Genomic DNA, 144,179 nt, shown 5'->3' on the forward strand with positions numbered 1-144,179 from the left:
TTAACATTACACAAAGAGTGCTTTCTTTACATTTCTCAGAAGATGACCACATTGAAGCACTATTATAATCTCACTTAACACCCTTCTTCTACTAATTTACCTAATTATGTCAAATGTTATTATTACTTTCTGTCCTCTGTGAATCTGCTCTTTTTTCCAAGGGTTCTGATCCTTCTTGTCCAGTATGGTCCTCATAGCCCTAGTTCTGGCAATCCTAGCCATCCCAGTGGTCTACCTCTTGGTTGTTATTCTCCATCTATCACACTGATGATGGGTTCCTACACAATTTCACAAGTCATCAATCTGGTAACCATGAAGCCCACATTGCCTGGTAATTAACAAAGTCATCCGGTCTTTCATGTGCCCCTTCTTAAACCCTGCCAATCTGGTGCTATTATCGAACCAGCATCCCCTCCCATGATGGTGCCAAGCACAATGAAACAGAGGTACGCAAACTCTTAGACTCAAAAGGGATAAGGGGAAATTGTATTATCTGACTGATTAGAAATGTTATTACCCTGAAGATAGATCCTGGGAACCAGCATCACATGCTGATGGCCCCTCTTTGGTACGTAAATTTCATGCTGATCATCCAGACAAGCCTATGAGGGGTGACACCCCGAAACCTGGTCCCAGGATGTGTGTTTCCAGTCCAGAGAGGACCTGGTCTGGCATTTCGGGCTGGACTGTTCCCAGGAGGAGCAGGGTCAATACTGATTTGCATTTGGCTGGGTCCAAACTGGGGTGGCATAGTGAGCAACAGAAGGATGGTTTAAACAGAGACCTCTTGACCGGAGGTGAGTGGTTGAGCGGATTTAGCACTCCATCCATCATCTTGTTGTATTTGCTATGTTCACCCTAAGTGGCAAAGGGACCCTCACTCACTGTGCCACTGGATTCAAGCTAGCCTGGCTGGTGTAGGGTGATACCCCGAAACCAGTCCCAGGATGCTTGTTTCCGGTCCAGGGAGGACCTGGCCTCGCAGTTCGGGCTGGACTGTTCTCATGAGGAGCAGGGTCAAGATTGATTTGCATATGGCTAGGACAAAACTGGGGTGGTATAGTGAGCAAAAGAAAGATAGATTAAACCCAGACCTCTTGACCGGGGTGAGTGTTTGAACAGTTTCAGCACTTCGTCCATCATATTGTTGTCGTCGTCTATAGCCCGCCCCGCCTCCCAGCTGAGCCGCCCTCGCCCCTCCCCATCCACTATCCATTTATGACAGTAGTTCCCGCGTGCAGCGTCCACGCGCAGTGACCGCGCCCCATTCGCGCCGAAGGTGCGCCAAAGGTAGGCCCGTCTACGCCCGTCCGCGCCTGGACCGCGCCCAGTGCCAGACCCCCTGGTCCTCGCTTTGCCCAAACATCCCGCATTACTTACGATGCCACCACCCTCCTAGCCCTTAACCCCGGCCGTTCCCCCACCTCCGTTCAAGCCGCTCCTGGACACACCCATGGACCTTTCTCATGCTACTCCTGCAAGTTCATCGGCACTGTCAACAACTCCGCTACGATCGCACCTCAGATTCCCGACCCCAACCACCTAAAATGCATCCTGCTCAACACCCGATCGGTCCACAGGCATGCCATTGACCTATGGAATCTACTAGACACCATCTCTCCGGACGTCGCCTTCCTTACAGAAACATGGATGAACGCCTCCTCCGCCCCAGACATCACCATTGCCATCCCACATGATTATAAGATCATACGCAAGGACCGTACCGGCCACACAGGAGGAGGAATCGCTATCGTCCATAAGAAATCTATCCACATCTCAACCAGCTCTGACACCAATCTCGCCAACTCTGAACACCTGCACTTCCAGATCCACATCGACCCCAAGACCACACTCAGAGGCACCCTCCTCTACAGACCACCAGGACCCCGCGCACAATTTAGTGAGGACATCACGGACTTCATCACTCCACACGTACTCCCCTCTAAAGATTACATCCTTTTGGGAGACCTCAACTTTCACCTCGAAAAGAACAACGACCGCAACTCCACCACCCTTCTGGATAACCTCGCAAACCTCGGAGTTAGACAACTGGCCACTTCCCCCACCCACATCGCAGGTCACACTCTCGACCCTATCTTCACCTCCAGCAATCATGTCTCCTTCAGCCACACTACGGCTCTCCTCTGGACTGACCACAGCTGCGTTCACTTTACCTACAACAAGCCCAAACCCAACAACCACCCCCAACCAACTCTGCAAAGAAACTGGAACAAAATCACCATCGACCAGATCTCCTCATCGCTTCTTCTAAACCCCCCAGCCCACTCCTCAAACCCCGACCAAGCCGCCACCAACCTCTCCCTATGGCTATCCAACAGCGCCGACAGCCTAGCACCACTAAAAAAGCGACAAAGCAAACTTGGCAGCAAGAAGACCTCATGGTTCAACGACGATCTTAAGAAATCCAAGAAACTCTGCCGCTCCCTTGAGAAGGCCTGGAAAAAAGACCCAACCACCAGCACCAAGGACGCCTTCAAAAACGCCACCCGCATACACCACCAACTGATCCGAAAAGCCAAGAAAACCGCCTTCAAGGAACGACTAGATAACAACGTCCACAACAGTAAGGAACTTTTCAATATCGTCAAGGAATTTACCAATCCCTCGGCCAACTCTAACGACATCACCCCCTCTCAAGCACTCTGCGACTCCCTAGCCTCATTCTCCCACAACAAAATTGCAGACATCCACAACAGCTTCGACAACCAACCCGGAGACCAACCCTCCCAACCATCTACCGGACCTTCACCCCCCTCGAACACCCTTTATGACTGGAGCCCTATCTCCACTGAGGACACCATCCGCCTGATGAATTCCATCCACTCAGGATCCCCCACAGACCCTTGCCCTCACCACATCTTTAACAAAGCAGACTCCATCATAGCACCGCACCTCCGAGACGTCATCAACTGCTCCTTCAAATCCGCCACCTTCCCAGAAAGCTGGAAACACGCCGAACTCAGCGCCCTTCTGAAAAAACCCACAGCGGACCCCACCGAACTCAAAAATTACCGCCCCATCTCGCTCCTTCCTTTCCCGGCCAAAGTCATCGAGAAAGCAGTCAACAACCAGCTCGCCGCCTTCCTCGAAGCCAACAAATCCCTCGACTCCTCACAGTCCGGCTTCCGAGCAAAACACAGCACTGAGACTGCCCTCATCGCAGCAACAGACGACATTCGAACTCTACTGGACAATGGAGACACAGTCGCCCTCATCCTCCTAGACCTCTCCGCAGCCTTCAACACAGTCTGCCATAGCACCCTTCTACAACGCCTCAGAAACATCGGAATCCAAGGAAAAGCACTGGAATGGATCACCTCGTTCCTCACCGGAAGAAACCAGAGAGTCCGCCTTCCACCATTCAAATCAGAGGCCACTGAAGTCATCTGCGGCGTGCCACAAGGATCTTCACTCAGCCCCACCCTTTTCAACGTATACATGAGCCCCCTCGCGGCCATCGCACGCCAACACAACCTCAACATCATCTCCTACGCGGATGACACTCAACTGATCCTTTCACTCACCAATGACCCTAGCACCGCCAAAACTAACCTACACGAAGGAATGAAGGAAGTAGCCGAATGGATGAAGCACAGCCGCCTAAAACTGAACTCAGATAAAACAGAAGTCCTTATCTTAGGTACCTCCCCCTCTGCATGGGACGACTCTTGGTGGCCAGAAGCCCTTGGAAAAGCACCCATCCCGACAGACCACGCACGGAACCTGGGCGTCATCCTGGATTCCTCACTCTCGATGAACAGACAAGTCAACGCCGTCTCCTCTTCTTGCTTCAACATTCTTCGCATGCTCAAAAAAACATTTCGTTGGATCCCCACCGAAACTAGGAAAACGGTCACTCACGCTCTGGTCACGAGCCGACTGGACTATGGAAACACCCTCTACGCCGGTACTACAGCTAAACTCCAGAAAAAACTCCAACGAATCCAAAACGCCTCAGCCAGGCTCATATTAGACATCCCGCGTAAAGAACATATCTCTGGTCACCTGAAAAACCTCCACTGGCTCCCTGTCAATAAGAGGATCACTTTCCGGCTCCTAACCCACGCACACAAAGCACTCTACGAAATCGGACCAGAATGCCTCAACACACGACTGTCCTTCTACACCCCCTCCCGCCAACTACGATCATCCAACCAAGCCCTTGCCACGGTACCCCGCATCAACAAAACCACCATGGGAGGTAGATCCTTCTCCTACCTGGCAGCTAAAACCTGGAACTCACTTCCCTCTCACCTTCGCCTTACCCAGAACAACCCAGCATTCAGAAAGCAACTTAAAACGTGGATATTTGACAAGTAATTCCCCACCCCTCCTCAAGCGCCTTGAGACCCTCTGGGTATGTAGCGCGCTATATAAATTCTATGACTTGACTTGACTTGACTTGTGTCTTCTTGAATTCCAGGCCAACAACTGAGTAGATAGAAGGCATGTAGATTTAAAAAACAGAATGAGATTTCTTTAAATACAGGCATTAGTTAATATATATTTGTATATTATGCTAAATTTACATGTGGGTGTAGTGTTTTGGTATATTTGGCTGCTTAATTTGTGCAAAACGTGACAAGCATCAAAGTATGAATGTATGTATGCCATTTATATAAATGTGGAAATATACCTTTTTACAACTCTTTTAATTATGTAAACACAAAATAAATATGGATAAATACCAATAAAATTGCCAAAATATAAATATTAAAAAACACAGCTGGAAATGTTAAAAAAGAATACCATCAAACTGAGAGCCCTAGTTATATGCAAAGAAATAGAACTGTCTGAACATAGACTGTCTCTCTCTTTACCATCACCTCCCCATATGGTTGTGACTCAAGAATTGACAGCTGGAGGGGTGGAGGACCAGCAAGCTCAACAGTCAATAGTTCGACTTTCCCCTGTTGTTGTCCTTGATCATCCTGCTAGCTATCCCTAAGTATTAGAGCAGAGCATGGGAGTATGAGAGATTAAAATCGAAGGGTGAAAGGAGGGAAAGAGCAGAACATGGTACAACATCTAAAAAATGATTGTTCACCCGGAAATGTATACAGAATCCTTACCAGGATGGAAATACTTCAATTAATCACTCAGGTGAAGACAGGCCACTGTTCCCCCTTTGAGGAGTTTTAACCTAGTATCTTGAACTTTTTGTCTGATGCTTGAACCCTCTAATGACTCATTTGGGGAAAATAGAAGATCAGCTCTCGTACCTAGTCACAACTGTTAAAGAAGGATGGTGAATAAATTCCCTTTGAGTGGATTTAACCCAGGACTCTGTTTACTCATCAGTAATTAAAGTTCATCCTCCCGGTTTGCCACCTAACGCTCTCGGATGCCCCCATCAAGGCTCTTTGCAGGGGCCGGATCGTGACACTACTAGTTTTGTTATATTTGGTTGCTTAATTTGTGCAAAACGTGACAGGCATCAAAGTATGAATGTATGTATGCCATTTATATAAATATGGAAATATACCATTTTACAACTCTCTTAATTATGTGAACAAAAAATAAATGCTGATCATCCAGACAAGCCTATGAGGGGCGACACCCTGAAACCCGGTCCAAGGATGTGTGTTTCCAGTCCAGAGAGGACCTGGTCTGGCATTTCGGGCTGGACGGTTCCCAGGAGGAGCAGGGTCAATACTGATTTGCATTTGGCTGGGTCCAAACTGGGGTGGCATAGTGAGCCGTACAATCCACCTGCCATAATAAGTATGGCCAAGTCAGTTACAAAGCAGTGTAGCAAATCTGCGATAATCGCGGTTAGCACAGTTTATTTTATTTTATCGTGGGTTTCCTCATGGCTTGGTAATATTGCACTGCTGTGTCCAAGCCGATTTCCTTGGAGAAATGTAAGGGAACATCTACTTTGCATGTCATTAGCGAGTTTAATCGCTGACATGCAAAGTGGCGTTTAAAGGGCTGCTCACTCAAGGTAACACGTGTTAATGTGCCCTTGATGATTGAGCGTTAACAAAAAATCACTCCTCTTGGCCCAAAAGGGCCGCTAAAGCGGCAGCATTCGGCTTGATGATATGCCCCCATTGACACCTGAATCTGACTGGTCCAGGTGAGGTAACTGACCTAGTAGAGATTGCAATCAATTCTCCCCTTTCAGCTCTACCTGTGTGTGTCCCAAACAGAGAAATGAATAATACTGATAGTGGGTGAAGTATACAGTTTTTATCGTGGAATATTGCCGGGGTTCAGTAAAAACTCAAAAAAGAAGATTGGGAAAGCATATCTCCAAAAACTTTTATATTGTCTGTAGTCAGGAAACAGGAACTGTTGGTCCCATTGCCTTAAATAGGTATACATCTTACTGCTCCCATGCAATTCCATCTCCCGCTGGCAGAGGAAAAGGGAGTTTAGTTATTTTTGTTTTATGTGCCATCAAAAATTTACAAGTGAAAAACCTGTGAAATGTGTTTTTTATAAACTTTTATTTAAATTTATTCTCTATACAACCAGTAGAGATTATACAAAAATTAAGGAGGATACTTTCAGTTTTTATGGACAGATACCTAAACCAAATGGGCGGGGGATTTCAATATCACCAAATGCACACATAGTGGAAGCCATACTTGTGTGTTCTTAAAACTTTCAGGGGTTGATATAATCATTTTATACATTCATCTTATAGTGAATCCCTAAATTATATAATTTTAACCCATAATTTGAGTTTTACTTCAGATTATTGTCCTCAGGGTAGCTCATGCCTTCCAACGTTCATTGGCGGAATTAAGGGGAGCACTATAGATTTCATGCTTTTGACAGCTGGCCTTGCATGAAACCTCTTACAGTATAAGGTGTGTCCTCACCCCTTTAATATTAATAATCCTATTATTTTATGTTTTACATTTACCCTTCCAGCAGGGACACCAGCAATTAATTATTTACTGGGTAGTCACTCTGCAAATGAAGGCTTTTGAATAAACTGAAGGAGCATCGAACCAAACAAGTATTTTAGTAATTTGATTACTGTGGCCATCAATTACATTACCTGCTGTCTCTCACCATATATGGATCCAGATAGTATCCTGGAGAGTGTAATTAAAATTAATAGAAGTGTGGCCGGAGGTTTTTCTATATAAACAAACCAAGGAGAGAGCACCACGCAAAGTCACGGTTTAGTCCCAAATATATAGCAGTCCTCAAAGTTTTAAAACAAACTACTAACAAATTCCTACAAAATATAGACTACATGAGGGCAGCAAGAAAAAACTACAGGCAAACTGTAGAAAAGAGGAGGTATGAAATTCGAAATAAGGCCTGAGAGGATTCAGAAAAAGCGCTTAATTTAAGAGACTCCAATCTTTTTGGGGAAATTGTAAATTGCCCCTTCTTTATGGATAAATTGTCTAATGGTATTGAGCGTCATAATCTTAAACAGGATTGGATCGATCATTTTTCCATAATTTTCAACCCAGATCAAGAGGAGGTTGACCACAAAAAGGATGCAAGGTCCGGTCTCCTACCAATAAAAGAGGATTGGCTAGCAGACCGCATAAATGTAGCTTCTGTTACTACATCCATTCAGGTTGCAGCTAGTGGTAAAGCCCCATGCCCTGATGGGGTTCCAATAGCTCTTTTCTTTTTAAACATAATGTGGATTTTTGGGCCCCTCTTTTAATGAATGTCCCAAAGCAATCTAATTGAATTCCGGAGAGAGGCTACAATAATACCAATTTATAAAAAGTGTGACTTCACCAGCTTGCTATTTTCCATTGATAGAATGTACAACTTAGATTCTTGGATGGGTCATACTGGAAAAATTGGAGGTTAGGGCAGAGATTACCTATTTTATTCTCACCATTTCAGTATAGTTTTTGAGATTGTAGAGCAGGATCTTAAGCTAAACCTCATCTGGGAGAAGTCCATCAAGGGCAGGAAAGGTGCCCTTCACATGGCATTTATGCACCTCTAATGTTTCTTTTGACCTAGAAGACAGAATTAAATTATGGGATTTAATGGAACAGGCAGGCGTGGATTCCATTTTGTTGGACCTTATTTGGTACCTGCATTGAGCTAGAACTACAAAAGTGTGCTATACACAATAAGGCAACTGCACAAAACCAATTTGGGTCAGTAGGTTCCCTTCATGCCTTTTTAGTGGCCTGCAGTAAAGATACCCTGCAAATTGGTACTCATGTTGTCCTGGTTCTTTTGTTCATGGATTCAATTGTACATTGGCCTTTAAAGTCTTTTAAATGGTTTTATTGATTTTATGATTGAATTAAATCTTATGGTGAATCACTAAAAATCGTTTATATTGACCAGTGGCCCCAAACATAGTAAGTCTAAGAGTTTTGACATCGGAGGGACATCAAAATAAAAAGTATTTTCTTTTCATTATCAAGGCCTTCTGCTTGTTGCTAATGGGTTTTTGGAGCGGCTAGTCAAACAGAGAGTGCAAAAGCTGGTGGCAACTTGGGAAATTATATTCAGGTTTGCTGAAAAGATAGGGCATAAACCAATCAAGGAGATGATTCAGTTGTATAGAAACAAGTGCCTTTCTCTTGATGTTTATGGGGAAGGAGTACTGGGATACACTGTTGTAGGGAAGCGAGAGGCAGCAGAAAATAAGTTTTAATGTAGGCTCTTAGGTGCCGATTCCGATCTGGGTTGGAAAGCACTACGACCGAACCGGCCCCATGCTGACTCGGTTCTGTCAGACTCCTATTGAAGTCAACGGGAACCAGTCGTACGACGCGTACATTGGCTCCCATTGACTGAATGGGTATGTCTCACACAAGGGCACCCCCTATAGTGGGTACGTGCCGGTCCCATCCGCACCGTACATGCCTATGTTGGAGAGACCCTTGGGTCTCCCCCTGTGTCCGAGTCGTAAGGATGCGGGTGACTAGGGGTCCGCCGCTGACCCCCAAATGCAGTTTTCCAGACGTTTTGCGAGCCAGAAACTTCAGCTCAATCCGGCTGTCTGACACGTGCATCGTACTGGCTCAGTTGAAAATCGCCTCCATTGCACGGCACGGTTTGCTCACGGACGAGGCGAACAGAGCAGTTCGGATCGGTCGGTGATTTTGCGTTTTTCGCATCGTACTTGCTCATTCGCACAGATGTATGAGTCGGGTGGAAAACACGGTTACGGCTTGTACTTTTTCCGGCCAGATCCAGTTCGGAGCCCTTCCGAGCAAAATCCGAACGGCCCCTTAGCGTTACACAATCCTGTCCCAAGTTTTATTAAGTATGCATCATTGAGGTTGGGATTTCTGGAAGATTTTATCAGTATAGCTCCCTCATTATTTTGGGTGACATTATGGAACACTCCTAGGGCTGGTTTTTCGAGGGAAGATATGAAGGATTATTTACATCTTGATAATATGTCTGCTATTCCATGGCTGGCTTATGTTAAAAATGCTTTTCATAATCTTGGCCTGAGTGCTCTTTTTAATTCTCCTGAAGGCATAGGAGAATAAAGAGAGTATTAAAGAGATCTTTGCTTCCCAAAGAGAATAGATCAGAATTGAAAAGTCTCTTAGCTTAAGTTTAATCATCTTTTATTTGCAAACATTCAACACTCCAGGCACAAACTTTTATTTAACATGGACTGTTAATTCACAGCATAGACTTTACTTGATAAGGCTATGATTCATGGTTCATCATTTAGTTGCCTTCACCTTGGCTGGTTCCTGAGTTGCTTCTCTTTCTCGATGCCATCTCTACGCAATCCACAGTGCACTTTATGTTGTTTTGCACTTTGTACCACTCGTCAAGAGTTCGGTTTTTATGTTCAATTCGTTTGCACAAGCAATTTACAGCATACATAGAAGGCCTGGGATACTTACAATCCTAAGCTACTCCAGACATTTGTTGCGCTGAACTTAGTTATATTATTACAGATGTGAAGCTGAGGAAAAATCTTGATTTCTAAAACTTGTAAATGTGGTGCTTTGTTTCCTGTGTTTTGGATTTTAAGATTTTAATGATTGTATTTTTCTTGTTTTATTGCTGCTATAAGTATGAGCTCTGTATTTATTGTGCGTGGTTTTATAACCATTAATTTGGTCGAATAAAGATTATTGATTGATTGGCTTTAAGCTGGGGGCATGCAATTCCTATTGGAACTCTATCCCCTGAAGACAGCTCTTAAAAATCTTAAACCCTGAAATATTTTCACTCAGCTGGTTCTGCTGTGCCCCATTTGCCTTAACTACAACCATATTTTCACCACTTAATGCTCCAACTATTCTGGCCCATTACACAGATGTCAGCTTAGTGCACTAACTTTGCACTTCTAGTTTTGACATCTTCCTTTTCTTTAAGGACTCTCTACCACATTAAATTTGAATAAGAACACGCAGGCAAAGGAAAAGGACTAGCTGTGTGAAGTAATACGGTAAGCAGAGATAGAGCTTTCAGAACCATCTGTGCAGAGGCTAAAGGATACATACTGAGAATTCAGTGCAGGGGTCTCACCTTAAAAGCCCTTCATATTAACTCAAATTTCATACAGCTACCCTTGTTTGGTGTGTTTCATGAAAGACATGTACCCCAGGCTGATTGTAAAGCATTGATGGATGACAGTCTGAAGTGAAGTATTTCTTGTTGCAGAGTACCTATTCTGATGGAAGGAGTTCTCCTTATAACTTGAACTTGAGGAGTCCTGCTCAAAAGGATTAACACAGACCCCTCTCCTTTTCACATATGCTTCAGATACACCATAACCATCAGTCTCTCACTCTCTTTCTATCACTCTCTCTCATTTTCTCTCACTCTCTTCTTCCAGCTCCCTTGCCCCCAGGGTTAGTCACCAGTATCAGTCATCTCTTAAGATATTAAGGATTAAACTCAAGGGAACGTGATGGAGATATTCACGTATGCAAACATCCTGTGAATTCAGGTGAATGATGCTTGGTGTGACCCAAGAGGTATGGTCCTTCAGCAGAAACTGAGCCCTGAGCCTTTCCGATTCAGCAGAAGGAATGTCTACTTTCCTTTGACTCATAAGATTTTGTGCACCCAAGATCTTCAGAGGGTGCCACCCACTGCAGTGGCTGAACATGCACAATGACACAATCTGAAAAGTTTTTAAAAGGAGGTGCTTGATTGCTTGTAGGCAGACTGCCCGAGGCTATCAATACCTGGCAAAGTATCCAAGCTTCTGGATGTTGAAATGGTGTTTTCTGACCAGGCATTCTCACTGGTTGGGTTCAGCCAGCTTTTTGTCAGTTAAGAAATGTGATATTTGCCATCTTGGTAGAGAGGAGGTGTTCTATTCTAATGAGCATTTACACTAAATTGATGGAATGGGGTTTAGCTAAAATGAGACCCTTTGCTAGAGAAATCCTGTTTGATGACCCCTTCGGTAAATACTTAAGAAAGCTTTCAGCACCCTTACAGTCCTAAATAAGGCCCAGCTATCCCTGAGGAAAGTTTTTCAACCTGCCCTTTTTGGAAGGGCCAGACAAGGCGGGGGCACTCATGAAGCTGACCTTTTTCACAAGGTCCCCAAAGAGGTTACCTGGCACGGGAAAGGGTCATTGGTTCAGCTATTCCAAAAGATCGACTGTCTTTTTGTCCAGAGCCAGAGGTGGCAAAGTCAGATATGAAAGATGTGCCAACAGAGTCAGACCTCCATTCAAACCCAAGGTTGGCTTCACAGGTAAATCTCATTCCTTTATCTCAAGTTGTGCTAGGGAGCAGACTTTGCTGGTTTCTTCACAACTGCTGCAAATTAACACAAGATGCTTCTCTCATAGAAACAGTTCAAGGATTCCAATTTGAGTTTTACTATACCCCAGTTCAGACCACTTATTTTTTTCCTTAAGCGCAAACTTTCAATAGCTCAGACATTAGAGAGGTGCTGTTCTTAGAGGCACTATGTCCTGTTGTACCCCATCCAAGGAGTTTTTGCAGCAACACATTTCTGGTTCAAAAAAAGGGAGACAGTTACAGGCTGGTAAAAATTTCTGAGGTGTAAATCAACAGATCCTATACCGACATTTCAAGATGAGAGGCATCCATCTTTTAAAGGATCTTCTCAAAAAAAGCAATTGGATTGTCCCTCTGGACCTCAAGAAGGCTTATTTGAAAATCCTAATGTTTGCTCCTCACTGGGGATTCTTGCAGTTTCAATGGCACAAGATATCTGTCCTCCCGTTCAGCCTGTCTTCAGCTCATTGGTGCTTTGCTAAGGAAATTAAACCAGTTGTGGAGACTCTAACATCCAAAGAATTAAGAGTCACTGTCTATTTATATTATATAATCATCATGGCTCAAACCCCTGGAGAACTGATGACTCATTTGACTTTAACTACCCATCTGTCACAAGAGTTGGGTTTTGTCATTAACAAGAAGAAAACAGTTCTGGCTCTAACTCTATGCATACATTCTGCGTTTACAGTCAGTCACTGTGAATGCCCAACTACAGTTATCAGCAAAGAAGATAAAGAATATCAAAAAATAACAGAGATCATTTTTGTGCCAGAATGTGGTGTCCTTGAAATTGTTGGCACGGTTTGTGGGCCTTCTGGCCTCCTAATTTCACACGATATTCCTGGGTCTTCTTTATTACTGGGTGAAGCAGAGACTTAAGATCAAACATCTTTGCAAAGGCTAGTCATATGCATACAAGAGCCGTTTATTGTGAGAAGCCAGACCAGAGCCAGACCAGAGCCGCATTTGTGGCTAGAACTTATGGATGTCTGAAATGGCAGAGCCATTTTGGATACTAGCCAAATGTCGTCATTGAATCGGAAAGCCACAGATGGGGCTGGAGAGCCAGATGTGGCTCGTGCTCCACAGAGGGTCATTGTTAATGCACAGAGTTGCCTCTATGCAACAATTGCCTAGAATTCTTTGCAGGCTTCTTTGCCATTAGATCGTAACCACCTCAGAAAGCAAACTGCATCCTTTTTTGTATGTGCAACTAAAAATAAAAAAATCAGCTGAGGTAGCCAAGAACCTTTAGCACTTCTGCCTTCATCACAGGATTTCTGTAATGGCAAAATATCTGTGGGGTCAATAAAACAGTGGTAGCATTTTGGAACTTATCTTTCCTGAAGGATGCCAGCGATTGGAACTTGCACCACCAAGAGTTTCAGCTTCTTCTAAACCATTGGGGGCCATGTTCAATTGACAGAATTCTTCAGATGGAGGCAGGACCCTCTAGCAAGGTCAACAGAGGCTTTTCTCCAGGATTGGAGTGGGAGTATTCAGTGTGTCATTCCCCCATTCATGATGATTCCACGACAGGCAGCTACGATGCAGATACAGCAAGTGAGTGCATCTGGTTTTGGTGAATCCAATTTGGAAAAGCTCAACCATAGTTCCCAGTTCTTCTGGGGATGTCGTAGGACTTTCCTGGCAGTGTTACCTCAATATCAAGTGATCCTGAAAGACCTGTTGGGTCTACTACATCCTCTGAAGGTGTCGGCTCAGATGAGATTCACGGCATGGAAGTTTCTGGGGCTGTTGGTAAGTGCATGGAATTTCAGAGCAAGCAGGCATGGTCCAGCCTTTCTTATAAATGATATTGTTCTTCCTGGAAGAAATGGGGACATTGGTCTAACAAATGAAGAGTGGATCTCTTGATGTAGATATACACTTTATGATTAACATCCCATTGGCCTCAAAAGACTTAACTTACAGGTCAATAAATATTTCTGTTCTTCAGTTTCTAGGGGCCATTCTTAGGTGTCTGGGAAAACTTTTGGGGAGCATCCTTTCGGGAAAAAATTGATGAAAGGGATCAGTTTAACAAGCCCATGTCTTTCTGAATAGTACAGTCCGTGGGATGTTTGATCTCATTCAGACAAGGTCTGATGTACGAACTTTGACAAATATTTTCAACTGTAGGAATTCGTTTCACAGTTTTTGGATGAATTAAGACACATTCAAAACGTATCTCTTTCCCAAGTTATGCTTACAATCTGAAATTGTGTGGTTGTAATTGTCTGAAGATGTATGAAGACTGTATTAGAACATTCAGGACTAACACTAAGGATCAATTGCTTATTGCTCTTGAAAAAACTTATCAACTCATAACAGCTTTACTTTCCAAGTGGGTAAGATGGCTCATGTCTGAAGCCAGGGTTGGAACTGAAAACAGCAGCCAGCCTTGGCAGATTGCTGATCGACCGGCCATGGGAGCAGGGGGGTTGCTACCAAGAAGCACCGCTCCAGTGTTTGTTACAGGGAGCTGACTTTGCAGCACTGCGGTAAATCCAGCCCCAGTAAAAAAACGCCCCCCCACCAGCACAAAACTGGTCCCCACCCATCAGGCACACCGGTTAAGTTCCCGGTGCCTGCTACAGCATTCCGGCCCTGTCTGAAGTTTATATGGATGTGGTACATTTAGAGCACATTCACCTAGGGGATCTAAGGCTTCCAAGTCTTATGTGCTGGGGTCTAGGATAAAGGCCATTGTTAAAGTTGCTGATTAGCCTTCAGATTCCATTTACGGTATGATTGTAACTTCTGGTGCATTTTGTATCAGGTAATGAACAAAAGCAAGAGGGGGTTTTGGATGAGATGATTCTGATAGATTTGTCTGACCGGTTGAAGCAGCTGAAGATATTATAGCCCAGATTTATTGTTCTTTGATGCAGGGCAAATCAGCAAGACAACTTGCTATGCTGTGTCAAATAGAGCGGGCAAGAATGTGTCACATCTTTCAAGAAGCATTCCTGCTCTCTCCCTGCGCTGGTGCACTGTGTGCTGCCTAATGCCAACTCTGGCAGCTTTGTGCCATGGGGCAAGTGTGACTGCTTTGCAGGCAGGATTGTTTTTTAAACTGGAAGGGACACCTTCCTGCACATAACCAATTCTTAGAGCTTTTTCATCTCACTTAGAAGGAGGAAACAAGGAGGAGAAATAAAGATATTTCTCCTTGTTGCACCTCTATCAGGAAGATGTACAATTTTTAGGCATTCCGAGGTTTACCAGACTTAGTAAATCTGGGAATGCGCTAAAAGTATGAATGAATTCATGGGAACACACATCGTCCACCCATGTAACTAACAGCTTCCCAGCACAGAGTAACGCTACGCAGTGACTTGTGCTGCTGTATATTACGTCAGATTTTCAAATAAATGCAGGGCCTTGTTAGGTGAATTAAGGATTGCATTACCCTTTGCATCACCTTGTGTGCCCCAAGGGCAATACGATCTTTTGATAAATCTGGCACTAAGTTGTCAAGTTCGATGCAAAGGATAAAATAGCTGGAAAGAAGGAAGCTGCCAAGATAGTGTCTACTCTATTAAGTCATCGTGGATGGACTGTATTTTTGTGTTGCAAATCTTTATTGTGATATAAAGACAGATGGTGGGTGGGAGAGAGACACGGTGGGGAAAGAAAAAGGATGGAGTAGAAAAGGACCAGAGTACATAATACATGAATTACACTGGTAGGTTGCAAAGAGCAAGGGTGCATTAATGAACATTCCAAACATCTGAGCAGCTCATAACATAGTGACAAAATAGGGAAACTGTATAAATGACAGACAATGTTAAGTAATGAATAACACATTCCTGTTTGGACATAAACAGATTCACCAACCAAACAGATTAACTGCTAAATCTCAACAGTACATATGGAGTTACTACAGGTCTAATCCCCCCATAAGGTTTCAAAGTAAGGGACCCCATCACCAAGGCATAAAGCGGCAGGGTGGAAACATAGTGGCCATACAGGCAGGAACAAGACTAAGCATCTGACTTAGAATTTCTTCATTCCGTGCAATATGGCCTTCCATAGTTCAGGAAGAAAACTGACATTATCATTAGATGTAATGGGACCCATTCAATGGAAAATCCAAAGGGGGCCCATATACCAAGAGAAGGCAAAATAAAACAATAGAGAGCAGAAGACTCAGATGACATTGTCCTATAGTACCAGCAAGCCTCAGCAGAGTGGAGAAGCTACCATTTAGGGCAGTGTAGGGTTGCACCGGGACTGGTGTAAGGCATGTCATAACCAGGCAAGAAGGTGCAGGAATTAGGAGCAGTATAAGGGGCAGACTTACAATTGAAAAGAAGAGGAGTATTTCATTTTAGGGGGACAGGGAGACCAGATTTGAGGAAGGAGGGATGGGGGGTTAGTGAGAAAGGCTGGTGGTAGCTGGTCTGACAGGAGTATCCTGGGTGCGGAAACTATAGGTGTTATCATATCGGTGGGGGAGAAAAAGTAGGGAGTGTTTCTGGGCAGTGGACAAAGTCACAGTGGGCATCCTAGGGATTCGGACCCCCCTCAGCACAGTAGAGGGCCATGGCAAATGTCTCCTCCCTGTAACTCGTAATGTTCCGGTGACACCCCATTCAGTTGGATCTGCCTTAGGCTAAGGAGCGGCGAATACATCTGAGACAGGGGTCCCAGGTCTAGCAGAATGAGGCATTCTGGGGATGTGAGTGGTAAAGGATCAGAAGTGAGAGGTGTGGTGGTGGGCTGGTCAGGTGATTGGTGTCTGTCATCCAAGAAAGCCAACCTTCATTCATATGTTAAAGTCATATATATTGTAGTTATCCATTAACCATGGGTGGGTCTTTGTTGACAGTGCAATATGCCGATCTTAGCCGTCATCAGGGCCGTGGCCAAGAGACATCTCATATGACTTTTAAGCATTGATAGGTCAATCGTGTCAGTGAAAAGAATCTGTTTTTCCAACAGGGACACTGTGGACCAGAATCCATAGTTATCTGGACAGTGGAACAGTATATGATTAATATAACAGTCAGGCTGGGAAAACACCACCAGTCACTGTGTCAGAGGAGACCTGCCTAAGAAGCTTTTGAGTGGTCCACTACTAGTCTTATAGAGTTTTGTATAGAGTAAATTCCATTCTTGATTTCCTCAACCCTCTGTCTAGGTTCACAAACATCTCTGTCCAGTTACCTCAAATATAGTCTCCCCACAGGGTTGGCTACCATGTAGTGCGTGGATGTGACAGGAGGGGTCTGAAATTAAGGTGGGAAACCAGTAGATTATAGAACCCTCAGACTACTTCCCTAAACAATCACCAGGTCTTGCTATATTTCCCTGGGGGGATTCTCCTAGCACTCATAGAGGTGCACCTAGTCTATGACAAAGAGAACGCTTCAATTGGAGGTATAGCCATTTCTGTGTTTAGGGAGGTGATAGTCTCTTTGGAGCAAATGATTCATTTCTCCCTGAACAAGTTACAATACTAGATGATATGGCATGAGGATTCCTTATTTCCCCAATTTTGCTCATGAGATTGGTCACGCTCTCACTTGAATACCAGTGTTATACCAGAGAGGTGCACAGAAATGCAGCTGTACATTGGAAAGGAAGAGACTATGGATAGATGGCAAATTCTGCCTCATGGCCTGGATAACAGGATTGATGGTTTGAGCCATCAGAGGATCCTGACCAATCAATATCAGGAGTCTAGGGATTCTGCAAGTAATATGCCTTTCTATGTTGACCCAGAGAGGCCTATCAGTCTGTCTTGGCCACATATATACCAATTGGGAAAGAAAAAAGCGCCAAACATGGAGACTAAGGCCCCCATGTTGCCTGTGGAGGATCAGTTTTGTGATAACCAAGTGCAGCTTCATGGGATCCCAGTCAAAGTTCCTGATTCTCTTGTCAATTTCCAAAAGAGTATGAGTTGTGACCAAGAGCATACCAAGCATGTAGTTGAACCAGGGCACTATCACCATCCACACTGCCTGAACACCGCTTCACAGGAAGGGGTTGAGGTATATCCATTTGTCATATTCCACTTTGATTTTAGCCCTAAGTGAGTCCAGATTGTCTGAGACCATTCCTTCCAGCCCCCTGGTAATATATAGCCCTAGGTTCTCAAGGAATTTGGATAACCATTTGAAATCGTATTGATCTATGGCCTCTTTAGTCATCAATAGGAAGAGCTTTGGTCTTGTTCCAGTTGATCCTATATCCCAGAAATTCTGAGAAATCAGAGCGAGAGGACATGACTGATGGCAGCAAGTTTGAGAGGTCAGTGAGGGTTAGTATAATGCCATCTGCATATAGGCAAATCTTGGAAGAGCCAGCCTGCGTGGGCATGCCTAAGATACATCATATCTTGATGGACCGCTGCCACCATGTGTTCATGAGCTAGCAGAAAGAGAAGAGACAATGGGGTAGCCCTAGTGAGTACCCTGTGAGACCGAAAAGGAATCTACAGACAATCGCCACAGCTACTTCTGCCATGTGGTGTTTGTATTGCCATTTGACCATGACAATCAAGTCCTCTGTTAGTAAAAAACTTTGAAGGGTTTAAAAGAGATAAGCACATTTGATCCTGTCAAAGGTTTTTTGGCATAAGAGAGAATGCCGGCCTGGACTGGGGTGGCAGAGTGGGCTCTGGAGTGACATGGGCTGGGCATGTGCATTCTCTCAGACGTCCACTGGGGTGTGGCTGGTGTGTGTCCTGCCTTTTCTGAATGAGTCAGGGCTGGCTGAATAGACCTGGGCTGCATTCAGAGTAGTGGGTGGAGTTTTCACTAGCACCTGAATAGGCCTGCTCTGCATTTAGAGTGGTGGGAGGATTTATCCCTTGCACCTGGATAGGCCCTGTCTGCCTAAGAAAATGATGTCACCACCTCCTACTGGGAAGCTGGACCAGAGAGGACAGAACTGGTTTTGGCTGAGCACAAAGCCTCTCTGCACCAAGAGAACAAAGGAATTTATTCCCCAGTAGTTTAGATGACTGTTGAACTAAGGAACCTGCCAGGAAGAAGAGCTGGAAAAGCTGTCAGGAGGAACTGACACTTTGCTGCGTGCTCTGCTGTGTTGGCGTGCTGCTTGCTGCTTCTGTCTTGGGCAGGGAAAGGACTGGATTGTACTTTCATCATCCTGCTATTAGAGTTTTCTCCAAGGGCTTGAAATAGAGCGTGCTTCCTGTAGGAAGTCTCAAGGAGATAAAAGACTTTAGAGAACTCATTGGGACTAAGAAGACTGCCAAGAAGATGAGCTGGAGAATCTGAGAGGAGGAACTACCACTTTGCGGTAAGCTTTGCTGTGTTGGCCTGCACTGGCTGCTTCTGTCTTGGGCAGTGAAAGGACTTTTCTGAACTTTCTACAACTTCTTCGTGTAAGTTTTTCCAAGGGCTTGAGGTAGAGCTTGCCCGCTTTTGAAGAAGTCTAAGGAACAGCAAAGACTTCAAGTTCATCTGCAACCAGCACTCAGGATTGTGTGTTTTGTGCTGTAACAGAAGAAAAAGCAACCCAATGCTGTCAACAATGCAGCTGCTGACTCTGTGTCCTGAAGGTACCACAGAAGGCACCACCGCACTTCACACCCCAACCCTGGTCTCAACGTTAAGGTCACCTGATGCCGCCATCAAGCCTCTGCTTTAACCGCCTCACTTCACACCGCCGTCTGGGTATCACAGACGACGACACTACCTGCTGACATCCATGCCGCTGCTTCAACTGTGGTTCGGGGCACTACTACATGACGCATCACCCTCATCCTGCACCGCAGCCTTGGCCTACCAACAATGGCACCATCGACTCCAGTTCGTCAGCTGACAACAGCGCATCCGTAATGACGCTGCTTGCACCTTGACCTGTCAGCAGTGCGACAAGCACTGCATCAATTTGCGCCGCAGCTGTGGTCTCACCGATGCCACTGGATGACCGTCACCGAGCAGCTGCCTGCACAGCTACCTGAGGGCACCGCACGCTGCACTTCACAATGCAGCTTCGACCCCTGCCGATGCCGGCGCTCCCGACATCAACCGCGAATAGTTTAATCTGTAACACGTGTGACTTCAAGGGCCTGGTGAGACCTGCAATGACCTCCGGTACTGACCCCTGCTGACGCCAGCTCTTCGTAGCTCAACGGGGGTCAAGGCCACCCTGCATTTCTAAAAGGTACTGATTTGCAGGTTTTTTCCGACTCTGTAGCTGGCTCACGACGCCATGGTCAGCCAGAACTGTTTGGATTTATTGTTCATGACAGGGTCACTTGTTGCTCAGTTCTAATTCAGTTATTGATTGCTGAGTCAAGCATCACCTGGCCCCATATGGTATCCTTAGAAGTGGCTCATAGAGTTGATGCGGACTGAACAGACTCTTTAATGTCTGTTAGGTTTGTAGTGAATTGAGACTGTAGTCGGCCTTTTTCTGAAAGTAGTTTGTAGTGAAAAATATTAAGGTGCTGCGGTTTTCTATGGGGCTTACTCAGAGTCCAATCTAGTCGGAGACGTGTAATGGAATTGTCAGAATGCAACAGTTCCAGGATGTCGCTGTGCAGCATAACAGATATCAATGCATGTGACAGGAGGAAGAGGTCAATCCGCAACAGAGTATATTGTATTGCTGCGTGAAATGTGTATTCTTTATCTGTTGGATGGGGAAGGTGCTTGATATCAGTGAGACTATGGTCTTCACCCATCTCTTAAAAGATCTCTATCCCTTTTGTGGAAGAGTACATCAAGAGCTAGGTTCCCGTAACCTCACAACACAACCTGTGAGGTGCCCAATTCGGTCAGGATTCTATTGAGTCAAAGAAAGACAGTGTCTTTTGCCCGCATCAGTTCATATATAGAATTCACCCCAATGACTCTGTCCCCAATTCAGAGTTTCACCACAGGAAAACATCCCTACTAATCTGTTCAGGGCTATAGCAGTGTACAAGATAGCATCTTCCTTATCAAATTAGAAACTCCATATTTTCCAGGATTAGAGTCTGACGACCTGTAGGCTGTGTCTGGGTGGGGAAATTTGCATCTGAAAAGGACCTCTCCCACCCAGCCCCATTTCAATGTTTCAACTTCCTCCATGTTAAGTGCATTTCTTGTAGGAGGGTATTGTCTGCTCATTTGGTCGACAAGTATGAGAGCATCTTTTTCCACTTATTTTAATTGGTTAAGCCATTTACATTGTGTGAAATAATGTGTAATGGACATGGGGCCATATTGGCTGATGAAGAGTGGGCAGTGGTAGGAGGAGGATAAGTGAGAGGTGTGAGAATAAAATTGGTGTACGAGTAGGGTAGGGAAATTGTGTTTACTGTGCACAAAAAGTGGTTGGGGAGAGGGATAAGGGGTTTGGCACTCCAAATGAGGGAAAACAAGCTGATGCGAGCTACAGGGGGAGGGGGCTACGGCAGAGAGGTGGGGAAAGCCACATGGGAAAAGAAGTGCAGATGGGACCTCTCATGCCTAACAACGCCTCTGTGAGGTATGGTATGGATGATGTGGAACCAGGTAGCAAGTACCTTTTAGCAGTGGGTATGTGAGAGCAGGGCTGCAGCTGCTCAGTAGTAAGGGTTTGTAACCTATAGTATGTGTCTCTCAGCAGAGGATGAATTGAGGAAGCCAAAAATAATGGCTGATGGTCCAGCTGGGAGGTAATGCTACAGGGGATAGAATCACAGAGCAGGGGAGATCAGGCCTGAAAGTGTGGTGGTCAGTGCAAGTGTATAGAAGAATACACTTGTCAGGGTTACAGTCAGTCTGTGTATGTCAGTAAAAGGGGAGGTCAGGAATGATGGGGGCTTGGTGCAATAACACCAATTTGTACAGAGCCAAAGAAACAACAAGCAGAAAGATACGCACAGCAGAAGGAGGAATAGCATATACTCATCAGCACCAGCCTGTGGCTCAACAATCCCCAGACATGACCACGTCGAAGATTTCAGGAGTGACCTGGATTTGTTTCTGTAAGAGTCCTGGGTAACTTCTGCCACAGTTCAGCTCACCTTTTTCCCTCTACACTTGCTTCTTGAAGGCAAGATCCTACAATCTGCTGTGGCATGGAGGGGGGTTCCCAGAATGGTGAGGGGGGTCTGTTGTCCTTAAATTATGGCAGTGCGGTGTTCATCCATTGCTCACCCCAGGCTGTTGACAAACTGGGCAAGGTCCATTGAGTTGGAGTAGTCCCTGGAATTCCAATTGATTGTGATCTACATCATGGCTAGACCCAGGAGGAAGTATTTAATATCGCACTTCCAGAGTTGGAGTCACAACAGCAAGAAGGCATTTCTCTTGGTATTGGTTTCCACAGAAAAATCTGCAAGTGATTTCGATCTTGTGGCCTTCCAGGGTAAACAGGCCCTATTTCTGGGTTATCGTGAGAACTTGCTGGCTTGCTCATGGCGGAGGAAGCGGACGATGGTAGGTCTGGGTCTGTCTGTCATAGCTGCCAGTAGGGCATGTCCTTCTCCTGTGAGCTCTTTGCAGTTTGAGTGGTGGAGAAAAGGTTGCATTCAGTAGATGATGGAGAAGTTGGATCAAGACGCCTAGCACATTGATACCTTCCATTTTGTCCAGGATCCCATAAAACTGTACATTATTTGAGCTGAATCTATCTTCAAAGTCTATCACTTTGTGTTTCAGGTGTCAGATGTTGGGACCCTACTCGTCAGCAATATCCAGATATTCTCAAGAGATCTCAAGCTGGCGTCCAAGCCATCAGCTTTGCTACAAAAGGAACCCATATTTGTGCGCACTGTCTTCATATTCAACATGAGATCTGACATCTTCGTGTCCATCCATCACAATTGAGAACGCAGTTCAGAACTTTCCTTTAGGATAAGTCCAGCAAAGCTTCCTAAATAACTGCAGTTGCAGAAGGCTGCCACTCCCCCACCACCTATGTGAACAGCAGCTGGCTAATAGCCTTACCACTGGCCATCTTGACAGTAGGTGAAGGCGCAAAGACAAGATGCAACAAGGAATCACTGGCATTCAAGTAGATGATGGGAGGTTATGAGACATGTGCACTGTACCTCCAGGAGATCAGAAGATATACAGGTGAAACTCACAGGGGAAAATCTGAATGGATCGAGAGATGGAGCGGAGCTGAACGCCAGGTGACCATTAGCAAAGCCGGCTAAAGTTCTAGAAGTGGTGTGATAGTAATGGGGGCCACACTGAGCAGGAGGGACTCATGTAGGCCTAAGATTCAAAAAGCATGAGTCAGTCAAGAGATCTAGTAGAGCAGCACCAGTGATCGATAGAGAGTGTCTGAGCTATGTATGTCTTCCGATACTGTGGTAGGTCAATGTTGGTCAGGCAGGAATGAGGAGTGAAGCCAACAAGCCTCATAGGCTAGGGTCAGTGCCAGCCATATGTCCATCCCTGGGAACCCCATGCATGAAATAGATGATGGTTGTGGACGGATGCCTAGCTTATGCTGTCTCCTACGCATGGTAGGAGTTCTGGTGGGGCTGAGATGGCAAATCAAATGTCTTTAAAAGAGCATCAGGGAAAGTTTCACGGAAGACTACCTCTGGATTATCCAAAGACCATGGTGTCTTCAGTCCACTTGAAACAGGTACTCACACAGGGGTTGAGACTTCAACACAGTCCATTGTAACAGGACAGTTCGCATGCCCGATGAATGTAAGAAATCCTGTGTCAGGTCCTGGGCCACTGCAGGCAAGAAGCGATGCCCCTAGGCCATTGCTGGCACCCAAATGCAAGTCCAGGAAGTAATGTCCAAGGGTTGGTGGGCACCACCGCCGCCTTTGTGGCTTCCCCTAGGAGACATAAAAAGGCTAGACAGTGCAGCCTAACCTCCCTTTCACTATGAGAACGGAAATATAGGCCAAAGCATGGAACCACAATCAACAACCCCAGAGGTTTACAGAATAGAAAGGGAAAGGGGAAGGATCTGCAGCAGGGAAGTGGGTTGCAAGAGCCTTGTGCAAGCTCAGGTGTAAATTGGTCCTTTCACTGCCTTGTCTTACCCTGTAGTTACAGATACATTTTTTGAGCCGACTCATGCTTTCAGAGTCAGCAGGGCCAACATGTCTTAAAGATGATGTGCTCAGCGTTCGCCGAGGTTGGGGGCCCGGGATTCAGTGGAGTCCACTGTGGAGCATGCCCCCGCCGAACAAGGAGGTCATATCAGTGGCAGGGATGTAGAGGTGGTAGGAAGTTTGTGGTGTTGGCGTCACATCCCATGGGTCTCAGAGCTCTAAGCTGAGGAGATCAGTGGCATAATTCCTGGACTGGACTGCCTATGTTTCTCTTATTGTCATAAGATATGTATTTAGTGTTTACGTTTGGTTTTATTGGCTAGGGTTTTGACACAGTAAAGAAAGAGAAGCATAATCCTCACCTCCCTGTCCTTAAATAGAATTGAAATTTTTTGGCACAATAGCAAATAGGCAGCCATGAATGCAGGAAGATCTCTCATCCCAGGTTGTCATGAAACAAGTCCCTTGTTCAAACCTGCCAGTCAGGATTTAAAAAAAAGAGCAGTTGTGAGGCGTTCAAACAAAGGGGGCGATTTTTATGGTCTACTGTACAAAACTCAAATCATTGAACATGAGTGTGCATCAAATATTTGTCATCTATTGTTTTTTAAATAGATAGTACAATAACTATAATGGCGTTCATAGAGGATGACATTACAAGAGTGAGAGCCAGATGACCCACTGTTTAATGACCAGGAGAAAGTTGCGAGCCAGGAAGGAATGGGTCAACTGCCACCTGAGGGGCGGGTCACCTGCCAACTGCTCCTCTGCCATGTTTCCAAATTAGAACAAGCATTTACAATGCAATGGCCTCGGCTTTGTTAAAGTTAGAGCTATTGGCATTGCAAATGGCATTTTTTTAATTTTTTGTTTTTTTTAAACATAAATAAATGGTATTGTAATTTACAATGGCAATAGGTGAGCATTAGAAAGTAGTAGAGAGTAATAGCGGACACAGAGGCACACACACAGAAAGCCACACACACACACAGAGCACCACACACACACACACACAGAGAGCCACACACACAGCGAGCCACACACACACAAACACAGAGCGAGCCACCCACACACAGTGAGACCCACACACACACACACACACACACACAGAGCCCCCCACACACCCACACACACAGAGCCCCCCCACACACACAGAGCCCAACACACACAGACACACAGAGCCCAACATACACAAACACACAGAGCCCAACACACACACACAGAGCCTAACACACACAGACACACAGAGCCCAACACACACAGATACACAGAGCCCAACACACACAGACACACAGAGCCCAACACACAGAGTCACACAGACCCACACACACAGACACAGAGCCCAACACACACAGACACACAGAGCCCCACACACAGACACACAGAGCCCTACACACAGAGACACAGAGCCCCCCACACACACAGACATCCCTCAGTCTAGGTCAGCCACATGCCCATCTATGCCCAGTAACGCCCCAGGGAACAGAGGCAAGAAAAAAACGATGAAAAGCAGGGAATTATCAGAAGCAGGGAACAGAGGCAAGAAAAAAAACGAACAGCAGCAGGGAACAGAGGCAAGAAAAATAAAACATAAATAAATGGCATTACATATTTACAATGCCAATAGCTTAATCTCTTGCAAATGCGAGGCCTATTGCATTTGCACAAAAACACAGAGCCACACACACACAGACAGAGCCACAGAGAGCCCAACACACACAGAGCCACACAGAGCCCAACACACACAGAGCCCAACAGACACAGAGCCCAACACACAGAGAGCCCAACACACACACACACACAAAGAGCCCAACACACAAACACATACATAGAGCCCAACACACAAACACACAGAGCCCCCCCCACACACACACAAACACACAGCCCCACACACACACAGACACACCAACAGAACCCCACAAAAACACACACAGAGGACTGTAACAGGATGCTCTTCGGATCAGTTACATATCCTAAACCCCCATACTTGATGGGTAAATAAAACGATGTGCAAAACTAGAAAATAAAAGCTTGGAAACGTTGAGTAACATGCTACAATACAATCTATGCTATGAATGCAATTGGTCTTAACCACATATCCCAATTCTAAAGGCGCATGCAGGGCTACATACAGTATGAGAAACAACAAAACCTCTCCCAGCCCTACGACGATAAAAAGGAGGTGGTTTGATCATCTTCAAAGAGGAAAAAAAGCCTATTACTGATTCGGAGGATATGAATAGCAATCTAAAAATGAATGCCCTATACTTAATAGGCAAATCAATAAGTAGTACCTCTTGTTCTCCAAAATGGCAAAATTAAAGTATCTTCCTCAGATGTTAATACCTCGGTAGGCCAAAAATCCAGCCCCGTGGTACCCGTGTCCTGGCCGAACCCCAAACATGACAGGAGTATTCCTACGTAGCAGTGCAACCACTGAAACTACTCAAATACAGACTTGACTTCTCCTGGCATTCACATTTAGTAGGTCTTTCTCAAACCACAAAACTGCCTATGCATGACGCTCTTCCTCTGCACGCCATGTTTCCAGATCTGGCTACCCTAATATGAATCAGGATTGCGCAAGGAAGAGCAGGAAAAGTGTTGCCATCTGACTACCAAAAACACTCACCGTCTATAGACGTGCCCATTACCTGGTCCAGCAGCGTCCGCATCTGAGCCTGGGACGACATCTTAGAAGGCTCCCCAGCCCGGCCAAATCCAAACCTCTAAAAAACACTCCTGCGCATAACTCCACAGAGAAAAAGGAGGCTGCCACTAAGGCCTACGGGTCCCAAACGGCGAGCGGAGAGGGACAATTTCACATCGACATAAACAAAAGACTGCTATTTTGAATTGCTGCGGAATATTGTCCTGAACGCGTGATTACATCAGCCACATTGTAATGGTGCTTTGAGTTAAGACTCGAACTGCAATTCATGGTGTTGGGTTATTTTCATCTTATAACTATCATAACTGCTTGGATGTTAAGTCAGACAAGTTACAAAGATGTAAAACGTTACTGAAGATAGCAGGAATACAGCCGCTTGATAATTACATTTCGTCAACTTAACTAGCACCCTTCAATTCTTCAATGAGGGGGTTTTGCTATAGTTTGATTACCGTAGCACAGACATGAATACAGAATCTTTATTATTTCACGATACATATTCCTAACTATATAGGCGATCAAGGGACCATAAACAGATTTAGGGGACCCCTATACAAATGAGCCTCCACGTTATACGATGAGGTATGCGCTGCCTGTGAGGGACGGCTGTCTGACGAGGTATGCGCTGTGCATGCTTCAGCAGGAGCCGTGCCCGCCTGCCTCTCAAACTCTGGGAGAGGTGTGGCACCTTGGCCAGGGTGACTGACTACGGAATCTGGGGATCACGGTTCGATCCCCGGGGCCGGTGGCAGATTAGCCCAGCACCATGTGACTCTGGGCAATAGCTTGCCTAATCTTCCCGACGACCCCCAGCGCCAAGAGACCCCAACGGGTGATGGTTCGCGCTTTACAAATGTGGATTATTAATAATATTTTTATTAAACTCCTGTCTGGGTGGGAAGGGCAAAGCGACAAAACAAGAAAAGCGACGCAGAGTCTGCTCACGCTGCCTGCACGCGCCAGTCGGCCCTCTGATTGGTTAATAAATAACACCAATGCTAATGTCTTTTGTCAACCAATCAGAGCACCGACTTGGGCGTGCAGGCAGCGTGATGGGGACGTGTTTTGTACCGATGATGTCAGGGAGAGAAAGAATACAAAAAACACCACCCGAATCCAAAAAAGACGGGAGTGACGCCCCCCTCCTCCAATGGCTGGCCTTTGTTTAGGAAGCCAGCCAATGGAGAAGAGGGGTGGGTTCAAGCCCCACTCTCTAAGACATAAAGTCTCGGAGCGAGGCTGCGTTGGCGATGGTCCAGCAGGGAGGCAGTGCTACAGGGGATAGAATCACAGAGCAGGGGAGGTCAGGCCTGAATTTGTGGTGGTCAGTGCAAGTGTATAGAAGAATACAAAATGTCAGGGCTACAGTCAGTCTGTGTATGTCAGTAAAAGGGGAGGTCAGGAATGATGGGGGCTTGGTGGAATAACACCAATTTGTACACACCCAAAAAAAAACAAACAGAAAGAAAAGCACAGCAGACAGAGGAATAGTATATGCACATCATCACCAGCTTGTGGCTCAACAATTCCCAGACATGACCTTGTAGAAGATTTAAGGGGTGCCCTGGATTTGTCTCTGTAAGAGTCCTGGGTAACTTCCGCCACAGTTCAGCTCACCCTTTTCCCTCTACACCTGCTTCTTGAAGGCAAGATCCTGCCATCTGCTGTGGCATGGAGGGGGTTGCCCAGAATGGTTGGGGGGGTCTGTTGTCCTTAAATTATGGTAGTGCGTGTTCATCCATTGCTCACCCTGGCTGTCGACAAACTGGGCCAGGTCCATTGGGTTGTAGTAGTCCCTGGAATTCCAATTGATTGTGATCTACATTGTGGCTAGATCCAGGAGGCCGTATTTAATATCGCATTTCCAGAGTTGGAGTCACAACAGCAAGAAGGCATTCTTCTCGGTATTGGTTTCCACAGAAAAATCTGCGCGTGATTTCGATCTTGTGGCCTTCCAGGGTCAACAGGCCCTATTTATGGGTTATCATGAGAACTTACTGGCTTGCTCATGGCGGAGGAAGCAGACGATGGTAGGTCTGGGTCTGTCTGTCATAGCTGCCTGTAGGGCATGTCCTTATCCTGTGAGCTCTTTGCAGTTTGATTGGTGGAGAAAAGGTTGCATTCAGTAGATGATGGAGAAGTTGGATCAAGAAGCCTAGCACATTGATACCTTCAATTTCTTCCAGGATCCCATAAAACTGTACATTATTTGACCTGAATCTATCTTCCAAGTCTGTCACTTTGTGTTTCAGGTGTCAGATGTTGGGACCCTACTCGTCAGCAATATCCAGATATTCTCAAGAGAAGTCAAGCTGGCGTCCAAGCCATCCACTTTGCTACAAAAGGAACCCATATTTGCGCGCACTGTCTTCATATTCAACATGAGATCTGACATCTTCGTGTACATCCATCACAGTTGAGAATGCAGTTCAGAACTTTCCTTTAGGATAAGTCCAGCAACGCTTCCTAGATAACTGCAGTTGCAGAAGGCTGCCACTCCCCCACCACCTATGTGAACAGCAGCTGGCTAATAGCCTTACCACTGGCCATCTTAACAGTAGGTGAAGGCACAAAGACAAGATGCAACAAGGAAACACTGGCATTCAAGTAGATGATGGGAGGTGAAGAGACATGTGCACTGGACCTCCAGGAGATCCGAAGATATACAGGTGAAAGTCACAGGGGAAAATCTGAATGGATTGAGAGATGGAGCGGAGCTGAACGCCAGGTGAACATTAGCAAAGCTGACTAAAGTTCTAGAAGTGGTGTGATAGTAATGGGGGGCAAACTGGGCAGGAGGGACTCATTTAGGCCTAAGATTCAAAAAGCATGAGTCGGTCAAGAGATCCAGTTGAGCAGCACCAGTGATCTATAGAGAGTGTCTGAGCTACGTAGGTCTTCCATACTGTGGTAGGTCAATGTTGGTCAGGCAGGAATGAGGAGTGAAACCAACAAGCCTCATAGGCTAGGGGCAGTGCCAGCCATATGTCCATCCCTGGGAACACCATCCATAAAATAGATGATGGTTGTGGACGGATGCCTAGCTCATGCTGTCTCCTACACATGGTAGGAGTTCTGGTGGGGCTGAGATGGCAAATCAAATGTCTTTAAAAGAGCATGGGGGAAAGTTCCACGGAAGACTACCTCTGGATTATCCAGAGACCACAGTGTCTTCAGTCCACTTGAAACAGGTACTCACACAGGGGTTTGAACTTCAACACAGTCCATTGTAACAGGACAGTTCACATGCCTGACGACTGGAAGAAATCCTGTGTCAGGTCCTGGGGCCACTGCAGGCAAGAAGCGATGCCACTAGGCCATTGCTGGTGTCAGGATTCGGCGGTATTGGGTCGCTGTCCGCCTAATGCGGGACAAAGGGCCACCACAGGGAACGAAACTACATTTCCCAGAAGACCAGGTGACGACGTTACATAGTAACGTCAATCACGCACAAACTCGGAAATAAAGACTTTGCCGTTCCTCGGCAGCGGCGCCGATAATTACTGTCAACTTGTGAGCCGGATCGGTAAGGCGGACTAGCAGTAAGCTCCTGTACTGAGATTGGCTATCCGACTGAAATCCTTTTATCCCGTTTTGGGATGGATGAACTAAAGATTGAAGACTGTGTGCACAGTCTAGGATATAAGAGGACCCTGTGAGGTAACAGGCTTCTCTCTCATTCTTTCCCTGTTGGGCGAGACACATTCCACGTTCTCGATGCGGGGAGAGCTTTGTTGATAATTTGGTTAGAACGGAACTGTTCTTCATAGCCCAACCAGACTATGGTAGAGTAGTGGCTCTCATAAGGAGAATGGACCCATCTGGATGAACATTGAATATTTAGTTTGCTACCCTGGGCTCAGACACGGATGTGTTAAGAAACAGATCCCTCTCATATGGGATAACCAGTACCACGTGGCAGGAACTGTTCTACAAGGATATTGTGCTTAACCAGCCATTTCTTTCTTTGTGCTTTCTTTTGCCCCAACTTGTATTCTACACTTTATTTTCTGAATCTACAGGGAGAGAAGTCTGGGGGTACGTGATCAAGGGATTTGGTCAAACCTAAAGAAGAACTTCTTACATGAGTGGTATGTGGAATGTATTATAGGAGTTTAACTATGTTTCTCATGTCATAGTTGCTCATTGTGATTCTTTACATTTGTTGTTGCAGTTGGTTTCCATTCATGATCACAACCCCATCATTCCTCCCGAAATTCAAAGCTTCTTGTATTTTCCTTTTCAGGTATTGACATAGATTTAATGTGTATAGAGAAAGGAAGGATCGTAGAAGTAGCGTCTTGTGGGGTATTTGGGAGGGTGTTTTCTAAACCTTTGTCATTGTCGTTTCAGATCTCCCTCCCCGCTGTCCCCTTCCTTTCCCGCCCTCACGGGACCCCTTCTGGCAGTCTGCGGTTCTTATTCCAGGCTCCAGGGGAGTCGTGTGGGGGAGGTTATAGGACATTCAGCACAGCCCCGAAGAGAACCCAGGTCGAGCCTGACATCTGGCACCCAAATGCAAGTCCAGGATGTAATGTTCAAGGGTTGGGGGGCACCATCGCTGCCTTTGTGGCTTCCCTTGGGAGGCATGAAAAGGCTACACAGTGCAGCCTAACCTCCCTTTCACTATGAGAACGGAAATATAGGCCAAAGCATGGGACCAAAATCAACAACCCCACAGGTATACAGAATGGAAAGAGAAAGGAGAAGCATCTGCAGCAGGGAAGTGGGTTGCAAGAGCCTTGTGCAAGCTCAGGTGTGAATAGCACCTTTCACTGCCTTGTCTTACCCTGTAGTTACAGATACATTTTTGGAGCTGACTCATGCTTTCAGAGTCAGCAGGGCCAACAGGTCTTGAAGATGGTGTGCTCAGCGTCCGCCGAGGTTGGGGGCCCGGTAGTCAGTGGAGTCCACTGTGGAGCATGCCCCCTCTGACCAAGGAGGTCATATCAGTGCCAAGTATTTAGAGGTGGTAGGAAGTTTGTGGTGATGGCCTCACATCCCATGGGTCTCAGAGCTCTAAGCTGAGGAGATCAGTGGCCAAATTCCTGGACTGGACTGCTTATTTTTCCCTTATCATGATAAGATATGTATTTTGTGTTTACGTTTGGTTTTATTGGCTAGGGTTTTGACACAGTAAAGAAAGATAAGCATAATCCTCACCTACCTGTCCTTAAATAGAATTGACATTTTTTGACACAATAGCAAATAGGCAGCCATGAATGAAGGAAGATCTCTCATCCCAGGTTGTCATGAAACAAGTCCCTTTTTCAAACGTGCCAGTCAGGATTTAAAAAAAAGAGCAGTTGTGAGGCCTTCAAACAAAAGGGGCGATTTTATTGTCTGCTGTACAAAACTCAAATCATTGAACATGAGTGTGCATCAAATATTTGTCATCTATTGTTTTTTATATAGACAGTACAATAACTATAATGGCGTTCATAGCGGATGACATTACAAGAGTGACAGCCAGCTGACCCACTTTTTAATGACCAGCAGAAGGTTGCAAGCCAGGAAGGAATGGGTCAACTGCCACCTGAGGGACAAGTCACCTGCCAACTGCTCTTCAGCTATGTTTCCAAATTAGAACATGCATTTACAATGAAATGGCATCGGTTTTGTTAAAGTTAGAGCTATTGGTATTGCAAATGGCATTTTTTTAATTTTTTGTTTTTTTAAAAACATAAATAAATGGTATTGTCATTTACAATGGCAATAGTTGAGCATTAGAGAGTAGTAGAGAGTATTAGCAGACACAGAGACATACACACAGAAAGCCACACACACACAGACACACACACACACGCACACAGATAGCCACACACACACAGCGAGCCACACACACACACACAACGAGCCACACACACACAGTGAGCCCCTCACACACACACACATAGAGCCCCCCACACACACACACAGACCCCCCCCACACACAGAGCCCCACACACACAGAGCCCCCCACACACACACACGCAGAGCTTAACACACACAGACACACAGAGACCAACACACACAGACACACAGAGCCCAACACACACACACACACACAGGGCCTAACACACAGAGCCAAACACACACAGACACACAGAGCCCAACACACACAGAGTCCAACACACACAGACACACAGAGCCACACACACAGACAGAGCCCAACACACACAGACACACAGACCCCCACACACAGACACACTGAGCCCCACACAGACACACAGAGCCCAACACACAGACACACAGAGCCCCACACACACACAGACATCCCTCAGTCTAGGTCAGCCACACATTCATCTCTGCCCAGTAACGCCCCAGGGAACAGAGGCAAGAAAAACACGACGACAAGCAGGGAACAGAGGCAAGAAAAAAAACAACAGCAGCAGGGAACAGAGGCAAGACAAATAAAACATAAATAAATGGCATTGCATATTTACAATGCCAATTGCTTAATCTCTCGCAAATGCGAGACCTATTGTATTTGCACTCACACACACACACACAGAGAGCCACACACACACAGACAGAGCCACACCGAGACCAACACACACAGAGCCTCATCGAGCCCAACACACACAGAGCCCCACACACACACACCGAGCCCAACACACACACACAGAGCCCAACACACACAGAGTCCCCCCCACACACACACACAGAGCCCCCCACACACACACGACACACACACAAAGCCACACACACACATACACACACAGAGGACTGTAACAGGATGCTCTTCGGATCAGTTACATAACTTAAATCCCCATACTGGATGGGTAAATAAAACCTCAAACATGACAGGAGTATTCATATGTAGCAGTGTAACCACTGAAACTACTCAAATAAAGACTTGGCTTCTCCTGGCATTCACATTTAGTAGGTCTTTCTCAAACCACAAAACTGCCTACGCAGGCCGCTCTTCCTACTCACGCCATGTTTCCCGATCAGATCTGGCTACCCTATGACAAAGCAGGATTGCGCAAGAAAGAGCAGGAAAAGTGTCACCATCTGACTACCAAAAACACTCATTGTCTCTAGACGTGCCCATCAGCTGGTCCAGCAGCACCCGCATCTGAGCCTGGGCCGACATCTTAGAAGGCTCCCCTGCCCGGCCAAATCCAAACCTCTAAAAAACACTCCCGCGCGTAACTCCACAGAGAAAATGGAGGCTGCCTCTAGGCCTACGGGTCCCAAACGGTGAGCGGAGAGGGAGAAATTCACATCGACATAAACGAAAGACTGCTATTTTGAATTGCTGCAGAATACTGAACGCGTGAATACCTCAGCTACATTGGAATGGTGCTTTGAGTTAAGACTCTAAATACAATTCATGGTGTTGGGCTATTTTAATGTTAGAACTATCATAACTGCTTGGATGTTAAGTCAGACAAGTTACAAAGAAGTAAAACGTTACTGAATATAGCAGGAATACAGCCGCTTGATAATTACATTTCGTCAAACTTGACTAGCACCCTTCAATTCTTCAATGAGGGCGTTTTGCTATAATTCAATTACTGTGGCGCAGACATGAATACGGCATCTTTATTATTTCACGATACATATTCCTAACTATACAGGCAATCAAGGGACCATAAAAAGATTTAGGGGACCCCTATACAAACGAGCCTCCAAGTTATACGATGAGGTATGCGCTGCCTGTGAGGGAGGGCTGTCTGACGAGGAAAGCGCTGTGCATGCTTCAGCAGGAGCTGTGCCCGCCTGCCTCTCAAACTCCAATCTAGGTGGGAAGGGCAAAGCGACGAAAACAAGAAAAGCAAGGAAGAGTCTGCTCACGCTGCCTGCACATGCCAGTCAGCCCTCTGATTGGTTAATAAGGAACACCAATGCTAGTGTCTTTTGGTAGTTGTCGATCAGAGAGCCGACTTGGGCATGCAGGCAGCGTGATGGGGGCGCGTTTTGTACAGATGACGTCAGGGAGAGAAAGAACACAAAAAACACTCCCCTGAATCCGAAAAAGACGGGAGTGACGCCACTCTCCTCCAATGGTTGGCCTCCGTATAAGAAGCCAGCCAATGGAGAAAGAGGGGCGGGTTCAAGCCCCTCTTTCTAAGATATAAAGTCTCGGAATGAGACTGCGCAAGCGCAGCCTTCGCTAGGCCGAGACTTAAAAAGAGTACAGGCACTGGTGGAAGGAAGCAGGGTGGAGAACCTGTTGACACATTAAATGCACACCTATGACCGGCATAATACTGTGGACTATTCAGGAATGTGTCACCTACAACCTGAGGATGGTGTGACTGTGATACTCACTTGTGCACCCTGTCCCCATGTGGGAGCAGGGCACAGATACATGAGGCAGACAGGCAAACCACAATTTTCCAGTAAAACATTTTTGTCGCTGTAAAAACATCCTCTTTTGCCGCTGAAATAATAAAGCTATGAACATACTACTATAGTATAAATATTTAGAATTACATTTTAAAATCTTCAGTACATTGGGAACTTGTATATGAAAACAACATATGTTTTCTGATAGCAGGTTTTAGCATAATGTTTTAATAAATGCTAATAAGTTTCACTCACGTGGATAAATAGAGGAGTTATGCATCTGTGCATATTTGCAGCACGTCTACTGAATACATATGTTAGTGCAAATATTTAACAAACATTTGGCACTGTTAAATGTACATAATACTTTGAAAGGAAGTTCGATTCAAGTAGATGCGGACGAACCGAAGCTCATCCCACTTGGTAAGGAAAATTAACATCCACCATGTAGAAAATGAGATATGGGGATATTATAGAGTGTTATTTCAATTCAGCAAGTCGAAAACAGTGGGAGGAACGAGCTATACTGTGATCCACAGCATTATGATACATGTTGACCTAAGAAACTGTGGGGCATATTTACAATGGCATTGCGCCACTAGAGCGTATTTTTTTAGGATGCTCTGGTGCTACAATGCCCTACCCCATATTTACAAAGCGGCGCTAAGCTACTTTGCATGGCTTAATGCCGCTTTGTAAATATCGTACCCTTTCAGTGAGGTATCTGCATGAAAGGGGCATGCAATGGGGGGTGCTGGGTGTCCACCGCAACACCCATTGATTTTTGATGTTGCCCCAGATTTACAAGGATGTGTAAATCTGAGGCAGTGCCAAAACCTAACACAACTGAAAAGCATGGTTTAGAGTGGTGTAACGAGGAGAAATATTTTCATTTCTCCTCGTCTTTTGTGCTTTCTATGTTGCTTCTGCAGCACACATAGAAGGAGAAAATCATCTTTAATGATTGTTTATGTGCAGAAAGGTGTCCCTTTCTGCTCATAAATGATCATCCCTGCAAAGCAAGCACCCGTGGGTGCCTGCATTGGCGCTAGGCAGCTTTTTTAGTGCCACACAGGGGAAAACACAAGGGTGTGCAGTAGTCTTGTAAATATGATGCATTCCTGTGTTTTTGAAATGGCACTGCGCGGCGCCGCTAAATTGCTTACAGCGTTATGCTGCGTCTTGTCTTTGGGAATATTGACCCCTGTGTATTTACAAATGAAACACAAACGACAAATCGTGGATCTGGTGACCGCAACCAGGCAGAGCAAGAAAAGTCGAAGGGGAAAGAGGGTGAGCTACTTCATGAAGTTCTTTGAGGATCATTCACAATCCATGTGGTTACTACGCGTGGGTGTGGGCGACAAGTCAGAGTTACAAAGCAGTGTCACCCTCAAACAAGCTTTGAACTTTAATTGGAAATGTTGCGTGAATGGAGGTTCCTCACATCACGGTTCTGTCGTAGATAAGATAAAGAGTACGTTGAAAAATGCGTCAGAGGTCTTCCCCGACATCTTACATGCGCATCATTGTCTTCGCTTGCTAGGTTAATCTCTCTGGGGCTGGCGGCTTGCGCAGACACGATGGGAGTGATTCGCATATATATTGTTTACTTCTTTATTTACTCCTCGTTTATTTCATCCTATAATTTAAGTATGTTTTCGATGTTCGATAGATTTCAATTGTAGATTTATCTGCCTATGCCAATATCACAGTGGATAAAAAAATTCATTGGAAGCGTTTGTTTACATACACAGTGTTATGATTTCTGTTTTTACCACGTTTCCAATGGTCGCTTCCCTTCAGCACACCTAGGAACACCTTGGTCCCCCAACACTAATCACAAACATGTTTTTAATCGACCATACTGGTAGATTTTGTCTTTGCAGTTGTGTGAAATTGGATGGGGCATTTATGTGGCACAATTTATGTGTGAGGAAGGGTGCAAAAAACATTTGTCAACTATACGCGCGTGTGGCCAAATCTTTACCTGTTTAAGATTGACGTGCCTCGAATTTGAGCGTACTTTTGGTCCAATATAATTCTGTAGCGACATGTGAAATAAAAATACAGCTTATTTTTTGATTGTGACAGAGGCTTAATATTAAAAAAACAAAATCATTAGCCTAACTAAAATGGGCTAAAATGACAGTTTTAAGCAATCACTTACATTTAGGCAAGAACTGATCAAGCTAACTGACAGTAATAAGGCAAATGCACTGAAATCTTAGCAGAAAATGTAAATTCATGTGATTTGTTAAGTCTTCATGATTGCCATAAAACGTACGGTGGTCACGAAGGAGAAAAAACAACAATCTGGATATTGCTGCATGGATGAAGACATTTTGCAGCACAAAAATGACATTTTGCTGGTCGGTTTGTGGCACCATATTTTAGTGAAGTTAAATATGTATACAATCTTTTATGTTGAGATCGATTGTGGACTGTGCAGCGGGCCCGGCTTGTGTTCATATTTAAATAAAAAAGAAAAGGAGGTCGAACTGGGCAGTTGTGATGGTGGTTGGTTTTATGAATGATGATCTGCTGGGGAGTCCTACAATCTCCTGTCACCTCACACACTTCCAATGACAGGCTTGTAACCAAGAAAAATGTGTAAGGAACCTGCAGAAAAACAACCTTCACTAAAAGTGTCATATGTAAATACATAATTGTCAGAAATTGGGTTTCTGGTTGGCAGAAGTATGCAGCCTGTCCAAGCAGGAACCACAATCCTAGTCAGGGTAAGTGTAGTACACACTAAGGGCCTCATTTATCAGACTCCTTGCGCCTCACTTTTTGTGACGTTCCGTGGCGCAGAAGCCTGTGTGATATTTATCAGGCAGCACAAAGCCTGTGCACAGTGTTCTGCGTTAAAGGGGCATGCAATGGGTGTTGCTGGGGGAATTCCCAGCAACATCCATGGGGCCTCATTTATGAGGCTGTGCGTCACTTTTAAGCCGCCGGTGCGTCACTTTTTGTGACGCACTAGTGGCGTAAAAAATGCGCCTTGTTGCACCATATTCACAAAGTGACGCATCTAGGTAGATGCGTCACTTTGTAAACCCCTGCGCCACATTATACCTGCGCCAGGTATAATGTATGCAAGAGGGGCATATTGACGCTAGAAAGAGTCATAGAAGTGACGCAGTGAAAGCTATAAGATTTCACTGCACCACTTCTAGGACACAAATGCGTCAATTTCTTATGCCTGCCTCACAGCAGACGTAAGACTGACACAGGCCCTTTCACATGGGGCTTGCCCCATGTGAAAGGACACATTGCTGGAGTTGCGTCACTTTTGTGACACACTCCAGCAATGCGTCACTTTTGCACCATACAGATACGTCAGAAATACTGACGTATCTGTAACTCCTTGCACCATGATGCATCATACTGCAAATATGACGCATCAATGGTGTCGCAAGGAGGGCGCCGTGAAAAGTGACGCATCGCTGTTTTCACGCAGCGATGCGTCACTGTTCTTAAATGAGGCCCATGGCCTTTGACACTGCCCCAGATTTACAAGAAATCGTAAATCTGAGGCAGTGCCAAAAGCTTACACCTCCCCAGGGGGGCGTAAGGGAAGCACAACGAGGAGAAATATCTTTATTTCTCCTTGTTTTTGTTTTTTCTATGTGTGCTGCATTCTGCAGCACACATAGAAAGAGAAAAAAGCCTCCTGTGATTATTTCTGTACAGAAAGTTTTCCCTTCCTGTACAAAAATAATCATCCCCGCAATGCAGACACCCTTGCACCATTGTGCAAAGGTACCTGCGTTGGCGCACAGCAGCCCATTGTGTGCTGGTGCAGGGGAAAAGCACAGATTGTGCTGTATCTTTTAGATATGGCGCATTCCTGCTCTTTTCTTTGCTGTAGGCAAGCGCAGCAGGAAGGCCTGCCACACTGCCCTACGGTAAAACCTCATAAATGACGCCTATAAAGTTAGCATGTGCTCCTCCTCTGGTAACTTGGCACAGAGCAGTCAGGCTAAATAAATGGGCAATGTATAAAGTGTTTGTGCACATACACACACAATAACAGAGAAATAAACGTGCTACTCACCAGTTTGAAAAAATGGACGATATTTATCTCAGTAAAACAAGACCAAAACAACAAAAAATCAAACATATTCATTATATGAATTTTTCAAGGCTAAATCAAAATACATTGCTAGAAGTTATTAGCTCCAACTGGGGCTAACTGGTTGAGCTTGACCAGGGCAAATCCAAAAGTTCAGTCTGACCGCAATGGAGCATGGGCCAAATACAGGAGTCAGGCAGACCCGCTGACAGTACCTTGGATGCATCGAAACTCGGGACGATGCCTTGAAAACCGAAGGGCATGCGCCGCTGTTGAAGGCGATGCTTCAGTTCCGAATTTGGGCAATGTTGTTGATTCATCAATGTCAAGAGCACCATGTGTCAGTTCTGAGGTTTCAATGTCGAACCACTGGACTGTATGAAATGTGTTTGGCACAAAGCTGCGCAGGGACGGGAACACATCGGAGTTGGTGCGTCACAGACGTCAACGTTGCAGTGTCTGAGACTCACGCAGCAGTGGTGATTTAGAGGCTCTGCATTGGCAAAGCCAGGGTTGCATTGTAAGTTGAGGTCATTTCATCATGCAGTTGGTAAGTGGTGTCCACGGCTTGGTGTAGACAGCTGTGATGCGGCAGTATCGAAAGGAAATGTGCTGGTTCCAAATGACGCTCCGATGTTGATGCCTTAGTTCCTTGAGTTGCAGCACCAAACACTTAACTCCAAGGCCCAGGACTGGATTTGGCATCACTTGGCAGAGCAGGACTCACAGCAGAGGAGCCCGGGTGCTGGTAGAAAGAAGCAGGAGAAGTCTTTGATATGCATGAGACTTCAGAAACAGGAGGCAAGCTCAACAAATCCCTGGAGAACATTAGAGATGCAGATGTACAGCAAAGCAAGCAGCAAAGTGGAAGTCCCTCCTGGCAGCACAACAGCTCTTCTTCCTGGCAGAATGTCATCACTTCCAGAAGTGATCTGAGCATATGGTGTCAGAGGACCAGTACTTATACCTGTTTCAGCCTTTGAAGTAGGGAGGCTGCAAAGAAGGGCCTTTTTAGTGCACAAGACTACAGGGGGGTATGCACCTCTTTGTGTGGGACAGGCACAGCCCTATTCAGGTACAAGTCTCAGCCCCACCCTTTCACGCTAGCTCAGGAAAACCCATCAGCCTCTTGATGGGCCATCAGGATATGCAGGGCACACCTCTGATCCCTTTGTGAGTGACTGTCTAGAGGGAATGCACACAGATTATCTGTCAACCAACCCAGACGTATATTCCAAAGACAGGCTGAGGTACAAAATATTTGAAGTAAGAACATGTCAACTTTCTAAAAGGGGTATTTTCAGACCTGCAATCTAAAAATCCACTTCACTAAAAGATGAATTTTTAAACTGTGAGTCCAGAGACACTAATCGTTATTTTGCCGTCTTTTCCCAATTGGAAATTACACTTGTGAAGTGTCACACAGTAGCTCCAATGCTAACCTGTGGGGAAAAATGACCTTGCTTTGTTGAAAAATGATTGTAGCTGTTTTTCACTATCAGGACATGTAAAACTCCAAAATACATGTCCTACCTCTTAAATACACTGCACCCTGCTCATGGGACTACCTAGGGCATACCTTAGGGGTGACATGTAATAAAAGGGAAGGCTTGGGCCTGGAAAGTAGGTGAACATGCCAGGTTGAAATGGCAGTTTAAAACTGCACACACAGGCTCTACAGTGGCAGCAATGAAACATGTTTGAATGGCTACTCATGTGGGTGGCACAATTAGTGATGTAGGCCCACTAGTAGCATTTGATGTACAGGTCCTAAGCAAAGGTACTGCACTGTACTAGGTACTTCAGTGGATCAAATATGCCAATCATGGAAAAACCAAATGCCAACACAATTTAGATACAGAGCACATGTACTTTAGCACTGGTCAGCTGTGGGAAAGTGCGCAGAGCCCTAAAGTCAGCAAAAATGAAATAAAAAACAGAGGAGTTAGAAGGCAAAATGTTTTGGGTAGTCCTGCAAAAAGGACCATTTCCAACAATAATGTATTAAATCTCTTTTGGATAAAGATGCTTTGAATAGATCATCTTTGTGGCTTAAATTTGTCTGCAACTAATACACACATAAGGTTACCATAGGACTCCATGCCAACAGGGACACTGTGGTCCAGTGTTGGACTTCCCCTCTAGCAAGAAAATCTGTGTTAGTACAATTGAAATGAAACTTTAAAACTCCCATAATGCATTATGATGTTAAAGGAAAACCCAGCACTCAAAATTTGGCGAGGAAGAAATTAAGCCATCTGTTAATTTATACACACTTGCAAAAATGCCTTGATTCTTTAAGTCTGTGAATTACTCACAAGTGTTCTAAAGATTTCATTGGAAAGAACAAATATGTCCTTTTTTGGCGGCAATTAAGCTGTTTTGGGCTCTTTAAATATGTTTTCTTGAGAAGGCGTGGCTAAGATGGCAATGGAGTTAATGCTTTGCTGCAACCCTGTGCACCCAGCCTGTCCCTATAGCTTTCCTTCCTCTTGCCTGCTGCTGGGTCACACTGAGGCAACACATTGCCCCAGCTGCCCCCTGAAACACCTGGAAGCCCCCTAGGGCTCATTCTGACCAATCTCCCAGTCCAGAGCCAACAGTGCTGAGTGAATGTGGCTGCCTGACACATCCAACATGGAGGCTGCGGTGAAAGAAGAACACCCAGCAGACTCTTGCATGCTGCCCTGGAAGGCCATGAAATCAAGGATTGTCCACCAGAGTACATAGCAGCTTGCACCAAAAGAGAGAATCTCCTCTAGAACTTAACAAGCATAGTGCATCAAAACACTGCTACTGGCCACACAGAATAAAATGCCCCGGGGAGTGGGAGCTGTGAGAGGGTCCCCATGGCTTGAACTATGCTTCTGGGTATGAATGTGAGACATTTCTTCCATTGGTAAGAAGCAGAGATCCATGAAAGAGAGGATCGTCCCCTGGGGTCATACGAATAGCCAGTCACTTCAAGCAAAGACCAACTTCTGGATGCCAATAATCAATATTTAACAAGCTTGTCCGTCAGAAGAGGAGGGCCAAAGGAGACAACAATATGTGAGGAAATTGTAGGTTCACTTATGTGGACTCCCTCCCCTCAAAAACCACGAAGTGTGACTATTATTTTCTAAGGCCTCACACTGGTATCAGGTATTCCACGGACTCGATAATTCTCGCTCCGGTGCCTACTCGACTCACGGGTTCACACTCTGCGACTCTGGGCAATAGCTTGCTTAATCTCCACAACGGCCCCTCGCAGCGGGATGCCTGGCTTTCACCTTGTGGATACCCTGCCGGGGTATCTCACAGGGGAATACCAGGACGGGTTCCCTAAGCAAGCGCATAGATGCCTGCGATGTGGGCGATTTGCGCTATATAAATACATGTACATATAAATACATGTACATGTACAGGTGTCCTTCTGAATATTATATGGTGTTGACCCTAACCCCTGCAGAGTCAGGGCAGTTTCTCGGAAGTGATGCGAATGACCTGAAAGTATTGCTGGCTTTTGTCTGGGGACCCTTAGTGCAGAATGGTTGGCTGGACACTGATCATCTCCCCAGCCTATGTTCGGGTGCGTTCCCAAGCACTGTGTTCACTGAGCCCCTAACTTAAGACCTCAGCATCTCACACGCAGCACAGGAATGTTTTTGATCCAAGTTGACCACTTGGGCACACTTCGCTGTATTAAATATGTGGAGCCGGAGCCCACCCACTTAGGCTTCCATAGGCAACGTGCCCTCAGATATGTGATAGTTGGAGGTCGATCTGGCCTGTACAGAGACTGAAAGCCTCACCCTTGTCTAACTGATCAGAAACCATCTACGACTCTCAATTTCTCAGCGCAAAAAAACAGCAGAGACACCACTTGGAATGACATGGTTATTAATCCTGCCGCCCAGAAACGTGCTGCAAGCAATGATCCCGAACCGGAGGGAGGAGGCAGCAGTGATATAAAGGTCTGTGCAGTCTGTGCAAGGACTTCCAAGGCACCGCTCACTTACTCCTTCATGGTAGAACTGTTGAGAAAACTCAGGAATAACTCTGCAAAACTATGGGATGAGGTTTCCATGGATTTGAGGGTGTCAAAATGCAAATTGGGGGAACTGATCCTAACAGATACTAAGCCTCAATACTCCAAAATCCTTCCAAAACATTCGACAGAGCCTCTTCCCACTTTCATGGGCCAAACAACATCTGCAGTATCTGGTGGCCTATATTTGCGAGTGCACCAGCAACATCGCAGCTGAAATCTACTCGGACTTCATAATGACCACAGGGAGGGACCTACAGTCCTGGCAAATGGGAGGCCAGCCCTGGTTGGGTTGGATCACAGCAACTAAAATACACTCCTACCCAAAGTCCTATATGCACATCAAACTCTATCATTGCAGCCCCCGCGGACATTAGACACCATTCAAAAATGATTAAATAATTTTTTCCTAGGAGGGCAAGAGACTCCAACAGGCGAAAAATCATCCCTAACTACCGCTAGAAGAAGATGGTTGGAGTATTCACTAACCTCAAGAATTATTACCTTGCTGCCCAAATTAGGTATATCCTAGAATGGAATTTGAGAAATATTGTCTAGAGTGCTCTTCTGCCATAAATAGCTTAAGGTGCTCTATTATACACACGTCCCCACTCGACAGGAGTCCTGAAGCAATCCTTATCTAGCTACTGAAATCCTGGACTAGACATCTAAAGCGACTATACTGAACTGATCCAGAATACTGAGAAGCTGAGAGTGCAACACACTTACGTATCACAGACGCTCTGGGGTAGAGGGAGGGAGTCTTCTGTAAATTGACATCTTAGTTTGTTTTGTATTTACTTAACTCTCTCTAGTAATCAACACTCCCCACCTCCCCGGCCAGTGATGTAGATGAGAGTATGTGTACAAAGTAAAATACCAATACAAGTTTTTAAGACTACATATGTTTTCTTGTCCACTCGTTTACATGACTCTGAAAAAACAGCAAACTGCAGCAGGGCCCGTGGCAGGAGGAAAGCTTGTGCTCTTCTTCTTATCCTTGCGCTCCGTGCCCCAATATATTATCGACACAGAAATAAGGGAAAAAAACTAAGTACAGCAGAGCGTGGACAGTTGGAAACTTTATAATGCATGTCTTCAGAAACTGTTTGGGAAAATAAAGAGGCAGGCCTGGCTTCCTCACTCACTCTTCCCACTCGCCTAGAGAATTCAACCGAATTGTAGGTAGGCGGAGTATGAACAGGGGTAGGCTAGGTATTTGCTGCCTCCTATCATAGCACATGTGAAACACGTCTTCCGTGGGTAGACAAAAAAAGGCACAGGCCGCCATACTGCCCTTACATCACACAGATTCACTTTATAATCTGTTGGATGTATAGCCACTTGGCAGTCAGCATTAAAAAAAATAAAACCTGAAGGCAAAACTGTAGTTTTGTTTTTTCACATCATCCAGGCTTGACATTTACGGCATTGCTCATCTCAGGCAATTTCATGGCAAATGCATGATTCTTCATATCTCAGAAGGCTAGGGGGTCTGATTGGCAAAGCCAATAGGTCTAGCATTGACTGATGGGATTTTGCTTTTTAACCACATCGCTGCTGTGGTTATTTTTCCCCTGTGCTGGAAATTGCCATTTTGCTGGTGTCATGATGAGCTCAGCTCGTCATCAGCACAGCTCAACTGTGCCTCATGACGAGCTGAGCTCGTCATGAGCATGGAAGGGGTTAATGCTTGTTCTTATGTTACTGCTTGGGTAGCTGCCGGGCCCTTACCTATATAAACAAAAAGAATGCTAAACGCAAAAATGTTTACTGGTCTCAAAAAGCTCAAATTGACATTATATTCCTTGGCACTGAAGGTAACTGTCTTGTGCAAAGATGGTCTCCCTGGGAAAGAGCAGACTATCATTACTGACATATAAGTTAGTCAATGACTGAAGTTGCCTGACTCATTGTCTTAAGCTGTATATAGCAGTAGGTGGTAGAAAATGTGAATTGTATTTGTAGCTGTGTTTGTGTAGGTGTATCTGGCTCCGCTATTCAGGTGATTTGAACATACCACATACACTGAGGTGTGAGGTAAGACTTTGAGGATCAATGCCCCCTTTATTTATTCCCTCTACTGAGCCCGGCCTCAGGGCTGTGAGTGATACAACTAGACAGTTGTAAGAGCAGAGTGGCTCACTTATTTTATTTATTTATTTAAATAGTTTAATAGAGGGTGAAAAAGACCCATGTTGATATCAGAGTGCCTTACAGAATTGGCAAAAGCAAGGGTAAAAACACAGTGGGCTAGAAGGAGAGGGTTACAACAAACTGGGGAAGTAGATCAGGTTAAGAGTTGGCAGTATCAGCAGTGTCCTAGAGCATGAAGAGCAAAATACCATAAAAGCATACAGTAAAATGTACCCTTGTGGTGCAACAAGAATTTGAAAATTAACAACACAAGAGCATGATCACAAGTTGATGCTGTTAAAGTGCCCAAGAGAAAGCGAGCAAAATAACATAAAAGCATAAAATAAAAGGTGTCAGTATAGTACAACAAGCATCAGAGTATTAGCAAAAACAAGAGCATGATCACAGGTTGATGCTGTTAAATAGCAAACAAGAGCATGATCACAGGTTGATGCTGTTAAATTTGGTTGAAGAGCAGCCGTTTGACAAGTTTCTTGAAAGTAGCAGTGGAAGGATTGGCTCTAAACTTGGAGGGCAGGGAGTTCCAGAATCTCGGAGCAAGACCAGTGAAAGCACAATTGTAAGATTTTTTTCTTTTCGAATCTTGGAGGTTTCAAGAGTAGGGTGGACGTACTTCTAAGGTTCGGGCTAGAGCCCGAAAGTTCAAGCTTATTTGCCAGGTAGATCAGGGTGTTGTTGTGGATAGCTTTATGAGTCAGGCAAGCTATCTTGAATCAGATTCTGGCTTCGATAGTTAGCCAATTTAGTTGCAAAAGGTCATGGGGGATGTGGTCATGCTTTCTAGAGCCTGTGATGAGTCTAGCTGATGCGTTCAGAGTAGCTTTGACTGGGGCAAAGCTAGCTTTGGGGAGTCCAGCAAGGGTCACCAGACCATATTCCAGTCTAGGGATAACCAAGGATTAAATCGCCGGCTTGAGGTCTTCAGGGGGAGGAAGGGTTTGATTTTCTTAAGGGTATTGAGTTGGAAGTTGGCTCCCCTAATAGCAGCACTGATGTGCGCTTGCATGTTTAAGTGTTTATACTAGGTGATACCTAAGGATTTGGCAGAGTCTACAACATGAGGGGTGCAGTTCAGAGCAGTGAGTAGTTTTAGCCAGTCTAGAGTAGGAGCTGAGTGATTAAATGGGGAGATCAATAGAAATTCTTGTTTAAGAGTATTTAGCAGCAGATGGTTCAGAGCTAACCATTGTTGGGTTTGTGCAAGTGCATAGTTTAACGTTTTTATGTCCTTTTGAGATGAGATATTCAGGTATAACTGCGTGTCATCTGCATACATGTGATACTGAATATTTGCAACGTCCAGAATGAGGGAGAGTGGTTCCATAAAAAGCTTGAAGAGAGTGGGAGATAGCACAGATTATTGGGGCACTCCCATTCATGACAGGGGTGCTGGATGCAAGGAACTGATTAACTTTGATCCTTTGTGTGCGGTTATGCAGGAAGGTAGCAAACCAATTTAGGACCAGGCTCGTGAAGACGTTGCAGAAGATCAATTAGATTTTCATGTTTGATGGTATCAAAGGCAGAAGACAGATCCAAAAGGATCAGGGATGTTGTGGTCAAGGGCTTTCAAGGTGTCATCAACAATGTGTGTTAGTGCCGTTTCAGTACTGTGTCCCGATCTGAAACCTAACTGATGGGGATCAAGGAGTTGGTATTTCCTAATGTGGTTGCAGAGCTGCGAATGGAGACATTTTTCAAGCAGTTTAGCTAGTGTCATAATGCTGGTTATAGGTTAGAAGATGTTCAGATCAGATAGGTCTGCATTAGGCTTTTTAGGGATGGGGTAACTTGCCCAACCTTTAGGCAATCCGGAATCTTTCCCTGTAAGAGAGATTCTTGAATAATCCTAGACCATAGAGGGAGAATGGCTGAATTGAGTTCTTTAAAAAGCTTAGCAGGTAAAGGATCACAGAAATGGTTGGAGGGTTTAAAGAACACCATGTTGTGTAGGAGCTCCGTGACATCTGGGAGGAGAAAGGAATTCCAAGAGGCGTTGTTTTGAGAGAGCGGCCCAAGAGCGAGAATATTGTTGAGAAATCCGCCAGCTCAGATACTCTAGTAGAAAGTTTCGAACGCCTCAGAGTTGGGGTGACAGGTAGTAGCTCTAACTCAATTTTCCTTGTTTTTTCAGAGAAGTGAGCTGTGAAATCTTCACTAATAGGGAGCAGGGATACCGGAGTAGAGATCGGGTTGGAATAACGGATAGTCTGTTCCTGGATGATTTCAAAGAGTTTCTTGGGTCTATTTTTGGCCATCCAGCTGAGTTCTGAAGTGGCCTATTTTAGCCAGGCGGATGTGTTTGTTGTAGGTGCTACTCACTTTTCTAAGTTGAGTGAGATTTGTGGCGAAGAGCGTGTTTCTCCAGAGTCTCTCAGAAAGTCTAAGATTGCCTTGTTTTTTATTTAAGGAACCATGAAACTAAGGTTTGGAGTGTTTGACGAGAATCCTTTTGAGTTGCTTCGGTGCAATAGAATCAAGAATATTAGACACCATGTTAATGTAGTGATCAGAGAGATCCTCCAGGTTGGTCATGTTGAGGGGGCGGTTGTGGTCTATTTTTGGTGATTGAAGATAGCATATTGATGTTGAGATCTCTCATATTGCGCGTCCGTTGTTTTGATGTAAGGGGTTGTCCATGTCTACTCAAGCCCTTTTCCAAGATGAAGAAGGGAATTTGATAATGATCAGACCAGTCACAGGGTGAGATGTCGCCCATTTGTATGATGTTGTCTTTTGCGATAATAAGGCTGAGAGTGGCGCCCTGATCTCACAGCTCCATAAAGAGAGCTGTGAGAGGTTGAGGTCAGAGAGGAAAGTCTTGAAGAAACAGACAATGGGATCATTTGCGTAATTCCAATGAAGGTTCACATCTCCTAGGAAAATGTGACAGAGTTGATTCGAGCTTGAGCTACTGACCTCCATGATTTGCTCTATGAAGTTCAGATTGTCACCCGGAGGATAATAGATCAAGTGCAGCACACAGACCTTCTTGCCTATTTTCCGGATTTTGGTGACCAAATGTACGCAGGAAGATAACACAGCACATAGAGATTGTTTTACTGTTAGGTTAGAGCTCTGAAGGCAAGCAATGCCCCCCCCCCCTCCTGGTTTTAACAAGTCGATCACTTCTGAGAATGACGTAGTCAGGGGGGATTAAGATGTCAAGAACTGGGGAGGAGGTATCATTGAGCCAGGTTTCAGTGATTATCAGTAGATCCAGTTTTTGCGCAAAGATGAGATCTGAAATATCAGCTGCATGTTTCCTCGCTGATCTCCAGTTGAGTAGCATCGATTTGACATGCAGATTGGGGGTGACCACTTCTTGATGAGTGGTGGTTATGTGAAGTAGGTTATCATTGTTCACTGATCTGTGCTTAAGAATCAGTTCCCTGTCAGAGTCTGCAGTGATCAAGGGGATGCTGAGAGTAGGGTAAGAGGAGATCGTTCTCGAGTCAGTGTAAGAGAAAAGAAGGGCGAGAATGTCCTCTTCAAATAGATGAGGTAGGGGTCTGTGGGGCCTAGATTAATGATTAGGTAAAGGCCTAGATCTCCAGCCCGAACTAGGAGGGGAGTGGAAAGAAGGATGGTCTTTAGCTGAGTGGAACCATTTCTGTGTGTTGTATTTATCGTTCCTCTGAACTGAGATTGAAATCCAAAGTTTCTCCATCTTCAAGAAGAACTGTAGTATGCTTTGCACAATCTCTTTGACAATCGAAAGCTCCTGCTTGACGTCAGTAATCTTCTCCTCCAGACCAGGACTGTTCATGTCATTATACGCCAAGCTTGTAAGAGATGCTAGGACTGATTCAGCCGCGAGAAGGTTTAAAGGATGGTTGAGTAGGACCAATCACTCAGTTATAGGGGGAGCTAGAGTCATGTTTGAGAAAGGCAAAAGAGTCAGGAGTGGGAATAGGGGTAGGCAGATTGGAATTAGGAAAAGCAGTAGGTGAAGCACTAAATCCCTTCCCACTTGAAAGCATACCAAAACAATATTAAAAATTAAGAACGCTAACAACCGCAAAACGACCCTTTTAACATAGATAAACCAGATGTCTCAGGTCAGGCCTTGGATTTGGCCTTAGGACATATTATTGACTTTGGGAAACAGGCTCTTCAAGTTCCGTAGGGGTGGTGAGTATTCCTGCCCCTGCTGAAATCGCTCCTCCCTTTGGGTGATTTCTGCATCTGCCAACTGCTTCCCATGTTGTCTCAATGAGTCATTATACTCCCATTCGATGTCTTTGTATCTCTCGCCACATTTATCTGATTACAACTTCTGTTCTTGCCAGATTGAGGTATCTTCTTTAACAGTGACACATTGCATGTGAGGGTCTCTTCTCCTCTTTCAGCAGCAAACATTATCCCCTTTATACCTATGACCAGAGTTCAGCTTCATATGGTGTACGAAACTTCCTCTGTGGATGTTTATCCCTCTCCAGCACCAAATCCCCAGCTGTAGTCTCACTAGAAAAGCCTTTCTTCTCTGGCTAACTAAATCATTGGTGTTTTTCCACTTCCAGCCGTTTGCTTCATGTGCAAGCTGGGATTGTGTGTCTCAGAGGTCTTCCACATTATGGAGTTGCAGGAGCACAATTAGTGGTACAGTGAGCTGTGATGTAGTGCATTAGGAAGAAGTTGTGCATTGTCCACTCCACGTTCTCTTGTCTGTGGACCACTATATGAAGGATGTTGTTTATTGCTCCCATAAATCGCTTCACCTCCCAATTGGCCTGAGGCCACTGAGGTGTTATTATTTTGTGGCACACTCCCAATTATCTCAAATGGTTTGGGAATCATACCATTAAAACTGTTGACCGCTGTCCATATCTATTTTTTGAGGTAGTATGTGGGAAGCCAATAAATGTTCTTCAGCTTAGTTGTGGACATTACCAGTTCCACTACTGGAAATTTGATATGCACATCAATTATTACCAGGACCTGTCTCCTATCTGAAATGCACGGAAAACAGCACTTAGTTTTGTTTTCATACCATGGCACAGAACTCTCAAGAGATCACTGAAGTTGGTCTTTTTGCTCCACTGGTTAGTTGACATGATCTGCAGCCCCATAGCGTATTTTCAACTATTCTGTCCATGCCTGGAAACCACCTTTTTTCTGGTGCACAGCTCCCAGCCCCACAGGGCTGCCATCTATTATGAGGTTTGCGTCCTGCTGTGTGTTAAAGTATGTTATGGGTATGTTGTGCAGAAGGGCTTTTTGAACCTTCTGCAACACTTCTTTGTGTCCCTCTGCCCATTCTAATCTAATCTGCTCCTTAGTTAAGGCCCTTAAGGGTTTAGTAAGAATGAGTAAGCTAAGAAAGAAATGTCCGTAATAATTTATCAAGCCCAGAAAGCACGTCACTTCACTTGCTGACATCAGGACTGGAACATTTCCAATATTGTCTGACCTTTTGGGGTCAACACTACTGGCCCCTCAGTAAAAGATATATTCAAAGAACTTGATGCAGTCTTTGAAAAATGTACATTTGTCCTACTGAAATGGTAATCCATATTCAGAAAGTTTTTACAAACAAGAAATTGGCGATAATTGGGACACCCTATAGCCGCACTTTCTATGCAATGTAAAGAAATGTTATTGTTACGCTCAACCTCTGTCACTAAACAATCAAACCAATTTAAGAAGGAGCGTACTAGTAATCATATACGAATATAATGACTTTACAATAGCACTTGTTCACAAAAAACGTCTTCTGAATTTGTTCAATGATGTCTTTATTCTTTCAACTCTATAGTTTTCATATATTACAATACAAATTCAGAAGATGTTTTTTCTGAACAAGTGCTATTGTGAATTTAAGTCATTATATTTGTATATGATTACTAGTACGCTCCTTCTTGAATTGGTTTGATTCCATATTCAGAAAGCCTTGCCAGCAGGGGCGGATACTCCATGTGGGCGGAAGAGCGTCACCCCACACTTCTTTCTTGCAGTCCGAGAAGCAGAAACATAAAATGGTGTTATGAATACCATTTTATGTTTTTGATTATCGCACTGCGAGAAAGCAGAAGGGCTTGGTTGGGGGGTGGGTGGGTGGGCTGTCCAGCTCTGGGTAGGGGAGCAGTGGCTTGCTCACTGTTGTGGGCGCTGACTGTTGGGTCTGCCCCAGGGCTGACTAAACCAGTCATGTGCACTTTCCCTTTTCTCCATCTATGCTGCATGCAGCCTTCATGGAGAAAATGGCCTACCCATAGACGCTTGTGTGGTCTGCGTCTCGGCCAATTACAATGCCTCCATTGCAGTGTTGTGATTGGTTTATCAGAGGGGAAGGCGGCTCCCTGCTTTCTGTGAGGTCTCGGAGTAGAGACGAAGCAAAGCGGGACCAGATCAAGCTGCCGAGGATGTGTGTTTATTTTTTATTTAAAATTAACTCCCCACGCATGACTACCCACGAGTAATGCTGGCCACAACTGCTTGCCAGCATAACCCCTAACCTTTGGTAATGTTCTTCCTTAGTTTCGAAAAGATCAGGATGCTGTTCACTTATATTGATGAATCACTCTAACCCTACAATGTCTGTCTAATGGCATTTTGGAAAACCTCGGCAACAGACCAGTTTCAAAAACTCCTATATCTCTAAAGCCCCAACTGGGATGAGAGGGTGGTTAGGCATTGGCAGTGTCAAGTAGCAGCTGATGATACAGGTTGGAGAGCCACTGAACTCTGTTGATATCCACAATAATATCTTCTAGTGTTGGCGTTACATGTCTGTAATGCTTAGTGACACAATTCAGCAGCCCCGTATCAATGCATTTTTTTAGACTGCCCGTGGCTGTTTAGGTTTGGTTGAACCACACTGGGAGAAACAAACATAGTTGGTCCTGACATTTTCTCTAATTCGTAAAATGTTCTCAAGTTCCTCAACTCCTTTTCCACTACTGGCTTAAGTGAAACGGCACCCTGTGATGCCGTAGAGCACTTGGCTTAATAGTTTTGTCAATGCATAAGGGTTTAACTGTTCCCTTGAGTCATCCTAGTCCATGGAAGAGATGATCAAAATCCTGTAACAAGAGGCTCAGATGATCCTCTCTGACTTGCCTCAGGAAAAATATAAATCCTACATTTTCTACAGTGTTGCAGTTGAGCAACGCCCAAGTGCCCTCTCAACTGATGATAAAACTCTGGGGCATATCTACAAGGAAGTGACGGAGGACAGAGAAGCTGCAAATTTTGCAGCACCACGCTGCACCATTTCCAAAAGACAGGGATGTGCCGTATTTACAGCAACACAACACACCCCTGTATTTTCCCTAGCGCTGGTGCTAAAAATAGCTGCCTAGCACCAACACAGGCACCCTCGTACCATAGTGCAATCGTGCCTGTGTTGGAGGGAATTATTGCTTATGTGCAGGAAGCAACACCTTCCTGCACCTAAACAGTAGTTAATCGAGTTATACTCTTTCTATGTGTGCAGCACACTGAGAAATAGCAAAAAGAGGAGAAATATAAGTATTTTTCCTTGTTTTGCCAATCTAACTCCTGCGATTGCATGGTGTTATTTGGTGCTACTTCCGATTTAAAGATCCCTGTAAATCAGGGCCAGTGTCAAAAAACAATGGGTGTTGCGGTGGAACGCCCAACGAAACACCCAATTGCATGCCCCTTTCACGCAGATGCCTGTGTGACGGGGTTCCATTTTAACAAAGAGACATTTTGCCACAAAAAGTGGCATAACACCACTTTTGTAATTATGGTGCCTGGCACTGCACCACCGGAACTTCAGTAACTTTCTGGGGTGGCTCTTCCTCTAGGGCGGAGGAGTGTTTCCCCACTGCAGTGCGAGAAGCAGAAACATAAAACGGTAATAACTACCATTCTATGTTTCTGCTTCTCGCACTGCGAGAAAGCAGAACAGATGGGTTTGGTGGTGGGTGGGATGGTGCTCAGGGCTGTTCTGTGAACAGGGGAGGGGTGGTGTGCCTCTCCTGAGTGCGCAATGACTCTTTGGTCGGTCCTCTAGCAATGCAGCCTACATGGAGAAAATGGCCTCCCTATAAGCCTCTGGCTGGGCGGTGCCCCACCAATCACAACGCTGCTATTGCAGCATTGTGACTGGCTTAGGGGAGGGAAGGGACCCTGCCCTCTTCCTGTTCCTGCCGGAGGCAGAGCAGAAGCAGGCGCTGAGCAGGACTAGCACCGTGAAAACGCGTGACATGGCCAGCGGACAGGTAAGTTTTTAATTTTTTAATATTGTTAACCCCCCTTCTCTCCTCCCCCTCCCTGCGCACCCCTGCCCCCCCAACTGCAATTAATGCCACCCGCGACTGGTAAAAGTGATATTCCTGTGGGGCAATCCCCTTATAAATATGCTCCTCGATGTTGAAGATGTGAGTATGGTGCTGCATATTCATCTGGAAAAATCCAGCTAGTGGAATCTGTGAGTCACAGTGTCTGACTGATGATTGGAAGGCCTCAGCCTATATCCTGCTCTGCTCTGCTGTTAGTACCTACAAGTTGTATTGCATTCTTCTGCGCATTTCAGACTGCATATCGGAACTAGCTTTTCTCTGCAGCTCCAACAGTCAGAAGGTGAACTTGTAAATCCTTCTCCCCATTTGCCACTAAAAGACATAGGTACCAGTCACTATTTTCTTTTTAAGTCTTATATCATTGCTGTTCATATTCACAGCAACACCTCCAACTTTGGGCAGTGTAGCGCCATATCCTCATCCTTAATGAAACACTTCTCGGGTAGGCCTACCCGGCTCTGCAATTCATGTGACCCGAAGCTATCACAGGCACTATGACCTGAAGGGTGAGGTAAAAGCTCAAATTACTATGATATCCCCATTATTTAATCCCTTGGCTGAGACCATCACGAGGAGTCTGTTTAATGCAGTGGGACAGCAGTAATAACAGAATGCTCACTACATAAACCACATAAAAACAGAACAAAGAATGAAGAGAACTTACAGAAAACCCCTATTAGTAAGTTTATAAATATATAATGTTTGTATAAATCAAAGGGTCTTAGCTAATGCCAGATGTAAAAAGGACTGTGACACGTGCTGGGAAAAACCTTCCCTTCTCCTCAAGATCATTTAAAGAAGTAAATGTCTTCTGGGGCATTATGAGGCAGATGCCTGGCCATCAGCGCATTAATGCGGAGTGGTGTGGCTCACTGATTAGAGGCGGCAGACCCTTAAGCAGAGGACGGCCCGGGTCCAGGGTTCGATTCCCGACGCGGCAGGGTCGTGGACCAGGGTCAGCGGGCTCTAAAATTCTCGCCTCGGTGCCTACTCCAGTCAGGGACCACACTCGGCAACTCTGGGCATTAGCTTGCCTCATCTTCACAACGGCCCCCCCAGACCGCCGGGGATGCTTGGTCGCACCTTAGAGATACCCATTAGGGACCACCTCTCAGGGTGAGCCAGGACGGGTTCCCCAGCGGTCGAAGTGCAGAGATACTCCTCCGGGAATCGATTCCTAGCGCTATATAAACCCGCAATTAAATTAAATTAAATTAAATGCTGAAAGTGCTTCTGCCGTCAGTGGAGACACGCGGTGAACTTCCTCAGTGACATTGCAATAAATTGTAAGCTTGGTTGGAAAGTCTCTATGAAGCTGACGATGGTGCGACTAAGCCAATCTAACACTTCTGCATCCCGAGCTTCGTGCGTTTTTATAACTCTGTTTATTGTGCATTGCCAGGAGTGCAAATTAGGGACAATACAGAATCTCACATCAGAGAGTGATTTAACATAACAGAAGTTGGAAAAACACTATTCCATCATTTCACTCTAACAGGCATAGGCAACTTCAGTACAGATAATCCCCTACAGCAATTTCATGGTGCATCATTTTTATGATCAACACTTTATAAAAATGTCACGCTTGTACAAGATTAGTAATTCTTTGTGCCCCTGAAACCTGCTACTCCTCAAAGGTTTTTCCACTGAGACAGGCAAACAGGCAACTCCGCCACCACACAAATAGCTTGAAAAACTGAAGAGTTAGGCCCTTAGGGATGTGGATTTAGGCAGGGCCATATAACAATCAATAAACACCAAGATTGCCTGTACTACACTTACTTTTTAAGCTATCACAATTCTTGCTTATTGGCTAAACACAACTTCTTTTTGTTTGCACCGGTATTTTATGTATACCTTTTGATTAAAGCTTTTTATATTTTCATTAAAGCATTTATGTATGAAAAGGAAAAGAAAATCCACTGTTCTGTACAATATATACAAACAATAATACAAATATTTACAACAAACCATTTAAAGTCCACATTTTCACTAAAACATACTTGGCATACTACATCAAAAGTACACAGTTTTACACAAAACAAACAAATACTTATGACCTTATTAAATTGCAAATCAATTTCCAAATTTGAGACCAAATGTTTATAGTCTATAGGAGCAATCAACCTTGAATGGCAAATTTCATCAATAGCAAAAATTAATTCAAACTCCATGAAAGCAAGATCTTGATTCCTTGTATTTTTGCGCTCCTTTGCTGTTCCGACGTGTTTCGAATCAACGGAAGTTAATACCTAGATTCTCATCAGGGCTTTTCTGATTGTCTGAATAAGATGCAGAAAAGCCTATGTGTAATTTTGTTGTAAGTGTGTGTGTGTGTGCCGAATTTACCCAGCTGCCATTCTCCTCTTCATTGTGATCAGTGGAAGTGGTCTAGATGAACCACATTTATCTACAGGATTACGTGGCTTAAGGTTTCATTTGTGGTGTTTTCCTTTGCTGAACCACAATTCTTCTAAATGAATATAGGTATGTCCTCTCTCAGCTCACCACAGAACCTGCTATCTGTGAGGGCTGAGCCTGTGAACTTCAACAAGGTTTTGCAGAAGTACAAATACCTCTCATGCATGCAACAGCTTAGGAGGCAGTAATAGCCTGCCTATATGGGAGGAGGCATATGTATGCATGTGCAGGTAGTTGTAGATCACAATTATATCCAAATAGTAACAGTGTACTGTGCAGGTGCCATTCTTAGCACAAAAAATATTTGCTGGAGGTAGGCTACAGCTGCTATCAAGTATCCACCAGCCCACACAGGTTTTAATACGGGAGACACCATGACAAGTCACTTTACCAAGGTGCTGTTAGGTGGCCAATGATGAAGCATGCCACATAACATGGGTGAGACCACCTCATCCAAATATATTTAAATTCAAAAGTGGTCTTCGGACTAGTATAAATAACAAGGGATAGGGAAATTCCCTTCCTATTAACACCTTAGCTGCGGCGCAAATATGGTCGTGTGCAGCACTGGGGAGGTAGCGCTCGTGACGACCATTGGCCGTCGGCAGCGCTTAAGAGGCTAAACTTACACACTGCAGTTGCTGTGTTTAAATGTTTCTTCAGGAGGGTTTGGTCAAAGCAGAATATTTGAAAGGAAATGTGGCCCCATGTGGACTAATAGGAATCAACAAACCAAGTATTTTCTCAGATGAATGGGACTTCTGGCGTGATTGGTCACTAATAGCATGGAAGTGCACTGAATAGTGTAAATTATAAAAACTGCAAAAAAACTTTCAGATGCTCTAGGTATTATTATTAAAACAAGTGAATATGTCTTAACACAGGTGAGCATCACAATATTTTAAAAAATTGCAAGTAGTAAACAGTCTTTTTTGGATTTCCAGGACTGCTTTACCCAGTCAAACATAAATTATTTAGAAAAAAAAACGTAATTATTTTTCTCAATTCTCTGTTTACCCGTACTTAAAAGAAAACTATGAGAGAAGGAACAGAAGTTCTTCTGAGAAAACAATAAGGAGCAATGTCTTTCCTGATGCAAACAGGACCTTCATTACCAAGGGAATGAAAAATAAACATGGTTAGCCACAAGGATATCAACCCCAAGGACCTTATAGCAGAGGAACACAAGGCAGTTAACAATGGGCCTGGCCACAGCCATATAATTCCTCTCCTTCTTCTTCCCAACAGGGATACCCATGGAAAAATCCAAACCCTCCTTTTTTGGGCAGAAGCCTAGGGCTGGGAAGATGGGAAAAGAGATGCAAAGGGTTCCTTATGGGGGAGTAGACATGGAGATGGGTGGAAAAAAACAGAAAAAAACTCAACCAGGGAGGAGCAAGGGACAAAAGAAATCAAGGACGTCATTATAAACTTTAATGATAAAATCCAGAGAGACAGAAGGTAGGTTGATAAATAAGTATTTAGGATTTGTCCCCACACTGAGTGACAATCGCTTTAAACTAAGAAGTGGAAATTGCAGAATTCCTTAAAAAAATAAGACCATTCTTTGAAAATAAATAAGGAATTGGCAGAGTAGAAAGGGAAGTAAATCCATGCTTAAACCAAAAAGGTCAACGTTCATCCCTCCTCTCCACCAGATGCCACAAGAAATTCCCACTTTTAAACAAGATATAGATCGTGGTATTGATGCCCTGAAAGACACAAGATCACATATTTTCCAAAACATAACGCAACAGGAGAGAGTGGCAATGAAAGAGCTGGGAAATGATCAGTTAATTGTAATAAATCTGACAGATAATGGTGGGACAGTTGATAGTACCCAGGCAAATGTACCACGAGGAATGTTTTAGGCTGTTGAATGAAGAAAGACACTATAAATGGCTAAACTGGGATCCAACGCAGGATGTGATGGATGAGATTTCATTTGTAATAGGGATAGAGAAGTAGAACAGCTGGATCACAACAAAGAAAGAAGAGTTCCTTATATAAAAAAGCCCCCCGCCTAGCTGACGTTTATACACAAAAACAAACACCCCCCTCCAGGCTGTCCAACTGTATCAGCGATCAGTTCCGCCCTGGAACCATTATTGCAATTTTGTGACTCCTCCCTACTTCTATTAGCGGGCAATAGGCCTTCATACTTAAAAGATCAGAAGGATGTATTAAACCTGCCAAAAAACATCGATTTTGACCCAAAGAAGGAAATATTGGTCACTTGACTTGGAGTCATTAAATGGGGGCCAAAATATTGCCTTAGCAGCCAAGAGGTTATACAAATATCCCACAAGAAGCTACCCTTGAAGTGATTATTAAATATTGTCATCATAAGAATCGAAATCTATGACTCCTTCTGAATTTGGTAGACTGTGCACATGTGGAACTGATAACATCTTTGAATACGAAGGACAATTCTTATAAATAATACATGGAACGTCCATGGGGAGTATATGTGCCCCTAGCCTGCATGTTTATATGTACACAATTTTGAATTTGAATTATTTTTGGCAACTCTAAACCCTTTAAGACAAATGTAGACTCATGGAAAATATCTATTGATGACATCCTCCTGATCTGGAAAGGCACACGGGAAGAGCTAACAAATTGTTCTAATTGGATGAATGTTCAAGATTCACTTCTTAGATTCACAATGAATATGATGTTGCATAAACTACTACTCTCATGTAATTCTGCAAGGTGTGCTTTCCCACACACCAGTGACATGGTTGAACTTGGTTCAATGCACCAATGATACATGTGAAAGACGGGTTACTGTAACCCCACAGAACACTAATCCATCTGTATTGAAATAGAATTATTGATTTTGGGTTGCTAATAATCTCCATGAGGGGATCAGGGGCACTGCAGTAACTGTGGTTATTCACAATATCACAAATGCACTGTACTAAGAAGGATGACATTTTTAAATAAAACAAAATGTATTACTTCAGGAATAACCTGTTTCTCAGTATGTCTAAAACAACTACACAAAATGTTATATAAACAGCAAGAAGGCAAATAATGAGAATAAAATTAATATGTCTATCATATCAGGTTAAAATGTCATCTAGAACACCCTAACGTCTACTTGTATGCGCTATACTAAGAGAGAAGGCTGAGCAACTTGGAGTCTAGAGTTTCTTAGGGAGAAGAGATGCACTGCATACATTGTTGACAGCAAAGGCTGTCTTTATCAGCGGAGGCGTGAAGTCTGTGTCCCATCTGAAGAGCAGCCACACGCTGCAATAACAGTCTTCCTCCAGCACTCAGCTTTATCAGGTTCAGGTGAGGTTTAGCATCTGTGAAGTGCTGCCAGTAGGTGAAACTGTCTCTGGAATCTTGTGCAATTATCTAGGGAAAGGACCTCTCCTGACAAGAGGTCAAGTGGTAGTCCTTTTATACTAAATTTTATCAGAAATTGTAATTTCTGATAGGTATTGGAATATCCGACAGAGAGTATGTGTATCAAGGTGTGCATGGTGAAACAAAAAGAAAACTCTGTTCCTATTTGGTAATGGGGGAGAAGCTGAAGTGAGGGAGCGAAAAGAGAACAGGAAGAAGACCTGGAGGCCAGGCAGGGATTGGTATGATAGTTAAGAACAGGTCCTAGGGAAGAGGATGCATGTTTGCAAAGGAATAACTCTAATAAGGAGCAAGGGCACTCACACACCCTAAAGGGTGTCATGCTTCAACAGAGGGCAGCTCCTCGTTGGGTCGGCGCTGCAATGCCCAACGGGCGGGAGATCTTTGCCGGAAGCCTTCTCGGTTTGCCATTGTGAAGCTTAAATATGTTATGGAGGGAGCATATGTGTAGTGAGTAGAAGTGGCATAGTGTAAGTGTAGTTTCTAAATAGCTACAGGATTCTACAATGGTAGTTTCTTCACGGGGTACCTGTGTCATGAGTAAAAACACCGACTGGAAAGTCATGAACTGGAGACGGAAAAATTAAACCAGCTTCAGTTTAAATAAGTGAGTGAGTTGTGCAGAGGGTCGTCATGTTTCATGGCTTATAGAGTCGGAATGGATCTATGCATTTCATCAGGACCTAAGTATCCTCATCTACTACTAGGGGGCGGCATGTGCTGTATATAGAAAAAGGAAGTCACATCCCCTAAAGTCTGGACTCTAATGTCGTCCTAATAAGGGCTGAAAAGAAGAGGTACATTTTATACCTTCTGCAAAAAAGTGCACCTGGAAGAAATAAATCAAAATTACAAAAATACAATATGGTTAGTAGCCATATACATAGAGGTAGAGAAACCATGAGACCATGGAGGGTAGGGAGACAGGATAGCGAGCCTCTGCATAGGACAGAATTTAAAAACACTGGTCGTGTAGATTAAAAATTGGACAGTAGGTCCAATTGTTAACAAAACCATTATACCAAACAAACGTGCATGATATCAATGATCTAGTGGCAAGGCCACGTGGTAGTACGTCCTTTAGTGGAGGGCTGTCTAACGGAGGGAGTGATGGTGTGCCCCCACAGTTGTCTGCCCACGTGAGTGTCTTACTTGGTGTCCCCAAGCACGAAACTCACCTAAATAGGGGGTTTGATCTGTCCCAACTGAGACATGCCAGGCTGCTTGCTGGTGATGTGAGAGAGACCAAACCTGTAACGTAAAAGGAGAGTGTGGTAAAGTGGGCCAGGTGTAGCGGATGGAGTGGCACTCCGTAAGAGGTTGCAGGCTGCGGTGCATTGGAAGGAGGGAGGTGTTGGTGGAATTCAAAACCTATGCTGCAGGTTGTGGTTCAGTATGTCAGTGGCGGATATTGGCAATCGGCCCTGAAAGTTTGGGGACTGACGGATGGCTGCTGCTAGGTAGCTGTCATAGTGGGGGTGGTTACGAGCATTTAAAGTGATTAGAGCAGCACGTAGTGCAGTCTGCCGAAGCACGCCTACTCATGGGGGTGAAAGCGGAATTAGCACAGCCTACGCTGCCGGTGGTGAGCCGGCAAACAGACAAAGGGTCCAACCAGTGGAGGCAGAGTGGAAAAACCATAATGTGGTTAGGCTGCAAGGGAGTCCATAACTAATCCAGCGCAGTGGCTGCGGAGCTTCAGGGTAGGTGGAAGGTGTGACTCCTAACACAGAGTTTAGCGCAGGCAGGGGACAGAGCACCTCGCAGTGTTCCTGAGATTAGAAATAACCTACGCTGCCGGTGGTGAGCCTAGAAACAACCTACCCTGCCGGTGGTGAGCCGGTGGCTGGACATATGGTCTTAACTGGTAAACCATGATGTAGGAATGCCGCTAAGGGGTACTAGATACACCCAGAGTGGTGGCTGCGTAGCGCGGTGGCAAGTTGGAAGTGAGACTCCTTACCGAAAGAGTCTCATCAGGGACGGGGGTTGGAGAGGGTAGGGTACAAATTACTTACTTAGCCAGTGTGTCTGCTAACACGGGACCTACCCATGTCCAGCCGTCAGCACCAATGACATTAATCCATATCAGATATAGAAACTCATTACAAATATACCTCAGATATTCCTTAGATCCTAAGATATATGTTATAATTGGGTCACTAATTGTATTGTATTGTATTTTATTGTATTGTATTGTATTGTATCTATGCTTGTATAGCGCTACTGCCACCCTACGGGTATCCTGGCGCTTCAGATATCAAAGCACTTGGTCAGCTTGATGGTGAACTGAAAGATGGAGCGTGTGGATCAGAGCTTCTGGAATAGCCAAGTTTTCAGGCTTTTCCTGAATTCAGTTAGTGAGACAATCTGTCTGATACTTTGTGGCAGCTTATTCCATAACTGTGCTCCTACCACGCTGAAAGCCCTCTTCCCCATCCGAGAGCATTTACATTTTGTAATTACCAGCAAACCGGTACCCAAGGACCGGAGCTGTCTCTGCGGAAGGTACCAGGAAAATCTTTCCTGTAAAGGAATTGGGCCCATCTCATGTGAGGCTCTGAACACCTGGCAAAGTGACTTGAAAAGAACCCTTTCCCTGATTGGTAGCCAATGAAGCTGTCTCAATGCGGAAATGGTGGACGAATGGCGTCGCAAACTCAGCACCAGTTTTGCCGCTGCAGATTGGACTCTTTGCAGCCCCTGAAAGATATACTGGGGAGCTCCTAAATACAGGGAGTTGCAATAGTCCAGTCTGCTCAACACTGTTCTGCTCAGTACCAAAGAGTGCAGATCTCTTGGTAGGATGGGAAGTATTCGACGTAGCAGGCGTAACAAGTCAAAGCAGACATTAGCTGTCTTAGTTGCCTGCAACTTCATCTGGAGGTTCTTGTCTATTAGGACCCCCAGATTCTGCACCGTATTGGCCGGAATCAGTGGATCCTCCTCCGGAGTGAGTCTAAACTCCAACGGGGAGTATGTGGACGGCCTTGCAGGAGAGCAGTAAAGCACCTCAGTTTTTCCACCATTGAACTGCAAGGAGTTCCTCCGCATCCAATCTGCAGTCTGGTGCGTGCACTCTTGGAAGTGCTCCAAAGACACTGCCTGTTCTCCTTCCAAGGAGAATGCCAGCTGCGTATCGTCCGCATAGTTGACCAAGTCAACCCTGAATGATTTGATAATAGGAAATAATAGCTGCAGGTAAGCATTAAAAAGTATAGGGCTGATGGCAGATCCCTGGGGCACCCCATGAGTAACCGATGACTTGCAGGAGGTAAATGGTGCCATGGAGACTGTCTGTTCTCTTCCTGTCAGATAGGATCGTAGCCATTGCAAGGCCCTTCCCCTAACCCCCATCCTTCCCTGTCTCTCTAAAAGGATTGGGTGGCTTACCGTGTCAAACGCGGCTGACATATTGAGAAGTACCAACACTGCGCCATTCCCCTTGTCAGCCCACGTTCCTAAGTTATCCATCATAGTTGATAGAGCAGACTCCGTCCCATGCCCCGGCCGAAACCCAAACTGATCCTTATCCAACAGCTGATGTTCCTCCAAAAAGTCGGACAAGGACCTGCTTACAGCCTTTTCCAAGATTTTATTAGGAAATGGGAGCAGAGAGATTGGGCGAAAATTGACCGGGTTTGTGGGGTCCAAGGGTTTTTTTTTAATCAGTGGTGTCACCACCGCCTGCTTCCATTCCCCTGGGATCCTGTCTTCTTCCAGAGACTGGTTACATATCTGTCTAAGCCAGGGGAGAGTTGCATGGCCACAGGTTTTCCATATTTTCTGTGGCAAAGAGTTAGAAGGGAACCCTGAAGATATACTTTGCGCCACATCGTTAAAGGCATGGTCAGCGAGAGCATGAAAGCTATCAAGGGTGTGTAACTGACTCGGGCCCCCTCCATCTCCTGTGAGATAGAGATCTGGATGTCGGTAATATGCACCCCGAGTGAGCTAACAATCTTCCCAACTTTATCCATGAAATGCGAGGCGATATCATCGCATAATTCCTGGGAGGCCACCACTTTATTGTTCAGACATGTTGGAGCTGATAGGTCTCTAACTATCTTAAAAAGTTTTCGAGTTCCATTAGAGGCATGTAAGATAAGTTGGCATAGAAGTAGGCCTTACAGTCTAGAATCCGTTACTTGTACACAATCTGTTCTGCCCTCAGCTCTAGCCTGTCCCCCTCTCAATATCCCTTCCTCCATTTCCTTTCCACCTATTTACACAGCAGGTATAGTTGTCTCAGTTCGTCATTATACTATGGTGCTGAGATTTTTTTTCTTATTCTGATTTTTTCTATCGGGATTACTTGATCCAAAGCATCCAGGATATAATCCTGATAGGTGGTGTAATTCGCCTCGACTGAGGTGGAGGCACAGAAGAGATTGTAGGTGGGGTTAATGTAGCACCTAACCTACCCAGTTTCACCCATTCCCTCCCAACCCGAAAAAAGCCACAGGTATCTTAGCTTGTCCAATCTGTTCTGGAAGTAAGATTTGAAAAATAACTAGACGATGGTCTGCCCAGTTTTGAGGTAAAATACTCAATACTTCCGTGTCCATGCCACTGGTGAAGAGCAGGTCAAGTATGTGACCTCCTCGATGGGTCGGGAGTTTGACTAGCTGTTGAAGGCTCAAATTAGCACAAGTATGCATCAATTCTCTCAGATGCATACCCAGAGAAGCACCATTCTCCCACAAGTTAAAGTCACCAAGGATGATCATTTTAGAGTGCACAAGGGAGAGATTAGTGATGGTATCTAGGATGTCTTGATACTGAGTGGCGCTCCCTGGGGGTCTATAGCAAACCAGGCCCGTGAGTTGGCTGCCTTTGGGTTCCTGCAACGAGAATCCCATGAGCTCTAACCCAGTAATCTCATCCATCTTTATCAGGGCGAAATTCATTTCTTCTCTGTAAATCACTCCAACCCCTCTGTTAGAAATAATACATCCGGATTCATGTCTTCAATCAGTATAGAAATTTCCGTATGGTGCTTGACCAGAGACCAGCAATTAATCAGCCCACAGCTCAGCCTAGTATTCCTAGCCTTGCTTGCTTCTTTCTTAACGGAATCCTGATTGGTAGTGTCAGGATCTGCCCTCTTACCTATTTCCATTAGCTGTTTCCTCGTGTACACATAGCGGTGTCCCTCGCTACCCAAACGGGCAGCATGGCTGGCACTAAGCACGCTCGAGGCGCGGACGGGCGCAGACGGGCTTGCCTCTGGCAGGTCATCGGCGCGCCCGCTGCGTGCACACGCTGTGCGCTTGCATTGCCTAAGATAATATAGGCAGCAAGTGTGTCGCCCCCTGCCACTTGTGCGCTCCCCAAGATGGCACCCTCGAGTGGTAACTCCTCACCCAAGATGGTGCTGGATAAAACGAACACAGCACAAAAGGGGGTGGTGATGGACGGAGCATCTGAATCAATCAAAAACTCACACCCAGTCAAAAGATCTGTGTTTAATCCATCACCGTTCTTTAGCCCACTCTGCCACCCCAGTTCAGACATGGCTATATGCAAATAAGTCTGACCCTGTGCCTCATGGGAACAGTCCAGCCCGAACTGCCAAGCCATGTCTTCCCTGGACCGGAAACAAGCTTCCGAGGACCGGTTCCTGGCATTCGATGAAACGAACAAGCAACAGATCCCGCTCTAAACAGCAGGTGTGTATTATTCTTTTTAAGTGTGGGTATGTGGAAATTTAAAAAGCCAATGGTTATTTTAATGAGCACAAAACGGTTTAAAACACAAGCTACGAAAATAAAATATCGTGCTGTAGCATTCCAAAAGGTCCCCTTTTAGTTCAGCAGCAGAGCGACCAAAGCGCTAGCATATCTATCAACTACGAGCTTGCAATACCCAAGATTATATAGGCAGCAAGCGTGTCGCCTTCTGCCACTAGTGTGCTCCCCAAGATGGCGCCCTCGAGTGGCAACTCCTCACCAAAGATGGCGCTGGATGAAACAAACAAGCGACAGATCCCGCTCTAAACAGCAGGTGTGTATTATTCTTTTTAGGTACGGATATGCAGAAATTTTAAAAGCCAATGGTTATTTTAATGAGCACAAAACGGTTTAAAACACAAGCTACGAAAATAAAATATCGTGCTGTAGCATTCCAAAAGGTCCCCTTTTAGTTCAACAGCAGAGCGACCAAAGCGCTAGCATATCTATCAACTACGCGCTTGCAATACCCAAGATTATATAGACAGCAAGGTGTCACCCCCTGCCTCTAGTGCGCTCCCCAAGATGGCGCCCTCGAGTGGCAACTCCTCACCCAAGATGGCGCTGGATGAAACAAACAAGCGACAGATCCCACTCTAAACAGCAGGTGTGTATTATTCTTTTTAAGTGCGGGTATGGGGAAATTTAAAAAGCCAATGGTTATTTTAATGAGCACAAAACGGTTTAAAACACAAGCTACGAAAATAAAATATCGTGCTGTAGCATTCCAAAAGGTCCCCTTTTAGTACAACAGCAGAGCAACCAAAGCGCTAGCATATCTATCAACTACGCGCTTGCAATACCCAAGATTATATAGACAGCAAGGTGTCACCCCCTGCCACTAGTGCGCTCCCCAAGATGGCGCCCTCGAGTGGCAACTCCTCACCCAAGATGTGTATTATTCTTTTTAAGTGCGGGTATGGGGAAATTTAAAAAGCCAATGGTTATTTTAATGAGCACAAAACGGTTTAAAACACAAGCTACGAAAATAAAATATTGTGCTGTAGAATTCCAAAAGGTCCCCTTTTAGTACAGAAGCAGAGCAACCAAAGCGCTGGCATATCTATAGATCATATTCCTTAGATCCTAAGAGATGTGTTATAACTGGGTCACTAATGATATTAGTATGTATGCAATTATCAACTAGACAGCCTTCCAGTAACAAGCTTTTTGTTTCCTCGATTTTCACATTCTCAATGCTAGCTTCAAGCAGATAGTTATTTTGTGAACTCTGTTGCTCATTATATCTCGATCACCAAGACTTGGTATGATGCCTTATGTGGAGGAACTACATTTCCCATCATTGTAGGATAAGAGATACATGATGGCACACTGCCGATCATGTGATACACACAGAAGGAGGGGCTTCTGTCCTGCTGCCAGGTTGTCAGGACAGAAGACCAACTAACAAGGTTTTGTTTCTTCTTTTTTTATCAATTTTCAATAATTTTCAATACTAGCCTCAAGCAGATATCCCCTTTGGCAACTCTGTTGTCCATTATATACCAGTCACTGAGACTTGGGATACTGTCATCTGGGGAGAAATTACATTTCCCATTATTATTGAAACAAAAGACATGGGACGGCATACTGCCGATCACTTTGTACACACACCAGGAAGGACTCTTCTCCTGATACTGAGGGTGGTCTCCAGGACACAAGACCACAGACATAGGTGCCTGACCTAAACATGGTGCCGCTAGACTCAAATTGATATATGCACTCAGCACCAGTGTGAGCAACGTTGGCTGGGAAGAGGGGACGAATAGGCAATAAAACCAGGCATGTCTCTTTGATAAAGTATTAGCTTCTCACTTTGGGAGCACTTGGATTTCTTCCAAATCAAAGTTGGGCATAACAATAAGTAATTAGAATCGAATACCCTATGCATTCCAATTTTTAGTTCTAGTTGCAGTTGAAGGAAATGGTTCAGGATGATAAAAAAAGAACTATGCTAAAGGTTCCTTTTAAAGAAATCACGATGAATAGTCCAAATATTAATTGTGTGACTACGGGGGTGCCACCCCCATCAGACCATGAAGTAAACTATACCCATGAAGAGGGTAAATGATGTAATGTCAGCACACGTTTAAACTATCATGAATGTTCCACCAGATGTGTATGTCATGTTGTTGTGTGTTTTGCAGTGCCACTTTATCCATCACTTGTGCCGTGTGGTCTGAAAAATATTTTTCATGTACTATACCACCTAAGCATGAAAAATGGTATCATAAGAATATCTAATATACTTTTTATTCCTAGGTGGAGAGTTGAAACAAGGGAAGGTAATAACATCCTGTCTTTGCTCTATTAGCATATTAATAAGATTAGAAATAGGGATCCTCTTATTGCCCTGAGGAATGCCACTGACCAGCAATCTTGCAATTTCTGTGGGCGGAAACAATCGGCACATTTACGGATGAAGGGGACATTGTACCCCTAAACCTCCAGTGATCTGTTGATCTTATTTCAATTATATCTAACAAACCACTTGATAAAGGATATACCTCTGGTATGTCTTAATGTACGCTCTAACTCATGTTAAAAATAGACTCTGGCTCATGATAAAAAATATATTTAACTAGCAGCCCGTCCCGACGTTGTCCGGGGATGGCCGATGTTCAGTGTTGCCTTTACTTTTTGTTTGCGTAGTAATGTGTGTTTAATTCATCCGCAGGTTTTCATTGAGCCACACCTAATTTTGTATTGCTGTCCTTGTTGAGAGTGTTCCCCCTGTGTGCGAATGTTGTTGTTCCCCAAATGTTGTAATTTGCGCCGCAAGTGCAGCAAGTGTTACAGTGGTCGCTCAGATGTTTTGGCCTGAAATTGCTAGTTTGTGAAAGGGGCTTTCCTTGTTGTCGTTTTCGATCCCTTCACTAATGTTTTTTTTTTTTGGCAGTTCCACTGATAACGCAGAGTGTTTGAAATTCGAAAGTGTTTGTGTAAGTTTTAAGTTTTAAATTTTGTCCGCAGCATACGTAATTATTCAGAGCCTTGTGAGTAAAGTCTTGTTCATGTTCCGTCGATTGGCTTTCTTGTCTAAGAAATGGGCGCCTATTTGTTTACGTTCCTCCCCCTGTGACAACGTTGTCGTTTGTCAAATGGTGAAACCTTTGTTACATTTTTGTATCGCAACTCGTGTGTGTGTTAGTCATTGTGTGTCGTGATTGGTGGGCTGTACGAAACAACGCGAATGATAGGCGGCCCTTTTTGTAAGCCTGCCCCCTGTGGCACTGTATTATTATGGAAGGTGCGCCCCTTTTTGGATGTCATCCCACGAAGGCGTTAATGTTTGAAGGGTAATGCCGACGAATGCCCGAATATCGAGGCGAGTGATAGGCGGCCCTTTGCAAATGCGCGGGATGTTAAGTGTGTGCCTTGCACAGTGAAATCATTGAAATCGCATTTGCGCTATGCACATTGAAGTGTGTGGTGCAGTCTGTGCCTTGCACAGTGAAATCAGTGAAATCGTTTGGCATATGTTTATTGTTTGTACTTTGGGCCATGCCCCTGTAAACGCCCACATCTTTTGTTTGACACGCCCCTCTAAACGCCCCCATCTTTTCTTTGACACGCCCACGCTAACGCCCACAAGGGACTACTTTCCCACTTCTGGCGTTTTTGCTTTTTTATTGTATATGGTGCCCACATCTATAGCTTATGTCCTTCTGCTACATCTCCCCTTTCAAATGGTGTATTGGGTGTAGTGATTGGTGCAGTACTTTTTGAGTTTACCTGGCTCAAAGGTTTGTGTTCTCTCTTAATAATAGTAGTATAGATTGTTCTGCATAGAATCTGTACTCAAAAGAATGTGTTTTTGACTGAATATATTTGATGCTGATGAGAGTGTACTTTAATTAAAACAGAAACTTGTAAGCTTTAAAAGGAAATAATGTATTTTGAAATGTGTTAAAAGGTCGTAAGCAAACATGTTTACTCATACTAGACCTCAAATTGCTAAAGTAACACTGCTTGTAAGGCCAACTTAACTAGAAATGCTAAAACATGCATACAATGTTTTTTTCTTGACGTTTCCATGAATATGTGTTTTCATAATAATTAAAAGTTTCACAAAATGTTTTTTATATATTGCCACTGAATGCTTCCATTTACACAAAGATCACATTGATTAGAATTGAATCTTTTAATGGGATAATGAAGAAGTTCATATACGAAGATGCAGCTTTTTTAGGAATATACATGGTTGTTGTCCAAAATGTTTTTCTTTTCATTGTATTGATGTTTCAACTTTTGCATAGACCATTGTTTTAATACATGATATTGGAAGGTTAGAACAGTAGTCTATACGTGGGAAAGTGGACACTTGAATGAGAGAATGACCCACATGAATTTAGAATTTAGAAATTATACAGATTAGTGGCAAATTTAACATTGCTGTCTGTGGATTATTGTATTTCTGTGAGAAGATGAGGAGTGATCCTGTTCCTATGAAAGCATCAAATGCAGATTGCCTGACTCGAGGCAGGAGAAGCAACATGTTACAGAGCTTTAGAATGTGATGTCTGTAATAGTGCTTGTTCCTAGAGCAGACACAGACACTTTCACCACTTCCAGGACACTCTTTCCACACTTTGTACACTGCTTTCCAGATCAACTTTACCCAGATCCAGACGTTATGCTACTTAGTCTGAGACTCTACTCAATTTCTTGAACCTCTCTTCATAGGAAGTTCTGCTCCAAGACATATTTTTTATCTATTTTAGCTCACTTTAATGCTAAAGCTTCATGCTTTTCTCACTCTCTGTCTGGGTTCTGTGCTCATAAAGGAACCATTCCATCATGTGCACACTAGCATCAAATCCCTCTGCTGTAAGCAGCAGAGGGATTTCTTTTTTTGCCCCAGGAGGTGGGAAAAAGCTTCCCCAACCTCCCAAGGCATTTTTTTGTTTCCAATGTAATGACAATATCTCCCATAGAGCACTGACGTAATTGCATTCAGTGTTTTGGTGGTTGTGGGGCTGCCTTAGCCCCTTGAGCATCGAAACAGATGGGAGAGGAATCATTGGAAAGGTGTGAATCACCCCTTTCTAATCATACCCCTCCTGGTGGATCTCTTGAAAATTTAGATATGTAGCTAACTTTGAAGTTTGCAGGGGATTCTGGGTAAGGAAATGTTGGGGGGGGGTCCACACAAGGAACACTTCTCTGGACTCCCCTGGATATCTAGTTTTCAGAAATGCCTGGAATTGGTAGGTTTCCCTAGATGACCACAAACCCCGTACCTTAAATGCAGGTGGCTGTGGCAAAACCAAGTTGTTTTGAGATATATAGGGGGCATCTGCGTTTTTGGTCTCGGGTTCGGCAGACATCCAAGGAAACCTACCAAACCCAGACATTTCTGCAAACTAGACACCAATGGAAGACCAGGGAGGGATTGGCTTGCATAGAATACCCCAACGTTTTCTTACTCAAAATCCCCTACAGACCTCAAATTTAGCTGAAAAAAGTCAAATTTTCTCACATTTCTATGTGATAAAGTTGTGGGAGCACCAGGCTGACCCAAATTTCCTACCAACCAGAGTTCCCCCAGGACTCCTGATAAAAATGGTATCGCACTTGTGTGGGTGTGCCAAGTACCTATGGTAGGGAAAGGCCCAAACCATCTTGTGGAGACATCAAAATTACCTATTACAAAATTACCTCGTTTTGCAAGGGGGCACCTGAGTTTTTGTTCCAAGGTTCAGGAAACCTACTAAACCCACACATTTCTGAAAACTAGACACCTGGAGAAATCCAGGGAGCTGGGACTTGCATCAATCCCCTATAGTTTTGCTACACAGAATCCCTTGCAAATCCCAAACTTTGCTGAAAAAAAATCACATTTTTGTATGGGAAAGTTGTGGTATCACCGGGCTGACACAAATTTCCTACCATATAAACAACACGGTGGGTGGGAGCCCTAGGGGATGTTTAGAGACCAAACATAGACATATTCCCTATAAGTATTGTAACAAACACAAAAATGTCTACGGGTCTAAGTCAAAAAGTTCTTTTTACCTCATATGATGCAAGATGAGCAACTACAACCCTAACACATAAGGATACCCATCGGTCACCACTCCATACTGCCCTTCATCATTTGGGACTCATTATAGACCTTGCTCCCTGAGATCTGAATGATGGGTAAGGACTAGGTGGAATGTCCGCCATCAACAGATAGCTCACTGAGTGGTCCTAGTGATGTTAGCTTAACGTCTCAACGAATGAGTGACCGAATTGCAGTGCATGTGAATGTGAGAAAAAGTGTGTTAAAATTGGGTGAGTGAGCAACAATTCTTTTATTATTTTGCTCAATCCTCCAAAATTAAAAACGAAGCAACAAGGAGCAGTTTTCAACAAATAACTGCTCAGATGGTATATAGGTCAACATGTTTCAGCAGTTTGATGGACCAAGTAGTACTTGCCTTCATCAGGACCAATGTGTTAGTGCTACTGTAAAATGTGAAAAATAATAAAATACAATAGCAAATAATAATAAGAAAAAAGAAACGTAGACAATTTCTGTCACTAGTAAACAAAGGAACAGAAATTAAAAGAGATACTCAGCATCATGGAGGTAGAAATAAATAAATCAAGTATTGCAAAAGTGTCAATATCCTGATGCAAACATAACTGTTTGAACATAATAGATTAATACTCAAGTGCAGTTTAACAAAACATCACGTGTAGAATTACTAATCAGATGTCAAAAAACTCCTGCTTACCTATTGTGCAGGAGAAATGAGCCTCACCTCACCTGGTAGCAGCTCAGGGAGAGGAAGCACCGCTCTAAAAACAAAGGAAAAGGGACAGAAACAAAGGTCAATGTACCTTTATCCGTTAGATCATTTTGTGCCCTCATGGAAATAGCATATCTTGTGGTTACATGGCGTATCCCCTACTCAGTGAAAGATGGTAGGATCACTGTTTTTGCTTTATCGAGAGATTATCGTTATTGCATTCTATGGTGGTCAATATAAATTGCTGGAACGAGAAACGGGCTTACATAGAAAATTGACATTTCTTTTGGGTCTCAAGCAAAAAGTGAATGCACTCGGGTGACAAAAATTGTCTTTTGTTTAATGATGTCTACCATGTTCACAATTTACGGTGATAGCTGGACTGAGGCGCGCCATGCTGCATGTAAGCGCTACCAGCCCGTAAACGGCATCTGTCAACGAGTCTCAAGTACCAAGTCTCAATGTTAAAAAAAGTGCCGGAATTTTAACTGGATCACATCGTGTCTGGAAATATAAAGATGGTAGGACTCGAGAGCCCTCTTACCTGTCCGTCGGTGCTCCACACCGGCGTCCGAGCCGACGGGGGAGGTTCCGAACGGGCAGTTGCTGCCATTTTTATTTACATGATTGTTGATTGGGTGGCCATGTGTCACGTGAGGATAGCATGTGACCATTAGGTTTTTTGCCGCGGCGATCTGAAATGGTAAATGAATTAGATCAGACCAGTCTCTCTATATTTTAACCCTTGTCTGGGGGCAACCCATGGAATTAAGATCGTATATACGGGAAACAATGTACCGGGGCATCTAAACGCGAGATTGTGCGAGAAGTGCATGAAGTCTCGCGAGAGCTTGGGATGTTAAATGATACATCGGATAAGTAGTTTGTCTAATTGACCGATTATGCCAGCAGTATCCGTAATCACAGAAGGCGCCTCCAATGTGGCATAACTCAATGGTCTTTTCGTACTGTATCCTATATTTGCCCACGATAATCTTGAATAAAAAAATGAAACTACAAAGGACTAAAAAAATATATAATACAATTTGGAGCAAAATATAGTCAAAGTGAATGATGGAAGACTCCTTATCTATATTAGGGCTAAGAAGTGCTTGTAGAGCAGATACAGAGAGTCAGAGACCACCACCAGGGTGTCCTAATATTTCTGGCATAGGATAAGTTTTAGAGCCCCTGTCCACTTTTGTGGACCACTTTTTGAGACCAATGGTAAACAAAATGCCTACATTCCTTCAGGATACAAAAGATGTCCTACGACTTTTACAAGAGATCGAATTTAACACCACCACTGAATATCTAGTATCATTTGACGTGGAATCGCTTGACACGTCAATTCCTCAAGATGAGACTTTGGAAGTCATCTCCATCCTGTTGACTGCTAGTGACTCTGATTCCATAACTCCTGTACATTTCATTATGGCTTGTGCCACTCTTGGCATGAAACAAAACTTTTTCAAATTCGAGGACACTGTGTACCTTCAGACCTCGGGCACCAGCATGGGGAGCATTTTTGCTCTAAGCCTAGCTAATTTATATGTTCATCATTTTGAGCAAGAACATATACTTACCCAAGTACCCACAGCTGGGAAGGGCCCAAAACATATTGTGGAGACATCAAAATTATCTATCACAAAATTACCTGGTTTTGCAAGGGGGTCACCTTCGTTTTTAGTACCCGGTTCGGCAAACCTCTAGGGGAACATACCAAACCTACACTTTTCTGAAAACTAGACTCCCAGGGGAGTTTAGAGAAGTATGATCTGCATGGATCCCCCAATGTTTTCCTACCCAGAATCCCCTGCAAATTTCTGATTTAATTAAACAATCTAATTTTCCACACATTTCTGTCTGTGATCACCCTGCAGGCACAAATCTCCTACAACTCAACCTCCCCCTCAGTCTTCCGAGTAAAATGACACCTCACTTGTGTGAGTTGGCAAAGGGGCTGCGACTGGGACGGGCCAAAAACATAGGGATTGAGGTGATAGTACTGCGAACTCCAAGCCCTATATATTTTTTTAAAATATGTTTTTAGGAGATGACCACCTCTCAGCCTTCCATACTGAATGAAGAGTCGGAAAGACAGTGGAGAATATACACAAATCCTCCTTTTAGCATGAGCTAAAGACATTTTCTAATATGCAAAAAAAGGGAAACATGTACATAGACAGTGCTACTGGAACACTATTAGAAGTTGATAGGGCATCAAAATCAGAAAGGCAATCGATGTGAAACTAAGGGCACACTTTGCAATCAACCTCAGAAGTAGGGATAGCATAGAGGGATGAATCCTTAAATATTCCCTCATCTACATTCATAAGAACCTCAAAATCATCTTGGAGCATCATAACGGCATTGGTAACATGGGCAGATATTTTCTTTTTGGCAGTAAAACAGTGGCACAATAGGAACAACCCTGGGGAAAGCATTGAATGAGGACGCAACAGAGCACTAACACTACTACAAGATAAATCATTTCCTTGAGAATCCAACTCCAATTACCCAAAAGAGACCAACTCCAGTTCCTGCTTTCCACCCCCTTGACATTCTCAGTGATGTCCATAATATGTTGTGTTATATTCTTTTCCATATTTCTATACCAACCACACACTTGTTGCCAACCTCTGCTCATATACCACCACTCTTAGCCAAGATACAATCCATTGCATATCTAGTCTGTGCCGAATATACTGCATGCTTTCTAACTGAGTAGTGATATCGACCTAGGCATCCACCATAGTATTGGACAAGATTTGCAATTTACAAACAAAATATTCTCTAGCTTTCTCACCCCTGGCCATGGCGGTACCACCCAGTGTAAAGATGGAGGAGAGGGTATATCCAATTTAATATCATTACTATAGCTATTCACTTCCAAATCTGTCAACCCTTCACAGAATTATTTTGTTAATGTCCTTTTTACCCATCTTGTTTTGGGTAGAGCATATTTACATGGAACACCATAAGGCAGTATCATTCCAAGAACCACATCATTAGTATCATTATAGACATTGGAGTAAGTCCCATTAGACAGAAAGAAAAACCCTGGTTGCTCATATATTGGCCCCTGATAGTTAACCACAGAGTATCTGGAGTTCACTCCCAAAGTGCTCGGATCTTTTTTATTCACCAAAGAGACTGTATGTTTAAAAAATATTATCCCTGAACAATTAATGTACTAAGAAGTATCCGAACTGTTCGCTATGGGGCAACAAGCGGGATAATAGCCGGCCTCTCAAAATACTACCAATTCCTTGTAATGCCAACCCACCAGCGTTATATTCTGCTCTTCCATATTGAAACAATCACAATATGTATTGTTATCGCAACCCGGATAACCCTTACCCAGTGGTTTCATATGATACAGACACGGTCAAGGATAACAAAATTCAAACATTCCTTTTACTTCCACATACTGAGGTGGGCGAGTGTATGTGTAAATAACAAATAACACTGGATATGCAGTCCAGTGGCTAGTGACAGATTGAGTGGTGTAGCAGGTGGTCCCTTCTCCAGAGAACCTCCTATGGGTCTCCACAAACACATTACTCGGAGCACCCCTATTATTGTGTCTCAGGAAATAACTTCTCCCCAACTACATGTAGGTACATTATGTGCATCCTCCAAAAACCACAATACCACACATAATATTATTATTATTATTATTTCCATTATCAGGGCAATGATACCTGCAATTTTACTACATACTGGCCAAATCACACTGCGTGGTATAGTGGCCATTGGCTGCCCCTTCTCATTAATTTTCCTACCAAAAGGATGCATAGTATATCAAAGGAAGAAGATGCAAAGGAAATATGAATGTTCCCAGTGTCCATCAGAGCCTAACTGGCACAGGCTCCTATCATCCATCAATCAGTTGGTGCTCTTGGGCACCAGCGGTGGAGCTAGCTCTGTCCTAAGCTCTTTTCTAATATATCCCAAGCTGATACTCAGAGTATACTTTCCTAACTAATGTTCAAACAACAAAAGCAAAGCAGATACAGAATTTCACTTGTTCCACTCCCTCATTGATACTGCTACTCAGTACTTTCCTACCTTGTGCAGTCCATCCATTGTCTTTATTTCCTTAAACTCGGCGGTCCTCGCCCGAGAACATAAATTGAACCTGGCAGCTCCAGGCACCGTGTGATCAATGATCAGAGGCTCCTGGATAGCTCATATTTCTGGTAGGACAGCCCAATTCAGAACATTGTCTTTCTAATTGTCTGTTTTGTCCTGATCTGCTGTGCATCACTAAAATTGCAAAACAAAAGTTCGGGCTGCACTGTTCCCATGAGGCACAGGGTCAGACTGATTTGCATATAGCCATGTCTGAACTGGGGTGGCAGAGTGGGCTAAAGAACGGTGATGGATTAAACCCAGATCTCTTGATTGGGTGTGAGTGCCTGATTGATTCAGAAGCTCCGTCCATCTCCAACTCCTTTTGTACCGTGCATCATTAAAAGGCACAAACCTGGGTACCTGCTCACATTCAACGTCTTCTTTTCCCTCCTTGAACCACTGGTCATAAGGCAACGGCAAAGGTATTCTTTTACAATGGGTTGTATGGACCCAGTTCTTTCGACCAGCAACCGTCACAACCCTCTGTGTAACCAGCAACATCTACTCAGGATCTACTAACTAGGTTCCAAACTTTTCTTCCTCTGAAAGTTTTTGATGAGTACAAAGTCACCAGGCTGGATGTTGTGGTCAGGTCCCTTGGGTTTAAGATGTAAGGAGTCTTGCGCCTGTTGGTGAATAGAACACAAACTTTCCGTTAACTGCCCAAGGTAATCAAGCAATACAGGATATTCCATATCATAGGCCTAAGGATGTCCCAGAAATTCACTGGGCGTCCGAACACTACCTCAAATGGTGACAAGCCAGTTCTCGAATGTGCTGTAGTTCTAGTTGACAAAAGAGCTAACGGAAGAGCATCTGGCCACTTCAATCCTGTCGTCTCCTGAATTTTTGCCAATTTCCGTTCGAGCGTACCCTTGTACTTCTCAACAAGACCCACTGACTGCAGGTGATTGGCAGCATGGCATTTCTGTTTAATATGTAAACCTTCACATATTAGCCTAATCACTGTCCTACTGAAATGAGACCCATTATCATTCAAGATAATATGGGGCATTCTGAAACAAGGAAAATACTGTTAAGGAGTACTTTCGCAGTTGTGATGGCCATATTTTCTTTAGTGGGGTAAGCCTCAACCCATTACTGAGCGTGCATATTACCACTAAGACATACTTGAGCTTGTTACAATGTTCCAGCTCAATGAAGTCCATTTGAAGGGCTTCAAATGGGAATGTAGATGGTGCAAAGTTACAAGATGGTGTAGGGGTACCTTTTCCTGGATTGTGCCTCAAGCAAATCATACAATTTTTAACTAAATGTGCAGCAGTTTTGTAAATTTTTTTGTTACACCACACCTCGGCCAGTAGTTCACAAATGACTTTAGCACTGATATGAGCTGGACCATGAGCCATAGTAACCACATGGAGCACATATGCATCGGGTAACATCCATTTCTGTTCTACAGACAAATCAATCCAACACCCTTCTTCATCTAATCATGCTGTACTCTGTTGTCTCACCGCAAATTCTTCCATTGTGGCCTCATTTTGTATCTCTTTCACACTCTCAACCATATTTTCAAACATGGCGTTCACTGGAACCCATTTAGCTGGGCCTGCAACAAACATTCTCTTAATCTTTCTGGGAGCATTTTCCCTAGCTGTCTGATCTGGGAATGCATTCCCTCTGCCCACCTCATCTGTCACTTTCCTATGGGTGCAACGCGTAAAAAACGCCTTTTTCTTAGGAAATGTTAGTGCGGATAACAATCTCAATATTAGATGTCCATGTTGAATCTTAGTGCCATGGGAAGTAAGGAACCCTCTCTCCTCCCAAAATTGCCCAAAGTAATATGCAACCCCGAATGCATACTGTATATCTGTATAAATATTGACAACCAATCCTTCACTCAATTTGCAAGCTCGTATAAGGACAACAAGTTCTGCCCCTTGGGCTGACTGATAGGGGACTTGTGATGTCTCTCCGGTTGTGTGCAATGTAGTAATAGCATAGGTTGCAGTAGGGGTGCCATCTGGTCATTAGAAACAAGAGCCATCAACATATATTTCTCCATGGGGATCAGGTAAGGGAACATCAACCAAGTCTACCCGTGCTTTTTTTTTCTTCCTCTGTTCGGAAAATACAGTCATGTTTTTTGACTGCATCATTCTCGGAAGGGAGGGGCAGTAACGTGGCTGGGTTCAGAGTGGCACATCATTTGATTGTGATATGCTTAGCAAACAATGTCAGTTCATAGCTGGTAAGATATGCACTGGTGAGGTGCTGTGTCCTTGCTTTATTCAAAAGTGTTTCCACAGCATGGGGTTCCATAAAAGTAAGTTCAGTATCAAGGACAAGTCCAGCTGACTCTCTAATTGAAGTGGCCACAGCCGTGACTGCTTGTAGACAGCTCAGGAGGGGCCTTGCGACAGGATCGAGCACAGCAGAAAAATAAGCACAAAATCTCTGTTGATTGCCAAATTTTTGTGTTAAGACAAAAAGAGCACAACCAGTCATCTCATGGGCATACAGCACGACCAGTTTTCTATATAATCAGGTGTGCCTAGCACTGGGCAGAGCAAAGCGCAGCTTTCAATTGTTCAAAAGATTTCTGACAATTTGGCGTCCTTAGCAATGACTCATGCACTGCTTTCGTTGTTAGTGCAAGCAAAGGTTTGATAAGTGACGAATAATTAGGGATCCACCTTCGACAGTAAGAGGTGATGCCGATAAAAGCACGCAGATCCTTTTGAGTTTGTGGAAGGGCCATTTTAGTGACCATTTTAGTGACAGTACTGATGCATTCTGGCATTAACCTACTACTCTCCTTCAACAGTAGCTGACCTTATTAGGTGACCTCATGTTGACAGTACTGAAACTTTGAAAGGGAGACCTTATGTCCATGATATGCCAAATGCAATAATAATTTCATCCTATTGTCCTTACAACCTTGTTCTGTATCAGAAGCAATCAATAAATCATCTACATACTGCTCAAAGACAATGCCTGGTGAAAGTAAGAGTAAATCCAACTGACCTTTCAATGCTTGACTATAGATGCTAGGACTTTCAGTATAGGCTTGAGGAGAGGAACAGAATCAGAAACATTTGCCATGTGTAAATCCAAACATGTGCCTACTGTCTAGGTGTATAGGAATGCTAACGAATGCATTTTTAAAATCAATAACAGAAAATAAATTAGAGGTAGATGAAATCATTGTTAAAAGTGCAGTGATATCAGGAACCACTGGGAATTGTGGAACTACTTCTTAATTGACCTCTCGTAAATAAATCACAAAATGATATACATCATCAGTTTTATCAGAAGAGTATGAACGCACCCTTTTTAGGATCAGAAGAATAGGACTATTGCATATGTTACCTACAGTCTCTATAATAACTCCATTGCGCTTTAGATCCAGAACAATTTAAAGAAGGGCTCTTTCTCCTGCCTCTGGTATTTTATACTGAGCAATACGGGGCAAAATTGCATTGTCCTTAACCTGTATGGAACCTGGGGATATGTGCAATAGTCCTACATCGGTGTTGCCATTGGCCCATAACGTGGGCGTACTTGATCAAATTCAGGTGGAAGCAGGGCATCTTTTGATAGACATTGTTTAGTACTCACGCCCGGACCCACAGTAATATGAGCACCATCTGGTGAACAATAAATAGTAGCATGCAACTTTTTTAGTAAGTCTAAACCAATCAAATTTTCACCACAATTGGATGTCAAAAGAAATGGGGAGTCCACGGTAAAAGAACCAACAGTAAGAGCAAGGGGTGAAGATGAAGCTAACAACTGCTACTCCTGAAAAACTCACCAAAATATTATTATGGCCAGACAGGGCCGCCCCAGGGACCATATGTCGGGAAACAGAACTCTTTGTAGCACCTGTGTCAACCAAATATTCCATAGTTTATCCTTGCAAATCTGCTTTGACATAAGGACCACGCTGATCTACAGGTATGTAAACTGGTCCCTTACCCTGTCCCTGGCTGTCCTAGCTGTAAGACATGCCTGTCGCATCATCAAACTCATAATCATCATTATAATACTGTCTGTCCCTAGTGTTGTCAAAATAATTGTTGCAAACCCCCATAGAGGCCGTGGTGTTTTGCTGTCCATTGGCCCCATGACCTTTATTCCATGGACCCCTTCCTCGAGTGGACAAAACTTTTTGCAAAATCACAGGGCAGTACCGTAAGCATACCGATTCTATGACAAAGGTGTTGTGAGAGGCTGTCTAGTGCATGGACGTTGTCGCATGGGTCCCCATACTCCAGTGTTACCCTGATGTGCCTGTTGCAATATTACCTTTGTCTTCAGGTCCTTATGTTTCTTATCTTTGTTTGTTTTTCACTTTATTATCCTTATGCTCATAATATTGGGCCATATTTAGAACCACCCAGGGTGAGGATGTTGACTAGGTGCTTTCAGACTCCTGGAGTCTAAACATTAATTCGGAGAGGAGATTAGTGACAAACCCATTAGCAAATAAACAAACCCCCCCTTCTGTAGACATGTCCTGCCCACTATAATCCAAAAACGTCTCTTCAAACCTGGTGAAGAAATCAAAAACACTTTCATCTTTCTTCTGCTGGCAGGTAGTTAGTCTATCCCAACTAACGTTCTTGAGCAGAATAAGTGTGTGCATATATGCTATGATACGGCAGGGCAAGGCGAGTACCTCAGCACATGGTTTATCTCCTAGCTTTCCATCCCGGTCCCAACCCTTAATCGTATCCCATGTACTGCCCAACTCAGCGAAATGCCCTTGGGTATGCACTTGTCACAAAATGTCAACTGGAACAAGTAGGCCAAAAAACATTTCAATAACAGGGTCATCACAGTAAAAGAGCCTGCCTCTTTTAACTCTTTATAGTAAGCAGTAGGATTTTTCCTAGGATCGGGCCAAGTATCCTTAAAGGCCAGAACGTCCCTCTTTTTCCACGGCGTATAAACCAATTGTTGGAAGCAAGCAGCCACAGCCAGTCTGGTAGCGGCTCCGTTTTGGTCCACCACTTAGGAATTTCCAAGTGATAAATGGGGTGAACTTCTCGCATTGGGAACTGAGTTATTTGAATGGGACTCTTATCATGTAGTCTGCTTCTATAAGAAAGCAAATTTGAAACATTCCCAAACACTGGGTCCGGTTTCATGTTAGTTACATAAACGCAGTCTCTAATGTGTAATAAGATTTGGGGAGACTCCATTTTGATATGCGAGTGCCAAAGGCCAGTCAGTGCGGCAGGCTTTTACTTAAGGACAAGCTGCTGAATGAAAGGTTCAAAATCTAGCATGACCTGCAGGATATCCTCAAGACTGTAAATTGTATTACAAGCCTACCTAATGGCCTGGTCCGCTATTACTTTCTTATCTTGCTCCCCCACCCTAGATCGCATTAACGGACCTAATCGTTCTCTAAATTTGGTCAGATCTCTCTCTTCCGGAGCAAACATCGGTGTGTTAGTAATTAGTGACAATGGAGGATGAATGACTGGAACAGGAGTAACAGGTATTGGTGTAGTCAGAGATTGTAACGAAAGAGGAGTAGGGGGTACAATAACCTTGGAAGTAGGCAGGACAGCCATAGAGACGGATGCACCCTGGGCAGGTTGTTGTTGCTGATGGGGAACAACAAGATATATCCGTTCCAGGACATATGGTGTTGAGGTCGGATATCTAACAAGGCCTCCATAAAGTATCACCATCTTCCTGAACCTTATGAGACTCGTTAACATGCAACCGAAACCTTCTATCCTGACATTCTATTCCCTCCTCTGTTTTAACCCTATTATAGGCTACAGCCTTTTGTGTAAGGGTCTGTATATTTCTTTTCCTTTTTCTAGCATCCTTCTCCATTAATCGCCTCTGCTTGGCCTTCATCTGCCAAAGGAAATTACCCACTTAGGGTGACCCGGGTCACCTTGGTCTACCTCTCAGCCTTCCATACCAAATGAAGAGTCGGAAAGACAGTGGAGAATATATACCAATAATTATTTATTATATTTGCTCAGAGCAGGGCTCTGTCTGCATAGTCTTGAGAGAGTGCTACAGAGGGAACTGAAAGAAAGTCAGCATAAAGATACATTATGTAAATTTTCCAAACAGATGTTGCTGGACAGAGGGAGATGGAAAAAAAGGTTTTTGCTTTCATATCTTGCACAACTCAGTACGGTCCAAGGCCGTTACACCCTGGGCTGCAATCAAACTGCCAGACAGGTGGGAGAGGGCCTTTATCTAGTGGGAAAGCTATGCACTGGCACCAACAGTTCTTTATTGCAGAAACAAATCTTGGCAAAGGGTATTTCTTGAAAATGAAAAATATTACTTTAGAACGTTACACAAAATGGAGTCTAAAATAGAAAATTGTGCAGAGAATGCTAACTCATACATGACATTACTTGAGCATCAATAGGCCTAATCGAACAGCGATTCTGCAATGGACACCCACACAAGCAAGGTATAATTTTTATCGGGAGACAAAGGGGAATGCTGGGTGGTAAGACATTTGTGCCGGTGTGGTTATCCCACACAGAAATGTAAGGAAAATTTGATTTTTTTAGCTAAATTTGAGGTTTACAGGGGATTCTGGTTAGGAAAATGTTGGGGGATCCACTCAAGCTACACATCACTAGATTTCTCTGGGTGTCTAATTTTCAGAAATATGTGGGTTTGGTAGGTTTCCCTAGATGGCCACAGAGCCCGGGACCAAAAACGCATGTGCCTTTTTTGCAAAATCAGGTTGTTTTGTGAAATATAATTTTGATGTCTCCACAATACATTTTGGGCCCACACACACAAGTGAGGTACCATTTCTGCTGGGTAACCTGGGGGGATGCTGCATGGTAGGAATTTTGTGTCAGCCCAGTGATCCCACAACTTTCCCACCCAGAAATGTGAGAAAAATTAGATTTTTTCAGCTAAATCTGAGGTTTGCTATGGGTTCTGGCTGGGAAAATGTTGGGGAATCCACTCAGTTACACCTTTCGGGACTCCCCTGGGTGTTTATTTTTCAGAAATATCTGGGATTGGTAGTTTTCCCTAGATGACCACCGAGCCCGGGATCAAAAACGCAGGTGACTCCCTCGCAAAACGAGGTCTTTTGTAATCGATCAATTTGAAGTCTCCACAGTACGTTTTGGGCCATTTCCCGTCACGGGCACTATGCCTACCCACACAAGTGAGGTACCATTTTTCTCAGGAGACTTGGGGGAATGCTGGGTTAGTGGAAGTTTGTTGCTCCCCTTCAGATTCCAGAACTTTGTTTTACAAAGTTTGGGCTTTTCATGGGATTCTGTGTAACAGAACCCGGAGCAAGTCACATAAGTCACCCCATCCGGGATTCCTCTCGATGTTTAAGTTTAGAAAATGTGCAGGTCTGCAAGGTTTCCTTAGGTGCTGGCAGAGCTAGGGTCCAAAATAAACATCTAGGCGCATTGTGAAAAAATTGAGTTTTCACTTGAAAAATGTGATGTGTACATGTTGCTTTTTGGATGATGCAAGTGTGTTCATCACCAAATGTTTATTCTCCTGATCAAAACAGGGTGTACTGTGCCTCCTGGGTGTCACTCCCTGAACCCGAGTGCGTCAAATCAAGATTAGCTGCATACCCACGGATGTGGGGTATGTCCCCAGGGCACTGGTGTTATGTCCTCTTGATGAGGTTAATCCATTAAATCCCAAAGCATAAATCAAAACGACTTTTCACTGAAGATGATTTATTACTATCCTTAGTATTGTTACATCACAACATGAATTCATTTATGTTGGTAGTTTAAGAACCATATATCCCAGCATGCATTATCAAGCACTTCACTGGTCCCAGTACATTTCGTCCGTCCTGGCTTTTGTCTGGGGACAATCTGAAAATAATGAAAAGAGCCACTGCTTAATACACTAGAAGAAAACCACCTCTAGAAACCACATATTATAACAGAGACAAGATGTAGTGCTATACCATTCTCTTAAAATAATTGGTGCTGAAGATCATAAAGTGTGGAAAATGTGCCGGATAGAACGTGCAAGTAATCAAGTGTGCTCCACCAGCTGAAAACCGAGATAGGTTAAAAACGTGTGTCGATCGCGAGGTTTTCAGAACTGTGTTTATTGGCATGACATGTGCCCATTATGCTAACCTAACTGTAGTTGCCAAAGAACACCGTGTTTAACAATGCATTAATGTGTGAGTATGGTGTAATCACATTTGCTGTGTTCAAACAAGTTTGTTGTGCGCCAATATATTTTGGTAATACATTTGCTGGTTAGTTAGCACGGCTGAGTCTCAAAGGTCACGACGCGTGTAGTGCCCCTCCGGCTAATGAACTATGTGGATTACGCGCAAATCCATATGAAATAGATAATGTACTTAGCCCATGCTCTGCCCCATAAATGTTAAACATGAAGAACAGACTTACTGACTAATCGTGATGTTCTTATTCTAGTCTGATTTATGAGTGTCAATGCGAATTAAAATGTGGGTGTTTGAAAGCAAAGGAAGAAAAAGGAAAAAGGGCTGGTTCACCCAAAGATAGACTGGGTTGATATGTTTAAGTGAGTGTATTTACATGAAGTAGGAAACACTGAATCAGAGAGTATGGATTTAAAAAATGCAAGACTGATACTGTCAATACTTGTTTCAGCTATATTAATTTATAAATAACATTAAAACTCCATCCGGTTGTTTAACCTGTTGGGTTTGAGTGCGTTCAAGAATCGTATCCAATAGTTCTCACGTTGCAGGCGGTAGATGTGGTTGTCTCTACCTTCGCATTTCTCAATACTTTCCAGCACACAACATTTTAATTGCCAAATTTAATGATTTGCTTCAATAAAGTGGGTTGGTCACTTGTTTTGTTCTTATGTTACTGTTATGTTTGTTTACTCGAGTCTTTAGTTTGGCCAACATCTACCTTCCTGCAAAGACATTTCAATAGGTAAATGACGTTAGCTGAGTCACGTGTAGCATTTACTTTTCATTTGATGTTTTGTCCTTTCATGGGGTGTGATATATTCGGTCCTGTAATAATATTGTGACAATTGTTGCAAGGGAACCATTCCTTTATATTCTCTTTGAACAGAATGACACCGTGCGACGCAGGTGAGTGTGACCCACTTGTGGGACACCCCCGCGCCGCACGGCCACCAGCCGCTGCGTGCGCCCCTTGCCCTGCCTATACTGCCTCGCTGCCTGCCTTGCTGCCGCTGACCACGCCCCCTCCTCCGAGCGGCGTGGTCCGTGCTCGGCTGCCGGCTGCCTTTGCTTTTTTTTAGTGTTTGTCCTGTTTTTGCCATCAATTTGTGCTTGTATAATTGTATTTCGTAATCTGTGCCCGTGTTAACGTTTTTCCTTCCTGTTTGGCCGCCTACCTCGCCGCTCTCCCCTCTCCCTCCCCGCTTCCCGCCACCGCCGATTGCCCCGCCCCTTTTTCTCTTCTGTACCCTCCCCGCTCCCGCCTCCCAGCTGCTCCGACCACCCGCGCACTTCGCCTTATATGGAGACCGTGCGAACGTGCAGCGGTCACGCGCAGCGGGTGCGCCGTTTGTGCGCCGAAGGCGCGCCAAAGGTAAGCCCGTCTGCGCCCGTCCGCGACCGGATCGCGACCAGCGCCAGGACCCCTGGCCCCCGAAGACCCCGACCGACCCGCCTGACGTACTCCGCCGCCGCCCTCATCGCAATCAACACCGGCCGACTCCCAGAATGCCACCAAGCCGCACCACGACGCACCCACTGACCCTTCAGCTGCCACGCCTGCAAATTCACCTGAATCCGGAGCTGCCTCGCACCAGCACCCGCCAAGTCGAACTCCAGAAGCACCCACCTCAAGTGCATCCTACTCAACACCCGCTCCGTCCACAGACACGCCATCGAACTCTGGAACCTCCTAGATGCCACAGCCCCTGACGTTGCCTTCCTCACAGAGACCTGGATGAACGCCTCTTCAGCTCCCGACATCGCCATCGCTATCCCAGAGGGCTACAAGATCGTCCGGAGGGACGGCAACGCCAACCAGATGGGAGGAGGCATCACCATCATCCACAGGAACACCATCCGTCTCACGACCAGCACCGACAACTCCCTGACCACTGCGGAACACCTGCATTTCCAGATCCACACCAACCCGAACACCACCATCAGAGGCACCCTGATCTACTGACCCCCGGGACCACGCACACAATTCAGCGAGGACATCGCCGACTTCGTCAGCCCGCATGCCCTCCCCTCCGCTGACTACATCCTCCTGGGGGACCTCAACTTCCACCTGGAGAACAACAACAACCGCAACACCAGCACCCTGCTCGACAACCTCGCCAATCTTGGACTCAAGCAGCTGGTGTCCACCCCCACCAACCTCGCCGGACACACACTCGACGCAGTCTTCTCTTCCAGCACAGACATCGACTTCAGCCACACCACAGAGCTTCAATGGACGGACCACAGCTGCGTCCACTTCACCTTCAAGAGAACGACGACCCACCACCACCAGCAACAGCCCGCCCGCAGAAGCTGGAACAAGATCACAGCAGACCAGCTCGCCACCTCCCTGAGCCAGCACCCTCCTGCCAGCTCAGCGAACCCCAGCCAGGCCGCCGACAACCTCACGAAGTGGATCAGCATCTGCGCGGACGAGCTCGCCCCGCTGAGGACCCCGCCCAGCAGACCCGGCAGCAAGAAAGCCCCATGGTTCACCGACGAACTCAAGAGCTCCAAGAAGAACTGCCGAGCCCTCGAGAAAGTCTGGAGAAGGGAACCCACACCGGACAACAGGACCACCTTCAAGCTGGCCACCCGGAAGCACCACCAGCTGATCCGCGCCGCCAAGAAAACTGCATTCAAGGACCGGCTGGACAACAACGCACACAACTGCAAGGAACTCTTCAACATCGTGAAAGAGCTATCCAACCCCAGCGCAGGAAACAATGACATCACCCCATCGCAAGACCTCTGCAACTCCCTCGCTTCATACTTCCACAACAAGATCGCGGACATACACAACAGCTTCAACAACCAACCAACGCACACCAAGACCGAACAACCACCCCCCACCACCACCCTCCACGCCTGGACTCCGATCAGCACCGAAGACACCATCCGCACGATGAACTCCATCCACTCCGGATCACCGACCGACCCCTGCCCTCACCACGTCTTCAACAAGGCCGACGCTGTCATCGCACCCCACCTGCGAGACATCATCAACACATCCTTCGACACCGCCACCTTCCCTGAGAGCTGGAAGCACGCCGAACTCAGCGCTCTACTCAAGAAACCCACAGCGGACCCCACCGAACTCAAGAATTACCGCCCCATCTCGCTCCTCCCGTTTCCAGCCAAAGTCATCGAGAAGACCGTCAACAAGCAGATGGCCGCCTTCCTCGAGACGAATGGATCCCTCGACCCCTCACAGTCCGGCTTCCGAGCCAATCACAGCACCGAGACCGCCCTCATCGCCGCCACCGATGACATCCGAGCCCTGATGGACAACGGAGAAACAGTGGCCCTCATCCTCCTAGACCTCTCCGCGGCATTCAACACTGTCTGCCACCGCACCCTAGTACAGCGCCTCAGCAACGTCGGAATCCAGGACAAGGCGCTGGAATGGATCATCTCCTTCCTCGACGGAAGAACACAGAGATTCCGCCTACCACCGTACAAGTCAGAGGCCACCGAAGTCATCTACGGCGTCCCCCAAGGATCCTCACTGAGCCCCACCCTCTTCAACGTCTACATGAGCCCCCTCGCGGCCATCACACGCCAACACAACCTCAGCATAATCTCCTACGACGACGACACCCAGCTGATCCTCTCCCTGACCAATGACCCCGCCGCCGCCAGAGCCAACCTGCACGAAGGAATGAAAGAGTTAGCCGAGTGGATGACGACCAGCCGCCTGAAACTGAACTCGGACAAGACGGAGGTCCTCATCCTGGACTCTTCACCCTCCGCCTGGGACGACTCCTGGTGGCCTCCCGCCCTGGGCACCGCACCCAAACCGACAGACCATGCACGCAACCTGGGCTTCATCCTGGACTCCTCCCTCTCCATGACCAGGCAAGTCAACAACGTCTCCTCGGCGTGCTTCAACATCCTACGCATGCTACGGAAGATCTTCCAGTGGATCCCCACCGAGACCAGGAAGACCGTCACCCAGGCCCTTGTCACCAGCCGACTGGACTACGGCAACGCCCTCTACGCCGGTACCACCGCCAAGCTCCAGAAGAGACTCCAGCGGATCCAGAACGCCTCAGCCAGACTCATCCTTGACATCCCACGAACCAGCCACATCTCCGGACATCTGAGAGACCTTCACTGGCTCCCCGTCAACAAAAGAATCACCTTCCGCCTCCTCACCCACGCACACAAAGCCCTACACGACCAAGGCCCAAGCTACCTCAACAGCCGAATCAACTTCTACGCTCCCAAACGCCACCTCCGATCAGCCAACCACGCCCTCGCCGCCGTCCCCCGCATCCGAAGAGCGACCACAGGAGGAAGGTCCTTCTCCTACCTGGCCGCCAAGACCTGGAACTCCCTCCCGACCGACCTGCGCCTGACCCAAGACCACCTCTACTTCAGGAAGAAACTGAAGACCTGGCTGTTCGAGCAGTAGCGGCACCCCCCCCCACCCCCAGCGCCTTGAGACCCTACGGGTATGTAGTGCGCTTTATAAATGTCAGTGATTGATTGATTGAGTGATTTCTCCTATGTTTTTTCCTCGTGTGTATGCGAAAACAGCCTCTTGATCAAATGTATGGTTAAAATCCGGTTCGAGCTTCAGTATTGGACAATGATTTTTAATAATCTTCTTCTACATACCTCTCATTGTGGAAAATTTGAACAACACAGTTTTACAATCTTGTGTGGGTTTATCTTTGAAGTTCAGTGACTTTTCCCTGGATATGAGTTAGCAACGACTTTCTGCTTGATTCAATATCGGATCTGAATATACTTGTGTTTTAAACCATTGTAGCATCTCCCTCATTCGTTCAATTCTTGTCATAGGATCGGAAACGATCCTCTTCACTCTCAATAAGTGTGTAAGCACTGCAGCAGTTATGACTGTTCTGGGCGCGATGAGCGGGAAAGCATAGACTGTTCGGCCTGGGTGGGAAAAGAGTGAACAAGCTGCAGGGTTCTAGATAATCACGTGGGTGTAGTGCTATTTTAAATACCCAATATTTGTCTGGTTCTTTTTACTTCAGGTGCAGGGAGTGTCAGCAATGAGGCAGTTTCGATTTGGTGTTGATAGATCTGCTACCAGACGCATGTTTTATTTTTAGGATCATTTTATTTTATGTGGAAACAGCAGATATATCCTGGAACGCAGTACAGGCATTATAAAATAGAGCATAAAGACAAAGGCAACGCACAGTGAAATCAGTAGTGAAAGTGCAAGTTATGCAGTAAAATATGCAAATGTAATATGGATGAAAGATTATTTAAAATAATTCAATTACGTGCTGCCCGATTCACAGAATGATCTTAAGACTAAATCCTAAATGTACTACCTTTTGGTATTCACAGAATGCACTTACTACTTTTGGCATTCACAGAATGAACTTATTACTTTCGGTATTCAAAGAATAGACTTACGACTACTAACTTTACGTCCGCCGCCGGGCCGTAATTTACGTCTCTCCGGCAGGAGTTACGACTTCGGCCCACTATTTCCGCCAATGTGCCTTCATTTCCGATTCCGGCCTGTAATTTCCAAATCCGGCCCGTAATTTCCGATTCCGGGCCAAAAGATACTAATTTTGGCAGTTGGTAATGTTAGCCAAGGGTAAACACCTGTCCAAGGTCCTCCCATCCCCCACCAGGGATCAGCTGACAAGCTGCAGCCAATCGCAGCCAATAGCTCCATTTTTTCATGATGAATGTTGCCAGTGCCTTCCATCCCCCACCATGCTCCAGCTGAAGCCAATTAACACCAATTGACCAGCACCACAAAACACATAAAAGCAGCACACATTGAAGGAACAGGTTTGGCCACAGAGAGATCGTGTCCACATCGCCTGTGAAAATGGAAATGAGGAGTAAGAGGAACATTTCTACAGAGGAGACCACCATGCATGTAGACTTCATAGTCAGGCACCAAAAACGCCTATATGGACTACAACCCTAAAGCACCAGTGGGACACAGAAGGCAGCCCTATGGCAGCAGTTAGCCACTGATGTATCAGCCTTGGGGGAGGAGAGGTGCAGAGTACAGGACATAAAGAAAAAGTGGCAGGATGAAAGGCAGAGTATGACGGAGAAATACTCCAGGATTGAATTAAGCAGGATCCTCCCTGCTGCATACCCTGGACCCCGCATCAACCTCACACCACTGGAGGAGGATATCCTCACAACAATACACCCCCACTTGGTCCATGGGCTGCCTGTCAGTGACATCCACAATGTGGTACCAGGTGTATGGAATCAAAAGAAAAAGTGCATGAAAAGTTTGTCTGTGTCACAGTGTCATTGTGAGTAAGAACTTGTCCAAAGTGTATATAAAAATATAGTCAGTCAGGGACTCATGTGTCACCCTCTATGTAGCACCACAAGTCCCAGAATCCTTTGCATTAGAAAAGGTTAATCCCTCCCCCTTTTGAAAACATGGGCACAGTACTGCTGCCATACATACACAAACCTGCTAAGTAGCAATTGACAAATATAAGCAGAGAAGCGACAGTACCAATGTGGCATGCAATTCAACGCTTGTGCAACCACGGATGCATTGCAATTACATGGTGGTGCACTGTGGCGCAGGGATAGACACCTGTGTGTCGAATCTGATGGTGTTTAGGGGGGGCTTTGCTTTGTCGCAAGAGCAATGCAACTCCAATAATGTCCATGAACTGCCCATACCTAACGTGCTGCGCCACTCCTCACGTCTGCCTCAAGCAGGCGTAAATTTGCATTGCAGCGACCTCTGAAAAGTGAACCTGTGAACCTGTGAAATCTTGTAGATTTCACTGAATTACTTATACGCAGCAAATCCCAAAGGAATGCACACCCTGCCTACGGCAAAACTGATGCAGGTTCAATGTTGCGCAGGGCCGAACAACGTGACGCTTCACCATAGACGTGTCACGTTGCGAATAATTCTAAATGTGTCGTCTGTTGTACACCACCACTGTGTCACAGAAGGGGTGCAACTGCAGTGTAAATCTTATTCAAGGGGCGTGTAAACCTGCCACAAATTCTCCAAGAAGTACATCACCCTGTGCCAGCCTAATTCACAAAGAAGGTGAGAGCATCATCAGATCTAAATATGTCATACACATATCCTGTTGCTCATTTCCACTCTGCCACACCATTACATCCCAAACACACCACGGCTCCTACCTGCCCCGTCTGCGGCAGTACTTCACAACACTGTTAGACTGCAGAAGATATGGGGAAATCCCTGAAAAGTTCCACAAGCACATTTCCCATTTGGTTACATTTCTCTCTTCTCACCCATTGACACATCCAACCAGAGCACAGACAACTGCAGTAGCAGAGGTCACCGCATCTACTGGGAGGAACCAACAACGTACAGAGGAAGGCATGACTACCTCACTAACTGGTAAGTCAAACTGGCCAGGAAATGGTCAAAATGCATATATTGTCAGGAGACGACAGAGGGACAAATAGTGCCCACCTATGAAACTCACTCAGAGATGCAAAAATTGCGTCATTACAATAGGAGTTGTCAATGAACATTCACCTTTACCATATGACATTAGTGAACAGCAAAAGACAAAAGATAACATGGCTTGGCTCATCATACCTTTATAATTGTGGTACACAACATGTATCTCACCAATAGTCGACCTTACCTCTGGATTCGTAGGCATGTAATTGTGATATAGGTAGCATCAAGGTAGTGTGCCCATTCTAAGTTATATGTGGGATCACTCATGACATCATGTCTGACACACTTCTGCAACAGTGCAAAACTTCTGCTTGTGCTCGTCCTTTGTGCCAGAAATTGAGTGAATAACATGTGGCAGCAGAAATGTAATGTTGCAAAACACACTTATCATTGTAGGTACAATGCGGTCCTCCCAGAATCGAAGACACACACTGACTTCTGCTACTAGGTTGGACGTGACATCTGGTCAGGGACCACATACTGCTCCGGTGCTGTGCCAGGGTAAGTCAACCTGGTTTAATGCTCATTTATTGGGTCTTTCACCTCCACCGTAAGTTGTATGTATTGTACAACACTGTTGTCCTGTATCACAATATGCTCACATGTGACATTTGAACACATGGCAGATCAGACTCTGGTGGCAAATGAGAGGCTGACACAAAATGTATTCTAAGTGAGTACAGAATGGACATACGATAGAACAATCTGTCATGAACTGACCAAAACACAACAGGCTTGCAATTCAATGATAGGATACATCCGTAGCAAAATTATACATGGTCAAATCAAAATGAAATTGGTATGGCTGAGGCACACACTGATGCCAGTTGTGTACCTCAGAGATGGGTGTAGGGGCTGCTAAGGTGACTCAACATGCAGTTACACCTGCAAAATGAATTGGCTGAAGAGCAACACGATAATCCAGCCTCAAAGCTTCTCACATCATCTGCAATGTGTGTTCAAAATCAAATGTTGTTTTCTGCTTGCCTCCCTTCTATCGTATTCACATGTATAGGTGAGTGTTTGACATATGAGGTTTGGATGTCTGCTGCACAAGACACCATCCGTTGTCAGGTAGGAAGTCCTGTGATGTTCGAAATAGAGTATGGTAACAGAGGACACTCAAAGGATGGGCATTAGAAATCTGTGTTTTCACATTAAAAATTAGCTGTGTGACCTCATGGGTAGGGAAGAACAAATGTACAACATCATGTCCCTGACTACTGCACATCTCTCACATGAACTCCTTTCTGACTTGTCAACAGACAACATTACACTCATTAAAAATGTCAGTCTCAATGGTAAAGGTGAAATCCGTGTGATGCGGAGGAGTCTGGGTCATTTATTCCCTTCCTTGAAATATCAGTAACCTTCTCATACAACTTTGTCAGTTGATGTGTCATCTTATTGATGTCAGTGCTGTATGGATGTAACAGCTGGCAAGTGCTGCATGTGAGCAGGTGCCCACATGTAAAGTCCATGAGGTAAAATTGCTGCACATTGTCCTGGATTATCTGCAAATGGTTATTGAGAATGACATGTTGGTCATAGCTACAATCTGTTGTACTAAAATATGGACATGTATATCTCATCACAGGTGCTGGCAGGATGATACCACTGCAGCGGACAACATCCCGGGGGATGACTGACATCCTGGCTGCAGCAGTGAAACCCTCACAGACCTGTCCCTCAGGTAAATCTGGCCTGAGGTGTGTCACTAGCTTTGATTACTAGGCCATGACAGAGATCAAGATCCCCTTTTGCATGGAATCAACAGTTGTTGTTAACAAAGTGTAATACAAATCAGGAGTGTCACATGTGCATGTCTGTCGGTGATGCAGATGATTGAGAATGTTGTCTCTTCCCTCTACAGCTATGTCTACAACATCTATGAGGAGATAGGTTCAGCAGGATACACGAAGGGACAGCGAGTTGTGGCTGGAGCTGGTGAGCTTGCCAGTATTATGTACATCTCCGTGTAACACCTCAGTGCTATGGTGTGAGCGGTCATTTGTGGTGGTACCCTAACCAGGTCACATGATTCTCATCTGCTGATGCAAAGTACAGTTAATACAACCCTGGTGTTGCGCCATATGTAATACCAGGTCAATCACTAGTACGGTTGCAACCTCTGTGTTTCAGATGATGCTGAGGGAGAGGATGACAGGCCGACGACCAGTGCTGGCCGACGGGGAATCAGAGGGGAGAATCCCCTGATCCTCCAGGCAGTGATGTTGGCAGCAAGTCATGCTCAAGAGGAGGAGGAAGATCACGAGGACGTTGACTTTGAGGATGATGATGACCACACATCCATCCACTCCGCAGATGATGATTCTGATGTCACGGCATCACATCCTCCACCAAGCAACGTTTGTCAGCCTCCTCCCAAACAAGCAATACCATGTCCTCAGCATAGATCAAACCAGTCACCGCTCCCACACATCCAATCACAGACATCACTCCGTCACAGCCCTCACGTCCTGGGCCAACATGGTGGTTCCCCTACCCGCTCTTCCCTATGCAGTGTATCCCTGCCATTTTCTCCACCAACTGTGGGAAGGACCAGCCCTGTTGTGGTGCAGGTATCCCCTGGGCACCCTTCTCCTGCCCACAGTCTTCCACCTGCCACCCCCCCTGGTGTTGGACCTGCTCATCTCATCCCGGGCAGACACCTGCAGAGGGGGCCTGAACCTGGCGATGTTGGCCAGTGGGAGCAGGGCTTCTTCCAACGGCAGGCAGATGTGAGGCAGGACATTCGTGCCATAGGGGCTACCCAGTCAGACATGTGTGGGTCCCTGCAGGAAATGGTCCAATTCCCTCAGGTGGTGGACAAGGTGAGCCAAGCTTTGGATAGGATGGATAGTACTTGGAAGGCCATGTCCAGAAATATGACAGACCTGATATCCATCCAAAGGGAAGAGAGTACAAGATACCATTCCTTGGACATGAAGATGATGGAGGGCATGGTGAGAGTGATCCAAAGTCTCCCTTCAAGGACAACGCAGGGAGGGGAACAATCATATCGGCCTGCAGGACAACACATCCACACAGCTGTAATACCAACAGCCAAGGTGCACAAACACACCGGCATCCTGAACAGGCACCCCCACCACCTGCACAACCACCACCAAACCCTGTACAGTCACTCCCACCACCCCACCACATGCACAACCAGCCCTTGTCCAGGCACAGACACCAAATGTGCAGACACCCTCTCCACCTGCACCTGTAGATCACCCTGTACAACACCCACATACACATAGGCGACAAGCTCAACCCGACCCCTCACAGCATTCATCATCCCCAAATTTCGGAGACGCAAACCAGATCGCCAGTGACATTCACGTGGTCAATTTGCCTTGGGGTCCTTAGGTGTATGGTGAAAATAAAGATCTACAAATGTAATATCCTGTTGTGTATTATGTCCTGTCTAACGACTTAGGGATGTGTGTGTGTGAGACATAGTGACAAGTATAACCCATCATTAAAACACGCCATTATGTGCATAGCATATGACACACAAAATATGTGTCCATATTTGGAAACAGACATTCAAAATGAAGTCAAACAAGTTAAACTAAGTAGAATTCCTCAAAGATGTTTATGGAGAAACAAAAACAAACCATCCATTTGGAAGGGAGGAAGGAAAACAAATGATCTTAATGCAGAAGGAGGAGGGAACTTGGATTGGGGTGGGGCAAAATAAATATAATACGTCAGGGAGCGTCAGGGAAAACTGTCTATTAGCAAGGGGAAAAAGAAATCTTTGTCCAGAACAATGTCTCAGTGCAAAAGTCAAGTGTCCTTCTGGTCATCCTCCAGGACCACAATGTCTAGATCCTCGGGGTCCGACGCAGGCACACGGCTGGCTGGTGCAGGAACAGGCACCACACGGGTACGTGACACACGAAGAGTACAGGGGGATACAGTGTGGGGCAACGGACAGGGGGACACATTGACGGTGGTATGGGAAAGGATTTTGTAGACAACAGACGACATGGCTGTGGTCAGGGACTGGATGTCGGTGGCAAGGTTGTCCATAGATCGGACAAGGTCAGCTTGCATTGTGCGTATCTCGAGACACACTCGTAGCATGATGCGAGCAGACATGTCTGGTTGACCCTCGATCATCCAATTCAAGTCCCCTGGCACAGCCGCAGGAGGAATAACACCGGGAGGGGCCTGGGGGAAACAGGAAGGATGTGGTGCCTCAGTTCTGGAGCTAATGTGTTCGGCTTGGCGGCTATGAGGAGGGGGACAGGTTTAAAGGGATGGATCTGGAGCCCCCGATGGCATGGGGGACTCTAGAGGTAGGGAGGGGCAGATGACAGACCCAGATTGAATGTTGGCCTGCGCTGGGGACACCTCTTTGTGAGTCACTCGTGAAGAGTGTTTGGAAGAGTGGCTCTGCACCACAATATGGTCCGAGGTGTCTGGTCCTTCCCCCCACCTACAATGTCCACAGCCTCCACCTGGGACGTAGCACCAGAGTCGTGTTCTTCCTCATCCCGGGTGGGACAATCCCCTGGCCTCCTTATGTTGAGCTCGCCTCTTCCTCCTCTTCTTCCTTGCTGGTGGTAAGAGGGTGTAGCCGCTGGCGAACTGATGTCCTCCTGCTCCAGACCTGTCCCTGCTGTTTGTCTGTCTCACCAGCTGTGCCTGCAGAAATTTAAGCAAAATCCTGATGTGGTGGTTGTTTAATGCAGGACGGGACACATACATAGGTGAGCCAAGGTCAGATTTTGTTCTCCTTTGATCACGCTCTACAGTTGTCAGGGGCCGATTTACGACTTCTGGCGCATCTCTGCTAATCAGCAGAGATGTGCCAGAAGAGTTGCGACGCATCTGCCCACCCATGCGCCACCCCTGATGTGCCAGCTTCACAATGCGGCACACCATGGCGCTTGGGTGGGCAGATGCGTGACGCATCCCCGGTGGTAAAGCGGTGCTTTGCTGGAGTGGCGTCGCAAGTGCAACGCTGCTCCTGCAAGGCTCAGGGTGCCCGATCTCCAACATGCTGTATCAATCCTTACGCCTGCTTCAAGCAGGCGCAGGGTTTTGACGCAACATGGCCCTAAAAGTGACTCAGTGAAATCTTGTAGATTTCACTCAGCCACTTTTATGAGGTGTTCCTGTACCCGAACGCCCCCCCCCCATTGCCAGAACGCCTACATGTGGTGCAGGGCTGTCCAATGTGACGCATCTCCCAGATGCATCACGTTGTAATTACCCAGCAGCATGGCGCTTGGTTTGCTCCGCCATTGCGTCACAAAAGTGACCCAATGGTGGTGTAAAAGAGGCGCAAGGGCCTTGTAAATCTGCCCCTCAGTGTTTATGAACTTACATTCCATGTATGTTCACTGTCATATACTGAATTGAGTTTGACATGGACATCTCATGTGTATTATTGTGGCTTATACAACTGTATTGGCCAAACCTCAACCTTGGCATTCTTGTGAACTGTGTCCTGTCACTGCTACTTGTGCCAGTTCCAAAACCAGTCCACCAAATGAGAACATGAAGAGTGCAGATTTAATAGATGTTGTCCATTGATATGGAGTTGCAGCTATTTAATGTATGGACGAGTGTCATCTGCTTTGTAACATTGTATGAGACAAGCCGAATGCCGAATGTGGGTCACACATCCACATAGGGTCTGTGCTACTCCTCTAGCTATATTGTGAGTCTAGCCTTTTGCCGTACCCACACATCATCGGACAATCCAGTGCCACATATTGGCTTTGTTGACTTAAAAGGTAGTGCAGTACACCGGTGAACAGTGGTGGGTGGTTGTGACAGCTACTTGTACGTGTAAAATGTCATACAGGCCACTGAGGGTGAGACGTCTGTCAGTGGACACACCTTGCAAATTTAGGATGACTTAAAGTGATGCAAGGATCTTAAAGTCTGTCTTGACTCCATGGCACATGATGATCTGTCTCAATTGGAACCCAAACTCTACAGGTGCAATGCAAATAACAGCATCCAATACCCTATGGCCTGCCATGCGCACACTGGACAGTCTCTGTACCATTGCTCATCCAATGCACACATCGGTTATGATTTCCTTGGTTCAATGGTAGTGGTGCTGGCAGGGCAGAATTCAATACAAATGCACAAGTGTGGATCATTTACCCAGTTGTCATGAGGAAACTACAACTCCCAAAATGCACTCTGCCCTGTACAGTCCATATGCCACAGTGTGCCTTTTTAGGTCTCGGCCTGCGTAGGCTGCGCTTGCGCAGTCTCGCCGGCGAGATCTTATGTCTCTTAGTGTGGGGCCTGAACCTGCCCCTCTTCTCCATTGGCAGGCTTCCTAAATGAAGGCCAGCCATTGGAGAAGAGTGGCGACTTTCAGTTTAAGCCCTGTCATTTTGGGATTCGGGCGTGTTTTTTGCTGTCCTTTCTCTCCGTGTCAGGAAAAAACACGCCCCCCATCATGCTGCCTGCAGGCCCAAGTCGGCTCTACATTCGACTTCCTTATTAACCAATCAGAGGGACAACTGGCGCATGCAGGCAGTGTGAGCAGACACACTGTAGAGTGTGTTCCACCCTGCCCGCGTTCTCCTCTCTGCACTGCTGGGCGGGCGGTGAGGAGCCATGCCATTTCCGCCGTCTCCCCTTCACCCCCCCTCCTCCCCTTCACCCCCTCTCCCCCTCAGAGGGAAGCTGCTGAAGCGGGGCTGGTTAATTGATTCCTCTCGGGCGGCCGGGGCGCTAATTATCTGCGCCTCTCGTCGCCTCCTCTCCCCTCACCACTCTTCTCACCTCTCCTCTCCTCGGCTCTCCCCCTCCCAGTTGGTTTGTGACTAATTTTTGCCTCAAGATCAGCTGCCAAACTTCAGTTATTAAATTAAATACGCCTGCCTCCGTTTCCTGTAGTCGCCTCTGCTGTGAGAAAAAAATGCTGAGTTTTATCTTCCAGCGACGCAGAGGGTGGTGATTGGTGGCCCTCGTCCTCCTGTTTTGCATACGATTTCCAGTCTGCAGTGTACAACAGAAAGCAGCAGCTGTCTGAGTTGCCCAGGGAAATAGCCAGCTACACCTGAGCGATGGCTTTCTGTAATGTTGAGCCCTTTAGCGCGGGGCTCGGTTCCCCGTAAGCGTACTTCCTTACAACCCCTGGGTTTACTTTTTTGAAAACTTTACTTTCATCTTGGAATGGCTATTTAGATTAACCGCATGTAGCATGTTCAGTGAGTTTTTCACAGTTCCTGCACTTTTTGTTTGTTTTTCTACTCTTTCCACTGCTTTCAGGTTCGGACAAACTCGGATTGGAACTTTTGCTTCAGTTAGGACTCTTGGGAATCGTATCTAAAGTGCGTGTCCCAATGGCCTCTTTGAGGTCCTCCCTCGTGCCCCGGATAGGCGTCCTCCTCCTGGGGATCATCTGCCCGGGCACTGCGGCCATCTAGATCCTGGAGTCGCCTCCCTTCAACTGCTCTCAGGAGGTGAGTGTTAGCGCTTAGGTGAACATGATTATTGGCCTTCTGATCTTCCATAGGTTCTTCACTTGTCACCCTGGCAATGAAGTCATTAAGTACATATCCAAACCTCTAATGTTTATGGCAAAAGTTCCAGAACTCTAATTTACCATTCACATTTGTTTTCCTCCCTCGCTCCCTGCTTTACTGGGGGTTTGCCTCATTCATTACTTCTTTGATGGTCTTTGTCATGTTTAATCTTCTTCTAGAGGCATTTTCACGATTCTGACGTCGTGTAGGCATCAGCGTGGACTGGAGACTTTGTCTAACCCCCTATGTTTATTTTCATGTGAGGGGAGCTCTTTTTACATGGGACTTTGCTCGCTCCTTTCTCTTCTGGAAGGGAAGGGTGTTGTGAACTAGCTCTGTGTGTTTCCTGGGGATTTTGCATCCCACTCCTGGTGGGACTTTGACTATCTTCTGAAGGTCTTTTGTAGCTCTGCTTCCCTACTCTTTTGGAGGGAACGTTGCCCAACTTCCTCTTCTTTGGGTGCTTTTCCTGTGTTCCTAAGTGGGCTTCCCTCACCCCATACTTTTCTGGGGTTCACTTTCTATCTCTATTTGTTAACTGAAGGACTTAAGTCATTCCCTGCTTTCTAGGGGGGCTTGTTAATTGATTCCTCTCGGGCGGCCGAGGTGATAATTATCTGCTCCTCTCCCCCCACCCCTCTTCTCAACTCTCTCCTCCTCGGCTCTCCCCCTCCCGTCCCGGACCGTGTGCTCCCTACCTGCTGCTGGGCTCTGTGTGTGTGATGTCCCAGACAAGGAGGTGAAGAAGGCGCACCACTCACAGCTACGGTAAGTTCGCTTTTCTGGCCTCTGTTCCCTGCTTATGCTCGATTTTCTTGCCTCTGTTACCTGCTTGTGATCGTTTTTCTTGCTCTGTTCCCTGACTGTGCTCGTTTTTTCTTGCTCTGTTCCCTGCTTGTGATCGTTGTTTTTTTCTTACCGCTGTTCCCTGCTTGTGATCGTTTTTTTTTCTTGGATCTGTTCCCTGCTTGTGATCGTTTTTATTTTTTTCCTGGCTTCTGTTCCTTGCTTGTGATCGTTTTTTCCTTGCCTCTGTTCCTTGCTTGTGATCATTTTTTTTCCTTGCCTTTATTCCCTGCTTGTGATCGTTTTTCTCCCTTGCCTCTGTTCCCTGCTTGTGATTGTTTTTTTTTCTTGCCTCTGTTCCCTGGGGCGTTACTGGGCAGAGATGGGCGTGTGGCTGACCTACACTGAGGGAAGCAACGGGTGAGCTCTGGGAGTTGGTGGGGGCCTCAAATAACCCATTTGTAAATAAAGAGACTCCCCGGGGTGAGGGTGTGTGTGTGTCTCTGTGGCTTTGTGTGGCTCTGTGGCTCTGTGTGTGTGTGTAGCTCTCTGTGTGTGTGGCTCTGTGTATGGCTCTCTGTGTGGCTCTCCGTGCCTGTGTGTGTGTGGCTTTCTATGTGTGTGACTCTCTGTGTGTGTGGCTCTCTGTGTGTGTAGGTCTGTGTGTGTGGCTCTGTGTGTGGCGCTGTGTGTGTGGCGCTGTGTGTGTGGTGCTGTGTGTATGGCTCTATGTGTGTGGCGCTGTGTGTGGCTCTGTGTGTGTGGCTCTCTGTGTGTGTGGTGCTGTGTGTGTGGTTCTCTGTGTATGTGTTTGGCTTTGTGTGGCTCTGTGTGTGTGGATCTGTGTGTGTCGGGCTCTGTGTGTGTGTGTTGGGCTCTGTGTGTGTGTGTGTTGGGCTCTGTGTGTGTGTTGGGCTCTGTGTGTGGCTATGTGTGTGTGTGGCTCTCTGTTTGTGTGTGTGGCTCTGTGTGTGTGTGTGTGTGTGTGTGGCTCTCTGTGTGTGTGTTGGGCTCTGTGTGTGTGGCCCCATTTGTGTTGGGCTCTGTGTGTATGTGTTGGGCTGTGTGTGTGGGTGTGAGTGGCTCTGTGTGTGTGGGTGGGTGCAAATGCAATAAGTCTCGCATTTGCGAGAGATCAAGCTATTGGCATTGTAAATGACAATGCCATTTATTTATATGTTTTAAAAACAAAAATAATGTCATGAGCAATGCCAATAGCTCTAACTTTAGAAAAGACGAGACCATTGCATTGTAAATGCTTGTTAAACTTGGTGACTGCTGCATGGACACAGGATTGGTGGATGGAGGCATGGGACACACAATGGTACAGCACTGTTTCACTCACAACATACACCTAGACACATATTGCATATGATGTACTTACTAGGTCCCTGCTGCTCATGCTTCTCCAGCTGGGCATGGAGGGTTGGCCAATCTGCTCGCAGGACCCTCCTGTACAGTGGGGAGAGGCAAGGACGATGCACATGGTGCCGGGAGGCAGGCCCACCAGCTCTGTGGCCTTGTGGAGGGACCAGCGCTTTAGGTCCTCCCAGCGCTTGCGGCACGTCCTAGCACTCTCGGTGTACACTCCCACTGTACTGCAGCGCTGCGCGATATTGGCCCATAGCCTGGCCCGGGTTGCAGTGCTCTGCTGGTACTCAGGGTCCCCATATAGCTGAGGAAATTTCTCCAGCACCCCCTCAACCAAGATGTCCAATTCCCTTTCTGAGAAAGGGGGTGCTCTCTCTTCATACTCCTCAGCCATTTTGGGAAAATAAGTTTGATGAGAGCAGCAGGATGCCTGAGGATCTGATCAGGGATAGAGGATGACTCAGAATGAACACAAAATGGCTGCCAACTACTTCCTGTGATGTATTTCCTCTCCTCCACTTCCCGTATAACATTATCTGTATGAAATGATGTGTTCCAGTTTATTTCCGGAAATTGCGGCCCGAAAATGTAGTTTACGGTTCCGGAGCGTCATTTACGTGCAAACGTATTACGCCGCAAAATCGAAAATTAAGTTTTTGGGCCGTAACCTCCGAAAATGACCCGGAACACATTATTTCATACAGGTAGTGGGAGACAGGAAATACATCACAGGATGTAGTTGGCAGCCATTTTGTATTAATCCTGATCCATCCACAAACAGTAATCAAATCCACTACCATCCTGCTGAATCATGAATATGTAACAAAAGGGGGAACAGACCATTTCATGACATTTCTGCACAGGGGGGGGGTCTGACACAACATCAAACCACAGTTTCATTTTCTCCTACTTTGCATTATGGGACATGAAGTCCATATTGAGTGTTCATTATCAGAGTTGTGTGATGTGTTAAGTAACATTGGTGTGGAGCATTGTGGATATATCACAGACACATGGGGGCAGATTTACAAGCCCTGTATGCCACATTTGTGCCACAGTTGCGTTACTTTTGTGACGCAGCGGCAGCGCAAAGCCACCGCCATGCTGTGGGATATTTTCAACGTGACGCATCTGAGAGATGTTTCACGTTGTAAAGCCCTGCGCCACAGTTGGGCGTTCCAGCGCTTGGGGGGCATTCCGGCACAGGAACGCCTCCTAAAATTGGATGAGTGAAATCTACAAAATTTTACTCAGTCACTTTAATGGCCATGCTGCGTCAAAACCCTGCGCCTGCTTGAAGCAGGCGTAAGGATTGACACAGCATGTTAGGCATAGGGTCACCACAAGCCTTGCTGGAGCTGCTTGCACTTGCGATGCAAATCCAGCAGTGCTTCACCTTTATGGCAGCAGATGCGTCACGCATCTGTCTATTCTTGCCCCATGGTGCGCCGTATTGTAAATGCGGCGTATCCATGATGGCGCAAGGGGTGTCTGCCGTGACGCACAATAACTGGGGCATCCCTGCTGATATGCAGGGATACACCAGTTATTGTAAATCTGCCCCATGGTGCCTGATTCTCCCATGACATCATCATTCACATTCTGGGCCCATCATTTGTGGGGGAGTCAAAACTGTTGAGGTCACAGGTCTGAGTATGCAAGGGTTATGGCCTTTTGTGTTTAGGTGACCCTTCCTCATGAGGTCCAGGTATGTCTCTCAGGACATGTATTGTTTGTCATTAGCGTGAATAGTTGTTTTTAGGGACGTCCACCACACTGATCTCTGACATGGGCACATTACCTGAGGCACACTCCACCTTTTGACTACTGTCAGCGGCTGTGATTCACATGCAGTTAGTGTGGCTTGCAAAGTCGTCTCTGCGTGGGATTTATTGACACATTCGTGTCTATCCCAGTGTCATCATTGACAACAGACAGCAAACCACATTTTGTCCATGACATCAAGGTGTTCATGTTAAAAACGTGACAACGAGCTGATCACGGACTTGCATGCCCAGCCGTCGGTCATGTGCAATGACCCGGTTTCCCAGATTCAGAGATAGCTGAGGTTCCAGAGTCATGTGTAAGCCATGCAATAAAGCAATGTTGTGCAAAACACAACAGGCTAATATAATCTTGCACACAACTTCTCGGGAGTATATCAGCACATCCCCTGTACGGTTGAGACATCTGAATCACAACTTCAACAGACCAAAAGTGCGCTCTTTGATGGCCTGAGTCCGTATGTGTGCCCTATTGTACCTATGCTGAGGTACAGTGTTTGCACGCCTGTAAGGGGTGAGGAGATGTGGGGAGAGTGCATACCCAGCATCGCCTGAGGAGGGAAGAAAGGGCAGTTGTTAACATTTCCCACTTTGACTTGCACAGAACATGATCTATACTTTCGTACATGCAGTGTCTGTTGGGCCATGATTCTTATTGTACAATGGTTAATATTGGGGGGCATTCAGACATTTCAATGACACATATCGCTCATTTTTAGTGCTTGGTACTTACCCAGTAACCACATGTTGCCAAATTCTCCAGCAGCCATATGCCGGGCAAGAGGTGGCATGCGGAATATGAAGCTGTCATGGGTACTGCTTGGGAACACTGCATGCACATTGATGAACCTCCACTGACATTGATGGAATACCATCTGTGTCTGTTGCAAAAGATGTGTGCAATGTGGCAGGTGGCTGAAGGGCCACATGGGTGCAATCAATTGAACCCAGCAGACGTGGGAATTGTGCAAGGAGATAACATTCTCTTTCTGCCCTTTGTCTCATGGCCAGTGTATGTGGCATTTGTATGTGGTTGGGGGCTCTAGCAGTGTTGCATCTCAGTACCTGATGCAGGCACTGCAACTGGCTCGCCTGAGATATGCCCACATGGTCGCTGGAGACCCTTTGGAAAGACCCAGTGGCAAAGAAGTGGAGAGCAGAAAGGATCTTGAGATATGCTGGTATTGCATGTGAGCAGCAGGTCACAGAGTCAAGTTTCTGCTCCCACTCACATACCATATCCAGGATGACCTCAGGAGGGAAATGGTACCTGGCCCTTACATCTTGGCTGGTCATTCCAAATAGGTTGATCCTCTGTCTCAAGATCCTCACTGCTCTCCTCCTCCTCCTCAAGTAGTTTTGTCGCATGGCAAGGGGCAGTGCTACAAACACATTCAGTGACACCCTGAAAGCGTTTGTTTGTGTCTGCTCTGCATTTATACATGTTGCAGGACTGGGATTGGCTGCCGTGTGTCAGCTGATCCACGGTGGGGGATGGTATGCACTTGGGCAGGTGTTTACCCTTGGATAACATGACGAACTGCCAAAAATCGTATCTTCCGGCCCGGAATCGTAAATTACGGCCCAGAATCGGAAATTACGGCGCTATGCCATAAATTGCAGGCCGAAATCGTAAATCCCGCCACAGAGCTGAAAATTACGGCCCGGTGGCGGAAATTACAGCCCGGGTGCGGACGTAAAGTTAGTAGTTGTAAGTCCATTCTGTGAATATCGAAAGTAGTAAGTTCATTCTGTGAATCCAGATAGTAGTTATTTCATTCTGTGAATGCCAAAAGTAGTAAGTGAATTCTATGAATACCAAATAGTAGTAAGTTTAGGATTTAGTCTTAAGTTCATTCTATAAATCGGGCCCCTCGTGTGTAAGGACAATAGTGTAGTTGGACCAAAAAAAAGATATTTTACACATAATATGGAAAAGTCACACATAAAAAAATGAAACTTGGCAGCTATGTAATGGCAATGAGAAAGAAATGCTGTATTTTGTAGCATGCTATCTCCAGAGGGAGATAATGCAGTCAGTGATGCCATCTCAGAAGTTGGGGATCTGTGTTTGAGCCGGGGTCTCAGCTCAACTTCCAGATATCTGTGATTTTTGGCAAATCATTTAATTTTCCCCTGTTCCCGCACTGTTTGAATTTAAATTTAAATTAAAAAAGCGATCTTGAAAGGACAGGCAAGCAGTGTTGGGGAAGGAGCAGGGGTGGCACGGCAAATGTAGCTACCAGAAGCAAAGTAAACAGAACACTTAAGGAGCAGAGGCAAGCCAATGACAAGAATAGTGCTCTCAACGATCTCTAAATAACCCTGACGAGTCCTCATGTGAGGATACAAAATTCCAAAAGGAGGAAATACTAAGTGTTTTCACTAATGAAAAGCTAGCACTTCTAAAGGACAGTAAGAGGAGCCAATGAAAAAGATGGGCGTTCCTTGAAGTAAATATCCTGGATACAGCATGTCTCTTTGAGCTGCATGCGCTGCCAAGGCGAGACCTATAAATGAGCAACTAAGGCAGGAAAATGGTCATAGACAACTAACAAAATTACATGACTATGATTTCCTTCTCTATAGAAATTGTATTTCCTATTTTTATCAGTTGCCACTGTCTTGGCCCATAGCCCATGGCCCACTCCAAGCAAATGCAAATCCCCCATAAAATTTTAAATTCAGCTTTTACAACGATTTATCTTTTTTAAGCCATGTAGGCTCAACAAGAAGCCAAGACCATTATAATCTTTGACAAAGTCGTAATGTCATACCATATTTGAACAGTGATCAAAAGAGTTTGCTGTCCTGCTTTGATAACGTCATTTCCATCTATATAGATGGTAAAGAAACATTGATGCAGAAACCAAGAGCTCCTGAAAAAAAAAGCCCCCAGTATTCTCAAGATTGTGGGGCAGTGGCAAATCAAGCATATACAGCTCTGCCAGCAGCAAAGAGCATATTGCAACCAGGTCCCCTTCTACTTATGGACTAAGATCATGAAATACTGTCCTAATGAACAACTAAACAATATTTCATTGTCTTAAAGTATTGTACAAAGAAAATTGATGGTTGACTTTTTTTTGTTAAGACGTTGTTGGAATAATCACCTGGGCAAACCTATTGCAAAAAAAGGAACATTTTTTATTTAGTTGGGTCCTCAAAGTCACACATTTTCAATGTTTAATAAAGAAAAATAAGCGGCAGAGCTTCCAGTAGAAAAGATTGACCTTCTGTAACGACATCTATGAAATAATATTTACCCAATGAACCAATGAGCTACCAAGAGTAGCTCTTACTACTTAGTCCTTTTTAAATCGGTTAAGTGGTAAACCTTGGTGCATGTGTGAGTGATTTCCAAATGTAGCGTCTTGTGGTGGTGGGCAATACAATGAGTTTTTGCAGTTTTTATCTTTGCTTTTATAAACATATGGGTCTGTGTCCACATTGAACTATATCTTTGTCTTTTTTACCATAGTTGAGTTCATCCTTCCTCTAATCCCCTCCTACCTTCATCCAGTCTTAACATTTTCACAGTTACTTGCCGTTATAATGTAATTTTATCATTGTATTTCATACTAGTCTTGAATGAACCCCCCACTAGCATTAGGACAAGCCCTATTCTCGACCCAGGGGGCCGGATTCACAGAACTAACTTAAGAAAAAATCCTAAACTTACTACCATTTTGGTATTTACAGAAGGCGCTTACTCATTTTGGTATTCACAGAAGGCACTTACTCATTTCGGAAATGCCTTCTGTGAATACCGAAAGTCTTAAAGTTAGGATTTTTCTCAGTTTGGGAGTAGTAAAGTTAGGACTCCTAACTTAAGGACTCCTAAATACCTTCTGTGAATACCGAAAGGCTTAAAGTTAGGATTTTTCTCAGTTTAGGAGTCTTAAAGTGAGGAATCCTAACTTTACTACTCCTATACTGAGAAAAATCATAACTTCAAGACTTTCAGTATTCACAGTAGGCATTTAGGAGCCCTACAGGTAGGACTCCTAACTTCTGTGAATACCGAAATGAGTAAGTACCTTCTGTGAATACCAAAATAAGTAAGTGCCTTCTGTGAATACCAAAATGGTAGTAAGTTTAGGATTTTGTCTTAAGTAAGTTCTGTGAATCGGGCCCATGTTTGTCATCTTACACATGTAGCAATATGCAAATAGTGTGAGAAGTAGATTTGTAGAATGCCCATAGCAATAAGAACATTTGGCCTGAAATAAATTTAAGCATGATTTGAGATGCCTTTGAGGCTTCTTGCTTTCCTAAATTCAATGAGGCCAGCCAGACTGTCACTTTTTTTACGTTCATGGGGCGCAATGTGCCACTGGCATATTTATAAGGTAAAACACACAAGGTGATGGACGAAATGTTGCACATTGGCAAAACATTTACCTCCAGTCACAGATATGGGTTTAATCCATCGTTATTTTGCACATCACGCCACCCCAGTTCAGACATGGCCATATGCAAATCAGTCTCGATCATGTGCCTCATGGGAAAAGTCCAGCCCGAAATGCCAAGCCATGTCTTCCCTGGACCGAAATCAAGCATTCTAGGACCGCTTTCTGGCTATCAGCCGTCATCAGCCAAGATAGCTTGACTCCAGTGGTGTAGTGAGCAAGGGGCCCACATCTGCCAATGTTTTTCCAATGTGCAACATTCCGTCCATCATCTTGTGTGTTTTGATATTTATAAGGTCACATAAAGTCATGTTATGTGGCTTTTCATGGCCTTATAAATATGTGCCCCATTCATGCAGAAAACAGCGTGAAAGGTGGCGTTCAATGGCCCTTGGGTCTCATTTATGGGGTTTTGCCATAGGGCAGCACAGCATGTGTATGTAATGAAATGCAGCACTTCCTTATGTGTGTAACTGCTTTTATAAAAACAAAAGGAAACTGTGCTTTTGCACTTCTTATGTAAAGCACCCTGTGACCAAAAAGCACATGTTTATTGTATCTAAAACTGTACTTAAAAATAAAATATAAAAAATGCCTTTATTTTAAAATGAGGAGATGGTTAAAAAAAAGGGGCAATTCTGGATCTGAGGTTTCTCCTTTGATTGTACTGTCTGAGTTTAGTTTGTAAGAAAATAGGTCCCTTCTCTTGAATCACTCTTTGAGCAATGCAGGAGGTTTTGAAAAAGGCTTATCTTGCAACTGACCAGCATTGGGGACATAAGTGATGCATTCCCATCTTCTCATATTTAGGACAGGCCAGGATTAGGCAAACTGAATGTACTCTAGCTTGCTGATTACCTGTCTAGAGAGTCTAATGTAGCACCCATGTTCATAGACAAGACATGATTGGACTAGACCTACTGATGCCTGTGTCTAGTGTGAAGGGTCCATGTAAGGAGAGACAGAGAGGAAGAAAACTCAGGAGATGCAATAGAAAACTGTCTGTCTACTGCAGAATAACATAGAGATGACTGTCTTGGGTTACTACACTTATATCCTAGCATGAGACCAGTAATGACATAACAAAGTGATGAGAGCAACAGCCTCTGATTGCCTAGAACATAGAACACATTCTTTATTTTCAGAAAAGAGAAAGTCCTTCGGTTGTGAATCTGCTTTACAGATCTCTCAAGTATATTAGCAAAATATTATCATTTGTAATCAATTACGTTGGTTAAATGACACTATTATTATTTCTAATTTCTCCTCTTACTTTGGTGGTAAAGGTGACTTATTTATATATATTGCAATCTTAATAAAGTAGTTGACAATTATAGACCTCTGCTCAGGGGCAATAATGGTTGTTAAAGGCCCCGAACCCGAGTTACAGTCTCGAACCATAGCCAAGGGCCTATAACAAGGGTGAGCATCTTTAGTAATACCTACAGCCCAAAGTAGAAGGGAAATAAAGCAATAAGAACAGTTTGTCCATTGGGAGAAGAATGTTCCAAACTAAAAAGGGAAAAAAGAAGGACCAGGAGCAGAAGGCCTGTACCAGCCAATATGGGCCCTCAGCTACTCCATTGTCTTCAATGGACCTTTCAACATTTCAATGCTATAACAAGAAAGCCAAGAACCAGCATCCCATGGACACATTTTTCTTCAGTTGTCAACTGTGGTGCACTCACCACAGAGTTGTGAGTGAAAATATCAACAACAGAAGGATCGTGCTCCGAAAATATTGTGGCCAAAATATCAAAGACTAAAATATTGAGAGAATAATTGCATATATGTAAGAATAGATTTACTATTCTAAAATCCACTTCTAAGTACCTTGAAAGTATGTACATTGCAAAAAGTACATATATGTTGAGATAAGTAAAGTAAACCTATACTTATCTATATAAACGTTTCCACACAACATTTTGCTCCTCAAAATTTCGTACACGATATTCTGGTAGCACATTTTCTGGAATTTATGTTAAGCTGGAATACCCATCTGCGGGATCCTATTTAGAATAAAACTGCAGTGAATTATCACTGTCCATTAACTCTTTTAGTAACATAAAGGTCTTGAAACAAACTTCAGTTTTTACTATTGTACCCAAGGCTGAGTTTTAGTTTTAAGTATTGTGGGAATCAGATCTGTTTTGTTTGAGCACTCTAGTTTATTGGATGCCATTCCTAGCATTTAAGTATCTAAAGGGAATCACTTAGTGAGCTGCATGACTGCTTCCGACACCTTATTTTGGCTTAATTAATTAATTGACTTTCGCTTTCGACCAAAGCTACTGATTTCTGCCTCTTCACAGTCAAGTTGCACAGTTCTCGTCTGAGACTTGATTGCTGACAGCCCCAAAATTACTCCTTTGGCATTAGGTTCCACAATTGTACTTGCATACGGAACAAGTTAATTGCAGAACCTGGTGTGAGGAGCATGTCAAAAACATTTCTCTTTGATAGATTTTGAGATTGTTTATGGAACAAACTCAATACTGCTCACAACATCTCACTAGATGTACATTTCTGACCTGACAATATCCTTAAGTGAGTTGTACTACTAAATATCGACCCTCAGCATTGGCATAGCTAGACTTTTTGCCATCCATGGCAGTCCCTGCTTTTGCCACCTGCAGCGGGTGTAAGAGCATGGAGGTTCTTGGAGAATCCTGTCTTTGTTACTTTGAGACAGAGCGGGGGTGGGCTGCCACCCCCAAAAGGTTGGACAAACTTTAAATGCAGACTGCTGCCACAGATTATGGCAACCTGGTGAGGCACATATAATAAAATATACATTTAATGGCTGTCTATGATACTACCTAACAAACACCTTGGACACATAAACTTCCAAGGAACCAAGGGACCCCTTATGGCATAAATAAGGGTAATACTTTGGGACGAGAGATGCAGAATAATTGTGGTTTCGGCTAATATTTCTTAAATTTGTTCTGAAAATAATACACTATGAGCTTCTTTGGGTTTCAAAGTTAATTACAACATTGATCGTTTGGACAATCTGCGTAAGTGTACATAACAAATGTCATAACTCATTTTTACCATGAACTGACAATCAAAAAATTTGATTTAGTGGAGCCCACCAGAAACATTCTTTTAACACACTTTGGGTGCTGTATACGAATTAGTGTATATACCTACCTCCTATTGGGCCTGGCCCTCTCTGTAGGGTCATCCCTGACGTTTGCCTGCCTTTGTGGAAACCACTTATATTGACATTTGGATTATGTTTGCTTTTTCCCTTTTAACTGTGGTAAGGTGTTTACATGGAATACACCAAATTGGCACATTTAATTTACTGGGAAATACCAAGTAAATAGTGCCACCTGTACTGAGGCCTATAAATAAAATGCAACAAGTGGGCTGCAGCACCCATTGTTCCACCCACTAAAGGAGTACTGTTAAACATGTCTCAGCCCTGCCTCACAGCCTGTAGCGCAGTAAAACTTTTGCCAGGCTTAAACCTTCCTTTTTGGTACTAATGTGTCATAAGTAGGTAGACCCTAAACATTCCTAGGACAGAGTACCTGGTATTTAAAAAGTAGCACATTTGTATTTATGCTTTATGTCTCCTGACGGGGAAAATGTCCTAAAATCTACTTCTTTCATAGACTAACACTGGATTACTTTATTAAATTTAATAAGTGATAACTTTCATTTGGTAACAGATAGAGAAATGCTTCTTCGACTCAAATGAACTGGTATTTAAAATCCTCTTTAATTGTAAAGTTAGAAATAAAGTTGCTACTCTGAAAATGCCACTTTTAAAAAGTAAAAGGAACAAATGATGGACCGAATGCTGAACAATGCAAACATTCGCCCCCAGTTACAAGGATATGGGTTTAATCGATCGTTCTCATACGCAACACACCACCCCAATTTGGACCCAGCCAGATGCAAATCAGTCTTGACCCTGTTCCTCATTTGAACAGTCCAGCCTCAACTGCCAAGCCAGGTCTTCCTAGTACCGGAAACAAGTATCCTAGGACTGGTTACGGGACATCAGCCTTCATAAACCAGGCTAGCTTGAATCCAGTGGTGCAGTGAGCATGGGACCTATGTCTGGGCATATCCTTCCCACTTAGGGTGACAAATGCACAAGGAACAAATGATTGTTGGAATGCTGAACAACGGAAACATTCACCCCCAGTCACAAGGATATGGGTTTAATCCATAGTTCTTATGCTCACCACACCACCCCAGTTTGGTCCCAGCCATATGCAAATCAGTCTTGAGCCTGTTCTTAACAGGAGCAGTCCAGCCTGAACTGCCAAGCCAGGTCCTCCCTAGACCAGAAACAAGTATCCTGGGACCGGATTCGGGCCATCACCCTTCATCATCCAGGCTAGCTTGAATCTGGTGGCTCAGTGAGCATGGGACCTACACCTAGGCATATCCTTCCCACTTAGGGTGACAAATGCAAAAGGAACAAATGATGGACAGAATGCTGAACAATGCAAACTTTCACCCTCAGTCACAAGGATCTGGGTTTAATCCATGGTTCTTTTACTCACCACACCAGTTTGGACCAGTCATATGCAAATCAGTCTTGACCCTGTTCCTCGTGGGAACAGTCCAGGCTGAACTGCCAAGCCAGGTCCTCCCTGCACCAGAAACAAGTATCCTTGGATCGTTTTTGGGGCATCACCCTTCATCAGCCAAGCTGGCTTCAATCCAGTGGTGCAGTGAGCACGGGACCCATGTCTGAGCATATCCTTGCCACACAGTGCGACACATGCAGAAGGAACAAGTGATGGACAGAATGCTGAACAATGTAAACATTCACCCCCAGTTACAAGGATCTGGGTTTAATCCATCATTTGTTTTGCTTGCCACACCACCCCAGTTTGGACCCAGCCATATGCAAATCAGTCTTGACCCTGTTCCTCATGGTAACAGTCCAGCCTGAAATGCCTGGCTGATGAGAAGTGATGCCCCGAAACCAGTCCCAGGATGCTTGTTTCCAGTCCAGGGAGGGCCTAGCTTGGGGAACCCATGAGGAACAGGGTCAAGATTGATTTGTGGTGAAAGCTCAGGTTTCTGGGGGTACTACTTCCAGAGAGAGAGTATCAGGATCCAGATGGAGAGCAAGGGGTAAGAGGTAGAGATAGCCACAGTGGAAGGACCAGTGGTTCAGGGATGTTTAGCTCTCATAGGATAGCATTCCATTACTGATCCTGGTGAGACCACATGTAACCTGGAGGTGCTGCCTATGCTGTTCCAGAGACAGAACACAGAAGGCCTACACCAGGCAGACCTCTGAATTACACAAAGTATGTCACTCTTTAGGTGGTGGTGGTTCTCCCTGATGTCCTGACTAGCCGGGCATCTGTTCAAGCATCAGGGTACAGATTCTAGGCCGAGAGGTCTGTCTCAGGATATTACCCTGAGATGCTGGGAGAGAGAGCAGAAGTAGGGTGTCTAACACCGATGATGTCCCTCACTCTGAGAAACCTAAGCTGTCAAGGAAACCCTGGGAGCAAGTTGGGGACTCCTTGCCAGTCCCAAGGCTGGAAGTGAAGTCTACCCAAGGCCCTTGCTTAGAGCTTCCACCTGGCAATGTATAGCCAGTGGGCTGGCTCTTGACACTGATAGCTGTTAGTGGCCTCTGTTGGTTGCTGTCTTGGGCAGAGCTTTCCATTGGTTGGTGGTAAAAGACTGATCCAAGGGCGAATGGACCATATCACCTTGTTAGCCATATAATTACTGACTGCCTACTGAGATAGCATCTGTTAGCAAACTAAGGTCAAGAGTCTCACAAATGGGATCCACAGATCAGGAGAAAGGTTACCCATAGGTCAACCTAGTGACTCAGTGGAGCATTGCTAGAGGGATCCATCTAGATTCATAGGGGCATAAAATAAACAAGTGCCCCTGCATAAAGTGGCCATTGTCCACATGTTTTCATCTAAGCAAGAAAGCCCATCAAGGTATTGATCAGTCTAGTCTTGCTTTTGCTTGGAGGGAGCCCGTGTTGGACCTGGTCCTCTCTGCAGGGTCATCCAAGATTTTTGCTTTCCGTTGCTCCCTTGTTGAACCTGTTTTGGTTGACTTTTAGAGTTCTATGCACTTCTTCCCTGATAACCAGTGGTAAAGTGTTTGTGCTTGCTCCTTTACAGATGGTACTTTACTAGCAATTCTCCCAATTTACACATTTAATTTACTTATAAGTACCTAATATAGTACCACATGTACTTGGCACTCTAAATTGAACGCTGCAAATGGGTTGCAGCACTCAAAGTTCCACCCACTAATGTAGCACTGTAAAACATGTATCATCCCTGCCACTGCAGCCTGTAGTGCAGTGTTAAACTGCCTTTTAACTTGGCAAAGTAAACCTTTTTCTAGACCTAAGCATTCCTTACTAAGGTACACCCAAAGTAGGTCCTTATCACTTCTAGCACAAGGTGCATGGGATTTAAAATATATATATATAATAATCTTTAGCATATAAATTATTTCCATAAAAAATACAATTTCATCAACACATCAGTATTAATCAAGCTCATAAAGGAATGTCACCATCACAATGATTTAAAAATGGGATTTAAAAGAAGGACATGTGTAGTTACATTTTACATAGCCTGGCAGTTTAACACTATTAAAGCAAATTTTCATTGTTGTACGGCTATCTCTCCCAAAGGCTAATACTGGTTAACATTATTACACTTAATTAGTGATGACTTCAGTTTGGGTACAGATCGAAAAATGCTTCTACCACTCAAATAAATTGTTATTTAAAATCCTCTTTAATGGTAATGTTGGATTTTAAGTTGCTATTCTTAAAATGCCACTTTTAGAAAGTTGTCATGTTTGAATTTAAATTTAAATTAAAAAAGCGATCTTGAAAGGACAGGCAAGCAGTGTTGGGGAAGGAGCAGGGGTGGCACGGCAAATGTAGCTACCAGAAGCAAAGTAAACAGAACACTTAAGGAGCAGAGGCAAGCCAATGACAAGAATAGTGCTCTCAACGATCTCTAAATAACCCTGACGAGTCCTCATGTGAGGATACAAAATTCCAAAAGGAGGAAATACTAAGTGTTTTCACTAATGAAAAGCTAGCACTTCTAAAGGACAGTAAGAGGAGCCAATGAAAAAGATGGGCGTTCCTTGAAGTAAATATCCTGGATACAGCATGTCTCTTTGAGCTGCATGCGCTGCCAAGGCGAGACCTATAAATGAGCAACTAAGGCAGGAAAATGGTCATAGACAACTAACAAAATTACATGACTATGATTTCCTTCTCTATAGAAATTGTATTTCCTATTTTTATCAGTTGCCACTGTCTTGGCCCATAGCCCATGGCCCACTCCAAGCAAATGCAAATCCCCCATAAAATTTTAAATTCAGCTTTTACAACGATTTATCTTTTTTAAGCCATGTAGGCTCAACAAGAAGCCAAGACCATTATAATCTTTGACAAAGTCGTAATGTCATACCATATTTGAACAGTGATCAAAAGAGTTTGCTGTCCTGCTTTGATAACGTCATTTCCATCTATATAGATGGTAAAGAAACATTGATGCAGAAACCAAGAGCTCCTGAAAAAAAAAGCCCCCAGTATTCTCAAGATTGTGGGGCAGTGGCAAATCAAGCATATACAGCTCTGCCAGCAGCAAAGAGCATATTGCAACCAGGTCCCCTTCTACTTATGGACTAAGATCATGAAATACTGTCCTAATGAACAACTAAACAATATTTCATTGTCTTAAAGTATTGTACAAATAAAATTGATGGTTGACTTTTTTTTGTTAAGACGTTGTTGGAATAATCACCTGGGCAAACCTATTGCAAAAAAAGGAACATTTTTTATTTAGTTGGGTCCTCAAAGTCACACATTTTCAATGTTTAATAAAGAAAAATAAGCGGCAGAGCTTCCAGTAGAAAAGATTGACCTTCTGTAACGACATCTATGAAATAATATTTACCCAATGAACCAATGAGCTACCAAGAGTAGCTCTTACTACTTAGTCCTTTTTAAATCGGTTAAGTGGTAAACCTTGGTGCATGTGTGAGTGATTTCCAAATGTAGCGTCTTGTGGTGGTGGGCAATACAATGAGTTTTTGCAGTTTTTATCTTTGCTTTTATAAACATATGGGTCTGTGTCCACATTGAACTATATCTTTGTCTTTTTTACCATAGTTGAGTTCATCCTTCCTCTAATCCCCTCCTACCTTCATCCAGTCTTAACATTTTCACAGTTACTTGCCGTTATAATGTAATTTTATCATTGTATTTCATACTAGTCTTGAATGAACCCCCCACTAGCATTAGGACAAGCCCTATTCTCGACCCAGGGGGCCGGATTCACAGAACTAACTTAAGAAAAAATCCTAACCTTACTACCATTTTGGTATTTACAGAAGGCGCTTACTCATTTTGGTATTCACAGAAGGCACTTACTCATTTCGGAAATGCCTTCTGTGAATACCGAAAGTCTTAAAGTTAGGATTTTTCTCAGTTTGGGAGTAGTAAAGTTAGGACTCCTAACTTAAGGACTCCTAAATACCTTCTGTGAATACCGAAAGGCTTAAAGTTAGGATTTTTCTCAGTTTAGGAGTCTTAAAGTGAGGAATCCTAACTTTACTACTCCTATACTGAGAAAAATCATAACTTCAAGACTTTCAGTATTCACAGTAGGCATTTAGGAGCCCTACAGGTAGGACTCCTAACTTCTGTGAATACCGAAATGAGTAAGTACCTTCTGTGAATACCAAAATAAGTAAGTGCCTTCTGTGAATACCAAAATGGTAGTAAGTTTAGGATTTTGTCTTAAGTAAGTTCTGTGAATCGGGCCCATGTTTGTCATCTTACGCATGTAGCAATATGCAAATAGTGTGAGAAGTAGATTTGTAGAATGCCCATAGCAATAAGAACATTTGGCCTGAAATAAATTTAAGCATGATTTGAGATGCCTTTGAGGCTTCTTGCTTTCCTAAATTCAATGAGGCCAGCCAGACTGTCACTTTTTTTACGTTCATGGGGCGCAATGTGCCACTGGCATATTTATAAGGTAAAACACACAAGGTGATGGACGAAATGTTGCACATTGGCAAAACATTTACCTCCAGTCACAGATATGGGTTTAATCCATCGTTATTTTGCACATCACGCCACCCCAGTTCAGACATGGCCATATGCAAATCAGTCTCGATCATGTGCCTCATGGGAAAAGTCCAGCCCGAAATGCCAAGCCATGTCTTCCCTGGACCGAAATCAAGCATTCTAGGACCGCTTTCTGGCTATCAGCCGTCATCAGCCAAGATAGCTTGACTCCAGTGGTGTAGTGAGCAAGGGGCCCACATCTGCCAATGTTTTTCCAATGTGCAACATTCCGTCCATCATCTTGTGTGTTTTGATATTTATAAGGTCACATAAAGTCATGTTATGTGGCTTTTCATGGCCTTATAAATATGTGCCCCATTCATGCAGAAAACAGCGTGAAAGGTGGCGTTCAATGGCCCTTGGGTCTCATTTATGGGGTTTTGCCATAGGGCAGCACAGCATGTGTATGTAATGAAATGCAGCACTTCCTTATGTGTGTAACTGCTTTTATAAAAACAAAAGGAAACTGTGCTTTTGCACTTCTTATGTAAAGCACTCTGTGACCAAAAAGCACATGTTTATTGTATCTAAAACTGTACTTAAAAATAAAATATAAAAAATGCCTTTATTTTAAAATGAGGAGATGGTTAAAAAAAAGGGGCAATTCTGGATCTGAGGTTTCTCCTTTGATTGTACTGTCTGAGTTTAGTTTGTAAGAAAATAGGTCCCTTCTCTTGAATCACTCTTTGAGCAATGCAGGAGGTTTTGAAAAAGGCTTATCTTGCAACTGACCAGCATTGGGGACATAAGTGATGCATTCCCATCTTCTCATATTTAGGACAGGCCAGGATTAGGCAAACCGAATGTACTCTAGCTTGCTGATTACCTGTCTAGAGAGTCTAATGTAGCACCCATGTTCATAGACAAGACATGATTGGACTAGACCTACTGATGCCTGTGTCTAGTGTGAAGGGTCCATGTAAGGAGAGACAGAGAGGAAGAAAACTCAGGAGATGCACTAGAAAACTGTCTGTCTACTGCAGAATAACATAGAGATGACTGTCTTGGGTTACTACACTTATATCCTAGCATGAGACCAGTAATGACATAACAAAGTGATGAGAGCAACAGCCTCTGATTGCCTAGAACATAGAACACATTCTTTATTTTCAGAAAAGAGAAAGTCCTTCGGTTGTGAATCTGCTTTACAGATCTCTCAAGTATATTAGCAAAATATTATCATTTGTAATCAATTACGTTGGTTAAATGACACTATTATTATTTCTAATTTCTCCTCTTACTTTGGTGGTAAAGGTGACTTATTTATATATATTGCAATCTTAATAAAGTAGTTGACAATTATAGACCTCTGCTCAGGGGCAATAATGGTTGTTAAAGGCCCGAACCCGAGTTACAGTCTCGAACCATAGCCAAGGGCCTATAACAAGGGTGAGCATCTTTAGTAATACCTACAGCCCAAAGTAGAAGGGAAATAAAGCAATAAGAACAGTTTGTCCATTGGGAGAAGAATGTTCCAAACTAAAAAGGGAAAAAAGAAGGACCAGGAGCAGAAGGCCTGTACCAGCCAATATGGGCCCTCAGCTACTCCATTGTCTTCAATGGACCTTTCAACATTTCAATGCTATAACAAGAAAGCCAAGAACCAGCATCCCATGGACACATTTTTCTTCAGTTGTCAACTGTGGTGCACTCACCACAGAGTTGTGAGTGAAAATATCAACAACAGAAGGATCGTGCTCCGAAAATATTGTGGCCAAAATATCAAAGACTAAAATATTGAGAGAATAATTGCATATATGTAAGAATAGATTTACTATTCTAAAATCCACTTCTAAGTACCTTGAAAGTATGTACATTGCAAAAAGTACATATATGTTGAGATAAGTAAAGTAAACCTATACTTATCTATATAAACGTTTCCACACAACATTTTGCTCCTCAAAATTTCGTACACGATATTCTGGTAGCACATTTTCTGGAATTTATGTTAAGCTGGAATACCCATCTGCGGGATCCTATTTAGAATAAAACTGCAGTGAATTATCACTGTCCATTAACTCTTTTAGTAACATAAAGGTCTTGAAACAAACTTCAGTTTTTACTATTGTACCCAAGGCTGATTTTTAGTTTTAAGTATTGTGGGAATCAGATCTGTTTTGTTTGAGCACTCTAGTTTATTGGATGCCATTCCTAGCATTTAAGTATCTAAAGGGAATCACTTAGTGAGCTGCATGACTGCTTCCGACACCTTATTTTGGCTTAATTAATTAATTGACTTTCGCTTTCGACCAAAGCTACTGATTTCTGCCTCTTCACAGTCAAGTTGTCCAGGGAGACAAAGGGGCACAGTTCTCGTCTGAGACTTGATTGCTGACAGCCCCAAAATTACTCCTTTGGCATTAGGTTCCACAATTGTACTTGCATACGGAACAAGTTAATTGCAGAACCTGGTGTGAGGAGCATGTCAAAAACATTTCTCTTTGATAGATTTTGAGATTGTTTATGGAACAAACTCAATACTGCTCACAACATCTCACTAGATGTACATTTCTGACCTGACAATATCCTTAAGTGAGTTGTACTACTAAATATCGACCCTCAGCATTGGCATAGCTAGACTTTTTGCCATCCATGGCAGTCCCTGCTTTTGCCACCTGCAGCGGGTGTAAGAGCATGGAGGTTCTTGGAGAATCCTGTCTTTGTTACTTTGAGACAGAGCGGGGGTGGGCTGCCACCCCCAAAAGGTTGGACAAACTTTAAATGCAGACTGCTGCCACAGATTATGGCAACCTGGTGAGGCACATATAATAAAATATACATTTAATGGCTGTCTATGATACTACCTAACAAACACCTTGGACACATAAACTTCCAAGGAACCAAGGGACCCCTTATGGCATAAATAAGGGTAATACTTTGGGACGAGAGATGCAGAATAATTGTGGTTTCGGCTAATATTTCTTAAATTTGTTCTGAAAATAATACACTATGAGCTTCTTTGGGTTTCAAAGTTAATTACAACATTGATCGTTTGGACAATCTGCGTAAGTGTACATAACAAATGTCATAACTCATTTTTACCATGAACTGACAATCAAAAAATTTGATTTAGTGGAGCCCACCAGAAACATTCTTTTAACACACTTTGGGTGCTGTATACGAATTAGTGTATATACCTACCTCCTATTGGGCCTGGCCCTCTCTGTAGGGTCATCCCTGACGTTTGCCTGCCTTTGTGGAAACCACTTATATTGACATTTGGATTATGTTTGCTTTTTCCCTTTTAACTGTGGTAAGGTGTTTACATGGAATACACCAAATTGGCACATTTAATTTACTGGGAAATACCAAGTAAATAGTGCCACCTGTACTGAGGCCTATAAATAAAATGCAACAAGTGGGCTGCAGCACCCATTGTTCCACCCACTAAAGGAGTACTGTTAAACATGTCTCAGCCCTGCCTCACAGCCTGTAGCGCAGTAAAACTTTTGCCAGGCTTAAACCTTCCTTTTTGGTACTAATGTGTCATAAGTAGGTAGACCCTAAACATTCCTAGGACAGAGTACCTGGTATTTAAAAAGTAGCACATTTGTATTTATGCTTTATGTCTCCTGACGGGGAAAATGTCCTAAAATCTACTTCTTTCATAGACTAACACTGGATTACTTTATTAAATTTAATAAGTGATAACTTTCATTTGGTAACAGATAGAGAAATGCTTCTTCGACTCAAATGAACTGGTATTTAAAATCCTCTTTAATTGTAAAGTTAGAAATAAAGTTGCTACTCTGAAAATGCCACTTTTAAAAAGTAAAAGGAACAAATGATGGACCGAATGCTGAACAATGCAAACATTCGCCCCCAGTTACAAGGATATGGGTTTAATCGATCGTTCTCATACGCAACACACCACCCCAATTTGGACCCAGCCAGATGCAAATCAGTCTTGACCCTGTTCCTCATTTGAACAGTCCAGCCTCAACTGCCAAGCCAGGTCTTCCTAGTACCGGAAACAAGTATCCTAGGACTGGTTACGGGACATCAGCCTTCATAAACCAGGCTAGCTTGAATCCAGTGGTGCAGTGAGCATGGGACCTATGTCTGGGCATATCCTTCCCACTTAGGGTGACAAATGCACAAGGAACAAATGATTGTTGGAATGCTGAACAACGGAAACATTCACCCCCAGTCACAAGGATATGGGTTTAATCCATAGTTCTTATGCTCACCACACCACCCCAGTTTGGTCCCAGCCATATGCAAATCAGTCTTGAGCCTGTTCTTAACAGGAGCAGTCCAGCCTGAACTGCCAAGCCAGGTCCTCCCTAGACCAGAAACAAGTATCCTGGGACCGGATTCGGGCCATCACCCTTCATCATCCAGGCTAGCTTGAATCTGGTGGCTCAGTGAGCATGGGACCTACACCTAGGCATATCCTTCCCACTTAGGGTGACAAATGCAAAAGGAACAAATGATGGACAGAATGCTGAACAATGCAAACTTTCACCCTCAGTCACAAGGATCTGGGTTTAATCCATGGTTCTTTTACTCACCACACCAGTTTGGACCAGTCATATGCAAATCAGTCTTGACCCTGTTCCTCGTGGGAACAGTCCAGGCTGAACTGCCAAGCCAGGTCCTCCCTGCACCAGAAACAAGTATCCTTGGATCGTTTTTGGGGCATCACCCTTCATCAGCCAAGCTGGCTTCAATCCAGTGGTGCAGTGAGCACGGGACCCATGTCTGAGCATATCCTTGCCACACAGTGCGACACATGCAGAAGGAACAAGTGATGGACAGAATGCTGAACAATGTAAACATTCACCCCCAGTTACAAGGATCTGGGTTTAATCCATCATTTGTTTTGCTTGCCACACCACCCCAGTTTGGACCCAGCCATATGCAAATCAGTCTTGACCCTGTTCCTCATGGTAACAGTCCAGCCTGAAATGCCTGGCTGATGAGAAGTGATGCCCCGAAACCAGTCCCAGGATGCTTGTTTCCAGTCCAGGGAGGGCCTAGCTTGGGGAACCCATGAGGAACAGGGTCAAGATTGATTTGTGGTGAAAGCTCAGGTTTCTGGGGGTACTACTTCCAGAGAGAGAGTATCAGGATCCAGATGGAGAGCAAGGGGTAAGAGGTAGAGATAGCCACAGTGGAAGGACCAGTGGTTCAGGGATGTTTAGCTCTCATAGGATAGCATTCCATTACTGATCCTGGTGAGACCACATGTAACCTGGAGGTGCTGCCTATGCTGTTCCAGAGACAGAACACAGAAGGCCTACACCAGGCAGACCTCTGAATTACACAAAGTATGTCACTCTTTAGGTGGTGGTGGTTCCCCCTGATGTCCTGACTAGCCGGGCATCTGTTCAAGCATCAGGGTACAGATTCTAGGCCGAGAGGTCTGTCTCAGGATATTACCCTGAGATGCTGGGAGAGAGAGCAGAAGTAGGGTGTCTAACACCGATGATGTCCCTCACTCTGAGAAACCTAAGCTGTCAAGGAAACCCTGGGAGCAAGTTGGGGACTCCTTGCCAGTCCCAAGGCTGGAAGTGAAGTCTACCCAAGGCCCTTGCTTAGAGCTTCCACCTGGCAATGTATAGCCAGTGGGCTGGCTCTTGACACTGATAGCTGTTAGTGGCCTCTGTTGGTTGCTGTCTTGGGCAGAGCTTTCCATTGGTTGGTGGTAAAAGACTGATCCAAGGGCGAATGGACCATATCACCTTGTTAGCCATATAATTACTGACTGCCTACTGAGATAGCATCTGTTAGCAAACTAAGGTCAAGAGTCTCACAAATGGGATCCACAGATCAGGAGAAAGGTTACCCATAGGTCAACCTAGTGACTCAGTGGAGCATTGCTAGAGGGATCCATCTAGATTCATAGGGGCATAAAATAAACAAGTGCCCCTGCATAAAGTGGCCATTGTCCACATGTTTTCATCTAAGCAAGAAAGCCCATCAAGGTATTGATCAGTCTAGTCTTGCTTTTGCTTGGAGGGAGCCCGTGTTGGACCTGGTCCTCTCTGCAGGGTCATTCAAGATTTTTGCTTTCCGTTGCTCCCTTGTTGAACCTGTTTTGGTTGACTTTTAGAGTTCTATGCACTTCTTCCCTGATAACCAGTGGTAAAGTGTTTGTGCTTGCTCCTTTACAGATGGTACTTTACTAGCAATTCTCCCAATTTACACATTTAATTTACTTATAAGTACCTAATATAGTACCACATGTACTTGGCACTCTAAATTGAACGCTGCAAATGGGTTGCAGCACTCAAAGTTCCACCCACTAATGTAGCACTGTAAAACATGTATCATCCCTGCCACTGCAGCCTGTAGTGCAGTGTTAAACTGCCTTTTAACTTGGCAAAGTAAACCTTTTTCTAGACCTAAGCATTCCTTACTAAGGTACACCCAAAGTAGGTCCTTATCACTTCTAGCACAAGGTGCATGGGATTTAAAATATATATATAATAATCTTTAGCATATAAATTATTTCCATAAAAAATACAATTTCATCAACACATCAGTATTAATCAAGCTCATAAAGGAATGTCACCATCACAATGATTTAAAAATGGGATTTAAAAGAAGGACATGTGTAGTTACATTTTACATAGCCTGGCAGTTTAACACTATTAAAGCAAATTTTCATTGTTGTACGGCTATCTCTCCCAAAGGCTAATACTGGTTAACATTATTACACTTAATTAGTGATGACTTCAGTTTGGGTACAGATCGAAAAATGCTTCTACCACTCAAATAAATTGTTATTTAAAATCCTCTTTAATGGTAATGTTGGATTTTAAGTTGCTATTCTTAAAATGCCACTTTTAGAAAGTTGTCAATTTCCTGCATAATTCAAATGTGCTTTTGTGCTTGTGTCTAGGGTCACAACACTGTCTATTCTAGTAGTTTGCATATTCATTCCAAAATTTCGGGCAAATGGGGCTTTGGTTTAGGGCAGGGTGTTTCTCTCCTTAGCAAGATGTCCAGGCCTGTTTCATTCAGCCTTCACGAGCTTCAAAGGGTAGCCTCAGTGTTTTCCCACCCCTTCCTGACTTTTAAGGGCTGCCTGCTTTACCACTGACAAATGCTGCTCACACGTAAGTCTGCCTTCCCTTTTTTACTGTAGACAGTCTGGAGACAAACAGAGGAAATGGGCGCATCCACCACCCACAGACAGTCCGACATTTGGGATAACAGTGACACCTTCAGAACCTCTCATGAGAACACTCCTGGACCTGTGGAAGATTTAAAAGAAGAACTGCCCTGTTGTCTGGAAATGCTTGCCTGGAACACAGACTTCCCAGAGGTGACTCCAATGATCATTTGGCTGACCTCTTGTTTGCGCTACAGTGACACAACCAAGGTTCTAGAGGCCATTTCTGCTTTCCAGATGAACAGACTCTTTGGACCTGCCTGATTCCCTCTGCTGGCCTCTGTGTGAGTGAGTGCTGACTCTAGAAGTGTTGTACTTTAGGTCATAAGGCCCTTGGCTGGAGTCAAAGTGTACTTCTCCTTGTCTAACTGAAGGTTTCATCAGATCCACTGTTAAGCGACATGGGACCTCATTAAGCTGTGCTGCTATGAACCTTAGTCTTCAAACCGACCAAGCGACACATAGCCTCACAGAGCCACACCATGCAACCTGTCTGAAATCTGCATCACATCCAGTGCAGAGCAACACATAGTCATGTAGCTCCATGTAGCTCCTTCATGAGTCACTGAGAAGATCATCAACATCCATCTCATGAACTTCATCGAAGTTAACTCCGTCCTGGACTCCTCCCAATCCAGATTCCGCAGCAACCACAGCACAGAGACTGTCCTCCTAGCAGCCAGAGACAACATCCACACTCTCCTCGACCAGGAGCCTCACGGCTGCTCTCATCCTACTAGACCTCTCAGCAGCCTGCGACACCGTCTCCCACCACACACTCACCTCCAGAGTCCACAATTGCAGCATACAGGGGACCACTCTCGAATTGATCCTCTCTTTCCTCACAGGCCGCACCCAAAGAATCAGACTCCCGCCCTCGCTCACCGAACCCAGTGAGATCAGCTGTGAGGCACCGCAAGAATCCTCTCTCAGCCCCTTGCTCTTCAACATCTAAATGGCCCCCCTTGCTGCCATCGTCAGACAGCATGGACTCAGCATTGTATCCTTGCCGATGACACCCAGCTCATCCTCTCCCTCACAAAGGAATGCAACTACACCAGACTCAGCTTCCATAAAGGAAAGAAAGATGTTGCATCCTAGATGAGCAGCAACTGCCTCAAGCTCAACTCGGGGAAGACAGAAGTGTTCGGACCCACCCCCTCTGCATGGAATAGCACTTGGTGACCCACCACCCTCAGCAATGACCCCACACCCATAGACTACACCCACAACCTCGGCATCATACTCGACTCCTCCCTCACCATGACCTGACAGATCAACACTGTCTCCTCCACGTGCTTCAACCCCTTTCCGGATCCTCCGGAAGACCTTCAACTGGATCCCACCTGAATCCAGCAAGATTGTCTCTCACACACTCATAACCCCAAGATTGGACTACAGAAATACCCTCTACGCCAGAGTCAACAATTCCCTGCTCCGAAAACTCCAGACCATCCAGTACACTGCTGCCAGTCTCGACATCCCACGACAAGACCATATCACACAGCACCTACGAGACCCCCACTGGCTCCCCATCGAGAAGACAGTGACCTCCAAGCTACTCACTCACGCCTACAAATCCTTCCACAACACCAGACCCCAATACCTCAACAAAAGAATCTCCTTCAATGGCACCCAAGAGAAACCTCTGCTCCCCCTACCTCGCCCTTGTTAAAACCCTTGCATCCACAGAGCCAGAACAGGTGAAAGAGCCTACTCCTACATCGCGGCAAAGGCCTGGAATGAACTCCTACTAGGCATCATACATTCACCCATCTCTGCAAGCCTTCATGAAGAGCCTCAAGACCTAGCTCTTTGAGTGAGACAGAGCTGCACACCCCCCTCCCTCCCCAGCACCTTGAGACCCTCATGGGCGAGTAGCACTGTTCACAAATACCTGGTTGATTGATTAATTGATTGATTGATTAATTGATTGATTGATTGATTAATTGATGAAGGTATCAGCAGATCCTGTGGAGATCAGCAGATCCTGTGGAGAAGTGTGGCTCAGGGGTTAGAGGCGGCAGACCCGGAAGCTGAGATCGGCCCTGGACCAGGGTTCAATTCCCCGCCTCGGCGGGTCTTGGGCTAAAAATTCCACGGACTCGATAATTCTCGCTCCGGTGCCTTCTCGACTCACGTGCTCACACGCTGCGACTCTGGGCAATAGCTTGCTTAATCTCCACAACGGCCCCTCGCGGTGGGATGCCTGACTTTCACCTTGTGGATACCCGCTGGGGCTATCACACAGGGGAATATCAGGACGGGTTCCCTAAGCAAGCGCCGGGACACCCACTGCGGGTAGCTGTGCGCTATATAAGCTCAACTACAGATCCAATTCCGAGAGATTCAGAACTTGCCGAAGCTGCACTGTGCATCTAAGAATTTTACTGGACCTGACACTGAGCAATAAAGAGGTTAGCAAAGTTGTACAGCGTAGATCTCGCGTTGAGGACAAAAAGGTACAACTTCCAGCAGGTCAAGCTCTATCCTGTCCAGGCCCATGCTCCATTTCAGTTGGCCTGAACTTGTGACTTTGTACCAGCATTACTAGATACCCGTAGTTGGCACTTTGTGCCAATAGGCACTATTTCTACCCAAAATTTTAAAACTCATAACTTCAGTTCTACTGTTTGGATTTTTACTGTGTTGGTATTTATTTATTTATTTCAATATCCACAATCTTCCTACTTTTGTTTGGGATTATTGCTGTGTTGATTTTTCACTTGTTTAAGTGCTGCACAAATACTTTGCTCATTTTCTCTAAGTTAATCCTGACTGCAGTGTGCCAAGCTAGCAGAGGGTTAAGCACAGGTTTAATTATGGACTGTTGTAGTTCACCCTGACAAGGATTGTGTTTAGAATTTGAATGGTGCTTTCACTACTTTCAAGTAATACCCCAATTCTTTCACCTCCTATATACAATATTATACAGAGTTTGGACCATAACTAGCTAAACTCTCAATTGGTGTAACAATTTTTGAAAGGGAACTCAGCATCAGAAGTGTCATTTATAGGTTCTCTATCGAAGTTCCTGAGAAGAAGTAGATTGTTTCCATCAAGTTTCATCACAATTATTGGCCAAACTTGTATACATCATTTTCACACAAGTAAAGCTGATTGCGAGCATTTGACACATGCTGGACAAATAGGAAGAGGGACCAATAAGGAACTTGGGGCCATATTACAGATAGTGCTTTGGGGGCACAAAAGGCATGTGTGCCAGCTTTTTGCACCTTGGGGCACTATGGCATTACAAAAGGGGTGGAGATGCTTGTGCTGTCCCTTCTGTAATACTGAAAGTGCTGGTGTACATGTAGTCCCAGCACTATCTTTAGTGGAATCTCCCATCTGGTTAAGGGTATGGCCCCATCCAAATGAAGTGTTAGACCTGGCATCTTTTGGCTTGTTTCCCCTGGCTTTTTGCTTTCTGATCTACTGTTTTGATGGTATGCTGGACTTCATTTTTGTTGGTTTAGTGTCTCTGCACACATTTGTACTGCTATTCAGTGATTAAGTGTAAGTACTCCAACTGCAAATTGTGTTATGATTGGTTTTCCATGATTGGTATATTTGATTTACTAATAATTCCCTAGTACAGTGCACTGTGTGTGCCCAGGGCCTGTAAATCAAATGCTACTAGTGGACCTGCAGCATTGCTTTCGCCACCCACGCAAGAAGCCTTTCAAAGGTGTCTCAGGGCGGCCACTGCAGTGTCTGCACGCAGTCGTTACAGCCCTGTGGAACTGGCAAGTGCACCCCCTTGTCAGGCCCTATCCTTACCATTTTTTTTATATGTAAGTCACTCCTAAGAGAGGACTAAGGTATCCACATGGGTAGGGTGCAGTGTATGTTAAAGGTAGGACTTGGAGTAGTGTATGCAACATGTCCTGGTAGTCAAATACTGTGCATTTCGTTTTTCACTATTGAAAGGCTGTCTTTCCCATAGGTAATAATTGAAGCAGCCTTGTAACATTTTACAAGTGTAACTTTCAATTTGGGCAAGATAGAGAAATTGAGTTTAGATTCCTTGAGTTCAGAATTTAATAACACATCTTTAGTAAAGGTGTTTTTTTAATTGCTTGTTTGAAAATGCCACTTTTAGAAAGGGGGTATTTTGTTGTTCAAATGACCTGTGCAACTCGGCCTGTTTGTGTATTCACTGCCTGGGTTTGGAGGGACAGGAGCTGGGGATGTGTATTCACAGTCGACAGTCCCACGGGGGTTGAGATGTGTCCTGCCTTTCCTGGCTCACTCATAGCCAGGCTGAATAGGTCTTTCTGCATTTAGAGTGGAGGGAGGAGTTTTTACTAGCTCCTGAATGGATGTATGATGGTATATTGCAAACACTTACATTATATGCCATAACATCGTAATTGTTACATCGCATGTCCCCTTAGATTGTGAGTAATCACAACGCATACCATTATGTCGCATTTGTATAGTAATGCATGCGCAAAACATTCACATCGCATACAGGCACCCCGCATGCTTTAACATTGCAATTTTTACCTGTATGCGCATTTCCCTCCACCCGACCCTAAACCCTAATACTTTAAACATAAAACAGTACCCTACAATATGGCACGCTAAAACTTCCCTAAACCCTAAGCCCTAAACAGTAAAGCAAGGCAACACTACGGCCTCAGCCCTAAGTCCTAATCCCTAAAAGCCAAAACAGTACCTGTACTGCATTTAGCCCTAAGCCCCAATGCCACCTCAAAACAGCACCTATACTACAAGAAGCCCTAACGTTTCCCAAAACAGCACCTATTCTCCTAGTAGCCCTAACGCAACCCCAAAACAGCACCTATTCTACTAGTAGCCCCAGTAGCCCTAACGCAACCCAAAAACAGCACCTATTCTCCTAGTAGCCCTAGTAGCCCTAACACAACTCCAAAACAGCACCTATTCTCCTAGTAGCCCTATTTGCCCTAATGCAACCCCAAAAAAAGCAACTATTCTACTAGTAGCCCTAAGCCCAAATTCCCAAGCCTAAAACAGTACCTATACTGCAATTAGCCCTAAGCCCAATACCAGCGGCCTCCTTACCTGTCTCTTTGTCGTTGTTCCAGCATTGTCTCCCTGTCGTCTGTGTCTCCCAGAGCCCGTCTTGACGCCCCCCGTAGCCCACCTCCATTGCATACCATGCGTTGGGAATGCATGGGTTCTGAAAGCACATGCAACGTAATGACGTGCGTAGACAACGCACATACCGTAACATTGCGTGTGTTGTAAGTGCACGCGATGTCAACGAATGCGTTGAGATGGTTGTCTCCCCTCCTGAATAGGCTGTGTCTGCTTTGCACAATGCTGTCTCCATCTAGTGTAGTGAAGGTGGACTAGAGAGGACAGAACTGGTTTCTACTGGGCAAGTGAAACTTGCTGCCGAAAACTTCAAAGTATAAAGTGGTATAAATATTGTGACCCGACCCCAGATCTTTAGAACTGCTTCTGTCTTGGGCAGTGAAAGGACTGTACTGAACTATCTTGAATCTTACTGTTAAAATTTCTCCAAGGGCTTGGAATAGAGCGTGCCTCCTGTTGGAAGTTACAGGCACATCCTCTGGGTAGTCGCATATGGAACTGTGTGTATCAGCTGCCACAGAGGAAAAGCAACCTGCTCCATTCCACTTCACACCACAGTCCGACACCTGCCAACGCTCCTGACTTCAACATCACAACGTTTGATCTGCAACACGTTTGACTTAAAGGGGCTGGCGACTCCTGCACCAACCGTCGGAACTAACAACTATGACAATGCCTCTTCGGAGTGCATGCAAAGGTCTACAATGCCATGCATTTCCACAGTACTGTTTGCAGGTCTTTCCTACACTGTACCTGGCCCGCGATGCTGCAACCGGCCTGAACTGTTGGATTAGTTTGTTCATGACACCATGATAGCCCCGGATGGAGCTATCAACTTTAACCCCTTCCATGCTGATGACGGAACGGTTCCGTCATCAGCGTCGGTTGAGCTGTGCTGATGACGGAACCGTTCCGTCATGACTCCGCCCGCGCAAGGCGGAGTCAGCACAGGCGGGGAATACACCCCGCACGCAAGGGGTTAAGGAGCTGTATATTAAGTCTATTTTGGCAATATTCCTATTTGTATTACATTATGTTGGATTTTTATCATTTTGATCTTGTTTTGCACAGATAAATATTGGCTTTTTTTAGAGTTTTGACTGAATTACTGTGTGTTATGTGCACATGCTTTACACATTCCCTCTGAGCTAAGCCTGACTGCTCATGCCAAGCTACCAACTGGGTGAGCAGGGGTTATTTTAGATCTGCAATCCCCATACCCTGACTCGAAGGAAGGGTTCCTACTTGGACAAGGTGCCTACCTCTGCCAACTGGAGACCCCCATTTCTAACATGAAGGGATCACTTTACCTCTGTGCCCATGCTGTATTATGGATGTGGACGCAGAGGCAAGCATGCCCTTATAAAGTGCACTGGCAGTACGCCACATAAAAGGTGGAGCACTGACAGTGTTCCACCTGAGGGCAGCCCTCTGTAGGGGTGAAAGGGGGCCTCATGACCGGATCTATGACAGAATTTCGACAGACAGAATTTCGACCTACACAAATATCGGCGTAATTATATCGATAGCAAAAATATCGACGCCCTATGTACAACATGGTAAGTACCAAAATATCGAAAAAATAATATCGATGTTAAAAATATCGTTGTCAAATATATCGATTTTTTGGGGATTTAAAATAACATAAAAAATACTATAAATAATACTTATTAATTACTTAAACATATTTAAATATATGTAATAATGGTAAAAAAAAATAATAATACATATTTAATTAAAAAAATAACATTTAAAAATAATATATAATATATACTTACTTAACAATAATTACTATTCCCACTCCAGTGGGTGCAACAGTAGGGAAAACTGACCCTGAATCCTAAAAATACCCCTTTACCCAAAAACCTATAACTGACCCTGAACCCTAAAAATCCCCCTTTACCCAAAAACTGAAAACTGACCCTGAACCCAAAAAATACCCCTTTACCCAAAACTGAAAACTGACCCTGAACCCAAAAAATACCCCTTTACCCAAAAACTGAAAACTGACCCTGAACCCTAAAAATACCCCTTTACCCAAAAACTGAAAACTGACCCTGAACCACTAAAAATACCCCTTTACCCAAAACTGAAAACTGACCCTGAGCCCTAAAAATACCCCTTTACCCAAAAACTAAAAACTGACCCTGAACCCTGAAAATACCCCTTTATCCAAAAACTGAAAACTGACCCTGAACCCAAAAAATACCCCTTTACCCAAAAACTGAAAACTGACCCTGAACCCTAAAAATACCCCTTTACCCAAAAACTGAAAACTGACCCTGAATCCTAAAAATACCCCTTTACCCAAAAACTGAAAACTGACCCTGAACCCTAAAAATCCCCCTTTACCCAAAAACTGAAAACTGACCCTGAACCCAAAAAATACCCCTTTACCCAAGAACTGAAAACTGACCCTGAACCCTAAAAATACTCCTTTACCCAAAATTAATTAATATTACAAATAAATTACTTCCCACCCTATTCCCCTATAAACCCACAACCCGCTCCAGTAGTAAAACATATAATTTAGTTAAAAATATACATAAATTATCAATTAATTAATCAATTAATCAATCAAAATAATTCATTGCCAATTAATATTTAATTGCAAAATAAATTAATCATTAAAAAATAATTATTTAATTACAAATAAATTACTTCCCACCCTATTCCCCTATAAACCCACAACCCGCTCCAGTAGTAAAACATATAATTTACTTAAAAATATACATAAATTATCAATTAATTAATCAATTAATCAATCAAAATAATTCATTGCCAATTAATATTTAATTGCAAAATAAATTAATCATTAAAAAATAATTATTTAATTACAAATAAATTACTTCCCACCCTATTCCCCTAAAAACCCACAAACCGCTCCAGTAGTAAAACATATAATTTACTTAAAAACATATTATTTACATTTATATATTTTTTATTTATAAAAACATATTAAACACATATTATAACAATTAATTTAAATACTTAACTAAAATTTCTAACACATATTAGTAAATCGAAATTACTTACATCGATATATATGCTATCGATATAAGTAATTTCGATATTACTTACCTTAGGGTCGATATTCTGGCCATCGATATTCTGGACATCGATATTCTGTCCCATCGATATTAGCAACTCGATATAAGTGTAAGTCGAAATTAAAAATTCGATATTTTGACTGTTTGCCCTCATGACCTCCCAGACATCCCTCTGCAGACAGATTCAATCCCTGCTTTAGGAATACGTCATTTTCAGGGGTAATAAAGGGTTTTAGGATTGAAGGTTAGTTAGTTTTTAGGGGGCAAAGGCGATTTTAGAGTTCAGGGGTAGGTAGTTTTTTAGGATGGTAAGGAATGCATTGTTTTTCTGGGATTGTCCTATGTTTTTAGAGTTCAGAGACAAATACTTTTAATGCCTAAATAAAAACAAAACAACCTTAAAATTTGGTGTGTAATAGGATTAAAACTAATGTTTAGAAATAAAATAAACACTGAAATATACAACATATAGTTTACTGAGCAAACTATAACTTGTCCGGCCACCATGAACTTCTTATGCACTCACAGACTCCAGGCCCTGAGCCCAAACCCCTATTGATTGGCTAGTCCCCAGATGTGCACAGCCTTCTGGCAGTTTGATTGTTAAAAACATATTAAGGTCATCACAAGATGAAGCTACAATGAAACTATCTGATCAAGCGTTGGAGAGGATGGTAATATATATTATTTATATGTCAAATAATGAAGTATGACAGCATAAGTTATCTCTCATCACTACCCATTCCCTTTGCAAGGTATTGTCAAGGTACTAAACAAGCACTCTTACCTGTGAGAAGCTTGATAGTTGTTCGCAGAGATGCTATGAGCTGTACCCTACCTTATAGCCTGTGATTACAATGTTCCACTAAGGTTACGAGGTAAGGTTTAGGGAGGAGAGCCAGATTCAGGATGCTGTCGTCTTCTTGTTGTCGACCTGCGAGGCAACAAGCTAAGGTTAACACCAATACTAATTTCTGTGAAATCTGTTAAAAGTGTTGTTCTTTTCTTTTAAACAAAAGTGGCCTACCTGCGATCTAAAAATTGTTGCTTTGCGTCCTTGTAGTCTTTTGATTGCGTTCAGTCAAGGTAAGAAGTGTTGGCTACTGGTGCAGTATCAAGATGCGATGTTCACAGCTTCTATTCAGTGAGGCAATCAGAATGGACAAGAATATGTTACTAAATTCCTTGTGTTAAAATACAAATTGAATAACTATCTCTATCCTACTACTTTATAGCCACTTACTTGCATTTTACCCCAACAGACTTGTCCATCACGCACTCTGAAAAGAAGGTTCTTAAAATAATAATAATAATGCAAATACTACTTTTACAATTAGCTTGTTATCAAAGTTTGCTTTAAAAGTTTATTTTTTGTACTTTGGCAATGTTTCCTTGCTACTACTTTTAATGTTCGAGATATTGTCTCAAGTTCTATGGTGCTGTGGTGCTGGCAAACAATACTTCTTGTCAAACATCAAGCACTTCTAAAATTGTGCCAATTGTTCAAGCTGTCAGCTACCAAAGCAGGAAAACAGGAAGAAGTCAAGCGGGAGCCAACGATAAGCAGGTAAGTGGGTTTCCTCTTCCGCCAACGGTGGAAGGCAAAGCGCCTTGTGGAACTTGGGTGTGGCTATTTATAGCCTGGCCACACCCAAGCAGACGCGAATGTAGTACGCTTGGAACACAAGTTTTTCTAATGTAAAAACAGGCATGAATAGAAATCTAGCCTTGAGCATGCAGTAAATGCTTTTTGATGTCCTTTTTATAGTGTAACGCACCACAATTCTTTTTAATTAAATGCAAAATTATCAATATATGTACCGTTATTCAGTGCATTTTTTATTATTTTCATGTGTTGTGTGGTTATTCCTTACGATGGCGTGTTTTACGCTGAAACATGCATTGAAGATTTATTATTCATTTTTTTCACAGAATTGTGTTTTTATTTTGCATTTTAACTTAGCAACATTTTGTGTTTTTAATCTATAATGATATGATCCAAATTTAAAAGAATTGTCTTTAAATTTTGCATTTTTTATAGTTTGGTCGTTACACTGTCTCTATTTTTAGAACACTTAAAATGAGGAATGCCGTTTAAATATTTTACCTAGGAATTTGTTTTTCATTGTGAGCTTGCACAGAGTAGTCAGGCTTAACTTAAGAGGCAATGTGTAAAGTATTTGTGTAACACTTAATATACATTAACTCAACAAAAACACCACAAATAGACTCCACACAGGTTTAGAAAAATAAAGAATTTTTATCAAAGTAACAAGACCAAAATGACAAAACTCCAATACGTGGAAGTTGAGGCATGAATTTTTAGAGATTCTCTCTACCGGTCAAAGTTACTTGAGGTTGTGAGGGGCCAGGTTAAGTCAAAGTTTAGATGGAGTGCAGGCCAGCTACAGGGCCCAGACAGGTCCAGCTGAAAAAATACTTTGAAGGGAGCTTTGGTCGATGTTGAGAGTCTACTGAATCATCGTCGAGCCGTGCCGAGAGGGTCCTGCGTTGCTGTCGAGCTCCATTAAAGTGAATGGGAAGCTCAGTCCTCGAGTTGCTTCTGTGTCATCATCAAGCCCTGCAGACTGCAGATTTTTTGTTGTTGAACAGTCTCTGAGTCAGCGGCAAAGGGACACTGCGGTGGAAATTCTCATGCATTCGAGGCAATGCATTGGTTTTTGCAAAAATCGACTGCAGAACCCGCTTCTGAGGTCCAGGACTGAAGGGATCATTTCAGGCAAGGGTAGGACTCACAGATGGCAGAGTCCAGCAGCACCAGCATAATTGCAGAAAGTCTTTTCTGTCCATGTGACTTCAGAAAACAGGATGTAAGCCAGCAAGCCTTTGGAGTCACACTGGGTTCAAGTGAGAGGGTTCCGTCCTTGTTCTTAGCAGGGCAGAGATCAACAAGTGGCAGGGCAGATCAGCAAAGCAGAGAAGCAGTTTTCCAGAACAATCAGTCACAGCAAAGTGGCAAACCTTTCAGCACAGCAGTCTTTACTCTAGCAGAGTTCGTTCCAGTTCCAGTAGTGTATTGATTTGATAGAACCAGAGCCCTGTCAGTTTTACCCAAAAGTGCCTTCTGCTGGACACAACCTATTCAGTTTGAGCCACTTCTCCCCTACCTGCCTAGTAAAGCTATCAGTATGCAGATTAATGCAGATGTATTGCCTGTCACAGCCATCTCTTCCTGTGTGGTGGCTGTCTAAAGGGAATGCAATAAGTGTAGCTCTCACCAGGCCCAGAGAGCAGAGAAATTTGCACTTTTTAAAAGTGGCATTTCTAAAATGGTAATGTCAAGTCCAACTTTACCATTAAAGAGGATTTATCACCACTATTCCAAAGATTTTACACATGAAGAAGCTACTATTTTCCAAACAGGAATTTGACTTTATAAGGTGCTGTAAGGAACGCCTTGCTGTACACTGACGGGTGCTTCAAGGCGATTTGTAACTTCTGCATTATTCACTTCAAATACTTGCATCCGCTATATTACACACTTCTCCATTGCGTAGATTTGGACTACAGGAGAGTGCATGCTGTCTGCGGTGTGGGCAGGATTATGCACCTTGCATGACACTGTGCTGGTATAGATGCATTCTGGATTCAGGTCACAAAAGTGCTCACGGAGGTGCTGCTGGAAATTGTAGTATGTGCGCCTGATGTCTGCCTACTGGGTTTGTTCTGTTTGGGAACTGTTTCATCTGCAAAATGCTTGTAGTACCCATTTGTACCAACTGAATTGATTGGTCCCTTCTAAGGGTTATGTATCTTTCTGCTACAAGCTGGATAATATACAGATTTTGAAAAAGAAATGAAACCCAGTGCCAGCCTATGGAAGGAGTAGGCCTCAGAGCGGTGAAAAACTAATTTTCCAGTTCGTCATTGCCCGGACATGTAAAACTTAAAAGTACATGTCCTGCCTTTTTAGTTACACAGCACTCTGCCCTTGGTGTCACTTAGGTCCTACCTTAGGGGTAACTTATTTGTTATAAAAGGAAAGGTTAATGTTTGGTAGGAGGCTTTAAATGCCAAGTTAAGGTGGCAATAGTCTACACAAATAGGCCCTGCAATGGTAGATTGGAGACAGCTTTTAAAGGCTACTTGTGAAGGTCACCTTGCTGCGCTGCCCTATGCCAAAGTGAAAAAGCAGTACACCACTGTATTTATGCAATATAGTGCATTTCTGTCCTTTCCCCCTGTGCTGGTGCTGTTTTGGCGGCCTAACGCCAATGCAGGCACCCCTACACTATGGTGCAAGGGTGCCTGTGTTGTCAGCAGAATTGTTTTTTTGCAGGGAGGGGCACCTTCCTGCACAAAAACAATCCCGAGAGAGTTTTCCTCTTTCTTTCTGTGCTGCAGGATTCAGCACAGATGGAAAGAGAAAAATTTGAGGAGAAATAAAGTTCTTTCTCTTTGTTGTGCCTCCCCTGGGGAGGTGTGAGGTTTTGTTGCATCCCAGATGGTTTTGTAAATCTGGGGAAGTATCAAAATCCATGGGCATTGCATGGGAACACCCACCGAAACACCCATGGAACTCCTCCCTAGTGCAGAGTAAAGAAACAAGCGCAGTGATTTACACTGCCTTGCCTTACTTCATACCTATGAGGCCATTCATACCCATGCAAAGTGACTTTCCATGACCTCATAACGAGGGTTTTGTAGTTTGCATCACCGGGAATAGCAAGAAGTGATGCTCCAGCGACACAAAGGGCTGATAAATATGCCCCTAGATATACTGGCTCATATTAGAACTTTATTGCACTTCGCTCTGCATTGAGAGAGGCTTGGTGGCAGTATTAAACCCAGCAGCCTGATGGGCTTCCACTTTTGATATTTTATTTGTGATTACTACTCAATAAAACAGTTAAACTACTTAGAGGCTTGGACAGAAGAGGAGGAGTTGCCATGTTGAGATTGCAAGACAACTCCACAAACCACTGCTGTCATTGTGTTACTGACAGAGCCAAGCTATGATAGATTGACAGATCCATGCTGGTATTGGTCATTATTTGCTAATAGTTTTGTGAGATTTGTGAGGAGGGCTTGAGTTCAAATATTATGTGCTGTATTGAAAAAACTACAATTTCTGTTGTAACTTCTACTGAAGATCAAATTACCTGCTGAGGGATTGCCTGCGTATAAAATTTTAACAGACAGTGGGTTCTATACATGTACCCAGATTTCTGAATGGCAGTATTACACTACTTCTGATAAAAACTAACAGTTTCCTTTAGAATGTACCTTTAATATGAGAGAAGCAAAGAGTGAGAGAAAGCCATTGCTCAGACCCACACTATTTGATGCATTAAACAATTGGTATTGAATTACCACTGAGAAGGAAAGAAAGAAAATGGCAAAGCAAGTGTAGGGTTCAATTAGACAATGGTTGGAGAACAAGTAGGATTGACAGGATAAGTGTTGGAGGGAGTATATGATGGTAGGTGTGAGGGTTTTACTGCAATACTTTGCGACATTGAGGACAAGAAGAAAAGAAAGAATGGAAACAGGAGAATGATGATAGAGATGAGAATGATGATTTTAATAATGACCTTTTGAATTCTATGCCTCCTCCATGCACTAACAATGTACATGGAATAGCAGGTGTTTCCAGTAGAGTACCTGGTAAAGTACTTGATATGGGCACAGCAAGGAATAGCACAAATATACAGAAACAGAGGTCATCCACAGAAGTGGTTAATGGTGAGTGCCTCTAATGAAATTGCAATGACAGCAGTGCCGAGAATGAGTGGAGATGCCCATGCTTTTTTCAATACTTGAAGTTACTATTGCTACAATAGTGATAGAAGACACTCCCAAAGAGAGAAATATTACTGTTCAATCAATCAATCAATCAGGGGAATTGTAAGTGCGCTACTCACCTGTGAGGGTCCCAAGAGGCTGGAGGGGTAAGCAGCTTCGTTCAGTTGAAGAGCCAGATCTTGAGCGTCTTTCTGAAGATGTTCAGGGAGGGGGTGCGTCTGATGTTGGTCAGGAACTCGTTCCAGGTCTTGCTCGCAATGTAGGAGAAGGCTTTCCCACCTGGTCTGGCTCTGCGGATGCGTGGGGTTTCGGTGAGGTCAGCAGATCAGAGGTTTCTCTCGGGTGAGTGGACCAAGATTCTCTCATTGAGGTATTGGGGGCCTGTGTTGTGCAGGCATTTGTAGGCATGGGTGATATCTTGAAGGTTATTCTCTTCCCGATGGGGAGCCAGTGGAGGTTGCACAGGTGTTGGGTGATGAATTTGAGTCAAGGGATGCCAAGGACGAGTCTGACTGCGATGTTCTGAATGGTCTGGAGTTTGTGGAGCAGAGACTTGTTGATTCCGGCATCAAGGGTGAGTCCAATCTGCTGATGCCGCTGCTGATAATGAGTGCATGTGTGACTGTCTTCCATGATTTGGGGGTGTTCCACTTGAATGTCTTTCAGAGGATGTGGAGGGTGTTGAGGCACTGGATGCAATGGCATTGACTTGTTGGGTCATGGAGAGGGAGGAGTCAAGTATGATGCTGAGGTTCTCAGCATGGTTCGTGGGGGTGGGAGGGTTGCTGAGGGCAGTGGGCCACCAGGTGTTGTCCCATGCAGAGGGGTAGAGTCCCAGAAGGAGGACCTCTGTCTTCTTTGAGTTGAGATTCAGGCAGCTGCTGCTCATCCAGGATGTGATGATCTTCAATCCTTCCTGGAAGTTAAGTCTGGTGGTTGCAGGGTTCTTGGTGGGGGAGAGGATGAGCTGGGTGTTGTCGGCATAGGATACTATGCTGAGTAAGTGCTCTCTGACGATGGGGGTGAGGGAGGCCATGTAGATGTTGAAGAGCCTTGAGCTGAGCAATTATCCTTGGGGTACTCCGCAGTTGATTTGCAAGGGTTTAGAGAGGAAGGGTGCAGTCTGATCCTTTGGGTTCTGCCGGTGAGGAAGGAGTGAATCCAGGTGAAGGCGGTTCACTGTATGCCGGCGTTCTGGAATCTGGTGGTGATTGTGCTTTGGGAGAACATTTCGAGTGCTACAGAGAGGTTGAGCAGAATCAGGGACCCTGTTTGTCCTTGCTGAGTAGGGTGCAGATGTCATCCATGGCGGCGAGTAGCGCAGTCTCGTGCTGTGGTTGCTGCGGAATCCAGATTCCGAGGGGTAGAGGATAGAGTTTTCTGTGATTAATTTTCTTAGCTGGACATTGACAATATTTTTGGTGACTTTGGCCATGAAGGGGAGGAGGGAAATGGGTTGGTAGTTCTCGAGGTCCGTAGGGTCTGCTGAGGGCTTCTTGAGCAGGGTTCTGACTTCTGCACGTTTCCAGTCATCAGGAAAAGTGACGGTCGTGAGAGTGGTGTTGATGGTGCATTGTAGTTCTGGAGCAATGGCAGCTCTGTGGTAGATGTGCGGCGGGCAGGGGTACGTGGGGACCCCTGAGTGGATGCCTTTCATGGTCGAAGTGGTGTCTTCGGTGGTGACAGTGGTCCAGGTGGAGACAGTAGGCTGGATGGAGAGGGAGGCATCTCAAAGTCATGTGTCTGGTCACTGAAGTGGTCATAGAGGCCCTTGTTTTTCAGATGGAAGTAGGACCCAAATCGTGGGAGGGGGTGATGTCCGTGTTTTCGCTGGGGAGTTTGGTGAATTCCTGGATGACGCTGAAGAGTTTCTTAGATTTGCTAGAGTTGGCCAGGATCTTGTTTTGGATGAAGGTCCTCTTGGTGGATTTGATTTGTTGGTGGTATTCAGTCATGGCGTTTTTTTAGGTGGTGCGGTCTTCTGGCATTTTGTTGTTTCTCTAGTTCTTCTTGAGACGTCTGCAGGTGAGTCTTGATTCTTGGAGGTCAGTGGTAAACCAGGTGACCTTCCTGGGGCGCTGTCTGTCGGAGATGCACAAGGGTGCAAGCTCATCTGCACAGTTGGAGCTCCATCTGTGGAGTTTTATGGCTGCAAAGTTTGCGTCAGTCAATGTGGTGGGGGTTGTGTGGTTGAGGGCAGAGCTGATCTGCTCCTCTGTGCTTTTGCTCCAGTTTCTTCTTGGAGGGAGCGGTGCAGGTTTGGGGGCAGTGGGTTTGTCAACGTTGAAGGGTACGCAGTGGTGGTAAGTCCAGGGTGGTTGATTGGGGTAGCTGAAGTGGGTGCTGTTACCTTCTGCTAAAATGGGTTGAGGGTGTGTCCTGCCTTGTGGGTAGGCATGTTGACAATCTGTTTCAGGCCGATGTTGGCGAGGTTGTCCAGGAGGGTGGTGGAGTTGGGGTCAATGGGGTTGTCGAGGTGGAAGTTCAGGTCTCCGATGAGTATGTAATCCATGGAGGCGATGGCGTGGGGTGCGATGAGGTCAACAATGGTTGTGGCGAATGGGGCACGGAGTCCAGGAGGTCTGTAGGCAAGGGTGGCGCGAAGTGTGGTTTTAGGGCTGGACAAAATATCGTTTTTTAAATATCGACATACAATGATGTAGATGTTTGAATATCGAAGGGACAGAATATAGAAGATAAGTAATATTGATATTTTTAACATCGATGGGACAGAATTTTGCAGGTAAGTAATATCTATTTTGTTAATATCGATGTTACTAATATCGATGTTACTAATATCGATTTTTATATATGACTTTTATGTATATTATTATGTATTTAATATGTATTTTTTTATGTAAATTTTGGTATTTTAGTACCGGAGCGGGTTGTGGGTTTATAGGGGAATAGGATGGGAAGTAATGTAATTGTACTAAATTATTTATTATTTTTAGGAATCATAAATTAATTTTAATTAATTGGTGATACATTGTTAACAGTTGTCAATTAAATTAAATTAATTGATTAATTAGAAATTATGTTCTGTTGCGGGTTTATAGGAGAATATGGTGGGAAGTAATTCATTACACTAAATTAATTTTTAGTTTTTATGAATTATAAATTAATTGTATTTAATTGGTAATTCATTTGTATTAATTGGTAATTCATTTAAATGAATTGATTAATTGATAATTATGTTCTGTAGCGGGTTATGTGTTTATAGCGGAATAGGGTGGGAAGAAATTTAAATGTAATTAAGTAATAATTTATTTTAATTAATTGTTTTTGGTAATAATATTATTGGTAATTAATTATTAATTGGTAATTACTTTTTATTAATCGATTAACTGATAATTATGTTCTGTAGCGGGTTATGAGTTTATAGGGGAGTAGGGTGGGAAGTAATTTAAATGTAATTAAGTAATAATTTATTTTACTTAATTGTTTTTGTTAATTATATTATTGGTGATTAATTATTAATTGGTAATTAATTATGAATAATTGGTAATAATGTTTTAAATAATTATGTATTGGTATTTGTAAATAGTTTAGATTTATTTAATAATTACATTTTTAAGTATTTTAAAATATTATTTATTGATAGGTATGTTATTTTTAACTTCTACGCTATCCAACACTTTCCCTACTGTTGCACTCTCTGGAGTGGAAATAGTAATTTTTACCCCTACGCTATCCAACACTTTTCCTACTGTTTCACTCTCTGGATTTGGAATAGTAATTTTTACCCCTACGCTATCCAACACTTTCCCTACTGTTGCACTCTCCGGAGTGGGAATAGTAATTTTTACCCCTACGCCATCCAACACTTTTCCTACTGTTGCACTCTCTGGAGTTAGAATAGTAATTTTTACCCCCACGCTATCCAACACTTTCCCTACTTTTGCACTCTCTGGAGTGGGAATAGTAATTTTTGCACCTACGCTATCAACCACTTTTCCCTACTGTTTTACTCTCTGGATTTGGAATAGTAATTTTTACCCCTACGCTATCCAACACTTTCACTACTGTTGCACTCTCTGGAGTGGAAATAGTAACCCTACTGTTGCACTCTTTGGAGTGGGAACAGTGATTTTTACCCCTATGCTATCCAACATTTTCCCTACTGTTTCACTCTCTGGACTGTGAATAGTAATTTTTACCCCTACGCTATCCAACGTTTTCCCTACTGTTGCATTCTCTGGAGTGGGAATAGTAATTTTTACCCCTACGCTATCCAACGCTTTCCCTACTGTTGCACACTCTAGAGTGGGAATAGTAATTTTTACCCCTTCGCTATCCAACGCTTTCCCTCTTGTTGCACTCTCTGGAGTGGGAATAGTATTTTTTAACCTCCCACTATCCAACGCTTTCCCTACTGTTGTAGACTCTGGAGTGGGAATAGTAATTTTTACCCCTACGCTATCCAACGTTTTCCCTACTGTTGCATTCTCTGGAATGGGAATAGTAATTTTTACCCCTACGCTATCCAATGTTTTCCCTACTGTTGCACTCACAGGAGTGGGAATGGTAATTTTTACCCCTACGCTATCCAATTTTTTCCCTACTGTTGCACTCTCTGGAGTGGGAATAGTAATTTTTACCCCTACGCTATCCAACACTTTCCCTACTGTTGCACTCTCTGGAGTGGGAATAGTAATTTTTACCCCTAGGCTACCCAACACTTTCCCTACTGTTGCACTCTTTGGAGTGGGAATAGTAATGTTAACCCCTACGCTATCCAACACTTTCCCTACTGTTTTACTCTCTGGATTTGGAATAGTAATTTTTACCCCTACGCTATCCAACACTTTCCCTACTGTTGCACTCTCTGGAGTGCGAATAGTAATTTTTACCCCTACACCATCCAACACTTTCCCTACGGTTGCACTCTTTGGAGTGGGAACAGTGATTTTTACCCCTACGCTATCCAACATTTTGCCTACTGTTTCACTCTCTGGACTGTGAATAGTAATTTTTACCCCTACGCTATCCAACACTTTCCCTGCTGTTGCACTCTCTGGAGTGGGAATAGTAATTTTTACCCCTACGCTATCCAACACTTTCTCTACTGTTGCACTCCTTGGAGTGGGAATAGTAATTTTTACCCCTACGCTATCCAACACTTTCCCTACTGTACCACTCTCTGGACTGTGAGTAGTAATTTATACCAAAACGCTATCCAACACTTTCCCTACTGTTGCACTCTCTGGAGTGGCAATAGTATTTTTAGCAATTTTTACTATTCCCACTCTGGAGTTAGAATAGTAATTTTTACCCCTACGCTACCCAACACTTTTCCTACTGTTTCACTCTCTGGATTTGGAATAGTAATTTTTACCCCTACGCTATCCAACACTTTCCCTACTGTTGCACTCTCCGGAGTGGGAATAGTAATTTTTACCCCTACGCCATCCAACACTTTCCCTACTGTTGCACTCTCTGGAGTTAGAATAGTAATTTTTACCCCCACGCTATCCAACACTTTCCCTACTTTTGCACTCTCTGGAGAGGGAATAGTAATTTTTACACCTACGCTATCAACCACTTTTCCCTACTGTTTTACTCTCTGGATTTGGAATAGTAATTTTTACCCCTAGGCTATCCAACACTTTCACTACTGTTGCACTCTCTGGAGTGGAAATAGTAATTTTTACCCCTACGCCATCCAACACTTTCCCTACTGTTGCACTCTTTGGAGTGGGAACAGTGATTTTTACCCCTACGCTATCCAACATTTTCCCTACTGTTTCACTCTCTGGACTGTGAATAGTAATTTTTACCCCTATGCTATCCAACACTTTCCCGGCTGTTGCACTCTCTGGAGTGGGAATAGTAATTTTTACCCCTACGCTATCCAACACTTTCCCTACTGTTGCACTCTCTGGAGTGGGAATAGTAAATTTTACCCCTAGGCTACCCAACACTTTCCCTACTGTTGCCCTCTTTGGAGTGGGAATAGTAATGTTAACCCCTACGCTATCCAACACTTTCCCTACTGTTTTACTCTCTGGATTTGGAATAGTAATTTTTACCCCTACGCTATCCAACACTTTCCCTACTGTTGCACTCTCTGGAGTGGGAATAGTAAATTTTACCCCTAGGCTACCCAACACTTTCCCTACTGTTGCACTCTTTGGAGTGGGAATAGTAATGTTAACCCCTACGCTATCCAACACTTTCCCTACTGTTGCACTCTCTGGAGTGGGAATAGTAAATTTTACCCCTAGGCTACCCAACACTTTCCCTACTGTTGCACTCTTTGGAGTGGGAATAGTAATGTTAACCCCTACGCTATCCAACACTTTCCCTACTGTTTTACTCTCTGGATTTGGAATAGTAATTTTTACCCCTACGCGATCCAACACTTTCCCTACTGTTGCACTCTCTGGAGTGCGAATAGTAATTTTTACCCCTCCACCATCCAACACTTTCCCTACGGTTGCACTCTTTGGAGTGGGAACAGTGATTTTTACCCCTACGCTATCCAACACTTTCCCTACTGTTGCACTCCTTGGAGTGGGAATAGTAATTTTTAAACCTACGCTATCCAACATTTTCCCTACTGTTCTACTCTCCGGACTATAAGTAGTAATTTATAGCAAAACGCTATCCAACACTTTCCCTACTGTTGCGCTCTCTGGAGTGGGAATAGTAATTTTTACCCCTACACTATCCAACACTTTCCCTACTGTTGCACTCTGGAGTTAGAATAGTAATTGTTACCCCCACCCTATCCAACACTTTCCCTACTGCTGCACTCTCTGGAGTTAGAATAGTCATTTTTACCCCCACGCTATCCAACACTTTCCCTCCTTTTGCACTCTCTGGAGTGGGAATAGTAATTTTTACCCCTACGCTATCCAACTTTTTCCCTACTGTTGCACTCTCTTGTGTGGAAATAGTAATTTTTACCCCTACGCCATCCAACACTTTCCCTACTGTTGCACTCTTTGGAGTGGGAACAGTGATTTTTACC

This window comes from Lissotriton vulgaris, chromosome 4_1, assembly GCF_964263255.1.
Source record: "Lissotriton vulgaris chromosome 4_1, aLisVul1.2, whole genome shotgun sequence".
NCBI classification, from domain to species: Eukaryota; Metazoa; Chordata; class Amphibia; order Caudata; family Salamandridae; genus Lissotriton; species Lissotriton vulgaris.